Here is a 144,179-nt window from a genome sequence, read left to right as displayed (position 1 = left end):
ACCGACACCTGAGGCCCCACACTAGCCTCTGAGGGGGCCCAAAACTGGCCTATGAGGTCTCTACACCGGCCACTGATGGCCCTATTATGTTCTCTGGGGGCTCAAGCCTTACATTTGGACGTCACGCACTTGCCTCTGAAGGCCCACATCAGCCTCTAGGCGATAGGTATCGCTGAAGCGCTATGGACGGGCCGATAAGTGTAGGAACCATGGGTGCAGCGGGCGCAGTTGCACCAACAATAATTCTGCATAGGGTGCAGACAATGTATTCTGCATCCACAATAATCTGGAACAAACCCCCTTTTCTCAGCAACACTACTTTCCATGCAGCACGACAAATTTAGGATATTTTGCCCACTATCCATCTTTCGAAGCATTTGCTACTGTAATGGTCTTCAAAACTTACATTTGTGCTTAAGTACCTAAAAAACAAAAATGAAACGGAACACGTGTGATTGAATAGTGAACAGATACCGATGACCCACTGTCAAAAGTTTTAGCACGATGATCTCAGAAAATGGCAAAGTTAGCCGTCTTTACTTTTGCGGTAGTCCATTCACATTTGCGTGAGATATTGGCATTATCAATGCTTTAAAATGCACTTATCGGTACATTTTCGACATGGAACATCCTCAAAGCTCGCAATGAGCCTCCGCTCGGGTGCCGCTCCCTACCCCCCCCCCCCCGCTTCACCGGCCATGGCCTGGATTTCTGCACCCATGCACTACGCCCGTGGGCCCCTTTAAGCTAGCACCGGCCCCCCCCCCCGGGTCAGCGCAGGGGCCCCTTTGCCAAGTTGGCCCCCCGCCCCTGAGTTTAATCAATTTGCTCATATTACCATGTAGTTAAATATCAACATTAAAACGTGCAATCAATGTGATAGTTGTCTTGCAAACGCCTCATTAAGCCTCACTTAAGTAAAGCTTACGTTTAGCACGTATTCAGTCGCAGGCAAGCGAGCTTGACATTTGTTTAAGATGAACAAATCTTTACATTTAAAATATTTCATCACTTATTTGTTTTAGCATGTTTGACTGTTCTCGTACCGGGTTTGCAAATTGTTGACGCACCGTCTATAAACAAATCTTGTATTTTAAACTTTACATTAGACACCAAGTTCGTAATATTTGTTTGTCGTTTGTGTGTGGTCAAACATGTTAAGCGTTCTACGGCTACGAGAAAAAGTAACCTTTCTGTTTCAAGCTGCGATGAATTTTCTGAGGTCAACAAACTCTCGTGCCGTTAAATAACAACTCGCTAGTCGATACTGTACCCGCGATAAAGAAAATCGCGACACCGACACTGGCCTATTTTACCAGCGATAGCCGATATCTCATTTGTGTATATGGGTATTTACTGCGCTTATGCTCGTATTGGCTGTAATCATATTTGCGCGTTATGTTCTGGGTGTAATGCACGCACGTCCTGGGTCTTCGCCTTTGCCGCGCGAATTCGCCGGCGCTTCTTCGTGCGCATACACGTGTTTTATACCTCCCGCTCCCTCGGTGTTCGGTGTGGGGGGGATGGGCGGGTCACCTCACAAAGGCTGGCTTTGTGACTGACCATTGTGTTGCCTGACGAATACAATCCCTGTACACGCGCCAGCCTTTTCCTCGGGAGCGAGACGGCGGATAAATGCTAGTTTTTGGGGACGGGCAGGCACCGTACCCGAACACTAATTTATCGGACGCTCTAGCTCCGAGGATTGACCTCGTGACGTCAGGCGCGCGACCGCGGCGGCCGGGGCGAGGCCGGAGGCTCTTTCGCTCACTGGACCGCGCCGAGCGGTCGCGACCAGCATCCCACCCCCACCCCGACTGCCACCTGTGTATAATGTATATAATGTATAGCGCGATGCTGTAAATGTACGTTATGCCATGTTTTATGAAGACTGTATCTGTATATGATATGAAGTCCCATGCGGGTACGTTCTTCTGTATACGTTTCAGCGATTTCAGCGTTATCTGTCATTTGCTGAAAATGGATCCCTGTTTGGTCCGTCATTTTCGGAAGGTATTCGCCAAGGAAGAGTGTTGTATCTTCTGGGCGGGTCACCTCACAAAGACTGGCTTTGTGACTGACCATTGTGTTGCCTGACGAATACAATCCCTGTACACGCGCCAGCCTTTTCCTCGGGAGCGAGACGGCGGATAAATGAAGTTAAGGGAGACGGGGGCGTCACATAAAAAGCACAGCTAAGCTAAAAAGACGAAAAAGCACAGCGAAAATATGCCTAGTCATAGACGACAGGTTAGTTATATTGCCATCAGTTTTTCTTTTTTTGGAGTATCTTTGTACCATATATGTTGTTTTCGGTGTCAGGAAGAAAAGTTGATTTATCTACCTTGAGCAGAGCCAATTATTGGGGGGGGGGGGGCGAAAGATAGTATGTCCCCCAACATTTTGATTGGGGGATGCAAGATTCCTTTACTACTCAGGTTGGTTCACTAGGGAAATAAAGGCGCCGTAGCTACGTCACGGATTTGGTAGCAATCTGGTAGCAATTTTTGCAGACATCAATGGCGCACGTGTTGTTTGATCGTCGCCAATACTATTTTACTGCACTATTTTGTTATTTCACTGCAATGTATACTACACTACATTTGAAAATTAAAATAAAGAAATATTCGTAACCCAGCAAGTCAGTTATTCTTTGAGGCAGCACTCTGTCAGCATTGAGCCTTCAGAATGTGTTATTTGATAGACTTTCCCACATTTTCTACTCTTGTGGAAAACTTTCTTAGTCATGAAAAATGTATGCACATATGAATAATTAGAACTTCATTTTCAAAGTTTTATAGAAATAAGATTTCACATTACATTATCATAAGGCTACCTGTCCATTTCGTCCAACCAATTAAATATTCATCCAGCAGAAGGCAGGTACCTCTGAGAAGGTACTGATATCTCTTATCTACACCAATATTTCAGGAAAACGACAGAGACTGAGAAGCTATTAAAACTTCAGAGTATGAAAGGGATGTTATGGCTTATGCACATTGAAAAACATCAGATAATGCTTTTGAACCATCTCATTCACCAGCACACATCAATCCGGCTCCTGGCTTCTGTCAAGGAAACATTCCAAAATACCGTAAAACGGGGTGTTAAGGGACAGTTTTGAGGTGTTTTGTTATATAACTCAAGAAGGGTTGGAGATAGAAGCATCAAATTGTCAGCATTTTATGTGGAATTTGGTGCTTTACATGCCTGCCACATTAAAGTTTTTAAGATTTATACCTGCATATTACTTTTTATTATTTTTCATCACTGTCCCTTAGCACCTCAATGTGGGGTGTTAAGGGACACCTATATTATTCCAAGAAATGGTCATCAAATGCCCACAATTGGGGTGTGGAAGGGCACACAATTTATTTATTGAAATGTTTTGCATATTCTGTCACAAAACAAGTCAGGTTCATTCACCACTAATGACCTTTTTAGCCAAACGTGTAATGCAGTTTACGCTTGTGGAAAATGTGCTAATTATAAGGTAAACAGAACCAAAAAGTAATCTTCTGTCATCAATAAAAACCCATGTTGAAGCTAGTCACTTGTCATTACGTTGCCCTCTTTGTTTTAGTCTTTTTATGATGACATCACATTTACCTACATCAGTCTCCATTGACCCATCAATCATCATTGTAAAAAGTGTTGAGATGTTTTGTTACATAACTTAAGATGTGTTAAAGATAAAAGCATGAACTTGCCAGCATTTTATGTGGAATTTGGCGTTTTCCATGCCTACTGAAAGAAAACTTAATGAAATTATATTTAGATATTATTTTTTATTTTTTCTTCCCTGTCCCTTAGCACCCCACATCCACCTCAAAATATGCATGTATCCGGAAAAGAGGAAGAGGATGATGAATGAATGCAGGCACGTAGCTAGGATTTGGCCAAGGGAGGGGCGGAGGAATCCCGGGGGCCTCCTTTCTACAGAGGGCCTCCTCCCTAAAGGGGCCTCCTTTCTACAGAGGGTCTCATGCCTACATAATTACATATACAATATAATGCAGACTTTTGTTCAGCTTTCATATGGCCAGCGCACTGTATGTTTCTTTATTCTTACCGCTGCAGCGGTAAGAAACATACGCATATCACAAGTCTCCGAGTGGCATGGTAGCTAGCAAAAAAAAAAAAAAAAACTCTGGGGCCGGCGGCGGCGGCGGCGGCGGCCGCACCGCAGCAGGAGGGGAGGATCTGCGAGGAATGGGTGGATACTGGATGACGGTCAGAGTAACACTTGGTGTATTATCATATATCGTTCAAACGCTTAAAGGGACCCTCCCACCTTCAAAAAAGTTAATGAATTTGCATGAAAGTGATGTCCCTTGGTTCAGAAAGAGCGAAAACGAATATCTACCAAATTTCACCGAAAAATATTCACTGGTTTTCAAGATATTAGGCTTTTACTTTTGTTTACTTTTTGGGATCTCCCCTGTTACTAGCGACTTTATTTGGAAGCAATAATTTGGCAGCCTTAAAGTGCGGCAGACGTTGCGCGCAAAGCAGCGTATACCACCACGCGTTAACGATGGTTTTAGTCTAAGATTTAAAATTCGTTAGTAGATCTCCGCTGACGTCACAAATTCTAAGGGGGCATTCCAATGCATTAGCCCCTTAGAATCCGAAAACTGCAAGTTTGAAATTCCATATCTTCGAATTAAAGCATTTTTCGATGTTGTGAGTGCCCAAACCGGTATTTGCAGGCCATGGCCACCAATTTGGCTATCTCAACTCAAAACTAATGTTAAGGTGGGAGTGTCCCTTTAACCGTATTCCGGGCGGGCTCTGAAAGACTCTGAATCGGGCGGGGGCCTTTTTGGCCCCCGTCAGAACTCGAAAAGCACGAATCGTAGCGACAAACGGCAACGGCGTTTGATAGTTCGTTGAACGACTTACAACTTTTGTAAGCAACTTTTTTGGGTCAGGTCAATATTGAGGTCGCCAGAGGTCATAACAAATAACATGGTTCATAACGACCTACATAGATAACTAGGTCAACTTCAAAATCTGACCTAGGAAGGTCACGCTGGGTACCAATCGGCGCGTGATGACCAGGCGAACGGTTTGGTACACTAACAACTATTTAGCCCCGTCATGTCGTGATTTATTGGCTAAAAACTGTTGATGACCTCACCTCACCTCAGATGATCCTTCCCGGTGCCCCTGTCAGTAAATGCCACCTGGGTGCTTACAGATCCGATAATCTGACGTAATTCAGAAAGAATTGGGTGGTTTTGACTCGTTTTCTCGAAGCAGGACACAGTTAATTATATTTTCCAATAGGCTTGTCACGATTCTGACCTGACTGACGTCTGCAAAATTGAAACTATACGGTTATCAATTTTTTTCTGTGTGAATGATGCCACGTTTACTTGCTGTAAGTAAAACATGGTTTCGTTAGTAAATTTTCCTAGGTCCAGGTGGTTTGCTTCATTTACGCCGTAGATGAAACAATCGATGGATAGGTATATATTAATTTCCCGGTCAAATAAATTATTATGAGTTGTGCGAAGCATGGCTATGGGAATATCACCACGGTCTGATAAATGGTTTGGGTAATTGCATCCATCGTAAAAATACCAACACAGCCACAGGTACCTATATATTACAGAAATGGGCTGCTGTATTCATGCATTAACCCGCGCCCTGCCAGGGGGAGGGGTGTGTTAAACACCCCCTGCAGTTTACCGTGAATATCTCAAAAACGGCGGCGCGGCACACTTTATCCTACATCATTTCTACATATGTTGTGAAAATTTCAGACCCTGGTCACTTAAAGTCAGGTCACCAGGCCAGGTCAAATGACCTCACTACATAAAAAGTTTCAATGTCTGCCAAAGCTACACGGAGTGACCAAACGCTTTGAAATTTTCAGAGATGCAAATGCACAATTGAGCGACAAAATGCAAAAAATGTATGTCTTGGAATTTTGATATCGATGACATAAGGTCAGGTCAATTTTGCGACCTTAAATTCAAAGTCGCCTTTTTAGACGGAAGTCATTATAAACACTCTAAAACACTGAATTACTAGTATCTTTGACACACTGAACATGAAAATGGCACCCGTGACTTCTTTTCATAACCCTGAGGTCATCTCAGGTCACCAATGGTATCTGACTTTTTCGCGAATAACTTTTGATAGAGGCATGCTAGAGCGATGAATACACCTTAGTTGTGTTTGGCTCGACGATACGGATGGACTGATATGGAACTTAGCCCTTATCGGTCAGGTCATGACCTTGACCTAAGGCCAAATTTTCAAGTTGACCTTTCAAGGTCAATTGATAGTTCATCCCACACGTCTTGACGAGAGGAACACGATGCTGGTAAAGGGAAGTTCGTGCAAATTTTGAGACGAAAGTTATTGCCGAAAACTGGTTTCCGAAAATATCGGCTATTTTGGCAGTTTTTGCGGCCACTGCAGGTAAAACCGTTGACGGCAAAACCGTTGACGGCACCCGGCATGATTTCTCTGAGCGCATTTATACAAATAATTTGTCTGCATAGGATAGAGCCTTCTGTTTACAGAGGACCTCCTCCCCTGTCCCTTCCTACAGTGGGCGGCGACGCGGTTGGGAGTCTATTCTGTACAGTTTCCTGAGCTCTCAGTTCTCACTATAGTGAGAACTGAGAACTCTCTATAGAGAGTAGCAGGGAACAAATTTGCTTACAGTGGGCCTCCACTCTATGTACTTAATATACGACGCTGTCTTTGACTACCGGGGCCTCCTGCCCACAGAGGGCCTCTTATCTACAGAGGGCTTCCTCTCTACAGATTGCCTCTTATCTACAGAGGGCCTCCTTTCTGCTGAGGGTGTCTTTCACTCCAGAGGGCCTCCTTTACAGAGGGCATCCTCTCTACAGAGGGCCTCCTCTCTTCAGAGTCTCGTCTCTACACAGGACCTCCTCTATACAGAGGACCTCATCTCTGCAAAGGGCCTCCTCTCTTCAGAGGGCCTTCACTCTACAGAGGGCCTCCTACCTACAGAGGACCTCCTTTCTACTGAGGGAGTCCTCCTCTACAGAGGGCCTCCTCTCTTCAGACGATCTCCTCTCTACAGAGGGCCTCCTCTCTTCAAAGGGCCTTCTGATTTCAGACGGTTTCCTCTTCACAGAGGGCCTGCTCTCTACAGAGGGCCTCCTTTTTACTGAGGGCCTCTTTTTTACAGAGGGCCTCCTTTTTGCAGAGGGCCTCCTCTCTACAGGGGTTCTCCTGTCTAAGGGGGCCTCCTCTCTACACAGGGCCTCCTACCCACAGAGGGCCTCCTCTCTACTGAGGAGTCAGAGGGGCCCTAGCGGGCAGACACAGACACTAGTGGTTATTCACAGGAGATGAGAAAGGCCCTAGCTGTCACTTTTCAGGCTGGTCAGAGGGCCCTGATTGTTCTGACGTCATTTTTTAGATTCCCGCGTGAATTTCGTTCGCCTCCGACGTGATTTTGGCCAACGTGGGCCGAAGGCCCACGTTGAATTCAGGCCGAAAGGATTCAGGCCAACGTGGGCCGAAGGCCCACGTTGGCCTGAACGTGGGCCGAAGGCCCACGTTGGCCTGAATCCTTTCGGGGGGGGGGAGGGGGCCTCCTGAAAACCCCAAGGGAGGGGCGGGCGCCCCCTCCGCCCCCCCCTTGGCTACGTCCCTGAATGAATGGGTGGATTTGCACAAGTTTTTCAGGAAACATGTGCAATGCATGTGACAATACAGCTATGCATTCATTTTCCCTGTACACCCACTAGTTTATGTGGTACACACAGAGTTTTGGAGATGTTTCAATTTTGTGAAAATGTAGCATGATTTTCAAATCCATTTTTGAACCAAATCACTTTCACGAAAAACCATACCATTTTGTCCTATGGTCAAGAGCAAAACAGTGTCAACTACCACACTGAAGTTTTTATTGAACCTTCTCAAATTAGGAAGTTAATATGACTCAAAGTTTTTCCCATGCAACTGTCCCTTAACACCCCACTGTCCCTTAACTCCCCATTTTACGGTAATGCATTATTTTATTTCATTGACCACCTTGCAAAAGATAAACAGCAAACACATCACCACCAAAAACAAAAAATAGTCAACAGGTAGGTACCAGCTGATCTAGGCCGTGCTGTGTCATGTGCCTTTGAAAAACTTGAGCAGTCAGGGTTGAATAAACACCCCAAACTTAGCCATTCATGCATGAACAAGTGCAAATTCTGGTCGAGCATTTTAATAAAAATGAAACTAACAGCATTGTAGGTTACAATTATAAAAAAGACAATTACAAAAAAGAAACAGCAGAGCTTACTCTACAAGGCATAACCATTAATTTTATAACTGACATCCAAATTCGCATCTCCGAAGTTTAACCCACCTACCAGCCACCTGCACATTTCTGCGCACATGTGCTGCGCAGTGTGCACAGTCACTACACATTACACAATTATGAGAATTAAAATAGTTTTAAACAATCAAGCAAGTCAGGACTGGTATGCAGATTCACAAGTTCTCTCAACATCTTCAATTACCAACAATCAAGAGCACCTTGTGATCTCAGTAACTCCGCAGATCCATCTTCTGTTTTCCATTTTCAGTTTTCAATTGAAATATAAGTTCCAGCTGGGAGACACATGTTGCATCATTATGTTTAAACAATTATTATGCTTGAACTTTTGATTTTTCATGTGAACTTCACTTCAAAAGTTGATTCAATTTTTAAAGTTGATATAATTTTATAATGCTACGATCACGGCGCACCAAATCACAGATAACTTGAAAATAACCAAGCAAAAGCCACATTCTTCAGCAAACTATGAGAGCTATCTGATCCATGCTGCGTTGAAATAATTGAAAATCGCAAAAATCAATCAAAATATGACAATTAAATTAATATAAACTTCACAAAACTGATTTGTGAGGCAATGCGCAACAGAAATGCGAAGGAATATGGATCTGGTAGCAATTATGAAGGATTTCCCCTGTCGCTGATGAAAAAACACTTGAAACAAATTTTTCAACGCAGAGGAAATCCTTCATTATGGGTTGCAGGGACCATTTGATTGGCCCATTTTAGATAAATATAGACCGAATGTTTCGATTTCAACCCCATTTATCGTAATGAGACGAATCCATTGGCTTAGTGGTACGTCTTTTGAACACATGTAGGCCTTAGATTTCTCCTTAGCCCGCCTGAAACACACCATGCTTTGCATGCATTTCTATGGGTGAAGGAAAATTCATGCGCCGTGATGACGTCACGGTAAAGGAATTCTGAAGCTCGTGAACGGGGGCTGGGGGGATGTGTCCCTCCCCGCCCCCCGTGGCAGAGCCCTTGTTCCTGGAGAAATACAATGTCTGAGTCATCACATAACCGGTTAAACCTCGCCCTGGCAGGGGGGTTGATGCCCCCCCCTAAGGGGTTTCAAAGATAGCGTAAAAACGGCGGTGCGCAGCGCCGCCAAATTTGGCACAGCCTATGGGGCAACCTTTTTACATATGACCTGAAAACTTCAGGTCTGGATGACCTTGGGCCTGGTCACCAGATCAGAAACCGGTACAAGGTCATGGTCAAATTTCAATTTTCTTTATGAAACTGTCCAACTCCCAGTTTTGGACTGACTTCCTTCAAACTTGCAGGATGTGCTAAGCTCACCGAGTTGTATAACATAAAGTTCGTTTTTTTATGTCACTAATCTGAGGTCAGTTAGAGGTCATTACGTCGTAATGTTGAGACTATGGGAAAATATTCAATTAGGAAAATACTGGAGATATCCGCTTAGTTTTATCACTTTTGTGCTTTGAAACCACAGTAGGTACTTAACAGTATGTCACTTGATGCTTCTTTGTTTGGTGTACTTATCCATGGGTCAGGTCAAATGAGGTCAACTATTTATGCTTGTAAACGCGAGTAAAACTAAGATTCTTTTATGCGGGGATAGGCGCCAGCTCAGAGCAATTAGCGTGATTCCCACAATTCGTTTCATGAACCAGGAGCTTCAATGTTCATCCAGCGTTAAGAACCTCGGCGTAATCATGGATCAGACTCTGTCCTGGGAGCTGCATGTGACTCGTGTTACCAGCCGATGCATAGGTATACTCATTGCTCTTTCACATGTTAAACATATCTTACCGCCTGATGTCCTACCTCGCCTGATCGACGCGCTCGTGTTTTCACATATCCGCTATTGTGTACAAGTTTATGGCAGTGCTAACCTGACTGTGATTGCGAAAGTACAAAAAGTGTTTAATCTCGCCGCTAGAGTGCTGTCAGGCCGCCGCAAATACGATCACATATCTGATGTACTTCGCGATTTGGAATGGCTAGATGCTCAACAGTTTGTGAAATTCTCTGACATACCGTAAAGTGGGGCTATTTGAAACGGATTTTACAGTTTTTGGCCTCTCCCTTTAAAGCGGTTCATATTTCTTATAGCATGTAAATTGCAAAAATGTAGTTCCCTGTGAGCTCTTTCAGGTGCATTTTGCTTCAGCTAGTGATAATAATTAAGGATATTTGGTTAGTTAAAGCCTGTCTCAAATAGCCCCATAGGGTGGGGCTATTTGAGACAGTTTTAGTTACGAAGAACTTGAAGAAAATTGGTCACGCTAGAGATAATTTTTTAAACGTCATGCGATTGGAAATTAAATTTTTATCATTCTGGCAAAAAATTATTTTTGCAAAGACAGTTATATTTCCTTTTTATTCGATCTTTTCCTTTTTCGTAGGATGCTTCATTTCGGTAGGTTATAAAATTGCATCACTATATGCTAAGGCTATCATAATATGATGTGACCCTGAACTTTCAAAATGACAGGATGATCATTAAGGACCATTTCAAAGTCAACGACAGTAAAATTGTGAAAGAAAGTTTTCGTATATAACCCTGGTGGCGTGAAAACAGGTATACTGAAAGTCGGTGGGGCTATTTGAGACAGGCTCGCTACCTTATGAAGCATACTGTAATGAATCAAACGAGCTAAAAGCTTTCCCAAAACATTTAAGTGAATGGTCTGCATGATTCCTTGTTCAATTGCACATCTTCGTGCGAAGAAATAACAGAAAAATGTTAAGCGGTTTTGATTTTATGCCGATTTTCCTCGATCGCTGCATGCTGTATCAATTGGCCGGTTACCCTACCACATCAAGTACTTGCATAGGCTCACCTAACAGGACGTTCTTGTGTTAAGTAATCTTCAATGGTGTTTTTGGTCAACCAAGGCAGACATGTGTTGATTATCACTAAGTCAGTGACTGATGAAGCACATTTTAAGCACATATTCATCAGAATAACTAGTTTGGTCACCAGCTAAAGGGTCATTATGTTATACTACGAACATGTAAATATTGCTTGCTGCTAAAAGTACCCAACAGGAACCCACTGCACGTTTATGACCACGACCGATTCAGCGGTGTTGCTCATGTCTAACGTTCGATGCACTTCAAGTAAATCGTGATAAGTCTTCTCGGGTGCAATGGCATCACCATTATCAGTAGTTATTAGGCATATCGGTTGAGGTTTGACCAGGTGGGCATCATCGGGATTCTGAGACAACGGGTTACACAATCGGCAGTAACGTTAACAATGTATAATATTTTCATGAAAAATGTGCTTAGCCTATAAGTAAAACGCTAGTAACGATAGATCCAGTAGCGAAGCTGTCAAAACTTCAACCATGTTAAGCTGCAGGTAGGGGTCCTTTTCGAGCAACTTAAATTGTGCGTTTTTCTGTATTTCGTATTCTACGCCAAATTTCTTTCAAAACTTTCCGAAATTTTCAAAAAAATGCTATTCAGGTCATTCACTGTTCAATTCCACATCAGCCTAAGCAAAAATGACGAAAAAATATCAAACGGTTTTCATTTTACAGCGGTTTTACTAAACCACTACCTTACTGTCTCAAATAGCCCCACTGTCTCAAATAGCCCCACTTTACGGTATGTTTGCTTCATAAGATTTTTACGAGCGGTGAACCATATGCAATTCGATCTATTCTTTCATACAATCATGAAACCATCCATCGTACAACTCGACAGTCAGATCACTTGAACCCAGGACGTGCTCATAACAACCATGGAAAGAGACTTTTTACATATCGTGCCGCTAGCCTTTACAACCAATTCGTTATCAGTGAAAACATCGATGTCACTTCAATACGCATGCTTAAAGCATGCCGAGATATCCCTTTAACATTAGCACGTGCATTTGGGAAATGGCTTCGGCCCGCCTCGGCTAATGTTGAAGGTATTTGGGAAACGATTCGGCCCTAGGGCTTTTTGATTTTCCCAGACAAAATTTTACTGAATATTCTGAGCGGAAGAACCAATTTCAAAGAAGATATTTACGGATTGTGTGTTCACTAACAGCAACAGCAAAAGTAAGTGACTGCGTGTTTACTTACTTTTGCTGTCAACGTAATTCAACTAAACAAGGTTATCGTTCCAATGCCAATGTATTTATTGCTGCAGAACATGGTCGGAAATCGGAATAATAATTATCTCTACATAATGCACGCAAAAAAACGATCAATTTAAATGCGTGAAGCATCTTAACGTGCCACAATGAAACATTTGATATTGTTCCAGCTGGGATCCAAGACGCGTTTGATTCAGCGTTTCACCCAATTTTCAGTTTTCCTCACGGTTTCCTCACTCCTACTGGACTCCATATCTTTATTCTAACTTCTGGTTCTGGCGCTCCACCATCTTCATCCTCAGCGTTTTCAAACCCTAAATAAGGGGGAAGTAGGAATTTCATCTTTCATACTCAACGCAGCCCAATAATGAAAAACACAAAAAATAATCACAGTGACTATAAATATGAACATAGTACTAATATAATATTAACACAATATTAAGATTAAAGTGTAAAATATCAAATGAATATGATATTAAGTGTTGCGCCGGTACGGCATGTGGTAAATCTCTTCCCAACCTTGGGCTGTGAAAATGTAGTTTTATTCACCTCGGTTTTTTGCTACGGACCTCGTGCCTACCGGCACTCGGTCCTCCGCACAAAAACCTCGGTGAATAAAACGCATTTTCCCAGCCCCGGTCGGGAATATATAGTCCCACCCAAGGCTATAGAACTCCAGGTAAGGACACCAGCCGTTTGACCTTGAACGCCGCCGGCCGGCCGATGACGTCATTGGAGGCAAGCCGGCTCGGCGGACACACAAGGCGAATGCATAACGGAGGGGCGTTGGAACGTTGCGGGAGCCGGGGAGATATTTTAATGTGGTTGTATACCACCATTGTTATGTTTATTGATCTACAGACTGCATTCTTTTAAACCTCGATGCACTCTAGGCCTGGATGGTTCGTACTAGTGGTGTCAATCGGAACTTGAATCTTCGGAATTCCGATTTTGTCCAATGTCCAATTCGGAATTCGGTTGGACAATGACAGCAGGCTTTGGACAACTTTGGACAATCGGGCCTTGCTACACCTCAACATTTTTATAAAGTAATCGTGTTGAACATTGATTGGCTATATGAATGCTCAGCTTTCGATATGATTACCACTTTTCAGCTGGTAACGATATTAAAAGCAAATTAAATAACGGTGTTGAGTGTAAACTATTGCGTAGATGTCGGACATCTTTGGACAAATGGCTGGCTTGGACATTTTTGGACGGACAGTCGACGTAAGTATTGGACATTGGACGTACATTGGACATATGTTTTCTGAAATTGACATCACTGGTTCGTACATTCGTGGAACGATCACCCCGTCCGAAGTCCGTGGTCGAAGCTGTCATAGTATTAAAGACACTAAGACGGGTGCAATAACGGCGATCCGATCCCGTCTCTGGCGAATCTAGAGGGGTCGTAAGGACCCAGGCCGAATCTGACCGTCTATTTTTAGGGAAACGGGGTGGGTGAATTGACAACCGATGGCTTAAGAGATAATGAGAAGAGATCCCGTCGTCGATTGTTGTTTGACAGACAACACATGTTGTACTGGACGTATGACCATCAGAGGTAATGCCTGAACGTAGGCAAGCATAATTGTTCTGTCATACTGTTTAGGAATATAAAATGGTAATGGAGATTGTTGAGGATATGATCTCTACATTACAGGAATTCGCTAATTACTACGGCCCATAGGGGCACCGCCGGAGCTGTTGTTTTGCCATCGGTCCCAGGCAACTCCAGGGAGCTGCAGTACCCGGCGGCCAAAGCGGCCCACCTCGTCGACTCGCAGGTCCTGTGGGATTCCGTGATGCTTTAGTGCTTCACCCACAGAAGCACGGGCATAGCAGTAGGATGTGGGGCTAGGTGTCTGTCCACCTCTTCATTGAAAGAACAACGTATACAGCGCCTGGTCCCGCCGAAGCTCGGTATCGACCGTGACTTATTCACAACTGGCGGATCCAGGAAGCGGTCTTGGACACTGCGGGGGCTTACCCCAAAAAGGTTTCTCGGAATTAATTAAAAAAAAAACTCTGATTTCGATTCCTTGCGCACTGCTGTGCAGCGTGATTAACCAACATTTCCTCAGAAAAGTTGTGAAGTTTTCTTTGATTCTCGAAAAGCGATTTCGGGCGCTGCCAATGTGGGGGAAGACATTTGCCCCAAATGCCTTCCCCTGGATCCGCCAGTGGGTTGTCCCACTCCGAGCTTGACTAAAACCATTTTCAAACCCCACCAGAAACCGATGGTAAGGTGAATTTAAATCCAATAACTCATCTCTGTCTGCCCGCCTAAATATGTATACAACACATGGTACGGCACCCGGCCCTGTCTGAGCTATGAGCCGATCGCGATATTTTCGGCTTTCCCCAACCCAAGCTCGATTAGGAACGTTCTCCTTCCCCACCCAATTGCTGATGTCAATTCAAATTCAATACCTCATCTCTGTCGGCCCGACCATAACCCATTCATTGCACACCGTTCAGCGCCCCGCCCCGCCAGAAGTATCCTAGCGCGCTGAGCAGTTGCCTCCAGCCGCGTCATCGCGAGGCCCCGCGCGGCCCATAAATTAATACATTGCGCGAATAGCCGTGTCGCCCCCCTGTCCCACCTTTGCATTAGTTCTGAGTTGAGATAGCCAAGTTGGCGGCCAGGTTTAGAAACCACTATATATCCTGGTCGCAACAGGGCTGCGGAGTCGATGGATTTTCGGCGACTCCGACTCCGACTCCGACTCTGGCTTTCAAAAACCAGCTCCGACTCCGACTCCGACTCCGGGCAGAATTGTCGACTCCGACCGACTCCAACTCCCGACTCCGACTCCGCAGACCTAGCAGGGCTGCGGAGTCGACAGATTTTCGGTGACTCCGACTCCGACTCCGGCTCGGGTTTCTAAAATCGACTCCGACTCCGACTCCGACTCCGGTCACAACTGTCGACTCCGACCGACTCCGACTCCGACTCCGACTCCGACTCCGCAGCCCTGGGTCGCAATATCCTCAGTTTCGTGGTGTTGAAGAAATTCGTTCCCTTCATTTGAAAAGTGGGCCTTAGCTAAGGCCCTATCTCGTTCTATTAACGGCCATTTGATGACGTCATTACTCATTTGCCTTTTGAACGCATGTCACACATTCAAGTGAAGTATCACTTGATTTACGAATAAGCCAATCAGAGACACTCTGGTTATTGTATGAGCCGCGTCATATTTGAGAGCAAATATATTTGCTGCCAAATTTCCCCTCACATTGACATGAAGTAAATCCTTCATTACGTCACAGATTCGATATAAATGACGTCACAATGAAATATGAAAGTCGCAATATCTCAAAAAGTATACGATGAAAACGCGTAAAAACTTGCAGAATTCGTCAAAATATCATGAGTAACATTTCCGAATCCTGAACGGTACTTTTTTGAAGGTGGGATAGTCCCTTTAAACGCCAGGTTCGTGCCGCGATTTACCGTGTGTAATTATTAGGGGAGAGTGGGGAAAGATGCCCAGGGTTTTACTATGTCATAGGGGAGAGTGGGGCACATTCGTGCAAAAAATGGATAAACCCATATATCTGTTCTTTGGTTAGTGCAATGGCAAAATTGTTGATTGTAGTATGGAAAGGAACTATTGCAGATAGTTTTCCTCTTTAACCCGCGCCCTGCTGGGGGGGGGTGTTTGAACACCCCCCTTGTGGTTTTTCGCGAATATCTCAAAAACGGCGGCGCGGAGCGCCGCCGTTTTTGGTACACCTTATCATACATCAATTCTACACATGTTGTGAAAATTTCAGACCAAGGTCATTCAAGGTCAGGTCACCAGGTCACTTGAAGTGACCTCACCTCATAAAAACTTTCAATGTCTGTCATAGCTACACCGAGTGACCGATCGCTTTGAAACTTTCAGCGATTGCTGAGAGCAATAGCATGTACAAAATGTATATCTCAGAATTTTGATATCGATGACCTAAGGTCAGGTCGATTTTGCGACCTCCCCATTATAAGTCAATGGGAGAAAATTGAAATGCGCCTCTTTTGGATGAAAGACATTATAAACACTCCCAAACACCGAATTACAAGTGGTTTAGACACACTGAACTTGAAAATGGTGTCCGTGACCCTTGTTTATGCCCTGAGGTCATCTTAGGTCACGAATGGTATCTAACAGTTTTTCGCTAATAACTTTTGATAGAGGCATGCTAGAGCGATGAAAACGCCTTAGATGTGTTCAGCTCGACGATACGGATCGACTGATATGCAACATGACCCTTTCCGGTCAGGTCATGACCTTGACCTGAGGTCAAATTTTCAAGTTGACCTTTCAAGGTCAAGTCATAGTTCATTCGATGCGTCTTGACGAGAGGAACACGATGCCGGTAAAAGTAAGCTCGTACAAGGCTTGGGTCATAAGTTATTGCAGAAAAACTGTTTTCGAAAAAATCGGCTATTTTTGCAGTTTTTGCCCCCTGCAGGCAAAACCGTTGACGTTAGGTCAAATCTGAGAGAATTACTCAGAAAGGGCGTTAATAGGGCTATCGAATGCGCTTTTCCGCGGCGCTGTAGCTCTATTGGTTCCCGAGTTATGCGTTGGCTTCTTGGAAATTTTCGACATTCGACCTGGAAATCGGCGAAATTTTGCCTTCAATGACCTCTGGTGACCTGACCTTTGACCTGACCAAAAAATTGACCGAAGTGATTTCGTCATTATTTTTGACGCTCTTTCGAACGCCGCCTTCTGCGTATCGCTACGTGGCCCAGGAGCCGAGTAACAAGGGGGGGGTGTTCAAACACCCCCCCCCCCCCAGCAGGGCGTGGAAATCCAGGACCCCCAGCAGGGCGCGGGTTAAAAGTTATCCTATAAAATTATTGCTTCCATTAGAAAAAAATGACTTTTATTAACTCTGAACATTTGCACGAAACTGCCCCACCTATGGGGCACATTCGTTCAAGAGATGGGGCACTTCCGTTCACCCGGCAAAATTCGAGAAATTACCGGGCATTACCAGAAATTTACCAAAGGAAATTGGCAGGGGGTCATTTCACTTAATTCCTTTCGACAAGAATGCATTGCACAACAAATGTAGAAAGAATGGGCTGGCCAACAAGAATGTGCCAACTGCCGGCCTCCGTGACCTCGCCAAGTTCGCGTGAATTGCTCGTCACGACGTCGCAAGCAGTCGAGACTGAGTCAGGCGAGTGTCATTAGAGAAACCTACTACAGATAAAGTCATAAATCGCAAAAACTAAAAAAAAATATGCACGAATGTGCCCCCAGGCAGTGCGTACACGAACCTGCCCCACAACGTTATTAGTAATATATTTCAAAATTTCTTTTTGAAAAAAATGACACTTTTTCAACAAACAAGTTTGCAGCAGTTCCGTGAATAGAGTGGGCTTCTTCACCCCCAATTTTGAAAAGCTGAACCACATTTCCGAGTCAGGATCACGAAAATGGATGATATGAGAAAAGTTTGGAAAGCTCACGAATATTACAAATTTGCGTTTTTATCAAGCATGACAGCAGGTACAGTGTTGTCTTCTTCGGTGAACGAAGGGCGGCAATGATAGACATATTTCCATAATTTACCTTGAGCTCGTGCAGTCACTCGTGTTCCCATAAACTGCTGAAAACGAATGTGCCCCATGCACGAATGTGCCCCACTCTCCCCCTATATTGTTCGAAAATGACGATCGGAAATCAAAAACTTGGAGTTTCAACTAGAGGTGTCAATTTCAGAAATTTCTTGTCCGATGTCCGTCCAATGTCCAAAATCCTAGCTAACTTTTGTCCGAAAAATGTCCAAGGCATGGATTTGTCCGAAAACTGTCCGAAAGCTGGATATGGAAAGAGAGGATGGGGAATTGATCTATATTAGGTATATGTTATTATGTACCACATGATAACTAAATAACGGATATCCGCCCTCTGGTTTTGAGTGCAAAATATTGGCAACTAAAAATGTTGAAGCAATATCATATGCAGTAGGGAATGGGCATTTGGGCAAAAGGCCTAATCTGATATACAACACAAATACAGCATATTGAGACAAGCCTATTCTTCTTTAAAATGTGCTACAGCCTACAACTGAAGCTGAGTAGGCAGGAATAATACAAAACATTGCCTTATCCCTCAAACTTGTGTTCTCAAATATTGACTTCTTGCCGCATCCCCTTTTTCACACTAAGCCACTTGATGATGAAATAATACAGCAATAATGCAAGAAGCTAGTCACTTACAATAATGCATATCTTCATCTTACATCACACTGGCTGACATGTAAAGAAGAACACTTTTTGCAAAAGCAAAATAGTTCAAGTTCATGTAAGAAGAAACATGTGAGATAGGTAGGCACCATCTGGAAGAAACGTGCTCTTCAGTGAGCCACACATCTCTGAATATCGAAACAAAATAAGCGATCTCAAAAACGAAAATACTTGCTATGATTTAACACAAATTCACTGAAATTCACAAGCAAAAATTTGTAATCCTCGGTAGAAAGGAAAACACATTTCATGCTACCATTCTCGGTAGAATGGAACATGGTATCCGGCTTTGAGTCGATGATGTGAAAGTAAATCAATAATATGACGTCATTATCAAATAATTTGTCCTATTGAAGTGCATTTACCATTAGTTGTTTAATATAAATTCAATATGCATTGAAAAATATCATAATTTTTCGAAAATTATTCAATTGTTAAGCAAACTGACTGTATTTATTATTTTAGACGTCATTTTGTGTCTCCTCTGATTCTCATCCGGGGGCCATCTTTCCTTAGGTGACATTTATGACGCTTTCGCCGCATTTCATCATCTTTTGGTAATCAGTTTATTTGGATAGGCTATCGGCATTATGTAGCATTTATTGTATTCGATATTTCGGCACGGATATTTTTTGGGGGGAAGGGGTGGAAGGGGATGATTTTATGATAAGAGGTTCTAGGTAAGACTCTTGTGCTACTTGGCACACCTTAATATTTGCAATTTTTTCAGCCTCTTCTGTTAAAGGGACAGTATCACCATTTTGATGAAATTTGACATTGCATAGGCCCCACCTTTCTGGTCCGGGAACTGAAGACCGATCCTCGAAGCTCCACACCGTTTTCACACACACACACACACACACACAATGTTTATTAAGGAACCAAACATACATAAGAAATAAAGCATAATCAATGAAACATACAGTACAATAATTAACAACATAAGCGTGATAGCAGAGTGGTGCAAAAGCGCAATCGCTTGACTCGAGGCACCACTCTGAAACATAAGATAAAACATGTGAAACAACCGCCGCCGCCGCTGGCCAGTCGCTCATGAGCGGTAAATTTTGATGGTTCCAACAGCCGCCTAGCTCACGGGATCGCATGATGAAATTTTGAATAAATCAATTGATTACTTCGAAAATCTGCTTGTTTTAGTTAAAAAGGTTTGGAAGATGTGTGCCATATCACGACTGCCCTCGCCACTCAAGCGATCTCCGTGAATTAGCATGTTGAATTTCCGGTCAGGTGAATAGTTTGCAAAATTCTCTCCGAGAATACGAGAAGCGTTATCGATTAGTTCTTTTCTTTGGGCATCATAATTTTGGCAGAATAGTACGTAGTGACGTACATCTTCTTTGAAATGACCACAAGAACATTCAGGCGTATCTGTTTTGTTTATTTGAAATAGATGTGAGTTTAAGCAAGACATATCAGTTCTTAATCGGGTATGTAAAATATTTCCGGTCTTAGAGCCAATTTTGTAGTAGTCTGGGGGTTTGGGCACCCCTAGTCGCTGAAGGATTTCTTTTTTGAAGGATGTTTGAGACAAGGATCTTAATGATTCTGGGAGGTGGTTCCATGTTTTAGCTGTTGATAGAAAGAACGAGGATTGGTAGGATGCGGTGCGGTGTGGTTGGATTGTGTGGTTGCTGTGATTTCGCAAGTCTCTTCCTGTCCTTTGTGAGCGGGTGTCCGGTATGATTGATCGGATATAGCTGGGTGTGTTTTGCATGCGGTTGTTGAGTGTGTGGTATAATGTTATTTTGTGTATCTTTCTTCTTGTTTTTAACTTGTCCCAGCCTAAATCTCTCAACAACTTGTCGGTCGGTGTTCTAAATAAGGTGCCAGTCACAAGACGAGCAGCTCTGTTTTGTAAAACTTCAAGTCTCTGTGCGTCCTGGAGCGTAATGTGTCCGTCATAAACAGTGTCGTAAAAGTCAAAATGTGGTCTCGTGTATGTTTTGTAAATTTGATCTAAAATTTCCCTGGGGATGTACGGAGCAATGGAATACAATGGGTTCAGGGTTCTGTTTACCTTTTTGCAAATTTCATTGATATGCTGATGAAATCGTAAGTCTTTTGAAAAGGTCATTCCAAGATGAGCGTGATTTTCGTGGATAGGTATTATATCGTCCCCAAATGTAAGAGCAGGTGGTGTGTTTTGCTGACTGCGTGAAAATGTCTGTTGTATTGTTTTGCTAATGTTGAAAGTTATCGCCCATTCTTCTCCGTATTTTTGTATTTCGTTAAGATCGTTTTGTAATGATGTTTGCGCTACATTCAAATTATGCTTTGTATGGGATGCATAAAGCGATACGTCGTCTGCGAAAAATAAAATATCGTTTTGTGTCTTAGTAGAGAGGTTATTAAGGTAAATAAGTGCCAAGAGAGGACCCAACACCGAACCCTGTGGGCATCCAGCATTAATAATTTCCGTTTTTGAATAAGTGTCGCCGATCTGGACTCGTTGTCGTCTGTCGGATAGGTATGATTTTAGCCAGTCATAAAGTGAGTCAATGATGCCAAATTCATGTCTACATTTGTACAAAAGTCCCTCGTGCCAAATTTTGTCGAAGTATTTTGAAATATCTAGGTAAATGGCAGTAAAATCGCTTCCTGAGTCCATTGCTTTGTATAAACTATGTGTCAAGTATAATAATTGCTGTTCTGCACTGTGGCCTCGCCGGTACCCACTCTGTTTATCTGTCAAGAGATTATGATGAGAAAGATGTGCATAAATATGTTTGTGAACTACTTTTTCAAAGACCTTGGACAAGGAAGATAGGAGACTTATAGGGCGGTAGTTTGTTGGTTCGGATGGGGAACCTTTGTTTTTAAATATTGGTTTGATATTAGCCTCTTTGAATTTGGAAGGATAAACGCCTAACGCTAGTGATTTGTTATATAGCTTCGACAAAGGAGACGCAATTAAGATAGCGGTTAATTTTAAAAGCTTCACAGGGATGTTGTCTGGGCCAGTGGATTTGTTAGCATCTAGGGAATTTAGAATTTGGAGAACTTCTCTTTCAGATGTTGTAATTTTGCTTAGAGTGGGCACCGGCGTAGTAGCTCTTCTCCGGAGTGCTGTCTGCGAGAGCGTCCCATTGCTGTCAGTTTTAGTTTGTTTGGCGAAGAATTCGTTTAAAAGAGTAGCCTTTGTGTAGTTGTCAGTTAGTATTTCTCCGTCTTTTCCTTCAAATGGTGGGATGGTATCAATCTTTTTGCGTCCTGTTATTTCACGTAACGTCTGGTGATATTTGTAAGGGTCTCGTCTATGAGTTAAAAGCTTACGAACCTGTTTCTCTATATGCTGTCTCTTCATTTCCCTGTTTAATGATGTCACTACGTTCCTTTGATATTTCCAGCGATTCCAGTCGTAATTAGTGTTAGATCGTTTTGCTTGTTTAAAAAGTCTGTCGCGTTTCCTTATAATTTTGCTATTATATTTTTGCTATAATTTTCCTTATATTTTCACCTACCTAAAAGTCACCATATAAAGTCACCTATAAAGTCACCGTTATCCCGCTATCGCCGCTCAAAGTACGAAAGGTGTACTACACTTTGAATCGTGCTTCACTATCTTCACTGTTTAAATGTTTGCGCCGTTTTGAATTGACCGCCAGTAATAAAACTTTTACCCTGGTCATTTCATCAAATTTTATAAAGCCAAAACGTTTTTCGCACTTATTCATCACCGTTAAATTCATTAAATAGTCGTAGGCAATTTCCGCTGTTTCCTTCGGATTCTAGCGGCTCAACAAAGGAATTCCTCCAGCCTGAATCACAATCTCCCTCCAATGTATGACGTATATGTATGACGTCATCTGATCTGCTAAAGTACTTCACATTTGCTTCAAGTACGAGAATATTGTCACGTGATATCTTCTGGGCAATACCTAATGCTGCCTTTCCCTAACGACAACTCAATCAGAAGAGCGGCCGCGTAAGCGTAGCGTCAATAATGTATTATCTGCGCCAGTTCTGTAGTAATTTCGCAGGCTTCCAAAGTGGCGGCCATGCTTGTAGTGGTGGTTCGCTCATGAAAATGACTCGCTCATGAAAAAAAATATTTTTCACCGAGTTCGGTCCTCAAACTATGTTTTTCTGATTCAGAAAAATAAGAAATGCTAGTAAGAAAAAAAAATCAGCTCCATACATTGATTTTTTTCGATGATACTGTCCCTTTAACTTTCAAGTGAGGCAAATCTATTTTTGGATTTCCTTCTTTACTGCTTTGGTGTCTAGTGCTTCCCATCGGTCAATGATTGTACATCATATTCATAACTGTGTTATCTTATGATGGGCTTACTGACAACAATGTCACCTATTGGCTATTGCCATTCGTAAACACATTTTCAAATTTAGAGTTAAAAGTTGGCAAAGTATAGGTAGGTATATATTTGACTCAGAACTACCTGCTACATGCAATTATGTTTATGTTCATCTTGCACTATAATTATTATTGTATTGTATTGTATTGTATTGACAATTAAAACACTCTCCATATTAAAATGGCTATTCTGAGTGTCGCGTCTGAGTTAAAAGGGGAAAACGAGTTAAAATGCACCCAAATCACAGCACTCAGCAAACATATCGAACCATTCACTCATCCCTAAATACGTAAAAACAACTCGGAAACAGAGCGTTTAAAACTTCCCATAGAGAGGCTCCTAAAATCATGGGGCAGGCGATTGTATAACTGGGCGATGCTGTAGAGCAGACGGCGCCTCCCTGCTTCGGTCCTCACGGCTCACGCGTGGGAGAGCCAGATCAGTGTCCCGCCTTGTCGAGCGTGAGCGCAGGGAAGAGTTGGTCAGGATTTCAGAGGTTATAGTCTCCGGCTCCCCAGTGCAGCGTATTTTGTGAAGGAAATTGAGTGAGTGGATTTCGAACAGCTGACGGGCGGTGGGCCAACCCAGTTCCTCTCGCACGTCCGATATGTGGTCAAATTTTCTTCGGCCAGACACAACGCGCAGCGCAAAATTGATGACTTTTTGGAGACGTTGTATGTTTTTGTCCGAGCCGTTTCCGTAGACCGAGAGACAATAACGGACGTGCGAGAGGACCAAGGCGCTGACCACAGTAGGCAGGAGTTCACTAGGGATGTGGTGACGCACGTGGGACAGCCCGATGAGAATACCGTTGCATTTTTGGACGAGGGCCGATACGTGAGAGTCCCAGGTGAGGTGCTTGTCAAAAATCACGCCAAGGTTCCTCACCGTAGGGCCCTCACGGATCGTGTCCTCACGGAACCGAATCGAGATGGGATCCAAGCCACGGCAATTTTGACGAGAGCCAAACATGATTAGTTCAGTTTTGTTAGTGTTAACTTTCAAACCGTTGGTGTGAAACCAGGCGTCAAATGAGTCCAAAATTTGATCCAAAGTTGCAATGAGATGAGGGAGGGAGTCTTTTTTGCCAGATAGTAAGATTTGAGTATCGTCAGCGTACTGCACCACGTGCGCCCCAGGGGCGTAGAGGGGGAGGTCATTGGCAAATATTTGGAACAGGAGCGGACCGAGCGAGGATCCTTGGAACACGCCGATAGGATTGGGTAGAGGATCGGAGAGGACTCGATTTCCTCGCCCGTCAGCTGTGCAAACAGATTGGGTATGGCCACGGAGGTAAGAAGAAAACCAGGTCGGATCGATAGAATAGGTTTGAAGTTTGGACAGAAGCTTTGCGTGGTCGATCACGTCAAAGCATTTGGAGAGATCGAGGAGACAGAGGAGAGTGAGTTCCTGTCGGTCGGTGGCAGAGAGGATGTGATCGGATACGGTGGCGAGCGCGGTTTCTGTGGAGAGACTGTGGAGAGACAAGAGCGGAAACCGTGCTGGGATGAGGAAAACAGATGGTTGCCAGACATGTAGGTGTACAGCTGCTGCTGAGCAACTTTTTCTACAAGTTTGGCAAAGGCAGGAACAATGGAGATAGGTCGATAGTTGGATGGATCAGTAGGATTACCGGCTTTGTGGATGGGGTAGACGATGGAGTGCTTCCAGGATGCGGGAAATTCACAAGTTGTGAGACAGGTGTTGACGAAGTAAAGGAGGATGTGACTGATGGAATCGAAACAGAGGCGAAGGATCCGGATGCTGACACCGTCGGAGCCAGAGGAGGAGGAGTTTTTCATGGAAAAAAGGATGTATCGGAGGGACTGAAGGGAAATAGGTTTTAAGGAAAAGGCACAGGCACCTACCCTAGGTAGCCTGCAGGGAAGGGGGATAGGCTCCCCCCTGTCCCGGACCTCAGCCGCGACGCGAGGGCCGACCCCCACAAAAAAAGCTGTTAAGTTCGTTGGGGGTGGCCTCAGGCACGATACGCTGAGTGGACCTCTTGCCCTCGATCACCTGCCGAAGGTTACGGAAAGTGGAGGCCGGACCCTGCCTCCTCACCCGGCTGGCAATGTCGTTTTTAACGTCACGACGTATAGCAGATTTTACTTGTTTGTCCAGGGTGAGGAAGGCAGGAGTCCGGCCCTCTCGGGCAAGAAGTCCACGGCGCCGTGCCATGAGTCGCAGGGTGGTGTCCGAGACAGGGGGTGCAGAGGGGTTGCGGATTTTGAGACATCGTAAAGGAGCATGAAAGTCAAGGATAGGTAGGAGTAGCTCAGTAAAGGCGGCCCACTGATCCGTCAAACCCACACGAGAGAAAACCGGGCTCCAGTCGGTGTGACAAAGCGAACGGTGAATCCCACATACATATTAATGATGTATGAACCACATATCCCCTGCCAATTTCGAAGACATGTTTTGCAATTTGCATTTTGATAATGGAAATAAGTTTGAACTTTAACTTATTTAAGAAATTTGTTATTTTCAACTAGTTTTCCGAATATGTCTGAAGTGTTTGTCACTTGTCCGTCCGATTTCCGAATCGAAATTCGGAAATTTTCGGAATTCCAAAATTTTCGGTTCCGATTGACACCTCTAGTTTCAACGGAAGCCGACATCATTTTTCTCCAAAAAATATCACACTTTCGTGCCTGAAATATGATGACTTTTTTTGCTATTAAGCATTTTCCTGAAGAAGTGAAAGGGGGCATCTTACCCCACAGGGTGGGAAAGACGCCCCCTGGCGTTGGGGAAGATGCCCCCTGCACTATAAGTGACATAAATGGGCACGTGAATCGCCTGAACGAATCAGTAGTCCCTTCGAGCCTGCAGTAGACACCGAACGTCATCGTAAGGGCCCTCAAAAGTATTAATATGTGTGTGTTAATATGTGGGAGCCCTCAAATGATGTCGTGAGGGGCCCTGGAGCCAATAATGGGGCCCACAGAGGCCGTCGTGAGGGCTCTCAGAGTCAGATGCCGCCCAAAAAGTCGCTGTGTGGGCGGAGAGACCGGCATGGGAAGCACCCGACCGTACTGGACTCTCAATAGTCCCAGATTTGCTTTTGTCTCTCATCACAAGTATGTAATAAATGATTTGACGGGCTGCTTGAAGGACAGCCTACGGATTTAGGGGGGGGGGGCGTCTTTCCCCATCAGCACAGGGGGCATCTTACCCCAAGGTACCGAAGTATCATTAAATCAGTACAATTTGTTAGCCATAAAACTACACCCTGAAACAAACTGTTTGGGACGCAGTACACGCATGTTAATGTATCACGACTATAGCAAGGGACGCAAAAATTATCTACCTTCTTTGATATTTACAATGTTTTGACACCAAAATATTTTTTGAAAGCAGCAACTAAAAAACATGCAATCACCAGCCAGCCGTTGCCCAACTGAGCTTCGCAAATTTATGTGCAGTTAACAAGGCAGGCTTCCGCTTTACGCTAAGAACATTAATTTCCAGGTTCTATTCTTTGTTTCGCCGCTAGAGGGGGTGGGGCGTCTTTCCCACCCTGGGCATATTACCCCACTCTCCCCTATGTATGACGACGGTCTATGAATAGCCCTGTACTGCGGAATGACCGGATTATGTGAAATAAATAAATAAATAAATGACGTTTGTGCCAATAACTTGTCACATAATAAAGATAGAGAGCTTCCAAAATGGTACCATTATGTTCCTCTTGAGCAGCAGAGTCGAATGATATGCAATATTAAGCATTTCGCCCATTCTTAAGACTTAAGTTATAGGTACGGCCCTCCAGTAAAAGAGTGGTTGGTTAGCCTATGTGCTTTTGGTGTAATAACTTTAAATGACAGAGACACTCCTGTAAAATGGCTCAATATAAATGAGAAGAGGGCTCGTGCACACACTTCGGCAATGGTTTTCAAAAGCCATCAGACGTATTCATCAATGCAGATCGCTGATTGTGATGTTGGCAACCAACCACTAAATACCTGGAGGGCCGTACTTAATATGTGCTGAACTTTTTAAGTACACTTAAGCAAGCAAAAAAGTATATCATTCGACACGCCTTGACGTGCTGAGTTCACTGGTGCTTTTGTTTTTGCTCTATCGAACTTAGATTAAAAGTCATAAGCGAAAAACTTTTGGCCTGTTTTTACAGTATGTCCAAAATTGTAATGTTGCGGGGAAATCCACCCATAATCAAAAGTAAAATGACATCCTAAAATATAAATAATAACATCCTTACGACTTAAAACAACAATGCTCTGAGCCAAAATCCTCAAATATATGACCAGACTTTAACAGTTCGTCTTTATCATCCCAATTCCCAAACATCAGAAAGATTTTAAAGTTTTATCGGTGTTTAATATTTCTACATCTTTTTCTAGTTATAACTGTAAAAACAGCACCTAAAATGCCACGATAGTCAAGTTTTGTGAAAATAATGACATCATCTACTGGCTCTTTTCTACATCCTCCCCCTAACGCAAAATGAATTTAGCCACACTGTGTTTTTAGCGAAATTTTTGCATTTTTACCACCCAAACCCCCCCCTAAATATTGACCTAGAGCAACCAAATTGCAAATGCAAAGGGGCGAGAATTTTAGGGGGCCCACCTACCGATCAAATTTGGTGTTTCTAGGCGCCATAGGAGCCAATCGCGAGGGGGGTCGCATCAACCCCCCCCCCTGCCAGGGGGGTTGTGTTATGAAAAACGCCGTGCCAGGGCGAGGGTTAATGCTACTAACATTACGCTTAGCAGATTTACAACTATAAGAGCTAACACGAAGCATGGATAAAAGCAGTATAGATGATCCTACATGCGTCAGACATAGCTGCTTATTTGGCATTATGTCTCTCAGCTTATGCCACAACTCGAAAGTAGTTGCCGCACCGCTGCGCACGGCGTGTAGTGCATACCATGTGCGGCGAGTCTGGCGCCGATCTGCTCCAGCTCATCCCGAGCACTGCCATCTACTAAGAGCCCAGTCGGCGCGCTAAACCAATTACATCTCCATCAGTCTTTTTAAGTGATCCCGCGGGGGAGCCGGCGGGAGCGCGCGTGCAGCAGCCGGACCCCGCGCCGGCGCCGCGCACCGAACCGGGACACCGTCACGCGCTGGTGGCGAGGGAGAGTCGGCGAGGGGAGGACCGTGTAGGGCGCCGGAGCGGAGGCGGGCACGGCCACCAGCGGGGGCAGGAGGGGAGCTCCAGTGAAAGGCTTCCAGCGGGCAGCAGAGGCGACCCCAGTGAGCTGCTGCTACCAGACAGCGCGCCAATGCGCTCGCAGCCACAACGCCACTCTACAATAAAATACCAAAATAAAGGATGAATGAAATAACTAACAGGGGAAAGGCGGGAGAATTGGGACTAACAGGGTGGGGCAGAAAGATTTACCTGTTTGTTTTCAGCCCATAACTTAAAAAGGTTTGGACGAATTTTAGTGAAATTTTGCATGCGGCTTCCAACAGACTCGTGTATAACTGTTATGACCGTTTTTAATTTCGTTATGGTTGTTGATGAGCTATGGCGGAGATTACAAAAGAGCCCAAATTGCGGCGCCGATGTAGGCTGGCCACAGCGTCCGAAGCGTTCCCAAACAGCTTGATGTTGCCATAAAAGCTGCTAACAATATAATGAAATGCCTTATATAATGAAAAAGAGACTACAGTGTCAATGAAGTCCATCCCAGGCAGAACAAGGCATGTCCGCACCAAAAAGCTGGTTGATATCGTGCACAAGATGGTGTCTCAAAATCCTAGGCGAAGCAAGCGCCAACTGGCAAGGGACCTCGATTTTTCGCCCAAAATGATCAGGAGAATCATAAAGGACGATTTGGACATTAAGTCATGCAAGATGCAAAGACGACACCTGGGCCTCGTTTCATAAAGCGAGTCCGTAACTTACGGCGGTTTTTGGTCTTGTACTATTGCAAGTGCGTGTGAAGCGATGACGTTAGTTTGAATCGTTTAATTTATTTATCTTGCAAGCAAGAACAGCAGGGAGAAGGGGAAATAAATTCATCGCTTCACGTGCACTTGCAACACAAGACCAAAAACCGGCGTAAGTAACGGACTCGCTTTATGAAAAGAGGCCCTGATTTCGGCGGCATCCAAGGAAAAGCGGCTACACAGGGCCCAAAAGATATTGGAGGAAATCAGAAGCGCCGGTAACAAGGTCTTCCTCTGATCCGATGAAAAGATTCCCACGATTGAGCCCCAAATGAACTCCCAAAACGACATAATCTTGGTAGATGGTACCATAGAGATCTTATAATATAGAGATGCCCAGGTACTAAAAAACCTAACGTTTCTTGGGCGTTTTCTAAGCAAGAAATTACGCTCTTTGAATATCGTGATTTGTGTGTACCCTCTTCTAAAAAGAAAATGAATGATTATTATACGTATTTCTTCATTATATGAAGTGTAGAAATAAAAGATCACATTAGTCCACTTTAAACGTTTTTTTTTTGTTGCAATAATTTCTTATGTTCTCGGACACGTTGGAAACATCCCATGGGATATATATTGGAATGGAAGTTGACGTTGGGATAGCATTGAAGTATCGCTGTATTTTCCAAAGTTAGTTATTTGATTTATAAATTCGGCTCCCGGTACTGGGGTGTATTAAGAGATATCATTGGTTGTGCGGTGAGGTCATCATGAATATTTTAATGTCGATTTTTTGTCAACTTTTTTACACCGTATTATTAGTTCTTCAGAGATGGGTTAATAAGTGTTGTGTTGAAGGATGCGTTGAACAGTCGCCGAACAGCTTCCACAAATTTCTAAGTCTTGAGCAGGCAATGGACGGAAGTGCTCGGAAAACCTGCAGTGGCTTCCAACGGATTGTGACAGGGTATGCTCCTCTCATTTCGACCCTGCCGTGATAAGAACGTATGGTCCCAGCGTTCGATTATTGAAATGTGCAGTGCCAAGAAAAACGGCGTACTTCATTGACCATGCAAGGATGCAAGATGACCAAACATTCTTGGAAGATGACCACACTTATGCCCTACCAGACTATACAGTACTGAAAAGAAGAAATGACGTTTTAGTCGATGCAATTTTTTTAGTCGATTTTTAGTCGATTTTTTTAGTCGATGCGTTTTAGTCGACAATACAGAGCCAAATTTACAGAGATGTTTGCCATTGTCGCTCTGTAGCTGAATGCATTGATTGTATCGAGACAAACATATGTTTTTTTTTCTTCAAAACTCCGTCACAAAGCTTGCTAATATTTTTACTTTATTGAAGCTGCTTTCAAGACGGGAATCTGGCACATATTTGGTGTAGATTTGGCAAATTAGGTTCATTGTAGCCGTTTTCACGACGGAATAGCGGGTACCTAATATACACCTGTTTGGTCCTTTGATACCTCAGGAACAGGAATTTTAGTAGTTCTTTATAGTAGGTTTTCCACCTTTCGAATGAGTGGCCCGATACTTTGCTGTTTTTCTACTAAATATTACAATAATTAATTTTATTTAAGGACTTACCACTCACGTACACCTATGAAGCGTAAGCGCGTTCATGAAATTCTCAAATCTATATAGTGCTAGTACAATGATTACCTACAGTGAGTCGCAGTGGTCGGCAGGTCCTCCGGGGTCGTGCCCCCTTTTCGGGCGCCAGGCAGGGCCATTACCCCCACCTACCAGACCGCATTGCATACACAACCAAGTTTACTGAAATGTCATACCTTTCCGTGACACTAGTGGCAGCGGAACACCTTTAATGAAGGGAGGGTGCACTGCCGACTTTTGGTCGCATCTTTCCATGCAGCGCCAATAGGGAATTGCAAGTTGCAACGCCAATGTCAAATACCAAAATCAAAGGGGGCACGGTGCCCCGGTGCCCCCCCCCCCGTTCCGCCACCTATGCGTGACACTGGGTATTTAGGGTATTATTATGTAAAAAGCGTCGGACCACGACAAAATTGTACCCTCGTGCCGATCATGTTTTTATCTGCCATAACACCTTTCATATATTGCACACAAATAACCGTTGGCTTGTTAGTTGTTTCTTGAGATCATGGTAGGTCATACAATCTCAATTCTAGAAACTACAGCGGGTCCCTATCTTCTCCACAACTGTCATTGACCTATTGAAAGTCTTAACACGCGCACCGACGGGGGGCGGATATCCACCCCCCCCTGAGGTTTTTCGCGGATAGCGGGAAAACCGCGGCGCTACGCGCCGCGAAATTTGGTACGACTATTCTCTCATCAATTTTACACATGGTGTGCAAGTTTGAACCTCCTAACTTTAAGGTCAGGTCACCAGGTCACTTTGAATGACCCAACATCAAGCCACTTTTTTGCAACTTTGTCACCGTGCCAGAGCTACAGTAGATGTCGGAGGCCTTTGAAAATCGCAAGATGTTATTAGGTCATTAGTAGCTACAATTTGTTTATCTCGGAATTTGGATATCGATGACCTAAGGTCAGGTCAATTTCTCGACCTCCCCATTATAAGTCAATGGGGGAAAAATCAACTCCCTGTTTTTACCACTAAAACGGGTCGGAATGGCCCCATATACCATACATGACTTCATATACGATCAACCTTCACTACCTTGAGGTCAGTTTTGCTGTTGGGCAGCTGTAAGGTCATGTGACGTCATCAAAGTTCACCAAAGTTTTTTTTGCCAATAACTCCGTACAGGAACAAGATACAGCCGCGCGGATGGTCTCATTGTGTTCAGCTCGTCAAGACGCATCGAATGATATACATGATGACCTCGAGGTCACGTGACCTGAGGTCAACCTTTGACCTCGACCTTTCGAGGTCAAGGTCAAGGTCTGTGTGTAGGTCAAGGTCTGTGCAAGGTTTCGAGGTCAAGGTCTGTGTGTAGGTATACTGATGTGTGCACCGAGTGTTTATGTGTCCAAATTACATGAAATCATGATTTGAGAAGCTGTTACCAAAAATGCAGTCAAAAAACTTCACGAAAAGTAAATTTAGCTTGCCTAAAACGCAATTATTTTAGATGACCTAGGTTGACCTTGACCCTGACCTTGACATCTGTACATCGTCGAACAACATGAGCATGATAGATTGGAGGTAAGAATGGCAAAAAAGGCCGAAATCAAGGTGTGAAAAGCTCACAAGGCCCATAGCCAACGCAAGATGCTGAGAATTGGCCATTTGGGCCATGACATGACCTGAAAAACAAGGTCATATCTCCGAAACCAAAAACCACAGAAACTTGAAATTTTCAGTTGACATCAAGAAAGGATGGAGGAGCAGCTATACGAAAAATCAGCCTTCAAGCTCTAAAAATGTTGAGTGCAGAGCAGAAAAACTACTTGGGGGGGGGGTGGCAACCACCCCCCCCCCATGTCCGGGCGAGGGTTAACCCTCGCCCGTATTGGTGTTTTTCCAGCCGCGAACGTATAAGGGGGGTCCGTTGGACCCCCCTTGCCGTTTCGCCCCTGATCGAGCTAGAGCTTCGCGGAAAAAACGAGCGTGTTGCCCGTGACGAGAGGAAGCCGATGATACCTAATTTTAAGGTCCTAGGTCATTGGTTGGCCTTGCAGGTCAGGTCAATCACGAAAACGGCTATTTACACCATATTACTTTTGAAAACATTTTCTTGCGACACTTCGGTCATCTATGCCCAGTGCCTTAATAACCAAGATGTCATCCGTAAGAGAGCAAATAGTAAATGAATATATTAAAAAAGACAATTATATAACAGCTGTCCGTTATTGTCTATAACGACTTCTTCAGCGGTTAAAAAACGCTGTAGAAGTTTTTTAGACGAAACCGGTCCGGTTTTATATATAATTGTCTCTTTTAATATATTCATTTACATACTATACTTGCTCTCTACTATAGGCAGTACAGGTACACTCGTCCAATATATCTGCATGATGTCATCAATCTATGTTTTTACTTTCTTCCCGAAGCAGTCTGTGTTTAAGAGCCTCACGAGCTACCTGCGCTCAAAAAAGTTACTCAAAAAACGCCCAAGAAACTACACGAAATTGAGTGTTTTAACATTGTATGGGCATCTCTATATTATAAGATCTCTATGGATGGTACGGCTCTTGCGAGATTAAGCGGTAAGTTTTGCACTTTTACATTTCCGGTTATATCTCAGAAACTAATCGATCTACGATGAAGCCATTTTACACGATCATGGCCGGCTTGTTACCCAACAAGTCGATCGCATCTTCAACACTTAAAAGCGTAAGACTACGAAGATATAGCCTGAAGTACCTACACAAAATTTAAAGTGCAAAACCTACCGCTAAAACCCGCGAGACCTGAACATCCAGTATTGATCCTGCTATCCGGACCAGTTTTGGTCGCCACAAACCCTGCTGGTGTCATGGTTTGAGCTGCCGTCGCATCTGACGGCTCAAAAGGACCCTTGATCTCCATCGAGGCGGGTGTGAAAGTCAACTCACACGTTTATGTCCATCTGCTGGAGGACCATGCTCTGCCTTGGATCACTCAGTCGTACCGAGACGGATACGTCGTCGTCCAGGACGTTGCGTCGTCTCACACGGCCAACTTCACTGTGGTGCAAGACCCACATGTCTGGGTTCTGCCAGCCAAAATGTTAAACAATGATAATTGAAATCCAGGACGAATTCATAGCATGCAACTCATAGGCGGCGGAACGGGGAGGGGGCACGGCCCCTTTGATTTTGGCATTTTAACATTAGCCCTATGGGCGTTGCATGGAAAGAATGGGACCAAAAGTGGGCAGTGCCCCCCCCCCCCTAATTGAAGGTGTTCCGCCGCTACTGATGCAACTATTCAGTCGATAGTTGCATGATGTCTTAGCCTTTTCTAAACTGTTATTTGAGTTGGATATTGTTTTTTTCATTTGGCATGTTCAGTTTTGGTGGGTTTTGTCTGGTCGAAAAGAATCTGAAAAGAAAAAGGGTTGAAATGGTTACAGAAAATTGACCGAAAAATATTTTCATTAAAAATGAAACTTAGCTAAACATTATAAGCGACAAATTTGACTTTGTTGAGAGGATATTGGGGAAATATATTGGGGAAAGATGTCATCGTGCTTGTCAGTGTTGCAGTAGAAGGGAAGGTTTTGGTTCGTGTCTAGATAAAACCAGAGCCGGGAGTGAGGCTCGAACTCACGGCATCGCATTCAGCTCACAGGTTACCCAACCTCAACGCTACGAGTACCAATCGCCCTGCGCAGCTTGCTCAGTGTTTCGGCTAAAGTTCGGCCAAAGTGCCTGACGTCTGTCAATGTCACGAGGCGAAACCCGAAAGTAAATATACGTCTCGGTAGCTCAGTCGGTAGAGCATTGGACTCCATGAGGTCAGAGCGAACGTCCCGGTTGCAAAAGTCCGGGTTCGAAACGCGACGTGTGCTTAACGTTTTTGAGCCTCCTGACGGGTATGGCTGTGGTTGGTGGCAGGCCGCTGCCAGGCGAAGTCAGTAAGGGGACCGGCCGGGCCGTGCGCGGCTATGTGCGCACGTTTAAATTTGGACTCTAAATTCTGCCATTGACCAGGAATTGCGTGATCGGAGGGTAGAGGGCAGGGTCAATGCAACAAGCTCAGCTTAAAGTGACCATCCCACCTTAACCCTCGCCGGCACAGGGGGGGTTGATGCAACCCCCCTAAGGTTTTTCGCGAATAACTCGCGTAAAAAGCGGCCGATCGCGACGAAACTTTCAGTACCCTCGCATTGATCAATTTTACACCTACCCTGAAAATTTCATGACCCTGACCCCAATGACCTTTGACCTGTGACCTCTTTTCTGTGACCATGTTTGGCCGAAATCGCGGTTCGGTGCATGTCGGCTCGCATTAGCCGCGCGTTTGCAAGCTTTTCGTGGTTTCAAACGTTCAAACATGTGATTTGATGTTGCTCCCATGCATTAGGGTGGGTGTCAAGGTCACCTGAAGGTTAGGTCAGGTCATTGACCTTTGGTGACCTCGGGTGACCTCGGTTCACTTTTTCGAGTTTTACATGTTTCTAGGCTAGTTTTTGGAGCTGAATTCGAATTTAGCAACCATTTGAACATTTACAAAGTAGTTTTGGTGCCTTCGTAACATGTTACGAAGCTGTCCGAGGGGGTTGACACGCATTACGAATACCCGTCACAACCCCTACCGGTTGACCTGACCTGACCTGACTCGACCTGGTCTAAATGCTTAAAGACATCATCTCTGATCAAAACTAACACGATATTCGTGATCAGCACCCCGGAAAACCACATAGCAGCCACACTTTACGACTTTCTAACAGGTCCCGATTTTCCCGGTTTTCGGGTCATTGACCTGACCTGGAAGGTCACCCGATGACCTAGGACCTTAAAATTCAAAAGCCGACCAAAAAGCCGATTGGGTATCATCGGCTTCCTCTCGTGACGGGCAACACGCTCGTTTTTTTCCGCGAAGCTCTAGTTCGATCAGGGGCCAAACGCGAGGGGGGGGGGGTCGTACCAACACCCCCTTGTGCCGTCGAAGGGCTCAAAATGGCCTGTGCCGGCGAGGGTTAACCCGCGCGGGGCTGGGGTCTCCACTCAAGCCGAACGCGCGGGGCTGGGGGGGGGGGGGGTGTAAATTTTACCCCCCTGTTATCTCCCGAACTAATGGTCCGATTTGGAAAATTCAAACGCCAATCGAAAGATCTCATCACGAACGACTAAAACATGTATTTTATTTAAAGTTTGGGGTCAAGGGCAAGGTCAGGTCAAGGGTACAAATTGCAAGTTCCTACAGTATCGGCCTTGCACCGTAGTTGCCGAAGAATGGAGTCATGGACTGAGACTGATTGCCCAAAACGTGTTCTTAGGCTACCAAGACAATATTCGTTGCATACAATATCATTCAGAGGTCAAGGTCAAGGTCAAGGTCAGGTCAGGTCAGGTCAGGTCAGGTCAGGTCACCAAAAACAAAATATAGAAAAAGGCATGTGCGACACATGTTTTATGGGTCATTTTACTCATAGAATTCAATAGGCACACTCAATAAGTGATATGGACCACCTCTGGATGAATTTCAGGTCGAGGTCAAGTCAAGGTCAGGTCAAGTGAGGTCAAATTTTGAAGTTGGCTGTTAAGGCCTAAAAAGGTGTCTATCTGATGCAGTTTTTCACGGCGAATCGAATGGTGCTATTTTTGTTTCCGTACGAGTTCTAGAACTTCCAAAAAATCATTTTTTTTAATTTTCTGTGTGTCGTGACGTCATAAAATTTTGAATAACTCCCACATTTTTGAACCGATTTTTCTAAAAATTAGTATGTAGGTGCACATAGACCACTTCTCTGACATATATTCAGGTTTTTTCGATACACTCAAAATCTGGATTTTGTAATTATTTTCCCAAAAAAGTCAGTTTTTTTGGAAAAAAAATTGGGTTAAAATCCAAAATTTTCAAAACACCGAGATAGCCATTTGATAGACAAAGTAGAATTACGTATAACCTTTTTTTGTTACGTCTTGATTCCTTTAAAAATGAAGATGTTAGCGGCGTTTGAAATTTTGCCGTTTTTGAGGCGAAAATGGCGAACATGACGTCACTAAAACGTCAATTTCTCAAAAATTTACCGACGGATTTCGCTCAAATTTTAAGGGAACGTGTCAAATTGATGTAAGAAAGGGTACTGAAAGTTTGGCGGCGCTGCGCGCCGCCGTTTTTGAGATATTGCAAAAATTCGCGAGGGGGGGGGGGGTAAAATTTACCCCCAGCCCTGCGCGGGATAACATTAGTTTTGAGTTGAGATAGTCAAATTGGTGGCCATGGCCTGCAAATACCGGTTTGGGCACTCACAACATCGAAAAATGCTTTAATTCGGAGATATGGAATTTCAAACTTGCAGTTTTCGGATTCTAAGGGGCTAATAGAGCACTTCACGGATAGGCTTTTCAGGATCCGGCCCGGCCCATATCCGGCGAGTCATATCCAGATCCGCCCATTATCCGTGTTTCTTTGAATTTCAAAATCCGGCCCGCCCATGGCCCGTATCTCAGCCATACATCCAAAAAATATCCATAATAATCCGTTTCATTACAAACCGGTTGTGAGACTATCAGCATATCGCCATAAGATCCAAACGTTGGACACTAGGAAGCTATCAAATTGTAATAACAGCAATCTTAGCCACTGCAAAATACATTTTGTGGTAAAAGCTGCATTGCTAAGGATAGGGGTAACACATTGACATGGACCTCAGCATTTCACAAGGTTGGCTATCATTAGAATTGTTAAGAATCTACTGTGGTCTATAAAAGGAAGAGTACTTATTCATATAGCAAAACCACAATCAATTAGTAAGTCAAATGGTAGGTAATAATAAGTATAATACAATGAATAAATAAAGTTAATGACATTGGCAACATTCTACATGGGAAAAGGCAGAATCAAAACACCTCAAAACACATTGTTTGGAAACTAGCCTTGGAATGTGGTCTGACACACTCTACAAAGAATTACAAAGACACTGAAAACCCAGCTGAAAAGGTAGGTATTAAATAGCCTTGAGCCTGACTTTGGTCCTAAAATGAAAGGAAGATAAGTTAAACCGGCATTTTGTCGTATCAACAAGACGACACAACACAATACACAGACAAAATTGACGATAGTGGCGCAAAAAAGCAAGCAAGGATTGATTTTTTTAAGATCCGCTCTCTCTTTATGAAATAGGCGAGCTGATGATGTAATATTGATTCGTTTACCCTTTAAGTTGAATTTCTGATCAGAAAATATTTTTTGGCGTCATTTACACTGAAAATGTTGATAACATCAGAATTTAATATCGTCTTGGATCGTTTTTATTTCTAAAAAAAAATCATCCACGAGGCATTGCGCCAAGTTTAAAACTTTTTTTGCAGCGTTTTATTCAGCTGGTTAAAAGCATCTGTTATTGCGCATGTGTTTCTAACCTTGCGCAGTGTTTGTCGCTGTCTGGAAGATTGAAAAATTCGAGAACGCATTATCGTTTTTATACATATTATATGGGGACTGTTCTCAGGACAAGTGAGTTATTAACACATTTTTTTACATGATTCGTATCTTATTCAGGAACCAGCGAGCCATGGTGGATATGATGCCATGGCGGTTGTTCTCGCTTCCTCGGTTAGGAACATGGCTGAGTCTGCAGATTTTATGTTGTGATCATCTATATTTAAGAATTTAGTTGGTGCTGCCATATACCTTACAGACTATCATGGCTCACAAAGGTATGCTTATAAATCTCATGTAAATCAATTAATACTTCTGCTGCAGTGCCTAACAAGTTAAGTTACCTAATTCTTAACATGAATATTGAATGCTACAATTTTATCCGTTCTGATCCGTGTTCAACATTCAATTCCCAAATCCGGCCCGCCCAGATCCGTTCTATTTTTCCAAATTTGGGATCCAATCCTATCCGGTCCACGGATTTATCCGTGGATAACGGATTTATCCGGCCCATGAAGTGCTCTAGGGGCTAATGCATTGGGATGCCCCCTGAGAATTTGTGACGCCAACGGTGATCTAACGATTTTAAAACCGTGTGCTATCGTCTTTGTGAAGCAGTCGTGAATATATGCTATTTGCGCGCAACATCTGCCGCAAACGCCGCACTTCCAAAATGAAGTCGCTAGGAACAGCGAAGATCCCAAAAAATTAAAACAAAAGCAAAAGTCTAATATCTTGAAAACCGGTGAGTCCGGTGAGAGTTGAAACCGGTGAGTTTTTCGGTGAAATTTGGTAGATATTCGTTTTTGCTCTTTCTGGACCGAGCGACATCACTTTCATGCCAATTCATTAACTTTTTTGAAGGTGGGAGGGTCCCTTTAAAGGGGACTATGTCCTTGTGATTCCTTCCGTTCAAAAGGTTCGGGACAAATTTATATCTAAAAAGGGGGAGCCGAACCAGGTTGGGCCGGGTTGAACCAGGTTGGACCCAACACACAATCATGGTCAGACAAAACAGAAACTAATTTCGGGTCAAATATTTTTATTAACTGATCTTATTGTTTTTTAGCTTACACGTATACCTAATAACTTTAAGCCTTTTTTAACTCGAGGCTTCATGCACAAAAATGCGGCATTCGTCCACTTTTCCTGATCTCCTCTTAGCGACTTGATTTGACCTTAAAAGCCAGAAAAAAATCACCTGCGTGATAATTATTTGCCCAAGGGGCAAATAATTATCACGCAGGTCCTAAAATATAAGGTCCTAAAATATAATCATTTTAGGACCAAAGTCGCTCTACGCAAGAAACGCCAGCTGGTCAAAAACTGGCGAACGATGCGATCTTTCTAGTGCTTGAATTATATTCAGGAGATATGAATAACCTCAGTCCTAAAACCTACCGGGCGCTCGGAGCATTCGCTAGCATTCAATTGCCAGCTGCATTACCTACTAACATCACATTTGCATTACTTTGGATGCATCATAGTTGACAGTAGATGAGCGGGCCACAGCAAACCTATGCCTCATTATCCTTTCCTTCCAAGCAGCCAAGCTAACCGGCCGCCTGGCCCACCACCGCGATATGGAACAACGCTGGAGGCCGGAGGGTGCCATTTGCCTGAGGCAGTGCCCCACCGCGCCGAGCTGTCTGACAGGTCACCCGCACCGTCCCTCCCGCCGACAATGAGCTTGCATCATAGAAACGTGCATCCTGTTTACCCGTTCTGTTATTAGCTTTTTGTGCTGTTTAATGTTTTCTTTAATTTAAAGTTGGCTTTCTCATTGCCGCCAATGCGTGGCACCATCTGGACCCATGCAGGAGACGAGTGGCGCCACCTGCCGCCACTCCACTGCTCATCAATTGTAGCGATGCCTGACTGGTGCTGTGTGTCGTTTGTTTCTTTCCTAGTGTGTCATTTATTTGTGTTTGAATCATAAAGATGTGAAATAAAAAAAGATGTGAAAAAAAAAAACAAAAGACATGGAGCTGTCTGATGACTGCATTTTCCTTTGCTCCGTACCAGCGGTGCACTTTGACGTCTTCAAGTCGCTGCAGGTCGGCCAGCCATGCCGTCCACTTCCTGAGACTGTCTTCAGGAATTTCAGCGTCCCAGTCTTGGTGGTGCGTCCACAGTTCTTATAGTAGCAGTTTGGCGATAAGAGTGAACGGCGACACCAGTCCAAGTGGGTCGAAAATCGATGCGACGACACGAAGCACTTCGCGCTTGGTCGGCTTCTTTGAAATAATAACCGGGGTGCTGATGAACAGTTCGTCTCGCTGTGCGTCCCACGCTACTCCAAGGACCTTCTCCACCGGCAGAGCTGAATTAAGGTCAATTGCACCTGACGTCCGTTCTTCGGCTGGGAAAGCCTGCAGCACCTGCGCACTGTTGCTGAGAAACTTTTTGAAGCGAAATCCTCCCCTGGCGACGAGTGCTTGAACTTCCTTGGTGGTATCCAGTGCCGTTGTGACACTCGTTTCAGACATTGCCAGGTCATCCATGTGGAAGTTCTCTTTGACGGTTTGGGCTGCGACCATTCCGACTGGGGTGTTGGAGACTTTATCTTCGGCCGTGCGATTCAATACATAGCTAGCCATAGCTGGCGATGATCGTGCGCCGAAGACGACTCGGTCCATCTGATAAACATCAGGCGGCCGACTGGAGTCTAGATCCCTCCACAGGAATCTCAGCACTGACTGATCTCGCTCTATGACGCCGATCTGGAGGAACATCTTCTCTATGTCCGCGGTTACGGCGACAGCCTGCTGACGGAAGCGCATCAGCACACCAGGCACGGTTCTGAGCAGGTCGGGGCCTGCTTTGATAGCTATTGTCAAAAGTTGAATGGCCTGCCTGCCGAAGCCATCGATCGGATTTTGTCGAAAAATACCCGTAACGTTAACCAGTAAAACGCCTTTTGGGCGAAGAACGAGCGAGCGAGATAGTGAGCCCTGCACGTGCGGAAGGGCGAGAGGGTACTTCCAACGGGTTTGTGCAAAGCACCCTTCTAACCGGTCGCTAGCGGTGTGCCAAATTTGAACGCAATCGGCCCAGCCGTTCCTGAGATCTGGAAGCGGCATTCTGCACGTGCGCACGTGCAAGCGGGGTCCAAACTGACTTTTGCACGGCACCCTACTAACTGGTCCCCAGCCGTGTATTAAATTTGAGCGCAATCGGCCCAGCTGTTCTCGAGATCTGGGAGCGCCCCCTGCACGTGCGCACGTGCTGTAGCACCCCAACCTTAACACATGCAGATGAATTATCTGATGGAGACCTAACTGTGTACCGAGTTTCAATTCAATCGGCCCAACCGTTTTGCCGTTATTGAGGTAGCAATTTTGGGGGTTCTTAAAAAATGTCCAACTTTACCACGCGCCACGTGCGGTGGTTGGCAAGAACGCATGGTGGCCATCACACCACAGAACTTTTACGTCCAAGTGACATTCAGTAAAGAAGACCGCTTGTCAATCGGATGTCCCGTTCCTAAGATATTAGCTTTTGAAGAGCGTCCCCACGGCCGCTCATACTCAGGATTTTCCCTTAACCCGCGCCCTGCTGGGGGGTGTTTGAACACCCCCTTGTGGTATTTCGCGAATATCTCAAAAACGGCGGCGCGGAGCGCCGCCGTTTTTGGTACACCTTATCATACATCAATTCTACACATGTTGTGAAAATTTCAGACCAAGGTCATTCAAGGTCAGGTCACCAGGTCACTTGAAGTGACCTCACCTCATAAAAAGTTTCAATGTCTGTCATAGCTACACCGAGTGACCGATCGCTTTGAAACTTTCAGCGATTGCTAAGAGCAATAGCATGTACAAAATGTATATCTCAGAATTTTCATATCGAAGACCTAAGGTCAGGTCAATTTTGCGACCTCCCCATTCCCAGCCAGCAATTTTGCTCCGGGCCCAAGCAGGCTCAAGTGCGGATTGCCCGAGATTTTTAGTCGGGCTAAAGTCGGCTAGGGCTTGGGCTAAAGTCGGCGTATGACACAAATACGCCGACTAAAGCCCATGCTCTGCCGGAGGTATGCCCGCTCTGCGAGCTCCGGACAGCCGTAGTTTAGCCCTAGTTGAGCGACGATTGGCGTTAGCCCGATTTAAGCCCGAGCAGTGAATCCATTTATATAATGGAGATTACTCTGGGCCCGAGCGGGCTGAACTCCGGCAAGCCCACTCTGTGTGCCCTGTCTATCCCGACTTAAGCCATAGAAGTGAATGGGGTTTATACATTGCAAACTGCTGTGGCTTTGCTCGAGTTCGGTTCGAGTGATGGCTCCTGTTTTCTCTAGTCTCGACTTGACTTCATCTTGCTTTGCTTCACACTGGATCAAGTAGCAAGGAGCAACCAATGCACTTTCAGCAGGTTGTGCGGTTTCAATGCATATTTAAAATTGTTACGGTCACTCATATGCTCTGTTAACCGGTCATCGAGGCTCGAGCATTGCAAAAGGAAAGTAGTGGTTGACTTTGATTGAATGTATATTTCAAACGACTACAGGCACGTCAAATGAAACACAAATACATGAAACAGTGGACTGCAAACTGCAGCAGTAATATGGCATGAGTCATGAAAAAACGCCATCAACACTATAAAACAATCACAAGGCCCGCTAGCCTCCCTCCCCGTTCATAATACTTGGTTAAAGGGACCCTCCCACCTTCAAAAAAGTTTATGAATTGACATGAAAGTGATGTCGCTCGGTTCAGAAAGAGCGAAAACGAATATCTACCAAATTTCACCGAAAAATATTCACTGGTTTTCAAGATATTAGACTTTTACTTTTGTTTACTTTTTTGGGATCTCCGCTGTTTCTAGCGACTTTATTTTAGAAGTGCGGCGTTTGCGGCAGATGTTGCGCGCAAATAGCATATACCACCGCGTGCTACAAAACGTTTTAGTCAAACATTTAAAAATCGTTAGATATTTGCGCTGACGTCACACATTCAGAGGGGTATTCCTAAGCATTAGCCCCTCTGAATCAAAATGCTGCAATTTTGAAATTCAATATTTCCGATTTAAGGCATTTCTCGATGTTGTGAGTGCCGAAACCGGTAATTGTGAGCCAGGGACCCCATTTTGGCTATCTCAACTCAAATCTAATGTTAAGGTGGGAGGGTCCCTTTAAACACTCAACTGAAAGCATAAAGTAAGGACAGCAAGTAATCGCTCATAAGACATAAAGCAATAAGCAAACAATCGTTTATAAGGAACTTCACTCTGGTGAATGGGAGCTTTGGAGGCGTCTGGCTCCTCCACACACACACACATCTGCAGTAGGTGGTCGGCCAGCTTTCGACGCAGTTTCCGTATATGTAGGTATACCTACTTAATTATAAGCAGTCAGTTTCCGCTAAACCACTTGGCGAGGGCGACTGCGGCGTCCACCCGGTCCTGGTTTGTATAACTATTCCATTTTTTTGAACCATTTGCTCTAATGGTACGTACCTGAAAAAGAAATTAATTAGTTTAATTTACTTGCATGTTTGCTTGAAAAATAACTTATTGATGCATTAATACTGTAAAAACATTTCTCATTGATCCGTATAAAATGTTCATTTTATTTTAAATGCGGACAGAGAATGAGCGTGCTCGGTGATAAGTAGATAAATACTTGTGTTTTGTATTTCATTTTCCTGGGTCAGAAGTACTGGTATTTCATAAAGATATAAAGGCACGGAATGCAGCTTTTCTGAGCGAGGGTATAAGTCGCCAGGCTGAACAGATATTCAGCCTCATGTTTGATGGCGTCAAACTCAGTCAAAATCATGACGTTTACATACGATCAAGCGCACCATTCAATACACTTACCTACCGTAAAACTCCATGCCAGTCCACTTGATAAGAGCAGTGAGCACTATCCCTTCTTCGCGCTGTCACACGCGCCCAAACATCAACCACCAAATGCCCCAACCGGTGTGTCGTTTCGTCGCACAGCGCACAGACTGTCACAAACGCTGCACATGATTGGCGCAGAACTGCGCATGCGCGAACAGCCGAACAAGTATGGCTAAGCTCCGGCTTTACTCCAGTTAGCCGAAGGACACAGCCAGCTTGATCAACCCGCGCTCCGCCCAAGTTAAGCCTGTTTTGGATGCGCGGGCAGATGTCGGGCTGAGCTACTGCTATCCGCACGTGGGCATAGCTGAGGCATGCCCCAGCTCAGCCCTAGTAAAAAATGCATTGGTTTTGATCAAAGTGGGCAAACCCAAGCTAAGCCCAAGCTGCCCAACGCTTGCCACAGGTCAGCCCAAGCGAATTGCTGGCTGGGTTATAAGTCAATGGGAGAAAATTGAAATGCGCCTCTTTTGGACGAAAGACATTATAAACACTCCCAAACACCGAATTACAAGTGTTTTAGACACATAGAACATGAAAATGGTGTCCGTGACCCTTGTGTATGCCCTGAGATCATCTTAGGTCACGAATGGTATCTAACAGTTTTTCGCAAATAAACTTTGATAGGGGCATGCTAGAGCGATGAAATCGCCTTAGATGTGTTCAGCTCGACGATACGGATCGACTGATATGCAACATGACCCTTTCCGGTCAGGTCATGACCTTGACCTGAGGTCAAATTTTCAAGTTAACCTTTCAAGGTCAAGTTATAGTTCATTCGATGCGTCTTGACGAGAGGAACACGATGCCGGTAAAAGTAAGCTCGTACAAGGCTTGGGTCAAAAGTTATTGCAGAAAAACTGTTTCCAAAAAAATTGGCTATTTTTGCAGTTTTTGCCCCCTGCAGGCAAAACCGTTGAAGTTAGGACAAATCTGAGTGAATTATTCAGAAAGGGCGTTAATAGGGCTATCGAATGCGCTTTTCCGCGGCACTGTAGCTCTATTGGTTCCCGAGTTATGCGTAGGCTTCTTGGAAATTTTCGACATTCGACCTGGAAATCGGCGAAATTTTGCCTTCAATGACCTCTGGTGACCTGACCTTTGACCTGACCAAAAAATTGACCGAAGTGATTTCGTCATTATTTTTGATGCTCTTTCGAACGCCGCCTTCTGCGTATCGCTACAAGGCCCAGGAGCCGAGTTACAAGGGGGTGTGTTCAAACACCCCCCAGCAGGGCGTGGAAATCCAGGACCCCCAGCCGGGCGCGGGTTAATTCAGTATGAACTCGCTCACTCGCTGCGCTCGCTCGCTCGTAACAAAACACGGTCGTATGTTTGAGTCATTTTCGCAAAAGTTTACTGACTTTTCGATAATATTTTGGGTGGATATTGGTCAGAAAAGAATGCTCATTCCGAACATGTAGGTTTCATAGCGATTGATCTGCGTTTTCAATACGTTTTGATGATGTAAAGGACATCGCACTCCGCACAAATCAAATTTTCAAATTATTTTTTCATTATTAACCCGCGCCCGGCTGAGGGTCCTGGATTTCCACGCCCTGCTGGGGGGGGTGTTTGAACACCCCCCTTCTAACTCGGCTCCTGGGCCACGTAGCGACACGCGGAAGGCGGCGTTCGAAAGAGCGTCAAAAATAATGAGGAAATCACTTCGGTTAATTTTTTGGTCAGGTCAAAGGTCAGGTCACCAGAGGTCATTGAAGGCAAAATTTCGCCGATTTCAAGGTCGAATGTCGACAATTTCCAAGAAGTCAAGGCATAACTCGGGAACCAATAGAGCTACAGCGCCGCGGAAAAGCGCATTCGATAGCCCTATTAACGCCATTTCTGAATAATTTTCTCAGATTTGACCTAACGTCAACGGTTTTGCCTGCAGGGGGCAAAAACTGCAAAAATAGACGATTTTATTCGGAAACAGTTTTTCTGCAATAACTTTTGACTCAAGCCTTGTACGAGCTTACTTTTACCGGCATCGTGTTCCTCTCGTCAAGACGCATCGAATGAACTATAACTTGACCTTGAAAGGTCAACTTGAAAATTTGACCTCAGGTCAAGGTCATGACCTGACCGGAAAGGGTCATGTTGCATATCAGTCGATCGGTATCGTCAAGCTGAACACATCTAAGGCGTTTTCATCGCTCTAGCATGCCTCTATCAAAAGTTATTTGCGAAAAACTGTTAGATACTATTCGTGACCTAAGATGACCTCAGGGCATAATCAGGGGTCACAGACACCATTTTCATGTTCAGTGTGTCTAAACCACTTGTAATTCAGTGTTTGGGAGTGTTTATAATGTCTTTCGTCCAAAAGAGGCGCATTTCAATTTTCTCCCATTGACTTATAATGGGGATTGGGGAGGTCGCAAAATTGACCTGACCTTAGGTCATTGATATCAAAATTCTGAGATATACATTTTGTACATGCTATTGCTCTTAGCAATCGCTGAAAGTTTCAAAGCGATCGGTCACTCGGTGTAGCTATGACAGACATTGAAACTTTTTATGAGGTGAGGTCACTTCAAGTGACCTGGTGACCTGATCTTGAATGACCTTGGTCTGAAATTTTCACAACATGTGTAGAATTGATGTATGATAAGATGTACCAAAAACGGCGGCGCTTCGCGCCGCCGTTTTTGAGATATTCGCGAAAAACCACAAGGGGGGAGGGGGTGTTCAAACACCCCCCCCCCCAGCAGGGCGCAAGTTAAAGAAATGGTACGGATCATCATTTTTTAATTCCTTTCCTCTGATTACACGTACGTTTGGCTGCAAAATGGCACCACACCGATTTCATTCCGTCAAGCCGTTTTCCAGCGGCATCGATTTTCCCGTCACATTGCACGAAATCGGTCATTTTTTCACACCCGGGGGTGCTGTCTTGCACGTGAAGCGTGCTATACTATGAAACCATATCAACACGCTAGGCCCATCTCTCCTCTATCCAGTGGTGGTAGCCGCTTCTCGCTACGACCACCCGTTGCCGACTTATACAGCCGGGAAGCAGGCGCCGCAGGCCGGTTTTCGCCCGATCGTCGATTTAACCGTTTCCTGTAATTGTCGATTTAACCATGTAATTTATTTTACGGGTTATGTAGTGTGTACCAAATTTGAGAGAAATCGGCCCAGCCGTTCTTGAGATAGGAAACTGCTCCTTTCCAGGTGTGCACGTGCATTAGCATTTAGCACCCTGCATATGGTAATGTGTCGTCGATATGTGCCCGTTGACAGTCCCAAAATTCATCACAATCGGCCCAGTAGCGGCTGAATTATTGCAAGAATAAATTTACTTTATTTACTGGCGAATTCCCTGGCGAGAGGTGCCTTCCGCTACCGTTTGTTGTCAAAGGTTCAATGGCCTGCCTGCCGAAGCCACCGATCCGATTTTGTCGAAAAATACCTGTAACGTTAACAAAACACGATCGTATGTTTGAGTCATTTTCACAAAAGTTTATTGACTTTTCGATAATATTTTGGGTGAATTTTGGTCAGAAAAGAATGCTCTGTCCGAATATGTTGGTTTCATAGCCATTGATCAGCGTTTTCAATACGTTTTGATGTTGTAAAGGACATCGCGCTCCGCGCGAATCAAATTTTCAAATAAAAGTTTCATTATTAAGGAAATGCTACGGAGCATCACTTTTTATTTGCTTACCTCTGATTACACGTACATTTGCCTGTAAAATGGTACCATACCGATTTTAATACGTCAAACCGTTTTCCAGCGGCATCGATTTTTCCTTCGCAATGCACGAAATCGGTCATTTTTACACAACCGGGGGTGCTGTCTTGCACGTGGCGCGTGCTATACTGTAAAACCATATCAATACGCTAGTTCCATCTCTCCTCTATCCAGTGGTGGCAACCCCACCTCGCTACGGCAATCTGTCGCCGAGTTTTGGGCCTAGGAAGCAGGCGCCGCAGGCCGGTTTTCGCCCGATCGTCGATTTGACCGTTTCCTGTGTTAACCCTATGGCGCACGCGAGCGCGTGCTGACGGCGCACCCCTGGACCAATCCGTCCCAAATTTTAATACAGGGGTCACATCAACCCACAGATTGTGCCCACAAAATTGCACGTCGATACGCAGCATAAGGCATGACACACGCACGGACAACTTATAAATCATAATATAGACTACCCTACCCTACCTTACTCATAATCTACAAATTGTTACCCTTCTCATACTCGATCAAAGTAATGTACCAAATTTGAGCGCAATCGGCCCAGCCGTTCTTGAGATATAAAACTGGCCCACTGCACGTGCGCACGCGCTAACTGAGACTCTAGATGACTTGTGCCAGCCACCCTTCTAAATTGTTCCTAACGGTGTACAAAATTTGAGCGAAATCGGCCCAGCCGTTCTTGAGATGTATAAGTGGACCCCTCACGTGCGCACGTGCAATCGATCCACCCTACCTGTCACACATGGCCATGCATCGCCAGATGAGTGCCCCCTCCACCCACAGTCCAAGTTTCAGCGCAATCGGCCCAGTAGCAGCTGAGTTATTCCTAGTACAAAAATGTGCTGTTTACTGGTAGGCGCTTATTTTCAGTGTTATATAATACTGAACGAGGCCGGTGTAAATAAATTTTCAAGACCGAGGTCCTTACTGGATTTTTGAACGAGGCCGAAGGCCGAGTTCAAAAATCAGTAAGGACTGAGGTCTTGAAAATTTATCACCGGCCGAGTTTGGTATGTATTTTACTGTATGCCAACGATAAATTTATTTTCTGGACCGAAGCTCTTAGCCGACTTAGGAACGAGACCATCCCAAAATGTTGGCTTAAGTGCATTCTGGTAATGCATTTTTGACCGTGGTCAATTTGCTTACACCAGTTATTACCACACCCCTCTGGCTAATGTATTTGAATAGGCCAGGCATACAGTAATTGGAATTCCCCTTGGCGGGCGGTGTATTGCAGCCCATGCTTTGATAGCTATTGTCAAAAGTTTTCAGGTATTTGAACGTTGAGCTGAGCATTGTTAATAAGATTATTAGAAGGATGAATAACCTGTTGCTCATTTCTATCAGAAATAGAAAAAATAAACCAATATATATTCGGGCGTGGCCCTTCTTCAGTGGTACAAGATCACAATAAAACAAGAGAGACGTATGTGACACACATGAGGCAAAATACAATATTTTGAATCAAATCACTCACAGATATTTTGCATGCGCTTCCAAGATAGGCGTCGATCTAGATTTTTATAGTAATAAATAGCTAATAAATGGTGGCACAGTACATACATATGGCACATACATACATATATATAGGTACAGTTCAATACGATACAGGTAAGCTCGGTTTGCATAACAACATTTATATGCCTAGATATGTCATTTTAACGAATCATCGTCCTGTACATCGGGGCATGATATTCGCCATAGCCTATACTGTCACCATAGCCTATACCAAGAATAGCACTTTGTATAACATTGCTAACTATTCGACATCAGCCTCATCAGACATCAGACAGTATGGTCACTGTTATGTGTTTGTGAGTTCGAGTGCAAGAGCGTAAGTGTAGGTGTGTGTGTGTGGGGGGGGGGGGCTATGTTTGTGTATGTGTTAATCGTGGATATGTAAGTGAATATGTAAGTGAAGATTGGGGGATGAATGGGTAAAAGCAAGAAAGAGTAAGGGAATTAGTCCCGACGATGTGTGAGTGAAGGCGTCAAATAATGTGATCTAATCAAAATCTAAGTATGTTCTATCTGGCGTGATCACAAGACCGTCTATAGCTCTGAGTATGGTACTGGCTTGATGAGCGTCCAAGATGATGTCATTGTGTTGAGTGTGGGGCGATGATTGCGAATTTCGATGGACTCGGCGATCTTCAGCTTAGCTACGTCTTTGCAGATTTGAAGAATTGTAATGGAGAGGGCATCGTGGCTCGGCTCTACGTTACAATGGCAGGTCATGAAGTGTTCTCCGAAAGGGGTGTTTCTTGTGTGGTTTTTGGCGTCACGTAGATGCTCGTTAAAGCGGAGCCTAACGCTTCTTTTACTTTCACCTATGTAGGTGACTTTTTGGGTGCAGAGGTTGCAAATGATCTGATAGACTACGTTTTTTACGTGGCATCTACCCTTGAGTCCAGCTAGACAGCAGTGACATTTTTTGTTCCCTGCTGGACACGGTGGCTTGCAAACAAACAAACCCATGGGATTGCCATGGGCAGCCGCGTGGCTCCCCCTTTGGCCATTATATTCATGGACGCGATTGAAAGTATGATCCTCGCTTCAGCAAATCTACAACCAGCCCTATATGTAAGATATATTGATGACATTTTCGGAGTCTGGACTCACGGACCTGATACTCTAGACGCCTTCCTCGATTACCTCAACAACTTCCATCCCTCGCTTAAATTTTCTATCGAACGCAGCGACCGATCTGACAAAAAACAAATCCCCTTCCTCGACACCTTGGTAACGCTGGAAAAAAATAACTCATTAGCCACTGAACTCTACATAAAACCCACGGCCGCTCCCATCATCCTTCCATTCACATCAGCCCATCCCTTCCAGACCAAAAGATCGGTGCTCTACTCTCAACTTCTAAGAGCTCAGCGTCTCGGAAGTTCAACATCAGCCCAGGAACGCGGCATGAACAGAATTGAATCGCTGTTCATCGCCAACGGCTACCCCACTAAGCTCATCAGAAAAACTAAATTCTCAGTAAAAACGAACAGCAAAGTCAAAACGAGTGATAAAGAAAAGATGAGTCCGGCACAAAAACTATCTAAAAGCCCTAGTGACATCACGTACGTCACCCTTCCCTTCATAGATGATAACCTCTCTAGGAAAATCGAATCCATCGTGAAAAAGTCCAACCTGTCGATGCGAATAGCATGGCAAAGTGGCCCCACCCTCTCACAGAAACTCACCAGCTCAGCTCTAGAAAAGCCACCGTGTCCAGCAGGGAACAAAAAATGTCACTGCTGTCTAGCTGGACTCAAGGGTAGATGCCACGTAAAAAACGTAGTCTATCAGATCATTTGCAACCTCTGCACCCAAAAAGTCACCTACATAGGTGAAAGTAAAAGAAGCGTTAGGCTCCGCTTTAACGAGCATCTACGTGACGCCAAAAACCACACAAGAAACACCCCTTTCGGAGAACACTTCATGACCTGCCATTGTAACGTAGAGCCGAGCCACGATGCCCTCTCCATTACAATTCTTCAAATCTGCAAAGACGTAGCTGAGCTGAAGATCGCCGAGTCCATCGAAATTCGCAATCATCGCCCCACACTCAACACAATGACATCATCTTGGACGCTCATCAAGCCAGTACCATACTCAGAGCTATAGACGGTCTTGTGATCACGCCAGATAGAACATACTTAGATTTTGATTAGATCACATTATTTGACGCCTTCACTCACACATCGTCGGGACTAATTCCCTTACTCTTTCTTGCTTTTACCCATTCATCCCCCAATCTTCACTTACATATTCACTTACATATCCACGATTAACACATACACAAACATAGCCCCCCCCCCCCCACACACACACACCTACACTTACGCTCTTGCACTCGAACTCACAAACACATAACAGTGACCATACTGTCTGATGTCTGATGAGGCTGATGTCGAATAGTTAGCAATGTTATACAAAGTGCTATTCTTGGTATAGGCTATGGTGACAGTATAGGCTATGGCGAATATCATGCCCCGATGTACAGGACGATGATTCGTTAAAATGACATATCTAGGCATATAAATGTTGTTATGCAAACCGAGCTTACCTGTATCGTATTGAACTGTACCTATATATATGTATGTATGTGCCATATGTATGTACTGTGCCACCATTTATTAGCTATTTATTACTATATAAATCTAGATCGACGCCTATCTTGGAAGCGCATGCAAAATATCTGTGAGTGATTTGATTCAAAATATTGTATTTTGCCTCATGTGTGTCACATACGTCTCTCTTGTTTTATTGTGATCTTGTACCACTGAAGAAGGGCCACGCCCGAATATATATTGGTTTATTTTTTCTATTTCTGATAGAAATGAGCAACAGGTTATTCATCCTTCTAATAATCTTGTCAAAAGTTGAATGACTTGCCGGCCATAAGCCATCGATCGGATTTTGTCGAAAAATACCGGTAACGTTAACAAAACACGGTCACATGCTTGAGTCATTTTCACAAAAGTTTATTGACTTTTCGATAATATTTTGGGTGGATATTGGTCAGAAAAGAATGCTCTTTCCGAATATGTAGGTTTCATAGCGATTGATCAGCGTTTTCAATACGTTTTGATGTTGTAAAGGACATCGCGCTCCGCGCGAATCAAATTTTCAAATTAATTTTTCATTTTTAAGGAAATGGTACGGATCATCAGTTTTTGTTTGCTATTCTCTGATTACACATACATTTGTCTGCAAAATGGTACCACACCGATTTCATTCCGTCAAACCGTTTTCCAGCGGCATCGATTTTCCCGTCACAATGCACGAAATCGGTCATTTTTTCGCAACCGGGGGTGCTGTATTGCACGTGGCGCGTGCTATGCTATGAAACCATATCGATACGCTAGTTCCATCTCTCCTCTATCCAGTGGTGGCAATCCCACCTCGCTGTGGTCACCCATCGCCGAGTTATAAGCCCGGGAGAGGAGCGCTGCAGGCCCGATTTTCGCCCGTTGGCGGTTTTCGCCGTCCCCGTGTTAAGCCTATGGGAGCACCCTTTTGCACGTGCCGACGGCGCACCCCTGGCCCGATCACCCCCAAATTTTAATACAGAGGTCACATCAACCCACAGATTGTGCCCACAAAATTTCACGTCGATATGCGGCGCCTTTCAGGCGCATTAAGACACATAAGTCATGACACACGGATGCACGTCGTACAGACAACTTATAAATCATAATATAGATAAATCATAATATAGACTAGAGGGACAGCATTACGCGCAGCGTATTGAATCAAGTTTCAATAAAATCGGCCAAGTAGCGGCCGAGTTATTGTAAGAATAAATTTGGCGTCTCCTCCTGGCCGGCGGTGCTCTGTTCCGGTATTCATTGCCAAAGGTCAGTGACATGCCGACTCTGATTTCGCTCATTTTGGCAAGCGAAGAAACTGAGGCTAATGCGCGTGCTCTCTGATCGGCGCCGGCCGCGGCCAAAATTCCGCAAAGATACGCCCGCCACGTGCAAACCGGCGAGCGCACCCCCACCAGAATTTAATACGACAAACAGATGCACGCGTCCGACTTGTGTCGAAAATTTCACCCCCGTAGCCCGCACCGTTCCGGAGCAATAGCCCGCCAAGCGTGACTGACGCGTTTCATACAGACATTTTGATTTTTATATAAGTAACTAGAGGGACAGCATTACGCGCAGCGTAAAGAGGGACAGCATTACGTGCAGCGTAATAAATCAAGTTTCAATCAAATCGGCCAAGTAGCGGCCGAGTTATGGCCAGAATAAATTTGGCGTCTCCCCCTGGCCGGCGGTGCCCTGTTCCGGTATTCATTGCCAAAGGTCAGTGACCTTCCGGCTCTGATTTCACCCAGTTTTGCAAGCGAAGAAACTGAGCCTAAGGCGCGTGCCGTCTGCTCGGCGCCGGCCGCGGCCCAAAATGCTGCAAAGATGCGCCCGCCACGTGCACACCGCTGCACGCACCTCTTCCAAAATTTAATACAACAAACAGATGCACGCGTCCGACATACGTTCAAAATTTCACCCCCGTAGCTCGCACCGTTCCAGAGCAATAGCCCGCCAAGCGTGACTGACGCGTCACATACATACATACATACATACATACATACATACAAACATACGGACGTTTTGATTTTTATATATGTAACTAGGTGCCGAGCATTACGCGCAGCGTAATTCAATTTTAATTAAAATTGGCCCAGTAGCGGCCGAGTTATGGCCAGAATAAATTTGGCGTCTCCTCCTGGCCGGCGGTGCTCTGTTCCGGTATTAATTGCCAAAGGTCAGTGACCTTCCGGCTCTGATTTCGCTCAGTTTTGCAAGCGAAGAAACTGAGGCTAATGCGCGTGCTATCTGATCGGCGACGGCCGCGGCCCAAAATCCCGCAAAGATGCGCCCGCCACGTGCACACCACTGCACGCACCCTCTCGAAAAGTTGATACGACAAACAGATGCACGCGTCCGACTTGTGTCGAAAATTTCACCCCCGTAGCCCGCACAGTTCCACAGCAATAGCCCGCCAAGCGTGACTGACGCGTCACATACATACATACATACATACATACGGACGTTTTGATTTTTATATATGTAACTAGAGGGACAGCATTACGCGCAGCGTAAAGAGGGACAGCATTACGTGCAGCGTAATAAATCAAGTTTCAATAAAATCGGCCCAGTAGCGGCCGAGTTATGGCCAGAATAAATTGGGCGTCTCCTCCTGGCCGGCGGTGCCCTGTTCCGGTATTCATTGCCAAAGGTCAACGACCTCCGACTCAGTTTCCCTCAGTTTTGCAAGCGAAGAAACTGAGTCTAAGGCGCGTGCCGTCTGCTCGGCGCCGGCCGCGGCCCAAAATGCTGCAAAGATGCGCCCGCCACGTGCAAACCGGCGAGCGCACCCCCACCAAAATTTAATACGACAAACAGATGCACGCGTCCGACTTGCGCCGAAAATTTCACCCCCGTAGCCCGCACCGTTCCAGAGCAATAGCCCGCCAAGCGTGACTGACGCGTTACATACATACATACGGACGTTTTGATTTTTATATATGTAAACTAGAGGGACAGCATTACGCGCAGCGTAAAGAGGGACAGCATTACGTGCAGCGTAATAAATCAATTGTCATTACATCAATTGTAAAATCGGCCCAGTAGTGGCCGAGTTATGGCCAGAATAAATTTGGTGACTCCTCCTGGCCGGCGGTGCTCTGTTCCGGTATTCATTGCCAAAGGTCAGTGACCTTCCGGCTCTGATTTCGCTCAGTTTTGCAAGCGAAGAAACTGAGCCTAAGCGCGTGCCGTCTGCTCGAAGCCGGCCGCGGCCCAAAATGCGGCAAAGATGCGCCCGTCACGTGCACACCGCTGCACGCACCCCCACGAAAAGTTGATACGACAAACAGATGCACGCGTCTGACTTGCGCCCAAAATTCCACCCCCGTAGCCCGCACCGTTCCGGAGCAATAGCCCGCCAAGCGTGACTGACGCGTTACATACATACATACGTACAGACATTTTGATTTTTATTTACATATATAAAAATCAAAACGTCTGTACGTATGTATGTATGTATGTATGTATGTATGTATGTAACGCGTCAGTCACGCTTGGCGGGCTATTGCTCCGGAACGGTGCGGGCTACGGGGGTGAAATTTTGGGTGCAAGTCGGACGCGTGCATCTGTTTGTCGTATTAAATTTTGGTGGGGGTGGGTTCGGTGGTTTGCACGTGGCGGGCGCATCTTTGCAGCATTTTGGGCCGCGGCCGTCGCCGATCAGAGAGCACGCGCCTTAGGCTCAGTTTCTTCGCTTTAAAAACTGAGGGAAATCAGAGCCGGAAGGTCACTGACCTTTGGCAATGAATACCGGAACAGGGCACCGCCGGCTAGGAGGAGACGCCAAATTTATTCTGGCCATAACTCGGCCGCTACTGGGCCGATATTATTGAAACTTGATTTATTACGCTGTACGTAATGCTGTCCCTCTTTACGCTGCGCGTAATGCTGTCCCTCTAGTATAAGTGAATTATAATTAATAAAATAGATATCTTCATTTTATGAACTTATTTCAGTGTTTTAATCAATGATGCTCTATGATAATATGACAAAGCAGGCATATAAGCAAACAACCCTAGCTGATAGCTGCTAAGAGACACACTGAACCTGATTTGACCAGATCTGCACCTAATCTGTACCAGATGTGCACCAAATGTGTACCAGATGGCCGTCGTGAAAATGGCCAATATGTATAACATGTTTATCTCAGACTTATTATGTCTGTGACCTAAGGTCAGGTCAATTTTGCGACCTCTCCATTACAAGTCAATGGGAGAAACTATGAAATGCGCCTCTTTTGGACGAATGTTGTTCAATGCCCTCTCAAACATCGGTTCATAGGTAAACAAAACACACTGAATAGAAAAAATGCACCTGTGAGTTGTGACTCTTCTGTATGCTCCTGAGGTCATCTCAGGCCATGAACGGTCACCAGCAGTTTTTTGGCTATAACTTTTGATAAAAATATGCTAGAGCGGTGAAACTATGTCAGATGTGTTCAGCTCGACGATACGGATTGACTGATATGCAGCATGACCCTTTCCGGTCAGGTCATGACCTTGACCTGAGGTCAAATTTTTAAAATGACATTTCAATGTCAACGTATAGTTCTTTCGACGCGTCTCGACGGGAGGAACACGATGCTGGCAAAATAAATCTCGTCATTGTCTCGAGGCAAAAGGTATTGCCGAAAACGTTTTTCTTAAAAACAGATATTTTTGGAGTTTTGCCATCTGGAGGCTAAACCGTGGACCCGCGGTCAATTCTGAAGGCAATAATCAGAAAGGTCTGTAAAATGGCTATCGAATAAGCTTTTCCGCGGCGCTGTAGCTCTATTGGTTCCCAATTTATCCGTTGGCAGTTCCCAAAATTGTTTAAATGGACTAAATTTGACCTTTGATGACCTCTGGCGACCTGACATTTGACCTGACCTGAAAACTTAACAAAGTGTTTCCGTCATAATTTTGACGCTCTTTCGATTGCCGCTTACCGCGTGTCGCTACGTGGCCCAGGAGCCAAGCTAGAGTGGGTCGCGTGAAAACGCCCCCCCCCCGCATGACACGGAAAACACAGGCCACCAGCACTGCGCGGTTTAACTAATAGGTAATGGAGAGGTCGCAAAATTGACCTGTCCCTCAACGTAGATATTTTGACCGGGGATTGCGCAAGGCGAATGTTCAGTGAGATCAGCAGGTATCTATGGCGCTTATTCAAAGTCGATCATGCACACTCACATCATCAAAGGTCGTCTTCTATACTACGTCGGCCGAGGACATCCTTTACCTTAGTGCCACTATATGGGACAGTCTCACGCCTCATCTATCTGGCACTCATGCAGTCACCCATGTCCACAAGTAGGGGCTGCGCGCACTATAGACATCGAATTTAAGGTGATTTGTGGAGAAAAAAATCCAGAACGTATGTAAGCGTTCGGTCGCCTCTGACTGCAGTCGCTGCTAGTATGACAATCAGTTGGGATCTCATGTTGGATCTTATGGTCTGAAATGTTCAAGTCTTTCCTGGATTCCAATTTCGGCAATAAGTCGCAGCGTGAATCCTTCATACTACGTGCGGTCTTAGATTCTAAGCACGGCCACTCCGGTCGACCACAGGCTGCAGCCCACAGGTCACTTTGGATCAGTGGGTGAACCTGTATATTTTTTTTTTTGCAAAGAATAAAAATGTGCTCATCGATCAATGAATGTTTTACCGTTTCGAATTTGCATGGATGCGTTTTTTGATAATAAAATGTCTGTAGCCTGAGCTCGTTTCCTATATCGTGCTTAATATTGTGTACCTATTGTGTATTGTGTATTCAAAGGCCGTTCCACAAAGTGGCTCTTAGGGCCCAGTCAATACAAACTCAATGAAACAAAGCACATTAAAAAGGGTAAAAACTTGAGACGTGCATCTGTCATAAATATCAAATCAGGCTTAAAAATGACCACACAAGGAGCGCCTGGTCGGACATGAGGTCACATCTCGTGGAAGCTCATTCCACGATACCGCGGCCCTGTATGGGAAGAGCCGCCTCGCCATGGTGAGCCGGTAGCGGGGCAGCTCCAGCACCGACACCCCCGCGGCAGCGCTGCGCGTCTCGCGCTCCGATACGGCGGCACGAGGGCGAAACATCGCACGCAGGGGGCCGGGCGCGGAAACAACGTGGAGAGCGCGATATACGTTCAGCGCGTCACGACGCGCGATCATCTCCCGAATGTCCGGCCAGCCGAGCGCGGCGAGAGCGGGGCCGACATGGTCGTATCGGCGGAGACCGGTGACCAGCCGAGCTGCGAAATGGAGGACTTTTTGCAGCCGGTCAAGACGGCAGTTAGGAGCACCACCCCACACTGACAAGCAGTAATGGAGGTGGGGGAAAACGTGGGCAAGGACAAGGATTTTGAGGATGTTGGGGGAGAGGAAATGACGGATTTTGTATAGCGATATGAGTATTGTGTTCAGGCGTCGGACCAAGGATGAGATGTGCGCTTCCCAGCTCAGTGTTTGGTCGAAGAGAACACCTAGGATTTTGATGTGCTTTTGAGGCCGAATGTCCACTCCATCCACATGTAAGATGAAGTCTGATGATTTGGAGACGGAGTTAGGCGAACCAAAAATAGTGAAACATGTTTTTTCGGTGTTCATTTTTAGACCGTCAGAACTGAACCAAACCTGCAAAATCCTGATGTTTTCCTCGACCCGGGACTTCATGGATTGGAGTTCTTCACATCAAGATCAAGGTTGTTTGATAAAACAACACCGGGCTGCAAATTGCATTAATTGGATTTTATGACAAATCAGCGAAACCTAGTTTTTATACTCGTATTTTGCAGCGCCTATTAACCCGCGCACCGACGGGGGTCTGCGCCAACTTCCCGCCCCCCCCCCCCCTCCTGAGATCTCGAGAACGAAGGATGATAGCGACAAGCGGTAAACGGCATCGGATACGCACGGACAAGGTCTACAATTTTTACTAAGGTCATTTTCAGGTCAGGTCAAAGATGACGTCACAGGGGTCGAAAAAGTCAAAATGGCGGCGCTAGATATGGAGAGTTTTTCTCGAATAACTTTCGAATTAGTCAAGCTAGGAACAAACTAAGGGCATCATCGTGATCCTCTCGTCAATCCGCATCCAATGATATATATGTTGACCTCGAAAAGTCAAGGTCAAAGGTTGACCTCAGGTCACGTGACCTTGAGGTCATCATGTATATCATTCGATGCGTCTTGACGAGCTGAACACAATGAGACCATCCGCGCGGCTGTATCTTGTTCCTGTACGGAGTTATTGGCAAAAAAACCTTTGGTGACCTTTGATGACGTCACATGACCTTACAGCTGCCCAACAGCAAAACAGACCTCCAGGTAGTGAAGGTTGATCGTATATTAAGTCATGTATGGTATATGGGGCCATTCCGACGCGTTTTAGTGGTAAAAACAGGGAGTTGATTTTTCCCCCCCATTGACTTATAATGGGGAGGTCGAGAAATTGACCTGACCTTAGGTCACCGACAACAAAATTCCGAGATAAACAAGTTGTAGCTACTAATGACCTAATAACATCCTGCGACTTTCAAAGGCCTCCGACATCTACTGTAGCTCTGCCACGGTGACAAAGTTGCAAAAAATTGACTTGAGGTTGGGTCATTCAAAGTGACCTGGTGACCTGACCTTAAAAGTTAGGAGGTTCAAACTTGCACACCATGTGTAAAATTGATGAGGGAATAGTCGTAACAAATTTCGCGGCGCTACGCGCCGCGGTTTTCCCGCTATCCGCGAAAAACCTCAGGGGGGGCGGATATCCGCCCCCCCGTCGGTGCGCGGGTTAAATCATGCATGAACATGACGTTACATTTTAGCCTGACGCCCCTGTCGCGAGCTGACAATGGCGCCCCTCCCAAGGGAAAAAGTCGCCCCTCGAGCATCATGGCCCCCCTTTCGCTGATTTCTGGATACGCCACTGGACCAAGGTGACCATATTGAGCCACAATGCCGTCGCTGAGATGTGTACACGTCACTGCTTATATGTGCCAGAAATCAATTCGATGTCTTTGTTCGGGGCCGAAATATTTAATAAAATCAAGAGGTAAATCTTTCTGCCCCAACCTGTACATAACGATTTGAAACATTTCTGAATATGCTTGTCTGTAACTAAGAGCCTTAAGCTAAGAACTAAGAGTGTGACTAGAACCTCATTGACCTCATAAGCTGGTGACTTAGTGCTATTTTGAGTGCGGCTAAAGCACTTGAGCTGTTTGGCCCGGCTGGCCTGGACTCCGTCAGCTTTCGACTCGATATGGCGATTGCCCACCCAGCTACAGGAGCCCAGGGCACCTCCCACGGGACGCGGCCGTCCTTTGTTGGCTTGTTGTAGATGCCCCGCCTCCGGTGATCGGCTACACCAATAGCTGGTCGGTCTGCTCAGTAGCCCCGCCCCAGTGAGCGGCCGACGGGCGCCGGCCACCGGCACCGCTCGCCGCAGTACCGGCGGCGGCGGCGGCTCTTCCTGACGCGGAGGCTCGACCGAGCCAAGATGCCGACTGACGGGCTGGCCCACCTCTCGTCCGAGGTGCTTTCCTCCCAGTCGTCGGCAATGTATCAGTTCAACAAGTACTACTCTGAGTGCGTGCAGGCTCGCAAGGCGGCCGTAGCCAAGACGGTGCGCGAGGTGTGCAAGGTGGTGCAGGACATTCTGAAGGAGGTGGAGGTGCAGGAGCCGCGCGTCATCTCCTCGCTCACCGAGTGCAATGGACGGTTCGAGGGTCTCGAGGTGCTCTCCCCGACAGAGTTCGAGGTCGTTCTCTACCTGAACCAGATGGGCGAGTTCAACTTTGTCGACGACGGCACCATCCCGGGCTGCTCGGTGCTCAAACTCAGCGACGGCCGCAAGCGCAGCATGTCGCTGTGGATCGAGTTCATCACCGCCTCCGGCTACCTGTCGGCCCGGAAGATGCGCGCCAAGCTGCAGACCCTGTGTGCGCAGGCGTGCGACAAATCACACTACCGCGACTGCGTCAAGATGATCGGCGACACGACCGAGGTGCGGATGCGGATCCGTGACCGGTACGTGGTGCAGGTGACGCCGTCGTTCCGCTGCGCCGGCGTTTGGCCGCGCTCGGCAGCTCACTGGCCGGTGCCAGGTCTCGGCTGGCCCAACCCCAGTCTGGTGGCAGAGGTGAAGGCAGAGGGCTTCGACCTGCTCAGCAAGGAGAGCCAGGCGATTCAGAGCAAACAGAACTCGATGGAGGGCGACGCCTGGGTGCTGACGTTCAGCGAGGCGGAGAGCCGGCTGCTGTACGGCGGCTGTCGGCGCCGCGTGCTCTCTATACTGAAGACGCTACGAGACCGGCACCTGGAGCTGCCCGGCAGCCCGGTCACCTCCTACCACATGAAGGTGAGACAGCTGATCATAGGCCGATTGTAGCCGACCTGCCCGGCAGCCCGGTCACCTCCTACCACATGAAGGTCAGACAGCTGATCATAGGCCGATTGTAGCCGCATGTTTGACATACTTATACTTATTTATTTTTGTCCCAAAAATAAAGTTATTATTTAAATTTGAAATATCTCGAGATGTAAGAATCCGAATAAATTCAAATTTAAGCACGTGTACGGTACATTTAAGAATTATTGTCTGGCATACTTAAATCATTTCTGATTACGAGCGAGCGAGCGCAGCGAGCGAAACGAAGTCTTTTCAATATAACGGAAAAATCTCAGTATGAGCGGCCCGGCCCGGCCCGGCCTGTAACGCTTTTGAGAGGCTTATATCTCAGCAACCGCAGGACCGATTGGCCTGCGGTCTTTTTTGCTGGATAGCCCCATTCCTTCTACCCCGTAATTGACTACTTTTGATACATCTCAGTGACCGTCGTGGCACGTGCCACGTGAAAAGTCAAGGGTGTTCAAGCTGTTTTGCAAAAGTAGCGATTTTGAGAGGCTCATATCTCAGCAGCCGCTTGGGCGATTGTCTTGCGGTAATTTCTGTAGGGTAGCTGCATCCCTTCTACCAAAGGTCGGATACCCTTGATCTATGTGAGTGACCCCACTGCACGTGCAAAAGGCAAAAAGAAGAGGTGCCAAATTTGTTCCCATTTCAGTAACTCGGTAATTACTGGGGCGATTTCGCTGAAACTTGGCATACAGGTAGGCACCCACCAGGCAATGCATGCCCATGTGTTGCGGTTAGGGTGCTAGGTACTGCACGTGCGCACGTGCAGGGGGTGTTTCCAGATCTCGAGAACGGCTGGGCCGATTGCGCTCAAATTTGGTACACGGTTGGGGACCGGTTAGTAGGGTGCCGTGCAAAAGTCATTTTGGACCCCGTTTGCACGTGCGCACGTGCAGAATGTCGCTTCCAGATCTCAGGAACGGCTGGGCCGATTGCGTTCAAATTTGGCACACCGCTAGCGACCGGTTAGAAGCGTGCTTTGCACAAGCCAGTTGGAAGTACCCTCTGGCCCTTCCGCACGTGCAGGGCTCACTATCTCGCTCGCTCGTTCTTCGCCCAAAAGGCGTTTTACTGGTGATAACTACACTGAGCAGTAAGCAGAAAACTAAAGTGATCGAATTTCAACTCCAAGAGAGGGTCTGTCATTGGAACAAAGCGTAAATACGGCTCAGTTTTCGGCCCTATGAAGACCTTATCAGCTCGCCCTAGATCTGAAGTCATTCGTAGTTTCGTCGCAACCGGTAAAACACCAGAAAAAGTAATATATGCGCACAGGCCATGGATACTTGGCCCCTTGTTCTTCGAGGTCCTAAAGACGACAGCTCGAGAATCCGGTGACGATAAACCATGAGAGGCGGCTGAGGGTCCTCCAGTGGTTCTATCGCTCGCCGCAGCCCGCAGCTGTGCCGACACCATCAACCGGCAGTGGTTTCAGAATTCAGCAGGAGGGAGACCATGCTTGCACCGTCCTTGAAGACTATGCATTCTGTCCGAGAGTGGATGTGAAATCGGGTACCGTAAAGTGGGGCTATTTGAGACAGTGCACAGTGGGGATTTTTCCAATCAAGCGCGTCTTAACCCGCGAGTTGCTGGGGGGGGGGCGTTAAACGCCCCCACTTTTTTCGCCGGGTCATAGCATAAAAACGGCGCGCCGCAGGCGCGCCAAATTTTGGTCACCTGTAGGGAATTGGTTGAAGTTTATTGTGACAAAGTTTCAAAAAAATCGGTCGGAAAATTTTTGAGATATCGAGATTTTAGTGACGTCATGATTTCTGAGTTTTCGACCAAAAACGGCATATGTTCAAAAAATCATATAAAATCACAAAATACACATACAGACATGCCGTAAACGCCATTAGACTGCCAATACCATGATCAATCAAATGGCTATCTTCGATTATTGATTATCGTTCTGCATTTTCCATAATCTTGAACTGAATCTTGGCAATTTTTTGTGACTCCTTCACGACCATGATACATGAATTTATTAAATTGAACTTTTTGAGCCAAACACGTACACATATGATAAAATGAATGTCACCATCGTGTTCTACGCCCCAAATTACCTATAAAACATGTGTCACAGGCTGCAAATATCAGTTTTGATTTTCGGGGATATGTGCCTACCCGGTTGACCTGACCTTGACCCTGACCTATGCTTGACTGACCCCTACATGGAGCTGACACTCTTGTAGGCCTTATAAGATGGATTGTGCACCGTTTTGACAGAGTTCATTGCGAAAGGCGCCCATTGCGAAGTCCTGAAGTCCATGCTACTGAAAGCCCGATTTCAGGTGTTTGACCTGACCTTGACCCGACCTGTGACCTCAAAATTCAACTTTAAAGTACTCATCTGAAGCGTCTCGTCGCATTTTTTCGTTTGCCGCCTCGTGCGTTTCGCTGCGCCTATTGGTTCTCGAGTTATCGGCTGGGGGCGTTTAACGCCCCCCCCCCCCCCCCAGCAAACGGTGGGTGGCGAAATACTCCAGCAACCTGCCGGGTTAATTCCAAAAATCTTTTTTTGGATTTTGTTTATTTTTTTGGTGTCAGTGGGGCTAAGAAATGTCTGAATTTTTCATATATGGCATTGTTTTATCTGTATGTCTACAGCAAGACTAGGAAAAATGCGCCCAAAGTTCACACTTATGCATGATTACTCAATGGGCTCAGTAAGGCCCGAAAGTATAGCTCAATTTCATTGTCCTGTCCTGTTGGGTTTATTCTTGCGAGGTCTTAAAGTTGCATATCTTCTGAAAGGCACCTTTATTAGGAGTGGAATGGCAAACAGAAAGTATGCCACAACCTTACGAAGGTCACAAAAATGCCATTTACAATAAAAAACCTTACAGACACCATATTTAAGGAAAGGTATTCTAAATAAATGTAGGAAATCAACAATGTTTTCCACACTTTTCCACTCCGAAACATATCCTATCGAATTCGCCGCTTTCTCCTACACAAGACATAGACAACGCCTAGTTTGGCTGCCGGAACTTGCCTGAACATGGAATATTCACGTTAGAGTATCTTAATACCCCACTCTAGGAGCGCTGGGGCAAACAGCACGATATAGGTATGTTCCGAACATAGGCGAATAATTTTGCTTCGTGATTTATATTATGCATATTTTCTGAGACACATTCATTAGGAATAGGATGACAAGCGTAAATTATATATGTTACAGACCGTATGAAAACCCAGTCCGTTTGCAAACGGCCTGACCCAGTCAGGCCGTTTGAAAACGGCCTGAAAAAGCCGGCCGTTTGCAAACCGCCTGAAATATCAGGCCGTATGAAAACGGCCTAGGCAGTTTGAAACGGCCTAGACAGTTTGAAAACGGCCTAGTCAGTTTTCAAACGGTCTAGCGAAGTACAACAGCCTCTGAAGATTGAACTTAATGGATCCAGGTTGGTCGATGATCAGGTTGCATCCATGTGAATGCTTGCGCATTCCATGCCGAATGACTCGTCTACATACGTCGAACATTTTTTTTACTGTGCTAATGCTCGGCCCGGCCGTTTTTCGACAATATTACTAATTATACAAGTTCACGGTCCGCCTGTGTACGGCCATCCAGTTGATGGAGCCTGGTGAAGCCACTACTGGTGAGATCTGGTGAAACGTATCACTACCTACAAGACTCACCGATTATTTTGCGGCATAAAACGCCGGAGCGCGCAATGGACATCAGAGTTCACAATGTGAACTCAGTGGCGCGGGAACCGGGGAGGGGGGGGGGGCTAGCGGGGGCTGAGCCCCTCCAGCTTTTCGGCTGGGGGAGGGAGCGCTTGTAATGTATTTGAGCCCCCCCCCCCCAGCTAGAGGAATCGAAATCGGAAATCTACCAACATAATTTCATAGATTCATACATAGGCGGGGGAACCGGGGGAGGGGGCAGTGGGGGAAGCTTGCTCCCACAGCTCTGAGGCCGTGGGGGCGGTGCCCCACAACTTTTCATGAGGTCAGGAACCGTTGGGGCAGCTTGTACTCTCCTCCCCAAATTAGGGGTTGTGGGTCACAGGAAGAAAGCATGTAAGTGAAAAATCCACCTCTTTCACTGGCTCGGCAACTCATTTGGCAGATTAAAACCTTTATTCCAGGTTGCCAAAACGGTAGTTTCTTCACTCAGTTGAGACGGGATACCTGACTTTTTTGCAAATATTTTCGTTTTTTTTTTGTTGAAAAGGCCGAGGTCTGAAAAATAAGTGGCCTAAAACCGGTGAGAAAACTAGATTTGGGGGTACCCTAGGTTGATCTCTATTATGGTTCAGCCCCCCCCCCCCCAGTCTGGATCGAAGAAGTTCCCACACCACTGGTTCACATTAGAGTCCTCACCGCGCCCGGTCGACCGCCGGCGGCTGGCCGGTGGCGTACGCCGGCAATACTTGACCATTGCGGTGGAAGGCGAAACTTTGAAGTCCGGGGGAAGCCCGGGTCGACCGGGCGCTGTACGGGTTGGGTCTCAGTTCTGCTAATCTCTTCCTAACCAGGCCTGCATTCGTCATCGGGAAGATCAGGGAGAATTTTCCGGAACTATCGAAAATCATCGGGGATCACGAACGGTATCGCGATAACGAGACATGCTGAAGATAGGCGCTCAACAATAATTTTCCAACGGAGAATATCCGAGTGACGATCTTTTTCCGGATGCCGAATGCACCTCAGGATTTCATGGTGCCATGTATGATGTAATGTCATGAAACGATCGTGCTTCAACAAACTCGCTGTAACTTTATGCAGACCAGATTGTTTTCAAAATGCCTAGACCGTTTGCAAACGGCCTGGTGTCTGGAAAGTTGTCATACGGCCTAGACGGTTTGCAAACGGCCTGAAATTTCAGGCGGTTTGCATACAGCCTGGAATTTCAGCCCGTATTCAAACGGCCTGACTTTTCAGTCCGTTTGCATACTGACTGGGCTGTCCAGGCCGTTTGCAAACGGCCTGAATCGGGCCAGGCCGTTTGCAAACGGACTGAGTTTTCATACGGCCTGTAACATATATGTTAGGCCGTTTGCAAACGGCCTGAATCGGGCCAGGCCGTTTGCAAACGGACTGAGTTTTCATACGAAACGGCCTGGTCCGATTCAGGCCGTTTGCAAACGGCCTGGACAGCCCAGTCAGTATGTATGCAAACGGGCTGAAAAGTCAGGCCGTTTGAATACGGGCTGAAATTCCAGGCTGTATGCAAACCGCCTGAAATTTCAGGCTGTTTGGAAACCGTCTAGGTCGTATGACAACTTTCGAGACACCAGACCGTTTGCAAACGGTCTAGGCACTTTGAAAACAATCTGGTCTGCATGAAGTTATAGCTGGACAATGTTGAGTTTGTTGAAGCACGACCATTGCATGACATTACATGGCACCATGAAATCCTGGTCAGGAAGAGATTAGCAGAACGGAGGCCCGGCCCGTATAGCGCCCGGTCGACCCGGGCTTCCCCCCGGACTTCAAAGTTTCGCCTTCCACCGCATTGGTCAAGTATTGCCGGCGTACGCCACCGGCCAGCCGCCGGCGGTCAACCGTGCGCGGTGAGGACCGGGATACGATGAAGTTTTCATACAACACTACCATAACCCCTACTTTAACCCGCGCCGGGCCGGTGCGCCGAGATTCCGCGCCGTGCCGGGGGAAGGTGTCTGAACCCCCCCTTCTAACTCGGCTCCTGGGGCCACGTAGCTACACGCAGTAAGCGACAATCGAAAGAACGTCCAAAATAAGGACAAAAACACAATGCAATGCATTAAAAAAGGGAATACAGTTTTCAAAATGGTTCAATGAACGACATTCATGATCGATTGTTCCCTTGCACATCAACCTGTGAAGAAATAACAGAGAAGTGTTAAACGGTTTGGATTTTATACCGATTTTCCTAGAACACTGCATGCTGTATCGAATGGCCGGTTACCGCACTGCATCAAGTACGGATACTGAAGGCTCGCCTAACAGTTCGTATGTATGATAAACAACCTTTAATGGTGCCTTCTGGTCAACCAGAGTAGACATGGGCCGATTACCGACCACGTCAGTGACTGATCAAACACATTTTATGCACATATTCATAAAGGTAACTAATATCGTCACAAACTGGATGGTCATATTAAGTTACAATGTGTCAATATTGCTTGCTGCTAAAAGCACCATGAACCCAGGGCCGATTCACCGGTGTTTCTTAGGTCGAACGTTTGATACACCTCAGGCATATGGCGGTAAGTCTTTTCGGATGCATCATATCACCTGTTTTTAGAGCCTTGGCATCACAATCATCAGCTGTATTTGGTAAACGTTGAGGTTTGACGAAGTGGGTATGTGCTGTTTTAGAGTCATATTTTTCCCAGGTTTATGTTTGTAGATATAAAACTTTATCGGAATTCACTGGGATTGTATTGCGTATGCAAGTCCAAATATTTCGGCCAATATTGTTTGACCTTGGTCACTGGACAACTACAATAACCCTATAAGTATAGCCAGGGGCGCCGCCACGGATTTTTGACTGGGGGGGACGGACTGGCCGGCTGAAAACCCAAAAGTAGACATTCTTACCGTGGCTTTTTCGGTCGGATGCATTCAACGTTTAAAGCAAATATGCCACTTTTAGCATAGGGTTTTGAACTGAAGTAACAATTTTGTAGCTTGAGCTGAGACGAGAACAAATCAGGAGCTTTTATGGCCCAACGATCACCCTAGCGAAATACATCGGTATCGATTTTAGGTTTGAAGACTGAAGTCATTCCCATAGATTAGGGTGAAGTCGTATAAGAGTACGCACTTAGTGGATTTCTTGCTCTCATTTGTTTAATATTTGAAAGAAAGAAATCGCAAATAGGGAATATTAAAGTTCATTGAATTAACCATCAACCCATGGGGCAACGATCCTTCAGCGTAAATGGAAGTGGTCAAAAACTGACATTTTCTGAACCGCTGCAGTTGCGTACTCTTACCATATGGGGTGTGTAAGAGTACGCACGCCAGGCGGGTGGAGTACGCAAGCATATGAACACACACCTATGCAGCTTGTACTGTCCAAATGCTTAACTTCAAACTCAGAAGGCATTTAAGTTAATTCTAGTATCCAAAAAAAAACATAAAATAGATCTTTCAAGTCTATAAATCAGGAAATAATCATGTCGTGTGTTTCTTAAAAAAAATGCACAATCAAAAGAGAGAATAACTCGTATTTGGAAGAATTTCGGGTACGCATCTGCATCACAGTGCTCCATTGATGATATACCTACAAAACAAACTTCATTGAGCGATAGATTAATAATTTCATATTTCTGCATATTCGATTTAATGTATAATTCTGCGTACTCTTACCCTCCTGAACAGTGCGTCCTCTTACCGTACATGCAATTCGCGCACAAAACAACCCCGAAACGTTGTGCAAAACTTCGCAAACAGAATATTGCACTGCACAGTATTTCCCTAGATAACCTCACAAGTTTCCCACAACAATCACGGAAATGTACCTTATCTCAACTGCCAAGTATCAAAATTATTGTACCTTACCATAATGATATCATAACGCTCGAAAATAATATTCATCGCCTTAAACTCAACAGCGTCGCCGCTCAACGCCCACGTTCCGTTGGTGACAAGCACGCACTGGCGGCTTCATGTCACTTCATGAACTCGACAAACCCGCGTTGCTAAGCAACCGAAACAGCTGATGCGTACTCTTATCGCCCGCGTACTCTTACCCGCCCTTACCCTATACTTTGTCATTCTCTTACCGAGGAATCCATTCCCTTACGGAAAAATGCTAGCCAATCAGCATTCAGCTGGTTTAACTTTGAACTACGTACTATGCTTGGTCAACGCGTAATCAGCTTCCGCTGCAATATAGGTAAGTACTAAGTAACCTGTACGAAAGATGGAAAATAGTGGTGTAAAAATAAATATAAAATCCTTTTGCAAATATTCATTATTTCCTGACCATTTTAAGTTTAAAAACTCATAAAACTGTGGCAAAACCACTGGTTTGAGGAAAGTAGTTTAGGTTAGGTGTTTCCTTAAAGTAATGGCTATAGACCGCATTCCCACCGAGTACCTACCTATATACACATCTGATGTCCGATTCAGTTTGACACGGCAAAGCCTCGTGTTCTATCACGGTATTATTGCTGATGTATGCCACTAATATGATCGATAATGCATATTGCATATGCATAGGTAATGCATATTGCATACCCGCGTGGGGGAGGGGGCGTTGTATAGTCACAAATCTCTCTTTTTAGTTGGTGCACGAATCGGCGCGAAGCGCCGCGAAAATTGGCAAAAAAACATTAGGCAAAACTGCTCCAAAATACGAATTTTGCAGCCCGTGTAACAAGCTTGATACCAGAAAACCTTAGGTCAGGAAAACCAAGTCAAGTAGTCAAGTCGCCTCAAAGTTTTGTGGTCCTGTCAACCGTATAGCTTATTTCTTAGAAGCTGGAAATTTAGTGTAGCGTGACTGCAGAAGTGTGGGGTCGGAGCCGGAATCAGTCGGAGTTGACTGTTTTGGCCAGTTTTGGCCAGAGTCGGAGTTGAAGTCTTCGAAAATGTTCGGATTTTGACTTCGAGGTCGGATTGGTGTAAAGTCATGCTCTTGGCTGGTTAGACGAAATATATTAGGCCAGTGTTCGGCCAGTCGTGTTATACGACACACGTCGATCACGATATCAAAAATCGGCAGTTCCGCGATGACAGGTCGGATAAGAGCTGGAGATTTTGTTGGCCGAGGTGGCAGGGGTCAGACCAATGCATGTAGGCCCACGCCCCATATACTGAGTATCTAAACCTCCTGGACCCACCTCCGTTCCATCGCTTCCATCCTAAGGATACATAAATCCTCCTTCTCCACGCCGCAACCCCCACTCCGGGCTGGACAGGCACCTTTATCTCATGCGGGCTGCTCCCTTGGAGCGGCACCGCTGCTCCCGAGGGAGCGCACCCCGTAGCCGGGTGCAGAGAGTGCTTGGGGGGCTGGTCGGCCTGTCCTTTCGGACGGGCTCAGCCCCGGCGACTTTCTAGGGCGTCTACCCAGACCAATGTCTCCCCCTAATTCCTATCATCCTTCCGGCCCTGAAATGGTCTCGTCAGACCGAAAGGGCCTAACCCAACAAAACAAACAATCCGAGACCCTCTCAGATTCGGCACCGGCCGTTCCATCTCTTCCATCCTCAGGACAGTCAAATCCTTCTCCTCCACGCCGCAACCCCCTGCTCCGGGCTGGACGGGCAACTCTATCCCATGCGGGAATGGCTCCACGTGGAGCTATAGTTGTATGGAGCTATAGAGCTATAGCTCCAGTGCACTGGAGCTATAGTCCTTTGCCGGGTGCAGTGAGTGCCAGTGGGCTGGGCTACCTGTTCAATTGATCGGGTTCATCCCAAGTGGCTCACTGGGGTGGCTGCCCCGACCAATGTCTTCCACTAATTCTTTCATACTTGCGGCTCTGAAATGGTCTCATTGGACCGAAGGGCCTAATCAAATTTCGAGTAGAATAACAACCAGTAAAACGCCTTTTGGGGCGACCAACGGAGCGAGCGAGAGGGTGGGGTGGGCCTTGCACGTGCGAAATTGCGAGGGGATACCTCCAACTACCTTGTGCACTGCACACTTCTAACCGGTCCCTAACGATGTGCCAAATTTGAGCGCAATCGGCCTAGCCGTTCTCGAGATCTGGAAGCGGTACCCTGCAAGTGCGCACGTGCAAAATGGGTCCCAACTGACTTTTACACGGCACCCTACCAACCGCTCCCTAACCATGTATCAGATTTCAGCACAATCGGTTCAGCCGTTCTCGAGATCTGGAATCGACCCCTGCATGTGCGCACGTGCAGCAGCACCCCAACTGTGGCACATGGATATGCATTGCCTAGTGGGTATACCTCCTACCTACATGCCAACTTTCAGCGCAATCGGCCCAGTAGTTGCCGAGATATTGAAATTGTTACAAAACTGACACCTCTTCGTTTTTCACGTGGCACGTGCATATGGGGTCACTCAAATGCATCGGGAATAGTCCGATGCTCGTTAGAAGGAATGAATCTAGTGCTACCCTATACAAAAATTACCGCATGTTAATCGGTCAAGTGGTTGCTGAGATATAAGCCTACCAAAGCGTGACCACGGCATACTCAGAAATTTCCGTTAACCTACGAAAGACTACGCTCGCTTCGCTCGCTCCGTGATGAGTTTGGGGGGACGTCCCCCTTCCATTCTGAGAGTGGGGGGGACGCGTCCCCCCCGTCCCCCCCGGTGGCGGCGCCCATGAGTATAGCTCACATTGCAGCGATACCCAAAATTCTAAATTAAATTCACAGACAAAAAAATTCAAATCCCCGCGCGCTATCAACCATGTAGGAGATTCCAAGTTAAGAATATCTAGATACACTCACTATTTCCTATCAAAGTATGCTGTAAATTTAACTCTAAAATACATACAAACACACAGACAAGAAGTTATACACAGAACACATTCGGCGTCATTAGTTTTTAATTCAGTCCACTCATACTACAGTGATGAGAGGAACGAATATCATCTTGCGTTTTTTAGAGGCAAATCCCAAATTGGGCTTAGTGCGAATTTTCCAACACCTCTGTTCATATCTGGATCCTTCTCTTTTATTTCGATGGCCTCGCGCACTGTCCTCTTCCTCCAATCACTGACATAGGCTACTGTTCTTGCCTCCAAAGGGCGCATCTGACCAGGTTATTATTGGTCCCGGTACTCCGGTAATAAGCATTTACCTAGGACTATCCCACCTTCAAAAAAGTACCATTTAGGATTCGGAAATGTTACTCATGATACTGTGACGAATTCTGCAAGTTTTTACGCGTTTTCATTGTATACTTTTTGAGATAATGCGACTTTTATATTTCATCGTGACGTCATTTAGATCGGATCTGTGACATAATGAAGGATTTACTTCATGTCAATGTGGAGGAAATTTGGCAGCAAATATAGGTACTTGCTCTCAAATATGACGCGGCTCATAAATAACAAGTAACAAGATTTCCCCGGCGCCGATTTCAACTTATTCGTAAAACAGTTCGAACGTGTGAAACGGCTGATGACGTCATCAAATGGCCGTTAATAGTTAAGAGATAGGGCCTTAGCTAAGGCCCACTTTTCAAATGAAGGGAACGAATTTCTTTAACACCACGAAACTGAGGATATTGCGACCAGGATATATAGTGGTTTCTGAACCTGGCCGCCAACTTGGCTATCTCAACTCAGATCTAATGCAAAGGTGGGACAGCCCCTTTAAGCTGAATTCGATTTTAGCAACCATTTGAACATTTAAGAAGTAGTTTTGGTGCCTTTGTAACATGTTACGAAGCTGTCAGAGGCGGTTGACACGTAGGTACTACGAATACCCGTGTGGTGTGGTGCCCTCGGAGCCGGTGAAGTCCTGAGATGTCGTAGTCGGAGAGGGAGAGGCTTTGGAGAGTCAAACGGGATTCGCCACTGACATCCCTCGTACTGGGTAGTTGTCCCAGCCGGCTGGGCCGTGTCCCCCGTGCACTCTCCTCCACCCCTATGATCGTTACCCTCCTCAAGGTGGACGCTGGTCCGTCCCAGTGGTGCCCGTAGGGCTAAACCATGCCGTAGGAGGTATAGGCGTGTATTTAAACGAGTGAGGCTCGTGTCGATCAAAGAGACCAGTTAAGCAGCGGAACTTGTTTGTTTGTTTCGTTTTGTTGGGTTAGGCCCTTTCGGTCCAATGAGACCATTTCAGAGCCGGGAGGATGATAGGATATAGGGGGAGACATTGGTCTGGGCAGGCACCCTAGTGAGTCGCCGGGGCTGAGCCCGTCCAGAGGACAGGCCACCCAGCCCCAAGGCACTCACTGCACCCGGCTACGGGGTGCGCTCCCTCGGGAGCAGCGGTGCCGCTCCAAGGTGCCCGCATGAGATAAAGTTGCCTGTCCAGCCCGGAGGGGGGTGCGGCGTGGAGGAGAAGGATTTCAGTATCCTGAGGATAGAAGCACGGAACGGTGAAAGCAGCGGAACTGAACAGTTTGGCTTTACATTGTTGAGCCACGGAAAACATTGGTAGCAACGGCGTGTCAGGCAGAGAGTTACACATAATGCAGGACGCAAACAACGATAGAGTCGGTACTGCGAGGTGGTGCAAGTTAATGTCTAGCTAGAGAGGGTGAAGCTAATTACATCATGCTAATAACAGAGAACAGCAACAGAAGTTAAGCACTGGTGAAACGGTGAAAGTAAAAGTGACATCTGTGTGTAGCGGCGCAAGTAGAGCTTCGCGGTCTGCCGCCAGGGGCAGACTGAGCAAGCGAGGTGGCGCAGCTGTCGCTACACCACCCTCCCCCCAGACACGTCGCTGTGGAACGCGACGTGGAGAAAACGCGCCGGTGGGCGCACAACACGGCCGGATCGTGTCGTGCGGAGACACGGTCGTAGCGGTGGCGGCGGGGGCGGCGGCGGTGGCGGCTCAGGGCGAGGTGACGGCAGGAGGAGCCGCGGCCCAGCGGCCGGCACCGCCGAGTTCGAAGGTCGGTTGACGGGGCCGCAGTCGGCCGCCGCGGCCGGGGCGTCAAGCGGCTCTACGAAGGCCGGCTTGACGCGGTCGATGGACACTGTTTCCTCGCGGCCGTTTCGCAAGATGCGCACAGTTTTGTCACCGCACTGCTGCACTCGGTACGGCCCGTCGTACGGGCACGCCAGCGAGGGTCGCGCCTCTCGTCGAACGAACACATGAGACGCGTCCCGGAGTGTCTGCGGCACGAAGCTCGGCCGGTGAGTGGCCGAGGCGCGCGGCACCACTGGCGTCAGGTCTCGCATGTAGCGGCGGAGCTCAGCGGCGTACGAGGCTGGGTCCGTGACGGCGGCGGTCGGCGCGTCGCCGAGGAACTCGGCCGGCAGGCGGAGTGGCTGGCCGTACACCAGTTCCGCGGCTGTGCAGTCCAGGTCCGTCTTGACGGCTGAACGGACGCCGAGCAACACCAGCGGGAGCGAGCGGGTCCAGTGTTCGTTCCCGTGGGCCCGGAGGGCTGCCTTCAGCTGGCGATGCACCCGCTCGACGAGTCCGTTTGCTTGCGGGTGGTAGCTGGTGGTCCGGTGGCGGGTGCAGCCGAGGATGGCAGACAGTTCTGGCCAGAGGTGCGACTCGAACTGCGGACCTCTGTCGGTGGTGACACGTGTCGGCACGCCGAAGCGTGCGATCCAGCCGGACACGAATGCATTGGTGACGGTGGGCGTCTTGATGTCAGGTAGAGGGATAGCCTCCACCCAGCGGGTGAAACGGTCCACGCAGGTGAGGAGGAATGTCTGACCTTCGCTGGGCGGTAGCGGGTCTACCAGGTCGATGTGAATTTCCTCGAAGCGACCGGAGGGAGGCGTCCATGTTGCTACCGGAGCGCGGGTGTGCCGGTGGACCTTGGAGCGCTGACAGGCGACATAGCTGCGGGTCCAGTCGCGCACGTCCTTGCTCAGTCCCGGCCAGACGAAACGGCTGGAGATGAGCTGCTGTGTCGCGCGGGCGCCGGGGTGCGACAGACCGTGCAGCAGCTGGAAGTAGTGCCGTCGGAGGGCGGTTGGGATGAGCGGTCGCGGTGAGCCGGTCGACTCGTCGCAGAGGAGCGAGCTCCCTCCAGCGAGCGGTACGGCGCGCACCTGCAGGCTGTGGGGCGTGTCGAGGCACGCCTTCAGCTCGCCGTCCTCCTGCTGTGCTGCCGCGAGTGCCTCGAAGTCCTGGAGCGGTGGCGTCGGCGACTTCAGCATGTTGACGGTCCGTGACAGTGCGTCGGCCACCACGTTCTCGCTGCCCGGGACGTGACGGACGTCTGTTGAGAACTGGCAGATGAAGTCGAGATGCCTGATCTCCCTGGGCGAGTAGCTGACAGAGCCGGAGCCGATGGCCGACACAAGTGCCTTGTGGTCGGTGAAGATGGTGAAGGGGCGGCCTTCAAGAGAGTGCCGGAAGTGCTTCACCGCCAGGTACACGGCCAGCAGCTCACGGCCGAACGCACTGTAGCGGGTCTCCGGCGGTTTCAGCGTCCTGGAGAAGAATGCCAGCGGGCTCCAGGCTCCGTCGATGTGCTGCTGTAGCACGGCGCCGACCCCGGTGTCCGAGGCGTCAACCTGCAGACTCAGCGCGGCCCCGGGCGTGGGGTGCGCGAGCTGGGTGGCCTGGAACAGGGCGATTTTGACGCGCTGGAAGGCGTCCTCTGCGTCTGGTGTCCACTCCAGCGGTGCAGCGCGTTTGCGCTTGTGGTCCAGGAGACGGTGCAGCGGACAGAGAAGGCTGGCAGCACCCGGCAGGAACCGATGGTAGTGGGTTACCATGCTGATGAAGCGGCGTAGCTGGCGCTGCGTGGCGGGCTGCGGAAAGTCCTTCACCGCAGAGACCTTCTCCGGCAGAGGGGCGATGCCGTCCGGTGATACGTCGTGGCCCAGGAACTTGATTCGGCTGACGCCGAACACGCACTTCTCCGGGTTGACGGTGATGCCGAACCTGTCCAGGCGCTCCAGGACTTGACGCACGTGGCGGCGGTGTTCCTCGTGGGACGTGCTGGCGACCAGGATGTCGTCGAGGTACACGTAGCAGCACGTCAGGCCGTGCATCACCTCGTCCATGAAGCGCTGGAATGTCTGGCCGGCGTTGCGGAGCCCGAAGCTCATGCGGCACATCTCGAAGAGGCCGAAGGGCGTCACGATCGCCGTCTTCGGATTGTCGGCAGGTTCAACCGGAATCTGATGGTAAGCGCGCACGAGGTCTATCTTCGTAAAGACCGTGCAGCCATGCAGATTCGCGGCGAAATCCTGCAGGAACGGTATCGGGTACCGGTCGGGCACAGTCACTTTGTTGAGTGCGCGGTAGTCGCCGCACGGTCGCCACTGTCCGGGTGTTGGTTTCGGCTCCAGGTGCAGCGGCGAGGCCCAGCTGCTCTTGGATGGGCGAGCGACGCCGATCTCCACCATCTTCTCGAACTCGTGTCGAGCGAAACGGAGTCGGTCCGGCGGCAGGCGGCGGGGGCGCCCGACGCGAGGGGGGCCCTGCGTGACGATATGGTGCGTCACGCCGTGCCGCACGGGTAGGAGCCGGGTGGAGGTTGACGTCACGCGCGGAAATTCGCGCAGCAGGCCGCTATAATCACTCACCGCGCACATCCGGACGCCGAGGGAGCTGACGCTAGCTGGAGAGCCGACGACGCACGTTGCGCCTTGTTCGGAGCGTAGCATCTGGCGGCGCATGTCTACGGTGAGTCGGTGGAAGGCCAAGAAGTCGGCGCCGAGGATCGGTGTGGAGACATCTGCCACCAGGAATTTCCACTGGAGAGACCGTGCGCCGAGCCGTACGGTGGCGTCGACGGCACCGTGGAGCTGGATGGCGGAGCCGTTAGCGGCTTCCAGTCGTGGTGCGTTGCGTTGGGCGGTCACTTGGTCGTCCGGCGTCAAGAACACCCGGTGGCAGGACGCTAACCTGGGCGCCGGTGTCGACCAGAAACCTCCAGTTCTTTACCGCGTCGGTAACGTAGAACAGAGGCGCCAGTGGTGGGCCGCCCGTCTTTGCTGGCGCGAGGGCAGACAGGCGAGCTAGTTTCCCTGCCACGAGCAGGGCTGGCGGCACTGGTGGGCGTCAGCGCCGAACCGCTCGTGATACCAGCACAGCCCGTCCGTCGCCGGCGGCTGCCGAGTGTCGGCGCGGGCCGTGCCCGTGCCGGGCGTCGCTGGCCGGCGTGCCGGGCGGGACCTGCTGCGTCGCCGCGCGTCTGCGCGGAGGCTCTTGTACGATGCCTCCATCCGCGCGACGGTCGCGGTGAGAGCGGCCACAGCAGCTGTGAGATCCGTCCCTGCCGACTGCTGGCAGTTACAGGAGTGGCTGGCCGGCGGGGCGACAGCGGCGGCCACCACGGCACCTTGCGACGCCTCCTGGAATCGGTCTGCGGCGCTGGCGAGGTCGTCGATTCCGGTCGATTCTGGCAGGAGGGCCAGGGCAGCGCGCGTGGTCTGCGGCAGGCGCTGGAGGAAGAGCGTCCGCAGGAGGCCGGTGTCATCTCTTGAATTACCCAGCATGTGCTGCATGTTACGCAGCAGCTGGGTGGGCTTCTGGTCGCCTAGCTGCTGGTCCCGGAGCAGGGTCTCTAGGCGAGACGCGCGAGACTGCGCCAGCCGAGACCGCAGCGCCGTCACCAGGTCCGTGAAGGACGGCGGCGTGGCCGTCACTACGTCACGTACAGTCACCAGCACTTGCTACTAATCACCTCGTTTTTGTTCAGTAGTTTGAAGACCGATCAATTCTCAGTTGCGCAAGATACGTCGAACGATCCGTTTGGTCCTCCGATTTTCGAATACATAACTTGTTTTTGTATATTCGAAGCATTTTGGGATGGGGAGCCAAAAAACCTCTTTTCTGCCCTAAAGTGTGCCCCAAGAAGTCGTAGAACCTAGCCCCGCCTCTGATCCACAGACCACTAGTGCCATCTCTTGTCAGCCGAACAAGTCGCAGAAGTAAATAATGTCACGTGACCTTTGCACACGCTACAATTACTACGCAGCTGTAGTGGGGGAAGCGGGGCGGAGGCGTGGAGAGGGACGCGATCGGTTGGCTGGGGTCAGGTCGCCGAGGTCAGAGGTCATCCGCCGGAGGCTGTTTGCGCGGTAGGGCCGTGTGGGCTGGGGCCTGCGGATTGGGGAGAGCCTGGACCTGTCTGGAAACAAGTCCTACAACGCTGTGGCAGTCGAGAATATTGTGAGGAAGGAAAGAAAGAGAGAGAGAGAGAGAGAGAGAGAGAGAGAGAGAGAGAGAGAGAGAGGGAGAGAGGAGAGAGAGAAAGAGGGAGAGAGAGATAGAGCGAGAGAGAGATAGAGCGAGAGAGAGAGCGCGCGAGAGAGAGAGCGCGCGAGAGAGAGAAGAGAGAGAAAGAGGGAGAGAGAGAAGAGAGAGAAAGGGGGAGAGAGAGAAGAGAGAGAAAGGGGGAGAGAGAGAGAAGAGAGAGAAAGGGGGAGAGAGAGAGAAGAGAGAGAAAGGGGGAGAGAGAGAAGAGAGAGAAAGGGGAGAGAGAGAGAAGAGAGAGAAAGGGGAGAGAGGGAGAGGGAGAGGGAGAGGGAGAGAGAGAGAGGGAGAGAGAGCTAAGAAAGACTGGAGGGAAGGGATAAGGACGGGAGGAGAAAAAAGAGGGACAGAAAAGGAAAACCAGAGAGGGTAAAATGAGAAAGAGGACAATGGGTAAATCAGTGAGAGGGAGCGAGAGAGGAAATATTTAGTTGTGTCAGCTTGTTTCACATGTAAAATGTAAATTTGCTTTCCATCATTACAGCCTCGGATTAGAAATTAAATCTTAGCATCCTTATGATAAACCCACGTTGACGGGATGCAGTAGCGGCGGAACACCTTCAATTAAGGGGGGAGGGGGCACAGCCGACTTTTGGTCCTATTATTTTCATGCAACGCTCATAGGGCTAATATTGAAATGCCAAAATCAAAGGGGGGCACGGTGCCCCGGTGCCCTCCCCATTCCGCCGCCTATGACGGGAAGGGGACGCTTTTATGGTCGTCGTTGGGAGCTCGGCACTAATGGGGTCTGGGGATGATGTTCAAGGTTTCGCAAATGTTTCCTAAAAGAGATGCTATTTTTTGCACAACCTATTAAACATTTTTACGTTTGCTATGAAAATGTTAGGCCCAGTTCCTTCAAGATCAGGTCCACCGTCCAGGACTCCACAGCTTACAACAGGAGCTAGCTAACATAACAATTAACCCGCGCTGTGTTAGTGGCATGAACTTTCCGTCGAGTGATGGGGGGAAGTAATCTTGGGGGGTCGTTTCACGCCCCTCCGTCAACTCGGCTCCTGGGCCACGTAGCGACACGCGGTAAGCGGCAATCGAAAGAGCGTCAAAATTAAGGAGAAAAACACTCGGTCATTTTAAGGTCAAGGCAAAGGTTAGGTCACCAGGATTCATCAAAGGTCAAATTTTGTTGATTTCAACGATTTTGAACACCCGACGGCTAACTCGGGAACCAACAGAGCTACAGCGCCGCGGAAAAGCGCATTCGATAGCTCTTTTAACGCTCTTTTGCCGATATGTCCTCAAATTTGACCTCAAATCAACGGTTTAGCCCCCAGAGGACACCGCTCTGATTGACCTCAAGGTTGACCTCAGATCAACGGTGTTTTCACCGCTCTAGCACGTCTCTGTCAAAAGTAAAAAACTGCTGAAGACCTTTTATGTCCTAAAATGACCTCAGGGGCACACACAGGGGTCACAGGTGCAATTTTCCGATTCAGTGTGTCATGTTTACCCATGGACCGACGATGTTTGAGAGGGTGTAGAACAAAATTCGTCCAAAAGAGGCGCATTTCAATTTTCTTCCATTGACTTATACCTAATGGAGCAGTCGCCTCAGAATTGACCTGACCTTAGGTCACAGACATAAAAATCCGAGGTATCCATTTTATACATACTGTTACCCTAAGCAATTACTGAAAGTTTTAAAGTGATCGCTCAGTCGGTGTAGCTACAGCGAGTTTTCGAATTCTTTTCTGAGGTAAGGTCACTTGACGTTACCTGGTGACCTGACCTTGAATAACGCTACGCGTCTCGTCGCCGTTTTTGAGATATTCGCGAAAACCTGAGGGGGGAAGGGCGTAAAAACGCCCCCCCCCCAGCACGGGGCGGGTGGTCGACATAGCGACTCGGACTGAACAAATGCCTTTAACGTTTCAACGGTTGAATAGGGTGAGAGGATTGAGGTAGGCTTGTATCGGATTTTCTTCTGCTTGTCGGTAGTTTAGGTTGAATTTAATTTCGCCAGCTGTTCATAATCATTCAAGAGGGAAAATTCAGCTGCACATCGTTCGGGTCAAAGTAATACCAAACATTCTCAAATTTTGTAGTAAAGAGCCAGTAGTTTACGAATATAGGTATTCAAAAAACAATTAGAAAAAGAATAAGCGGACCGGTTTCGTCCATCAAAGACTTCTTCAGCGCTTTTTCAAAAACGTATGAGAAGAAAACTAGCACAGTGACAATCGTTTGAAATAAAATTGGATTCAGTAAGAACTAAGAACTTCATTGTCCGAAATCGCTGACAGTTGATAGATCAATGACACTTAGAGCCGTGCATAAGGAGGCGTGAAAACACTCTCCTCATCTCGTTCTATTACGAGAGGACCATGTCATGGCGTAAGAAAGGTGTATGCTGCATAAAGAGGTCATTGATGCCAGGTCAGTTCACAGAGGTCAGGTCACTAAGGGTAACAATATGAACCCAACTATGCTAGGATTGTGTGATTCATGTTTTATGGCCAATTTTGCATTTAAAATTCAATGGTGTGGGCTAGACGGCCATTGGGGTCAGTTTAGATTACATTCTGGTGGAGGTCAGGTCAAGGTCAGGTCAAAGAAGGTGAAATTTCAAAGTTGATATTTTGCGTAAAAGGGGTATCTATTCGATGCAGCTCATCACATGAAATCCAATGGTGGTCTTTGGCTTGCTCTGTGTGTTCTGTGACGGCTAAAAATAGAATTAGAAAATTTTGCGTAATAAATTTTGAGTAGTTTTTTTTTGCTATAACTTTGCTAAAAATGGAGCTATCGAGTTTAAAGTTTGACATATCTAGAGCAGATAGTTCTATAACATATATTTCAGTTTTAATTTTGAAAGTTGTTGGTATTTTCGGGGTGTTATACTTCTATAGTTTTGATGGTCAAAATCAATTTTGGTTTGGAAATAAGTGTTAGCAGTTTGGTAGCGCTGTTTAGTTTACATCTTTTTGATCTTGAATATTTTTCGTTATCTTCAAAACTGTAAGCGTGACAGCTCTTCCCGCTATACCTTTTATTGGGTCGAAAATGACAGAACATGACATCCTTCTGACGTCATTTGTGACTAACCTTTCATAAGAGCTCTGGAAAAATTTGGTCACAAGGTGTAAAAATGCATGCCCGGAGGGTCTTGAAAGTTTGGTGGCGACATTTGCTATACTTTAGGAGATATCGACTGAAAAGGAGAGAGGGGGCCGTTTCGCGCCCCCCCCCCCTCAACGGGGCTTTCAGTTGCTGCTCTCACAGAACTCTTGGTTATATTACAACGTAGTGGAATTGCAAGTGGCAATATAAGCTTCCTGCCAGCGCCGGGCCAGAGTTTAAATTAACATGCAGGCTGAATTTTAACATTTAACTTTTGAATTTTTAAACCATTGAGCTTTTTAGAAGTTGCATGAACTGTTCGGCTCCTTTTTTTGGTCCATCACAGCGGGCTTGTATGTCATTTGTCAACCAAAATCGAATTAAAAAGCTTTTTAATTGGTCTGGCTACCTTGCCAACTTCTTATAACTGGATCGTGTAGTAGCTTTTGATTGGGCACTGCCCACGTTGTCTGTCTAGCTTTTCGTGTCACAGACACTGTCTATGACACGAGAAGAGGCTGCTGACATCGTTTGTCGCGGTTGGATAATACCAATCCACGTCCCAGTGTGGCTGCTCGATCGCACTTTCCCTGGGCGGTGTTTCACGGGATGCTGCTACCACGCTGCTATCAAATTGCGCGAGCTGACGTCACACTTGTGGTAGTGTTGGAGCAATGGGCCTGTTGATGTTTCCATGGAAACCCAATTTGACACGTGTAAAAGCAGCGTGCTGCTATCACCGGTGAAACAGGGCCCTGGCCCACCTCTCCCACCAGGCTAGACTTTGCCCGGCACAGCCGTCGCCTGCCTCAGTGCCTCGGGCGGTGACCCGTTCAAAGGGGCTCACAATACGTATGGTGCCGTGGCTCTCAAACCAATACAGAACAGTGAAACGCAAAGGCTCACTTTCCATATAAGGCGAACGGCTGATTCTAGCGCCGGGGCTTCATTCATGCTAAGGCGCCCAATCACAGCGCCGCATTTCAGTTAGTGTCGGGCGCAAAAGCTACTATGCTCCTCCCCTCCATCACGTGACCCTGCCCTCACGTGGCCTCAGTCACGTGGTGTTTCCACTTCTTGGCGCATGGCGGCGCTAGTCTCGCAGGGGCGGTGGTAGCTTGCTCCCCCGCCGTCCGGGGGTGATGGGTAGCAACTGCCGGTGACTGTACTTGGGAGGCTACGTGCACCGGTAGGTTCGCTACCAGCAGCTTGAACTTGGTCGCATTGTCAGTGATGTTTGCGACGTCGAATGCTCAGTCTATCTGCACCAGCCAGAGTTCCGCTTCCTCCGGCGAGAAGGCGGGCAGGCGAAACGTTGCGGACGGACGCGAGTCTGCAGTGTCGGGCATGGTGGCGGAGGTGAACGCTCGTCGCGCACTCGCTGTGCAGCCACTGAGGCGCTCGCTGCGCAATCACAGAGCGCTCGCTGCGCTGTCACTGGAGCGCACTCGCTGTGCAGCCACTGAGGCGCCCGCTGCGCAATCACAGAGCGCTCGCTGCGCTGTCACTGGAGCGCACTCGCTGTGCAGCCACTGAGGCGCCCGCTGCGCAATCACAGAGCGCTCGCTGCGCTGTCACTGGAGCGCACTCGCTGTGGGGTCACTGGTGCGCTCGCGGCGCAATCACTGGCGGGTCTCGCGGGCCCGAGTGCCACACACACACACAGTCAGTCCGCCGGGCAATTACGAGCCCATTCTTGCCGAGGCGATGAGGAGGCCAGGTTCGGGGAGAACCTATTCTTGCCGGGGCGGAGCTGTCAGAATCTCGTAGAATCACGTCGGGGTCACCATTTGTGGTGTGGTGCCCTCGGAGCCGGTGAAGTCCTGAGATGTCGTAGTCGGAGAGTGAGACGCTTTGGAGAGTCAAGCGGGATTCGCCACTGACATCCCTCGTACTGGGTAGTTGTCCCCAGGGCATATTGAGTGAAGGGTAGGACGAACTTTGGTAGGAATTTCTAGTATAACTACTAGAAAACCTACTATATGTGGTCGGGACTAGCAAAAAGTTAGTTCAAACTAGTATATGGTAGCGCTTATGGTTGGCAGTCGTGACGCGCACGTGACATTCATTTCTTAAATTTCTTAAATAACAGGTTTTAGGGGCCGATTAGTGGGCAGATACATTCAATTAGCTATTAATATTGATTATGCAAACATTCAAGAATCTACATCATTCAATTCTAGCCAAAATCACGGGGCGCTCCCAGGATTCGAACTCACGACCCTCGGATGCGTAGTTACTGACTGCGCTACCGAGGACCGCGCGCCGACGATCGGAGAGGCGGATCGCGGGTGCTGGCGTGCAGAGAAATCTTTATCCTGTACGCCGTAGAAGATCGGCTGGGTTTCGTGAAAAATGGTAGCGGAATTTTCGAAAGAAAATTCATCGATCTATCATTTGAGACTAAGAACCATTGATTCCTTCAAAGGTTGACCGAGATATCGCTCGCCGAAAACAGGCCATTTAACATGTAAACCCTATGGGCTGGTAGGAAATGTACGCCGTGGAGCAGCAGTGCTACCAACTAACTTCGGCGGGGCCGGTTGTCCCAGCCGGCTGGGCCGTGTCCCCCGTGCACTCCCCTCCACCCCTATGATCGTTACCCTCCTCAAGGTGGACGCTGGTCCGTCCCAGTGGTGCCCGTAGGGCTAAACCATGCCGTAGGAGGTATAGGCGTGTATTTAAACGAGTGAGGCTCGTGTCGATCAAATAGACCAGTTAAGCAGCGGAACTTGTTTGTTTGTTTTGTTTTGTTGGGTTAGGCCCTTTCGGTCCAATGAGACCATTTCAGAGCCGGGAGGATGATAGGATATAGGGGGAGACATTGGTCTGGGCAGGCACCCTAGTGAGTCGCCGGGGCTGAGCCCGTCCAGAGGACAGGCCACCCAGCCCCAAGGCACTCACTGCACCCGGCTACGGGGTGCGCTCCCTCGGGAGCAGCGGTGCCGCTCCAAGGGAGCAGCCCGCATGAGATAAAGTTGCCTGTCCAGCCCGGAGGGGGGTGCGGCGTGGAGGAGAAGGATTTCAGTATCCTGAGATAGAAGCACGGAACGGTGAAAGCAGCGGAACTTTTTTTTGGGTTAGGCCCTTTCGGTCCAAATAGACCATTTCAGAGCCGGAAGGATGATAGGAATTAAGGGGAGACATTGGTCTGGGCAGGCACCCTAGTGAGTCACCGGAACTGAGCTCATCCCGAAAGACAGGCCGGCCAGCCCCAAGGTACTCACTGCACCCAGCTACGGGGTGCGCTCCCTCGGGAGTAGCGGTGCCGATCCAAAGGAGCAGCCCGCATGAGATAAAGTTGCCTTCCAGCCCGGAGGGGGGTTACGGCGTGGAGGAGAAAGATTTCCGCAAGGCCCTATATACCAGGTAGGGTCGTCCGGCGATTCTACCTTTCCGTGACGTCAGCTCGTGACGTCATTTGGAGTCAAGTCTCGAAGCCCCGTTCAATCCCCATGTAAATGAGCGATTTTCGAAGCACTGTAGAATGAAGTCTGCACAAGATATATCAAACTTAAGTATCTTACCTAAAAGAGCAGACAATTTTCTGCAAGTTATCTATTACGTGTTTTTCGCTAAATCTTTTGCTTTTTTTCACAAAAGCGTAAAATGTCCCCCCATGTCTCCGCAGCCTCCCTGCCGCCGGCCGCCGCGCGGTCGCGGTAGTGTAGTGGTTAGCGTGCCCGCGCAGTATTCCAAAGGTCCCGAGTTCGAATCTATGCGGTGCGGAACTTTAATTGCAATTCCAAGCTGAATATACGCACATCCATAATAAATTATTATTCGTATAGCTAAACTGTCACCAAGCTATCCATATAAATTGACTTCACCCAAAATATCGGCAAGATTCTATTAAAATAAAAATTCAAATATGGCGGCTTGGACTGCCGCGTGCGTTAGGCTCCGCCCATAGCTCCGCCCACATGCGTGACGTCATTCGTGTTAGTGGACACGCAGAGAGATAGGGGACGACATGGGCCTGCCAATTTCCGTATCCTAAGGATAGAAGCATGGAACGGTAATGCAGCGGAACTGAACAGTTTGGCTTTACATTGTTGAGCCACGGAAAACATTGGTAGTAACGGCGTGTCAGGCAGAGAGTTACATATAATGCAGGACGCAAACAACGATAGAGTCGGTACCGCGAGGTGGTGCAAGTTTATGTCTAGCTAGAGAGGGTGAAGTTAATTACATCATGATAATAACAGAGAACAGCAACAGAAGTTAAGCACTGGTGAAACGGTGAAAGTAAAAGTGACATCTGTGTGTAGCGGCGCAAGTAGAGCTTCGCGGTCTGCCGCCATGGGCAGACTGAGCAAGCGAGGTGGCGCAGCTGTCGCTACACCCGGCAGGACCCCTACTGGTTGACATGACCTGACCTGACCCGACCTGGCCTAAATGCATGAAGACATCATCTGTGATCAAAACTAGCATAATATTCGTGATCAGCACCCCGACAAAAACCCTATAGCAGCCACATTTTACGACGCTCTAACAGGTCCCGATTTTCCCGACATTCGGGTCATTGACCAGACCTGGAAGGTCAACCAATGACCTAGGACCTTGGAATTGGGTATTATCGGCTTCCTCTCGTCACGGGCAACACGCTCGTTTTTTTTTCTGCGAAGCTCTAGCTCGATCATGGGCCAAACGCGAGGAAGGGGTCGTACCTTCCCTCCCTTGTGCCGTCGAAGGACGCAAAATGGCCTGAGCCGGCGAGGGTTAACGCGCTCACATGGGTCATGTATTGCCTTGGGCCAGGTTTGTTGTGGTGTGGTGATGTGGTGACGTAGATTCTGTCTGTTACCGTGGTCCCGGCATGGTGTTACTTATCCCGGGGTAGGTACAGGCCAGACCGTTGCACCTACATAGTGCGCTGAACTTTGCGCAACTTATAGAACAAGGATGGGGAACGTGCCTGTGAGGGGTCTCAGCTCGATCGGGCCGGTGGTGAGCACATGGCGCGTGCTCAAAAAGTGCAAGTTCGCGTCATAGACTTTACACGTATAAATCGGCTTGCAAAATTGGGCGAAAATGGCTAAATTTGCCCGATACGGGTCCGGTCCCCGTGCAGTATCTCGGTAACCGTGGGTCCGATCGGCATGGGGAACACAGTATCGTATATGAGGATCGAACGGGCTATCGAATGGTGAGCGGTGCAGGGATGGCACGCGCCACGTGCACCCGTGAGGGCACTTATGCTTGAAAAATTGACGTTTCGGACGGATTTTGGACTTAATGCTATTTTCGGGTGACTGTCAGACGGAGCGGGTTCAAACAACGCCTGTTGGCAAGAGAAATGTACCGCCTCTCAAGGAAAATTTGTGAAAAGATAATTGATCAAAAACAATGTGGAACAAATCGCTGGAGAAAATGGTATTTGTTCATGACTTACTTAAATACACGGGTTTTGCTGCATAACCTGATACGTTTGACAATTAAAAATGGCATTGTTGGAAAGAGCATTCAATTTTGTCCAAGATCCAATCATCACTTCTGCAAGAAGAGCAACAGTATTCTTAAAAATATAAATTTTTCAAACCTCTACATGGCAATTCATCTATGGCTCTCATTTTTTAATGACCTACGTCAGCCTATGCTATAAAATACACTTGGCAAGTTCTATAGTAGACGCCTGGTTATCAGACACGAGCACCTCGTTGCGATGGATGTTTTTCCCAAACCAAAATGCTTAGCCGTCAAAAGACAACCGACCGAAATGTATATGTTGCAGGCACTTTAGAAAATCAGTCATTTTGTAAAATGCCTAGGCATTTTGCAAAATGCCTGATTTTCCAGGCTTTTTGCAAAAAGCCTAGGCATTTTACAAAATGACTGACTCTCCAGTCATTTTGCAAAATGCCTAGGCATTTTACAAAATACCTATCCATTTTACAAAATGACTGAGCAGCGTGTTGTAGATACGAGTACCTAATTATATACGTTTTGGTAGCGTGTAGGTGGGCCGAGGAGTCCAGCATTATGACCAGAGGAGTCCAGCAGTGGGAAGTCCATACCTACCTCTCTCTATTTTGAGAAGTGCAGGCCCGCGACATTTCCAACCCCCACGTCAGCGACGCTGCTGGATTTAAAATGATCGATCTGGAGCGTCAACAAACGACTGGCCCTATGCCGGCCTGTATCTGAGTGTAAAACCATTAGAGGTCGCGAGGATTGGATCCCACACACTTACATAGGCGTTAGTGTCTTCTGAAACCAACGCTCTCGTCCTACGCCAAGCGACCTGATGATTCTCCCGATGTGGAGCTTGATATTTTTAACTGGGACCATGCAAGTAGGTAGGTACAGGTCTCGCGGGTTTTAGCGGTAGGTTTTGCACCTAAAAAATTTAGTGTACTTCAGGCTATATCTTCGTCGTCTTAAGCTTTTAAATGTTGAATATGCGATCGACTGGTTGGGTAACAAACCGGCCATGATCGTGTAAAATGGCTTCATCGTAGATCGATTAGTTTCTGAGATATAACCGGAAATGTAAAAGTGCAAAACCTACCGCTTAATCTCGCGAGACCCTCAAAGCTGTCAAACAAAGACACAATCAAACAAAGACTACACTCATTCGTTTACATGTAATTGCACATCAACCGGGTCTGCCTATTAACTGGGGCCGGTCTCCGGCTGGTTTTGTTAGGTCTAGTTTCAGGCAGAACATGAACGGCGTTGATGTACTTGGGAATTTTTACAGCGTTAACTAAACAATGCTTTATGCTACAGCCGAGTCTGCAACTCAACCTGGTCGCTACTCAGCATTGTCGTCATCACAGAGCTTCAAATCGATCAGCTACAGGCTGAACACGTACCTATAGGGTATATGTAGGAAAACGTCCAAAAACTGTTGGCCATACCTAGTATCTGTAGTGGGATCTACGTTCCATGCTGGTCAGACATTTTGCAAAATGCCTAGTCATTTTGCAAAATGCCTAGTCATTTTGCAAAATGCCTAGTCATTTTGTAAAATGGCTAGCCATTTTGAAAAAAGCCTGGTTGCGTTCAGTCATTTTTCAAACAGCCGTCTTTTTGTAAAGGGGCATTCCATGTCAACCGGGACAGCCAAAATCGGCCACCTCTGCGATTTTGTTCAAACTTGGTATACTTATTGGCTATTGGGTGAAACCTCTGAGGGTGAAAGGATTTTGTCATATGCCCTCGGGCTACAGAGATACAAGTCGCTAAACTTCTGCTTTTTGAGCAGAATTGGACGTGTATTGCAATCTTCAAAGATCTATAGCTTCAACATTTTTGAAGCTATCCATGTCAAACAAACTGAAACGTGTACATAAGGAGTTATGCTAGTAAAATTTGACAATTTTTACATTTTTTGGTGATTTTGAATTTATTTTATATTGAATTAATTTCTTAAAATGTAATTTGTGAAAAATGGGTACCCTTCGATTTTGCTCAAATTTAGATATTGTCTTCCAATACACGTAAGGCACACGTGCTGAGAAAATTAGAGTGGGCCAACGATAACTTTGGATGATATAGCAACAAGTAGTGCAACGTAGCACGGGCGGTGGAAGGGGCCGATTTCGCTAACTCCACCTGTTTATCGCCAATAACTCACGCCATAATTATTATATTAACGTCAAACTTTCAGTATCTGTCCAGAATTGAATTGCAAATCCTCACGTGCAAGAAATAGGTAAATCGGTCCACAACTTTTCTAGTAATAGCGGTGTAAAGTCAAACATTCCTGCCGGAGCGGCTCGGCGGCCGGCGCCGGCCGTTGCCGCCTGAATGGTAGACTGAGCCGGCGCGGGACGGTTCCATCTTTGCACCGCGTTTCTTACCGCTGATTATGATCGATTCGTGTCAAATTTTGTGTGAAGGCTTAAAAATGTACAGGCAATCTAATGTTCAAATAAACACGAAAATCAACTAGTAAAATTAAATTATTAGGGTGCAAACACAATATGTGACTATGACGTTTCCCGCGTCGGCCGATCCCCGCCTCTGCCGGCGACATCTTACTCTTAGCAAGCCACCAACTGCCAAATTTATGTATAATTTATGTAATTTATGTAAGATTAACTGGAGATTCTCATAACACTACAAATGTCGTATAAAGGAAGAAATAGGAAAATCGGCCAGTATATCTTAGAGCTATGGGCGTATAAACGCAAAATAGTCACTATATAGCAAATTTGATCACGTTTAACCTCATTTGACCTTGAATAGGTATATTGATCTAGGGCCATGAAATTGGCACACGATTAAGTTCCCCACCGCCCCACATACAATTCAAATTCCGTTTTTTTTTTTAATTCCCTTTTTTGGCTAAACCGGGCTTTTCTCCCCTAGCGCTGGGAGAGTCAGGCGTATTTTCTTTTTGCAACCAAAGAGAGGCGCTGCCCGGAGAATGGCCAATTTCATCATTAAAAAACTGGCTTACGATGACCAGCTATCTTCGTGGATTATTAGTAAGTGTGCCGAGTGTACCCACCTCGAAATCAAAAGGTCGCTGGCTCGCAGCGGGTCAGCCTGAAGTGTTAAACACGCATTTGTTTTTTAAGTATACAGGGTGATTCATAGCCATGTGACCTATTTGGTTGATCTCTCTTGAGAAGAAGATTGCATATTTCCGCGTGAAATTTCACGTGCTAGTAGAAAATTTTATGAAGTTTTGTTCTATCTTAGTCTGGTCTGTGTGTATCGCTCAAGATGTACACAGCGCAGCAAAAAGTAAAAATGTGTAATTTGTAGGTAGGTTAACGCAGTCCGTCAAGCAAACACAAAGATGTTTCTGCACGTCTAAGGGCTTGCACCCAAGGGAAACTCTAAAGAAGATAACAATTCATAGAATCGTTAATCAATTCAAAGTAGAGAGCACGGTTCAGTGATAAACACGGCACAAAAAAATTGGTAAGCGAACAACCCCGGAAAGTTGATTTCAAAGGGCGCTGAGGTCAGGTGGGCGCCACACTCGCCGGAGCTCAACGTCGTGGAATTCTTCCTCTGGGGCTATACAAAGTCCGAGGTCTATGATGAGAGTCCCCAGGATATTCTGGGGCTGAAGGATGCCATTGGAAGCTGCTTTGGTTCTGTTTCCTTAGAAATGTTGTGCGTCCGCGCCATCGCCAACTTTAGGCTCTGGCGCTGGAGTGCATCCGTCGCCGAGGTGGCCATTTTGAATATCTTGTCTAAAAGAAGTGTGAGAGTCGAAGGAAAAGTATTTGTGACTGATGCTATACATGGATCAAAACTTCAGATTTGGCTGTTTAATATGGTACTTGGCAATGGCATGTAACACGAATGGATTTCCTGTAGTTTTCATTTATTTTCGGTCACATGGCTATGAATCACCCTGTAGGTAGCATCTGGCCAGCCGGCAACTATCAGGAGGGCTAATGTTCGTATCTAGGTAGCATTTGGCCAGTCGGCAACTGCCGTGAGGGCTGTACATATTTACGCGTGTTAGATTAGGTCAGGTCACGTCAGGTCAAGTTAGGTTTGCTTTGGTTTGGGGTAGAAAGAAGCATCTCCGGGTAGCGCCTCTCCTTGGTTGCTAAAACGAAACACGCGAGTGCCAGACATTACGAAGTCCAAAACACAGTTACGTAGACGTCGGCCCATTCTGGATTTTTTATATGATGTAGCTTATGTATAGGAGAATAAAATATGTAAAAATCAGCAAAATCGAAGGGTACCCATTTTTCAGAAAATCAAAATTTATTTTTTGAATTTTAATTAAGTTCACTAATTAGTTAATTACGTCAGTATTGTTATCCTCAAATTAAAGCCTGACCTATTCCCCCCATTTCACACTTTGTCTCGTGGTGATATGTCTAAAACTTCAATGGTTATGACGCTTTAAAGATGATAATGTGCCTTGCCTAAGTCAATGTTTGATGACGTGAATCTCGGAAACGTGACGTCATATCTTGACAAAAATATGTCTCCCTTCTTTTCACATATAGATGAGTAGTTTCACAAAGTTTCGCAAAAATCGGAGGAGGTGAGGTTCAAAATGATCATTTTTTGTCCCACTTGACGTGGAATGCCCCTAAAATGCCTAGGCATTTTACAAAATGACTGATTTTCTAAAGTGCCTGCAACATATACATGACCCACGGACACAAGACCAACCAAACGCCCACCGATCGAAAATATCCCTTATTCGCGTTGCGGAGCAAGCGGGTCACCCTAGCGGGCCCCATCCACCCGGGGGGCCCGGGCCCATCCACAGGGGGTTGGTCCCCGTCCACACGAGGGCCCGGGCTCCGTCCACCCGGGGCTCCGGGCCCCGTCCACCCGGGGCTCCGGGCCCCGTCCACCCGAGGGCCCGGGCCCCGTCCATCCGAGGACCCGGGCTCCGTCCACCCGGGGCTCCGTGGCCCGTCCACCAGGGGCCCGGGTCCCGTTCTCCCAGGGCCCCGGGCCCCGTGCTCTCGGGGGCCCGGGTCCAATCCACCCGGGGGTCCGGGCCCCGTCCACCCGGGCCCCGACCCCATCCACCCGGGGCCCTGGCCCCGTCCACCCGAGGGTCCGGGTCCCGTTCTCCCAGGGCCCCGGGCCCCGTGCTCTCGGGGGCCCGGGTCCAATCCACCCGGGGGTCCGGGCTCCGTCCACCAGGGGCCCGGACCCCGTCCACCCGGGGCCGGACCCCATCCACCCGGGGCCCGGGCCCCGTTCTCCCGGGGACCCGGCCCCATCCACCCGGGGGCCCGGGCCCCATTCACCCGAGGGCCCGGGCCCTATCCCCACGGGGCCCGGGCCACGTCCACCTGGGCTCCGAGTCCGAGCCCCGTTCTCCCGGGGGCCCGGGCCCCATCCACCCGGGGATCCGGGCCCCGTCCACTCGGGGCCCGGGTTCCGTACTCCCGGGGGCTCGGGGCCGGACCCATCCACCGGGGGCCCGGGCCCCGTCCACCCGGGGCCCGACCCCATCCACCCGGGGCCCGGGCCCCGTTCTCCCGGGGACCCGGCCCCATCCACCCGGGGCCCGGGCCCTATTCACCCGAGGGCCCGGGCCCTATCCCCACGGGGGCCCGGGCCACGTCCACCTGGGCTCCGAGTCCGGGCCCCGTTCTCCCGGGGGACCGGGCCCTATCCACCCGGGGGTCCGGGCCGACCCCTCACCCGTGGTGTCCCAGTATAGGCATTTCTCGGAGCGGGCTCGTCCGATTAGATTAGGACTTCTCTCCTCTCTCTCTCTCTCTCTCTCTCTCTCTCTCTCTCTCTCTCTCTCTCTCTCTCCTCTCTCTCTCTCTCTCTCCTCTCCTCTCCTCTCCTCTCTCTCTCTCTCTCTCTCTCCTCTCTCTCCTCTCTCTCTCTCTCTCTCTCTCTCTCTCTCTCTCTCGAGCGGGCCCCTGACAGAAATTTCGGGGGGGGGTCAGCTGACCCTCTGACTCCCCCTGGCTGCGCCACTGGGCTCGATGACCTTCCAGAGCATGTTTTTTTTTGGCAACGTAAGATGGCGCCTTGTTGGCTTCATCTGAATGGAAGTGGTTGCCGGTCCAGTTTATTTATACGTCCGTGGCCGGCTACCACAATATCGGAGCAAACTCTCCCCTTTATCCCCTCCCCTCAGTCTCGGCGCAGTGGTGGCCGGCCCAGTGCACTCCCGACACTACGCGAGATCCTTAGTATAACGACTGCACATATAGCAAATGCTGAGTATCCATGACAGATTGGATTGGATGATGATGTAAATAATAAGCAAATTGTTACAAATGCATTCAAATATATTCATATCCTTCCTTATTGAAAATATTTGGATGCATTTGTAACAATTTGCTTATTGTTTACATCATCATCCAACATACATATAGCAAAAAGAATGCGCATAGCATTGGCTGAGTTCAGGTCAAGGTCAGGTCAAGGGTACAAAATGCAAGTTTCTACAGTATCGGCCTTGCACCGTAGTTGCCGAAGAATGGACTGAGACTGATTGCCCAAAACGTATTCTTAGGTTACCAAGACAATATTCGTTGCATACAATATCATGCAAAGGTCAAGGTCAAGGTCAGGTCAGGTCACCAAAAACGAAATATAGAAAGGGCATGTGCGACACATGTTTTATGGGTCATTTTATTCATATAACTCAATAGGCACACTCAATAAGTGATATGGACCACATCTGGATGAATTTCAGGTCGAGGTCAGGTCAAGGTCATGTCAATTGTCAAGTGAGGTCAAATTTTGAAGTTGGTTGTTAAGGCCTAAGAGGTGTCTATCTGGTGCAGTTTTTTCACGGGGAATCGAATGGTGCTATTTTTGTTTCCGTACGCGGTCTAGAACTTCAAAAAAAAAAACATTTTTCAAAGATTTTGTGTGTCGTGACGTCATAAATTTTTTAATAACTCCTACATTTTTGAACCGATTCTTCTAAAAATTGGTATGTAGGTGCACACACGGTGACTATAAATACGGTGATCTCATCTGGATTTGGTCACGTGATCATTTTCGAGCGCAGCGCACGTGCAGTTGTGGCGAGGGCACTTCCAGAAATTCTGGATCCATGCGATTTTGGAGCCAATGTAAAGTCTATGGGAGAATGGTTCATTTTTATTTGTTTTTTCTTATCACACCTAAACTTTCAAGTTTTTCTCAAAGATTCACCCTGATTCATGTGTAGAATTGATTGGTCTTTAATATGGTATAAATTTTAGATTTTTATCGGATAATTTCAAAAATTACTTACCATTTAAACTACCAAAAGAGGTGATTGCGGCTAAGCATTGTGACAGCCATATCATGTCATTGGGAAATTACGCTTTCTTGTGCATCTTCATTTTAACTGTTCTCGAAGTTAGTACCTACTGGATGATTCATGCGTAGAATTGGTTGAACTTTTGTCTTGTGTCACTGTTAATGCCTTTATGAAATAATTATTCAAGTAATTTCGCCCCGGCCGACATGGACGCCGTTGTGAGCCGGTTTTGTCGTCGGGGGAGAGAGAGAGAGAGAGAGAGAGAGAGAGAGAGAGAGAGAGAGAGAGAGAGAGAGAGAGAGAGAGAGAGAGAGAGAGAGAGAGAGAGAGAGACGGAGACGGAGACGGAGACGGAGACGGAGACGGAGACGGAGACGGAGACGGAGACGGAGACGGAGACGGAGACGGAGACGGAGACGGAGACGGAGACGGAGACGGAGACGGAGACGGAGACGGAGACGGAGACGGAGACGGAGACGGAGACGGAGACGGAGACGGAGACGGAGACGGAGACGGAGAGAGAGAGAGAGAGAGAGAGAGAGAGAGAGAGAGAGAGAGAGAGAGAGAGAGAGAGAGAGAGAGAGAGAGAGACCAGGGGCCATCGGTGAGGTGGGAGCTCCACGACAGGTACTGGGAGCGGGCTCGCCTTTTCCTCGTAGTGACCCATCAAGGCTGGGCGGCGGCGGTACTAGTTTCGCAAGAGACAGAGACATGGAGCGACTCGGGACTCGTCTCAGTCCGGCCGCCACCCAGCCGCCCGCCGCGCCTGGCCGGGCTGCTGCTTCGCCGGCCGGATGGCGCGGGCGGCCCTCCCGGCCCCTGCCCGTCTGGGATGCGCTCCCCATCCGCAGGGCGTCGGCGGCGCCCAAGAGGCACAAGAATAACGGCGGTGCTGCGGGCGGCTTGTGGGGTGACGGTGCCGCGCTCCTTCCCCGGCTCCTCGCCGTCCGTCCCCCCTCCCCGGTGCCGTTTTCTTCCAGGGGAGGTGCCCCGGCCGCCGTGCCGGGGCGTAGCGCAGTCCGTGCTTTCAGCACAGCAAAATATCCACCCAGGCTAGATTAAGGTAATGACAAACTAGGATTAAGAGTGGCTACAGACTTCAGACTTTATGCAGACTTAACATTACGATATTATATATGCAACTAAATGACACACATGGTGTTTGTTCTAACCTTCTCAACAGAAAGTGAACATGTCAGGACAGCACCCCTTGGTGACCATTATACTCAAGGGGTGTAGGCACTGATCCCCCAGGGGTGAAGTGATAGGAGCACAAACATGAGTCACTAGTTAGCTCTGTGTCTTTCCTCCTGCAGGAAAAATATGTGTGATGCCCAATGTGACTGGTAACTGCATATTATAAAGCTGGAAATATTGTACAAAGTTATGACAAAACAAGCAAACAATGCATGTTACTGCTCTTGTTATTCCTATATGAGACCTCACAAGACACAAAAATATGCATGGTAAAAAAGGGAGCAACAATACATTTCAAATTTAGCTTGTCATTAAAATGATCATGGATTTCACTACATCAAAAGTGAATGAAATTAAGTGATAATCAAAGACTCTGGAAAAGAAGATCAGCATAACCATAGATGACTACATATGTCTTGTTTCCAAAGCTAAAGTATGATCCTCAATGTTGTAAAAGTTGATTGGCTTTTACAATAACTTTGAATAAAAAACAACATATGGTAAACACAAATAAAGGCAATGCCAAGATCCATCCAACCTTTGACATGCCCTGTTTGGAATGCTGTTAAAAATGCTATGATCTTCTCAGAATAGGAAAAATCAACTCAAAATATTACCTTCTTTTATTACAAATAAAATCCCCATGAATTTCAGTATTGTGACTGCAGAGCTCAATATCAGAGACTGTGCAGAGACTTCATCATTCAAACAATCAGAGAATCAATGTGCAGAGACTAACACTTTAAAATCTACTGACTTTTCACAAACATCTTTCATGCTAGAAGCTTATGCCTACTCAACACTTTTTTCATGACTCAAATATGGTGGTGTTCATTTTAAGTGAAAACATTCATCCAGCACTAAGCAGATTATTTCTAAGCTCCACTAAGTCCCAATTTCTGCTATATTTCACTTGGGTCACTTCATAGTTTGAATTCAAGGTGCCTTGAAGATTTACCTCAGTTATGTAGGTAAATACACATGGATTTATGGGCTTTACCTCAGTTATGTAGCTGCTCCCTCAATTTAAGTTTCTCGTTAAATTTCATTGAGGCGTTGCAAGATGGGCTGTAGCCGAATTCTCTTTCCTGTTTAGCTGATGCTCATAATAGGTACCTCAACATTTTTCATTCCAATTTTTGTAGCTGTTAACAATTGATAAAGACCCATCTACCTAGACAACAATGACATTACAGAGGAAACCCCTGGCTGTGTTTCACGGGCACGCTGCCAGCTGCTGCCAGCGCATTCCGTGAGCTAGCGTCAACCTCCGGTAGTGTTGGAGGTATAGGCTTGTTGATGTCTCTATGTAAGCCAAAAATGGCTGACAGAGTGCCGCAAAACACCACCCTTATTTTTGCACAATAATGGTGTGATAATTGTTCCTGCAAGAAAATATAAGGTGAAATGAAGTAAAATCAGGTCAAACATTAATATATACCCAAAAGAAGCAGTGTATGGAGTACCTATGTTCACATTACCAATAATATGATGGACAACAGGCCATAGAAAAACCTTGACCTGTGAATGTTGAATTGTAACCCAATTTCAATATCAATATGGCACTTGGCATTAGCAGTAAAACATACCGTTTTTGATGTTAAATCAACAGAAAAAAACTCCTGAACATAAACAAAATGATCAGAATACATAATAAGGATAATAGTATAAATAAAAATCGACGAATCGGCCTATCATCGCCCATAACATTCACCACTCCCCAATCCCCATTCCACGCACAGATTGTTTACCCCTCGGTTTACCCCGTGTTCGCAGTCTCCCGGACGACGAAGATCCTATACGTCGTCCGACCAATCACGTTCAAGATCAGCAGGGCTTGGCCGCGGTTCTCGAACGCCATTGGCCAGATTACGCAGAATCTTCGTCGTCAGGAAAACTGTGAACACGGGGTTACATTTTTCGCTATGGTAACAAAAGCGCCAGAATTGACTACCAGAATTGGATCCGAAGGTCAAATGGGTCACGTGACTGTCAAGTTCAGATGGACTTTAACCCGGTTTACATAGCATATTTGACGAGGCTCTAGCTCGTTAATTTGGCGATAATTTCGATGTAGTGGTCTTCAGATATTTAAAGGGGATCATTTTGTAAATTGTTAAGCACCATTGGCATCTTTTGCAACATCACGGACGGAGATATAAGCTTGCAACAAACCCTATGTAAACGCGTCTAACACCTGGGTGCACATAGACCACTTCTCTGACAAATATTCTGGTTTTTTCGATACACTCAAAATTTTGGATTTTTTAACAATATTCCCAAAAAAGCCGGTTCTAAAAAGAAATTGTCCTAAATCCAATTTTTTTCAAAAAACCCAAGATAGCCATTTGACAGACAAAGTAGAATAACGTATAGCCTTTTTTGTTACGTCTTGGTTCTTTTAAAAATGAAGATGATAGCGGCGTTTGAAATTTTGCCGTTTTTGAGGCGAAAATGGCGGACATAACGTCACTAAAACGTCATTTTCTCAAAAAAAAAACTGACGGATTTCGCTCAAATTTTCAGGAAACGTCTTAAATTGATGTATGACAAGGTACTGGAAGTTTGACGTCGCGGCCGTAACGCGTTTAGAAGTTATTGGCCAAAAACGGGAGGGGGCAGATTCTGCCTCCCCCCCCCCCAGCGGGACGCGGGTTAACATGTAGTTCATGTCATTTATATATACTTGACCTTGCATCATGTGTACTATGTCTACTATGTAATGTAATGTCATTGAGAATGTGTTACGTAACACGAAACGTCTGACGCACAAGTTTTATTTGTTTTTCTCTCATGAGTTTCGGAGCGATTCTCTTTCAGAATAAAGAAGATGAAAAGAGACTGATTCGCTACATCGTCTCTATCAAAAGTTATAGCCAAAAAAAAACTTCTGGTGACCGTTTATGACCTGAGATGACCTCAGGGGCACACAGAGGGGTCACAGGTGCATTTTTCCGATTCATTGTGTTTTGTTTACCATGAACCGATGATTGGGAGGGTTTTGAACGACATTCGTCCAAAAGAGGCGAATCTCAATTTTCTCCTATTGACTTGCAATGGAGAGTTCCCCAAATTGACCTGATCTTAGGTCACAGATATCAAAAGTCCTAGATAAATTTATACATTTTGTTAGTCTTACCAATCTTTGAAAGTTTCAAAAGTGCTCGTTCAGTCGGTGTAGCTAACCTTTGTAGCAAAAGCGAGCCTTTTAACTTTTTCTGAGGTAAGGTCACTTGACGTGACCTGGTGACCTGGCCTTGAACGACCCTGGTCTGAAATTTTCACAAGACTTATGCAGAGCCGCCGTTTTTTGAGATATTTGCGAAAAACCTAAGGGGGGGGGCGTAAAAACGCCCCCCTCCCCAGCACGGCGCGGGAAAGAATTGAAATGATCTTCTTCAGAACGGAAACACGCTCATGCATCGGGATACAGGTAAACATGACACATTTAATCGGAAAATTTCACTTGTGATGTGACCACTTTTATGTTACTGAGGTCATCTCAGGTCATGAAAGGTCCCCAGTAGGTTTTGGACAATAACTTTTGAGAGAGATATGGTAGAGCAATGAAACACCTTATATGATTATTTTTCTTCTCGACAATACGGATCGACTAATGTGCAATATGACCTTTCCCTGTTAGGTGATGTCCTTCACCTTAGGTAAAATTCTCAAAATGCTCTTTTTACTGTCAAATTCTAGTTCATTTGACTCGTCTCGAAAAATGAAACACGATGCCGGTTAAATTAATCTCGTGCAGGTCTGAGCCAAAAGTATTACAGATAAACGTCCTCCGCTAAAACGTTTACCTTAGGTCAAATCAGATATAATGCCTACATTCCTGCCCGGGGCTGGGAAAATTTAATTGTGTCACCGAGATTTTTAATTGAAAGTACCGAGGGCCGGTAGGCCCGAGGTCGCATCGAACCCCCCCCCCCCCTGCCAGGCCGTGTTATGAAAAATGCCCTGCCAGGGCGAGGGTTGAATCAAAACATACAGTTATCGCGTAAACGTGTACCTCTAGTGGATCGAAAATCTAGATATACTTTTGGATCAAATATCTAGATCCAAAACGCAATTATGGAAATTATATCGGGAATAAATTACATGTTAAAATTAGTCGACGTTCGATTTTCTAAGGCTCAGCTTTTGCCCGTTTCGCTTGCTATAATAAGTGCTTATTCGGAAAACATACTTGGAGCCATTCATTTGGAAAAAATGGCTGCACTACTGCAATACATTATGATATTCTGCAGGCGTTCCAACTTCCCAACTCCCCCTCCGGGTGCTCGCCATTTATGTACCGATTCTGAGCGCAACCTCTCTGTTCCGCAGATCCTGCTGCTGTACGAGTGCGAGAAGCACCCTCGCGAACTGGAGTGGGACGAGTCGGCCATCTACGACCGGGTACTGGGCCTACTGGTGCAGCTCATCTCGTGTCTGCAGAACCGGCGCTGCCCGCATTACTTCCTGCCGGCGCTGAACCTCTACAAGGGCATATCGCCGGCCGCCATGGACGCGGGCGCCAAACAAGTGTGGCGCCTGCTCAGAGACATCATGTTCAACCCCAAGGCGCTCGAGAAGTTGTGAGAGATGTCGGGAGCGCGGAGAGGACGCGGCATAAAAGCTGCAGCTAATGCTATGCGCATTCTTTTTACTATATGTTGGATGATGATGTAAATAATAAGCAAATTGTTACAAATGCATTCAAATATTTTCAAAAAGAGAGGATATGAATATATTTGAATGCATTTGTAACAATTTGCTTATTATTTACATCATCATCCAATCCAACTTGTCATGGATACTCAACATTTGCTATATGTGCAGTCGTTATACTAAGGATCTCGCGTAGTGTCGGGAGTGCACTGGGCCGGCCACCACTGCGCCGAGACAGAGGGGAGGGGATAAAGGGGAGAGTTTGCTCCGATATTGTGGTAGCCGGCCACGGACGTATAAATAAACTGGACCCGCAACCACTTCCATTCAGGTGAAGCCAACAAGGCGCCATCTTACGCTGCAAAAAAAACATGCTCTGGAAGGTCATCGAGCCAATACAATTAGAATTGCGTCTAAACGGGTGGTCGGATCGAGATGCTGGTGGTACCGTTCGACGGGTAATGCCTTGAGGCAGGTGATGATGCATGTCACAGGTCACCCGGTGTCACATGGCGCGTGCCACGTGCCGACAAACTTACAAAGGGCAAAAACCTTTAAGCGACGCTCCAAATCAAACGAAGGGCGGCACAGGTGCCAAACCCACAGGCAGGGGCGGTCGCAGACTTGGCGTTTGGGGGGGGGGCAACTTGGCTATAAGGGGCCCCTGCACTGACCCGGGGGGCCCGGTGCTAGCTTAAAGGGGCCCACGGGCGTAGTGCATGGGTGCAGAAATCCAGCCATGGCCGGTGAAGCGGGGAGGGGGGGGGGGGGGGGGGGGGGGGGGTAGGGAGCGGCACCCGAGCGGAGGCTCATTGCCAGCTTTGAGGGTGTACCATGTCGAAAAGGTAAGTTCATTTTGAAGCATTGGTAATGTCAATAATTCACGCAAATGTGAATTGACTACCGCAAAAAGTAAAACCGGCTAACTTAGCCATTTTCGAAGATACCGTGCGAAAACTTTTGACAGTGGGTCATCGGTATGTGTTCAATCACATGTGTTTCGTTTCTTATTTTTACTTGAGCACAAATGTAAGTTTTGAAGACCACCATAGTAGCAAATGCATCGAAAGATGGATAGTAGTGGGCAAAATATCCTGAATTTGTCGTGCTGCATCGAAAGTAGTGTTGATGAGAAAAGGGGTTTTTATTCCAGATTATTGTGGGTGCACAATACATTGTCTGCACCCACTGGATAATTATTGTTGGTGCAACTGCACCCACTGCACCCATGGTTCCTACACTTATAGGTCCATGGATAACGCTTCGGCGATACCTATCGCATAGAGGCTGCAATGTGGCCCTTAGAGTATAGTGTCAGGCCCCCCAGATGCCGGCGTTGGACCCAAGGGTCAGCGAAGGGCCTCAAAGGCACCAGATGGGGCCCCAGAGGCTGATGTGGGCCCTCAGAGGCAAGTGCGTGACGCCCAAAGGTAAGTCTTGGGCCCCATAGAACATAATAGGGCCATCAGTGGCCGGTATAGAGACCTCATAGGCCTGTTGGGGGCATATAGAGGCCAGTTTGGGGCACCTCAGATGTCGGTGTGAGGCCCTTAAAGACCGGTATGGGTCCTCAGAAGCCGGCATCGATCCTTCAGAAGCCAGTACGGGGCCCTCAGAGGCACATAAGGGTCAGTTTGGGTCCCAGAGACAGAAATGGGACCATCAGAGGCCGGTGTGGAACCTTTAGAGGCCGGTTTGGGCCATTAGAGGCCAGTTTAGGGCCCTCAGAGACCAGTACAGGGCCTGCAAAGGGCAGTTTGAGACCATCAGAGACCGACTTGGGCACTCAGATGCTAATGTGGGTCCTTACAGGCCAGCATGGGCCCTCAGAGGTTAGCGTGGGGTCGTAAAAGACCGACATGGGTCGGCGTTGGACCCCAGAGGCCAGCCTCAAAGGCCAAAGATGGGCCCTCAAAGGTGATGCGGGCCCTAAGAGGCCAGCATCGGGTGTTCCGAATCCAGTGCGGGGCCCTCAGAGGCTAATGTGCGCCCTTACAGCCCAGCATGGGGCCCTCAGAGGTCAGAATGAGGCCCTGAAAGACTGGCATGGGCTGGCGTTGAACCCCAGAGGCCAGCAGGGGGCCCTCAAAGGCCAAGATGGGCCCTCAGAGGCCGATGCAGGCCCTTAGAGGCCGGCATCGGGTCTTCAAAATCCAGTGCGGGGCCCATAGATGCTAATATGTGTCCTTACAAGCCAGCATAGGGCCCTCAGAGGTCAGTGTGGGGCCCTAAAAGACCGGCATGGGCTGGCGTTGGACCCCAGAGGCCAGCGGAGGGCCCTTAAAGGGCAAGATGGGCCCTCAGAGGCCGATGCGGGCGCTTAGAGGCCGGCATCGGGTCTTCAAAATCCAGTGCGGGGCCCATAGAGGCTAATATGTGTCCTTACAAGCCAGCATAGGGCCCTCAGAGGTCAGTGTGGGGCCCTGAAAGACCGGCATGGGCTGGCGTTGGACCCCAGAGGCCAGCGGAGGGCCCTTAAAGGCCAAGATGGGCCCTCAGAGGCCGATGCGGGCCCTTGGAGGCTGGCATTGGGTCTTCAGAATCCAGTGCGGGGGGCCTCAGAGGCTAATGTGGGTCCTTACAGGCTAGCATGGGGCCCTTAGAGGTCAGTGTGGGGCCCTAAAAGACCGGCATAGGCCGGCGTTGGACCCCAGAGACCAGCGGAGGGCCCTCAAAGACCAAGAGGGGCCCTCAGAGGTCGATCCGGGCTCTAAGAGGCCGACATCGGGTCTTCAGAATCCGGTGCGGGCCCTCAGAGGCAATTAAAGGCTAGTCTTGAGACAGAAATGAGGCCACCAGAGCCTGTGTGAGGCCCTCAGCCACCGGTTGGGCCCCTGAGACCGGTTTAGGGGCCCTCAAAGGCCAGTGGAGGGCCCTCAGAGGTCAACGTGGGTCCTCAGCAGTCAATGTGGGCGCTTGACCGCCACTGAAGGGCCCTCAGAGGTCAGTGTAGGACCCTCAAAGACCGGTATGGGAGCTGTTAAAAGCTGGCGTGGGTTTCTCGAGCCTCGTGGCAATCGAATACGGCCAGGGCCCCATACGCCCAGGGGGGCCCATCGGTTGTTTGGGGGGGGGAAATGATATGATGGCCCCCCTGATTTGCCTTTGGGGGGGAGCCATGGCCCTTATGGCCCCCCCCCTGCGACCGCCAATGCCCACAGGTCACATGTCCCAGTGTTCAACCAATAACATATGGTATGCTCAGCTCGGCATCAGGGGGTACGGAATGCACGCGCTAGTGGCGAAAAGCATGTTTTGAGGAGGCATCCTCTGATTCCGGAAAACCTTGACCTAGGCACACCAAATTTGGCAGACTGACACTATGTACTGGACACGCGCTTTAAGGTGCTGTACAAGTAGGCGTGCTGGGGTACACAGTGCACGGCACGAGTTCTGCACGGCTGCAATTTTCCACAGCCTAGCCGCCCCACAGCCGTGGCTCCACAGTCACAGCCGCCCACAACCATGGCAAACTGTGGGCAGCCAGCCGTCAGCCGGCCGTGGATACTTTTAATGATTGAAATGCAACCAAATAGTATATGACTAGGGTGACCCGCGTGTTCCCCAACGCGAAGAAGGGTTATTTTTGACCCGTGGGTAATGGGGTTGGTCTGTGTCGATTTGGTTGGTATCCATTTCATTCGATTGCTTTTTGACGGCCAAGCATCTATCTATATTATGATTTATAAGTTGTCCGTGCGTGCGTGCGTGCGTCCGTCATGCCTTATGTGTCTTATTGCGCCGGAACGGCGCCGCGTAGCGACGTGAAATTTGGCATGCCAAATCTGTGGGCGTGGGCGGCCTTTGTATTAAAATTTGGGGGTGATCGGACCAGGGGTGCGCCTTCGGCACGTGCAAAAGGGTGCTCCCATAGGCTTAACACGTGGCCGGCGAAAACCGCCAACGGGCGAAAATCGGGCCTGCAGCGCTCCTTTCCCGAGCTTATATCTCGGTAGCTGTAAGTCGCAGCGACATGCGGTTTTCACTGATGGATACAGAAGAGATGGGCCTATCGTATGCAATAAGTTATTTTCTTAGGTATATACCACGTGCAAAGAAATAGCCTCTAATCTCGAGAAAACGGGTATTTTTTACACACTTCAGGAAAAACGTTGGCATTTGAAAACGATGCATTGGAATGACACGGGATGCATTTCATGGACTACAAGAGGATCTGAACTGTTCAGAAAACATATATTTTGGCTCATTCACTCGCACATTTTTATAATTAAACGCTTACAAATTGCGAGTTTTACGTGAAACAGGCACGCTCACCTTTACAACATCATAATATATTGATAACGTAGACTTATGGCTATAAGTCCTTAATGTATTGAAAGAGCACTCTTTTCTGATCAATATCCACCCAAAATATTTTCAAAAAGTCGTCAAGGGCTCTAAGAAACAGAGCAATGATTATACCGTTTTCGACGCATTTTTTACCGGTTGACCAGGGGCGGATCCAAGGGGGGGGGTCACATGGGTCATGGCCCCCCCCTTGAGGCCCGGGGGCCCAAAGACCTGCCAGGGGCACCACCGGCCTATCAGGGGTATCACAGTCCTGACAGGGGCACCACAGGACCGCCAGGGGCACCACAGGCCTAGCAGGGACACCACGGGCCTGGTGCCCCTGGGCCCTGACAGGACTGTAACGCCCCTGACAAGCCTGAAGTGTCCCCGGCAGGCACGTGGTGCCCCTGACAGGCCTGAGGCGCCCCTGCAAGGCCAGTGGTGCCCCTGGCAGGCCTGTGGTGTCCATGGCAGGCCTGTGGTGCCCTTGCTAGGCCTCTGGTGCCCCTGACAGGCTTGTAATGCCCCTGGAAGGACTGTGGTGCCCCTGGGCCCTGACAAGCCTGAGGTGCCCCTGACAGGCCAGTGGTGCCCTTGCTAGACCTGTGGTGCCCCTGGCAGGCCTCTGGTGCCCCTGACAGGCTTGCGGTGCCCTTGGAAGGACTGTGGTGTCCCTGGGCCCTGACAAGCCTGAGGTGCCCCTGACAGGCCCGTCGTGCCCTTGTTAGGCCTGTGGTGCCCCTGGCAGGCCTCTGGTGCCCTTGCTAGGCCGCTGGTGCCCCTGGCAGGCCTCTGGTGCCCCTGCGCCCGGAGAGGACTGGTGCCCCTGAAAAGTCTGAAGTGCCCCTCGGCAGGCCAGTGGTGCCCCTGACAGGCCCAAGGTGCCCCTGCAAGGCCGGTGGTGCCCCTGGCAGCCCTCTGGTGCCCCTGGCAGGTCTGTGGTGCCCCTGGCAGGTCTGTGGCGCCCCTGGCAGACCTGTGTTGACTGGTGCCCCTGCTAGGTCGCTGGTGCCCCTCACAGACCTGTGGTGCCCCTGGGCCTTGACAAGCCTGAGATACCTGGCTATGACAGGCTCGTGGTGCCCCTGATAGACCAGTGGTGCCCCTGCTAGGCCGCTGGTGCCCCTCACAGGCCTGCGGTGCCCCTGGAAGGACTGTGGTGCCCCTGCCCCTAGGGGTGCTCATGGGCCCAACAGGCCCGTTGTGCCCCTGACAGGCCTGTAGTGTCCTTGCTAGGCCTGTGGTGCCCCTGCTTCCTGGCGGGCCTGTGGCGCCCCTACAAGGCCATAGGTGCCCCTGACAGGTTTGTGGTGTCCCTGGAAGGACTTTGGTGCCCCTGACAAGCCTGAAGTGTCAAGGACAGACCCTTTAGACGCCAGTGTCAAGTTCGTCGGACTGACAACGATTTGCTTACCTGATAACGTTCCTGGTAAGTACTCACTACTCAGCGTCCACAACATATACATATATACATAGCACATTCATATATACTTGCTTACAATTGGTAAATGTGGTTGTGGCTAAGAGTTAAGATACTGACTAAAAATAAAAAATAAAAATAAAAAAACTGAAAATGGGGGCACCACCAAAATGAAGTGGACGAAATCCGTTGAGTTTTTAATTTTGGGTATAGGTAGGGGCACCACTTCGATTCATGACCCTCCCCTTGGAGTTTTCCTGGATCCGCCCCTGCCGGTTGAGCGGCAGCGGCCGGCCTTGAACGCGGCACCGGCGCAGTAATATTACCGTGTGATTTATATTTGTCTAATACTCGCTTGTCATCCGCTGAAGGCGCGGCCGAGTGGATAAGATGTCAGTCTCCTAATCCGAAGTCGGATGGTTCGCGGCCGGTCAGCGACAAAGTTTTTCGCCCGAATTCGTCCCTAGGTAGCATTCGGCCAGCCGGCAACCGCCGAGAGGGCTGCAATGTTACATTTTAACGAGCTGGCGTACCGTTAGGCATCGACTCAGCAACAAAGCATTCTTACTCTCAGATCAATATACCGAAAGCTGGCCATCTAGGGTATGAGCACTAAGTAGTGTATGGGCAGAGTAGGTATGGGCAGGGTAGGGTATGGTTAGGTGACTGGTAGGATAGGGTAGAAGTTGGTATGGGCCGGGTAGGGTATGGGCAGGGTAGGGTAATGGCAGTGTTAGAGTATGGGCAGGGCAGTGTATGGGCAGGGCAGAGTATGGTTAGGTGATGGGTAGGATAGGATAGAAGTTGGGTATGGGCAGGTAGGGTATGGGTAAGGACCCAAATAATACCAATAAAACGATTTTTAACCCAGCATAATGCATCCGTAAAACCAATTTAATCAAAACATAAAGTTATAGCGCAAAATATGCCATCTAGTCTATATTATGAATTATAACATGTCCGTCCATCCGTGCCCGCGTCCGTCATGACTTATGTGTCTTATTGCGCCTGAAAGGCGCCGCGTATCGACGTGAAATTTGGCATGCCCAATCTGTGGGCGTGGGCGGCCTTTGTATTAAAATTTGGGCGTGATCGTGCCAGGGGTGCGCCGTAGGCACGTGCAAAAGGGTGCTCTCATAGGGATAGCATGGTGTCGGCGAGAGCGGCGATCGGCCGAAAATCGGGCCGACACGGCTCGCTTTCCGGCTTGATATCTCTGCAACGGGTGATTGCAGCGAGAAGCGGTTGCCACCAATGGATAGAGGAGAGATGGAACTAGCGTATTGATATGGTTTCATAGTATAGCACGCGCCACGTGCAAGACAGCACCCCCGGTTGTGAAAAAATGACCGATTTCGTGCATTGTGACGGCAAAATCGATGCCGCTGGAAAACGGCTTGACGGAATGAAATCGGTGTTTTATCATTTTGCAGGCAAACGTACGTGTAATGATAGGAAAGCAAATAAAAACTGATGATCCGTACCATTTCTTTAATAATGAAAAATTAATTTGAAAATTTGATTCGCGCGGAGCGCGATGTCCTTTACAACATCAAAACGTATTGAAAACGCTGATAAATCGCTATGAAACCTACATATTTGGAAAGAGCATTCTTTTCTGACCAATATCCACCCTAAATATTATCGAAAAGTCAATAAACTTTTGTGAAAATGATTCAAGCATACGACCGTGTTTTGTTAACGTTACCGATATTTTTCGACAAAATCCGATCGATGGCTTATGGCCGGCAGGCCATTCAACTTTTGACAATAGCTATCAAAGCATGGGCTGCAATGCACCACCCGTAAAGGGGAATTCCAAACACTGAAAATAAGCGCCTACCAATAAACAGCACATTATTGTACTACGAATAACTCAGCTACAACTGGGCCGATTGCGCTGAAACTTGGACTGTGGGTGGAGGGGGCATTAACCTTGCGATGTATGGTCATTTGTGACAGGTAGGGTGGTTCGATTGCACGTGCGCACGTGAGGGGTCCACTTCTACATCTCAAGAACGGCTGGGCCGATTTCGCTCAAATTTTGGTCACTGTTGGGGACAATTTAGAAAGGTGGCTGGCACAAGTCATCTGGAGTCTCAGCGCGTGCGCACGTGCAGTGGGCCAGTTTGATATATCAAGAACGGCTGGGTCGATCGCGCTCAAATTTGGTACGTTACTTTAATCGAGTATGAGAAGGGTAACTATGTGTAAGTTATTAGTAAGGTAGGGTATGGGTAGGTTAGGGTAGGGTAGCTTTGAGTTCGATAAAGGCAAACCACGAGACAGGCTCTAACAACCCGCAACCAGCACCAGCATACCATGCCGTTCAAACAAACATCCAACTCCGACAAAATAAGACAAATAAAAATCACAAGCTCCCACACCCAAACTAATGCCCCTTCAAACGCTTCTATCAAAACGCACAGTTATAGCGCAAAACATGCCATCTAGTCTATATTATGATTTATAAGTTGTCCGTCCAATCTCCATCCGTGTGTCATGACTTATGTGTCTTATTGCGCCGGAACGGCGCCGCGTATCGGCGTGAAATTTGGCATGCCAAATCTGTGGGCGTGGGCGGCCTTTGTATTAAAATTTGGGCGTGATCGGACCAGGGGTGCGCCGTCGGCACGTGCAAAAGGGCGCTCTCATAGGGATAGCATGGTGTCGGCGAGAGCGGCGGTCGGCCGAAAATCGGGCCGACACGGCTCGCTTTCCGGCTTGATATCTCGGCAATGGGTGGACGCAGCGAAAAGCGGTTGCCACCAATGGATAGAGGAGAGATGGGCCTAGCGTATTGATATGGTTTCATAGTGTAGCACGCGCCACGTGCAAGACAGCATCCCCGGTTGTGAAAACATGACCGATTTCGTGCATTGTGACGGGAAAATCGATGCCGCTGGAAAACGGCTTGACGGAATGAAATCGGTGTGGTGCCATTTTGCAGGCAAATGTACGTGTAATCAGAGGATAGCAGATAAAAAGCGATGATCCGTACCATTTCCTTAATAACGAAACATTAATTGGAAAATTTATTTCGCGCGGAGCGCGATGTCCTTTACAACATCGAAACGTATTGAAAACGTTGATCAATCGCTATGAAACCTACATATTCGGAAAGAGCATTCTTTTCTGACCAATATCCACCCAAAATAGTATCGAAAAGTCAATAAACTTGGGTGAAAATGACTCAAACATACGACCGTGTTTCGTTAACGTTACAGGTATTTTTCGACAAAATCCGATCGATGGCTTATGACCGGCAGGCCATTCAAATTTTGTTAATAGCTTTCAAAGCATGGGCTGCAATGCACCGCCCATGCGGTGCATTGCAGCCCATGCTTTGGTAGCTAGCGTTTTACTAGCAGTAAAACGCCTTTTGGGCGACCAACGGAGCGAGCGAGAGGATGGGCCTTGCACGTGCGAAATTGCGAGGGGATACCTCCAACTAACTTGTGCACTGCACCCTACTAACCGGTCTTTAGCGATGTGCCAAATTTCAGCGCAATCGGCCTAGCCGTTCTCGAGATCTGGAAGCGGCACACTGCACGTGCGCACGTGCAAGCGGGGTCCAAACTGACTTTTGCACGGCACCCTACTAATTGGTCCCCAACCGTGTACCAAATTTGAGCGCAATCGGCCCAGCCGTTCTCGAGATCTGGGAGCGCCCCCTGCACGTGCGCACGTGCTGTAGCACCCCAACCTTAACACATGCAGATGAATTATCTGATGGAGACCTAACTGTGTACCGAGTTTCAATTCAATCGGCCCAACCGTTGTGCCGTTATTGAGGTTGCAATTTTGGGGGTTCTTAAAAAATGTCCAACTTTACCACGCGCCACGTGCGGTGGTTGGCAAGAACGCATGGTGGCCATCACACCACATAACTTTTACGTCCAAGTGACATTCAGTAAAGAAGACCGCTTGTCAATCAGATGTCCCGTTCCTAAGATATTAGCTTTTGAAAAGCGTCCCCACGGCCGGCCGGCCGGCCGGCCGCTCATACTCAGGATTTTCCCTTAATTCAGTATGAGACTCCGCTCGCTTCGCTCGCTCCGTAATCAAAGCATGGGCTGCAATGCACCGCCCGCCCAGCGGAATCCCAAATACTTGAAATAAGTGCTAACCAGTATAACGCCTTTTGGGGCGACTAACGGAGCGAGCGAGAGGGTGGGCCTTGCACGTGCAAAATTGCGAGGGGGTACCTCCAACTGACTTGTGCACGGCACCCTACTAACTGGTCTCTAGCGATGTGCCAAATTTGGGCACAATCGGCCCAGCCGTTCTCGAGATCTGGAAGCGGCACCCTGCACGTGCGCACGTGCAAACTGGGTCCCAACTGACTTGTGCACGGCACCCTACTAACCGGTCCCTAACCGTGTACCAAATTTGAGCGCAATTGATCCAGCCGTTCCCGAGATCTGGAAACGACCCCTGCACGTGCGCACGTGCAGCAGCACCCCAACTCTGGCACATGTATATGCAGTGCCTAGTGGGTGCCTACCTACATGCCAACTTTCAGCGCAATCGGCCAAGTAGTTACCGAGATATTGCAACAATTACAAAACTGACACCTCTTCGCTTTGCACGTGGCACGTGCATAAGGGGTCACCCACATGCATCGGGAATAGTCCAATACTTGGTAGAAGGAATGAAGCTACCCTACAAAAATTACCGCGTGTAAATCGGTCAAGTGGTTGCTGAGATATAAGCCTCGCAAAAGCGTGACCACGGCCGGCCGGCCGCTCATACTCAGAAATTTCCGTTAATCTAAGGAAAGACTACGCTCGCTTCGCTCGCTCCGTAACCAGTAAACAGTACATTTGTGTACTAGGAATAACTCAGCAGCTACTGGGCCGATTGGACTGAAACTTGGACTGTGGGTGGAGGGGGCTATAACCTGGCGATGCATGGTCATTTGTGACAGGTAGGGTGGATCGATTGCACGTGCGCACGTGAGGGGTCCATTTATACATCTCAAGAACGGCTGGGCCGATTTCGCTCAAATTTTGTACACTGATAGCGACAATTTAGAAAGGTGGCTGGCACAAGTCATCTGGAGTCTCAGTTTGCGCGTGCGCACGTGCGGTGGGCCAGTTTTATATCTCAAGAACTGCTGGGCCGATTGCGCTCAAATTTGGTACGTTACTTTAATCGAGGATGAGAAGGGTAACTATATGTGTTATCAGTAAGGTAGGGTATGGGTAGGTTAGGGTAGGGTAGGGTGGGTTTGAGTTCAATAAAGGCAAACCATGAGAAAGGCTCTAACAACCCGCAACCAGCACCAGCATAACATGCCGTTCAAACAAATATCCAACTCCGACAAAATAAGACAAAAAAATATCATAAGTTCCCACACCCAAACTCAAAACGCACAGTTATAGCGCAAAACATGCCATCTAGTCTATATTATGATTTATAAGTCGTCCGGGTGCGTTCTCCATCCATCCGTGTGTCATGCCTTATGTGTCTTACTGCGCCTGAAAGGCGCCGCGTATCGACGTGAAATTTGGCATGCCGAATCTGTGGGCGTGGGCGGCCTGTATATTAAAATTTGGACGCGATTGGGCCAGGGGTGCGCCGTCAGCACGTGCAAAAGGGCCCTCTCATAGGGATAGCATGGTGTCGGCGAGAGCGGCGGTCGGCCGAAAATCGGGCCGACACGGCTCGCTTTCCGGCTTGATATCTCGGCAACGGGTGATTGCAGCGAGAAGCGGTTGCCACCAATGGATAGAGGAGAGATGGGCCTAGCGTATTGATATGGTTTCATAGTATAGCACGTGCCACGTGCAAGACAGCACCCCCGGTTGTGAAAAAATGACCGATTTCGTGCATTGTGGGAAGAAAAGCGATGCCGCTGGAAAACGGCTTGACGGAATGAAATCGATGTGGTACCATTTTGCAGACAAATGTACGTGTAATGATAGGAAAGCAAATAAAAAGTGATGATCCGTACCATTTCTTTAATAATGAAAAATTAATTTGGAAATTTGATTCGCGCGGAGCGCGATGTCCTTTACAACATCAAAACGTATTGAAAACGCTGATCAATCGCTATGAAACCTACATATTCGGAAAGAGCATTCTTTTCTGACCAATATCCACCCAAAATATTATCGAAAAGTCAATAAACTCTTGTGAAAATGACTCAAATATACGACCGTGTTTTGTTAGCGTTACCGGTATTTTTCGACAAAATCCGATCGATGGCTTATGGCCGGCAAGTCATTCAACTTTTGACAACAGCTATCAAAGCATGGGCTGCAATGCACCGCCCGCAAAGGGGAATTCCAAACACTGAAAATAAGCGCTTGCCACTGTAAACAGCATATTATTGTACTAGGAATAACTCGGCTGCTACTGGGCCGATTGAGCTAAAACTTGGACTGTGGGTGGAGGGGGCACTCACCTGGCGATGCATGGTCATGTGTGACAGGTAGGGTTGATCGATTGCACGTGCGCACGTGAGGGGTCCACTTATACATCTCAAGAACGGCTGGGCCGATTTCGCTCAAATTCTGTACACTGTTGGGGACAATTTAGAAAGGTGGCTGGCACAAGTCATCTGGAGTCTCAGTTAGCGCGTGCGCACGTGCAGTGGGCCAGTTTTATATCTCAAGAACGGCTGAGCCGATTGCGCTCAAATTTGGTGCGTTACTTTAATCGAGTATGAGAAGGGTAACTATGTGTAGGTTATGAGTAAGGTAGGGTATGGGTAGGTTAGGGTAGGATAGGGTGGGTTTGAGTTCGATAAAGGCAAACCATGAGAAAGGCTCTAACAACCCGCAACCAGCACCAGCATACCATGCCGTTCAAACAAATATCCTACTCCGACAAAATAAGACAAATAAAAATCAAAGTTCCCACACCCAAACAAATACCCCCTCAAACGCATCTATCAAAACGCACAGTTATAGCGCAAAACATGCCATCTAGTAGTAAATAATTTTCATTTTGAAGAAATTTGTCTTTTTAACCTTGCAAAAGGTTGCACGTTCGTCAATCTAGCAGCAGATTGATATTCGCGAATCTGCTGCTGGTAGAGAGGCATTCGCGGCTTCCGAATTTGCTGCTTTTGGCATGAAACAAAAGTTGGATTCTAAGCCCAGACTAACTTTAGCCCCTTTCGCATCAAATTCAATCCAAATCTCGACATAATATGCCAGATACGCTTCATTGTACCTCTCATCCCAAGTGGGGACAAGCGACAAGAACACGACTCAAGTTCTTATTTTGCCTTTTTAGCAATGTCGGCTGCAGAGGGCTTACTTTTAAATCGTACCAGGCCCAGAAGCAGCATATTCGAGCCTCGAGGAACGGAGAATGCCTGTCTACCAGCAGCAGATTCGCGAATATCAGTTACCTTGCTGCTAGATTAACCCAGTGCAACTGCTGTGACTGGTTGCGGCTGCGATAGCACCGCTCCATGTTAGATAGAACATATTACATAAAACGTTTTATCAACGTCAATGATAGCTCATATTGATGCTTCTTTGTTTTATTTTGCAAGGTTAGGCTCTTTCGATCTTGCGAGACCTTTGCAGACTGCAGAGTCGGGAGCATGATAATATAGGGAGAGACAGGCCTGGGGACACCGGGCACTGGGCAGTGGGCGGCCAGCCTGCATGCAGGGCCCTGCATGGGGCTGAATGGGACTGCTGGACGGCTGAGCCCGCCATGATAAACAGCTCACCCAGAACCACTGATGCTTTCTCACCGCACCTGAGCATGCTTCTGGGGGAGCTACCTACACGCTTCGGATAGAGGTGACCGTCAAGGGTCTAGCCCGGACCAGGTTTTTAGAGTCCTTGAAGAATGAGGTGAAGGATTTGCCTACACTGGGGATGAAAAAGAGAGCATGTAATATTTATTTTCGACGCTCATTGGCTCATTGGTCAGTGACTTTTTTTTGGGGGGAAGGGGCAAGTGGCCTAGCCAAGGGTGGCACAGGGAGCACCTGTCCCCTACCATCCTCATTGGGCTTAGGGGCCCCTGACGCCCGGCCCTTTGGTCCGTCGAAGTTTTAAGTGCCGAGTCTTCTCCCGGGGCCGGGGTCTCCAATTACCCACTCCGGCTCCTGAGAGATCCGTCAGGTTCTTGAAGCCGCACACAGGCACCCAACTCCTGAGGACACCGGATGCGCCCCAAGGGCCCCGCACAGGCTTTTTTTGAAGCTCAAAAGCAGTCCCCGAGAGCCCTAGCTGATGTCTGAGAAATAGCTCCCTGATAACATTCAGAACCATTCAGAAGAACCCAAGTCAATCACCAGACGCATGTATCTAAAGACCCACATATCTTTAAGGGTCTCTTCAGCCGTCTTTGAGGGCCACACCCATGTCAAGGGGCCCTACGTCAGGCTCTAGGGGCCCCAGGTGAACCTTTGAGGGCAAATATTGCGCAGGTCTCCGAAGGTCCGCACTCCGCGCAGATCTTTTAGGGCCCGCGCAAATCTCTGAGCGGTTTTGCTGGCCTCTGACAGAAAAGACGAGTTTCTGAGGCCCTAAACGATCTCCTGCGGAGTGTCGGCAGTCGGCACCGTGTGGTCACGTGCACCTCTGTGGGTCACCCCTTAACCTGACTTCCAATGGCCCCACATAGGGCCCAGAGAGGCTTAGGGCCCAGAGAGGCTTCAGGTGCCGAAAGAAAAAGCCCCTGTCAGGTGGCCTACAACTTCTTTTTTAAAAAGTTCAAAAAAAGTTAAAAAAAAAACTTTTTTTAAGTTTAAAAGTATAAAAAACATCGTGCCAGGGCTGTTACGAAAAATAAGTGGCCTAAATCCAATGAGAAAACAGGATTTGGGGGTACCTTAGGTTTGGCCCCCTCCCTGGTGTGCCCCCCGCCCGCGCTCAAGCTCTGGATCCGCCAGTGAAAGCACCCCCTGGCATTTTGACAATTCTCCACATATGTGGACAATGACTAACTATTCTACTGTACATTTTACGGATGTCACATTTCATGGTGCTTCAGGATAGATATCACAAGCGTCGTACTTCTTTGTTACGTTGATGACGCAACTGTAACCGCAGGCAATAACAGCCGGACACAGGCTGACACGCGCTATTCACCGATGGGCATATGAACAGATGGGTGTCGTGATCGTGGGCATGGTACTGCCTAGACTCGGCAATAATTAGGGCCTTTTTAATTCTCGCCGAACCTATCGGTTTTCTTCATCAGATGCCGTTTAGTGGGAGGGTAGATGGACTCTGCCCTCCCCGCCCCTCGCCATTTCGGACTAAATTGCGACATTTTAGGACCGTGCAGAGGTTCACTTACGACGTCCCAAGTCAGTAACCTGCCCTGACCTAATAATGTGGTCGGTGTGAAGATCCGTCTTTAATGTTCAAGTGCGCCAGCTTTCATCTCTATACCAGCGCCTTCCGAGCAATTACCTTAAAAAAAAAACGTCGAAGGCGACACCCGAACCCCCTCATCTCGGTGGCGAGGGCTAGGGGGTAGTGCTTATTAAGGGAGAATGGCTGTGCTATTTGACTGTGCCATTCGAGCCCTATCAACACCTGTGATGAACCGACGCCCGGTGCGAAAGGAACATCGGCGTTCTCGGCCAGTAGCGGCGGAACACCTTCAATTAAGGGGGGGGGGGGGCACTGCCGACTTTTTGCCCCATTCTAAATTCTATCCATGCAACGCCCATAGGGCTAATGTAAAAATTTCAAGATCAAAGGGGGCACGGTGCCCCGGTGCCCTCCTCGTAATGTTAAATTTTACGGAACGAATCTGCTGTTTGGGTAGAGGCTACGCGCTCATGGGGTGGAGCAACGTAATGACGTCAGCGCTAAGCTCCGCCCTACCCCTCCGGCGCTCCTTGCCCGGCGACCGGTCACTCGCGACTCTCGCTCCGTTCAGGCTTGATGGTGGGCGGTAGCTGGTAGCGGTAGCGGGCGCTGGTAGATGACATTAAGAGCAGATGGCGCTGGTGGCGGGGCTCGAGTGCGGCCGAGCGCAAGCCTCTGCCCGGGCCTGAATTGACCTTAGCATTACGAGTGAATGAGAAGTACCTTTCATAATCGTTTGGCGTCAAAATACCTTAGTAATAAAAGTTTCGGCAGATTCTGAAACACACATTGCCAGAATATTGTCAACGAGAGTTGACGCATTTGAAAATTATCGCAAAAAAGTGGGGTCTCAAGGGGTTTGACGTCCAAAGTAGTCGGCTATATTATAAAAGAGAAGTTGTCTGTGTGTCACAAACGAAAAGCGTCATCCACATCTGGGTGTCTTGCGCCGGAACGGCGCCATGTAGGGGCGTGAAATTTGGCAGGCACCAAGCGCGGTCAAATCGAACGATCGTATCAAAATCTGGGTACGATCCGACCGGGGGTGCGTCTCTGGCGGGGTCGCGAGCACGAGGCACGCTCGCCATTGGTTTAACACGGGGCGCGAAAAATGGCGATATTGGCCGAAATCGGTCCGACGCGTGCTCCTTTCCGGGCTTATATCTTGACGACCGGTGGTCACAGCGACACGCGGTTGCCACCGATCGATAGAGGAGAGCTAAAGCTAGCGTATTGTTATGATTTTATAACGTTGGGCGCAGCACGTGCACATCAGGACCAATTGTTGTGAAAAAATGACCGATTTCGTGCCTCGTGGAGGAAAAATCGGTGCCGTTTGAAAACGGTTTGACCGAATGAAATCGGTGTGGTACCATTTTTTAGGTAATTGCACGTGTGATACAATGAATGAAAAGAAAAAGTGATTGTTGCTACCACTTCCTTAATAATGAGAAATTTATTTGAAAATTTGATGCGCGCCGAGTGCGCTGTCCTTTACAACATCATAACGTATCGAAAACGTTGAAAATTGACCATAAAACACACATATTCGGATAGCGCATTCTTTTGTGACCAATATCCACCCAAAATTTTATCAAAAAGTCAATAAACTTCTGTGAAAATGACTCAGGCATGCCACCGTGTTTTGTTAACGTTAGACATGTTTTCCGATGAAATCCGATCGATGGCTTATAGCCTTTTGGCTATAGTCTTTAAACATTTGACCATCAGTCAGCACGGCATAGGCTAGAAGGCACCGCCCGCTTAGGGATATTGCAAACCCTTGAAAATTGTGCTTGCATATAACTCAGCCGTTTCTGGGCCGATTGCGCTGAAACTTGGACTGTCGGCAGGCAGGGCACTCATCAAGCGATGTAGGGTTATGTGTCACAGGTGGGGTGGACCCATGCACGTGCGCACGTGAGGGGGTCCCTTTCTACATCTCAACGGCTGGGTCGATTTCCATCAAATTGTGTACACTGTTAGGGACAATTAAGACAGGTGGGCATGCGATGCGGGCGGTTTTTTGCGACGGTGTTTGCGTTTTGCGGTGTTTGCGTTTGTCGGCACGCGGCCGTTTTTTGCGGCGTTTTGCGGTTGGCAGCGGGCAGGCGTGCGATGCGGGCGGGTTTTTTTGCGGCGTTTTGCGGTTGGCAGCGGGCAGGCGTGCGATGCGGGCGGTTTTTTTGCGGCAGTGTTTGCGTTTTTGCGGTTGTGTTTGGCGGCGGGCGGGCGGGCGATGCGGGCGGTTTTGATTTTTTGCGACGTTTTTGCGTTTTTGCGGTTTGCGGCGGGCGGGTGACTTTTTATTTGTTTTAATTTATTGCGACGTTTGTGTTGGCGTATCGGGTGTGCGTTTTGCGTGTTTTGCGTTTGGGGGTGGGCGGGCGCTTTTTTGTTTCCTTTTTGCGGTGTTTGCGTTTGGGGCGAGCGGGCGTTTTTTTGCGGTGTTTGCGTTTAGTGGCGGGCGGGCGATTTTTTAGGCGTTTTCGGTTGACGGTTAGCGTGCGTGCGATGCGGACGGTTTATTTTTTTCGGCGTTTTTGCGTTTTTTTTTTGCGTTGGGCGGGCGATTGTTTATTTTTTGCGACGCTTGCGTCGGCATTTCGGGCGTGTTTTTGGCGCATTTTGCGGTTTTAGCGTTTGGCGGCGGGCGGCTGTTTTTCTAGGCGTTTGCGGTTGGCGGCGGGCGTGCGTGCGATGCGGGCGGTTTTCATTTTTTTGCGGCGTTTGCGGTTGGCGGCGGGCGGGCGCGCGATGCGGGCGGTTTTTATTCTTTGCGGCGTTTGCGGTGTTGTTTGCGGTTGGAGGCGATCGTTTTTTATTTTTGCGGCATTTGCGGTTGGCGGCGGGCGGGCGTGTTTTTTTTTTAATATTTCAAAGTCCAATTTTTTGGGTCCGTAGTGCTCCTCGAAAAGCGATGCCTACTTACTATACAATTAAGTAAAGTAACTATCAAACTCAACCCTACTTATATATAAATAAAAGTTTTGACAACCAAACTAATGGCCCCATCAACAATATCTATCCAAACGTACAGTTATCGCGTAAACCTGTATTCTAGTCGGATATATTATAAAAGAGAAGTTGTCGGTCTGTCTGTCTGTAACAATTGCAAAGTGTCATCGACATCTGGGTGTCTTGCGCCGGAACGGCGCCATGTAGGAGCGTGAAATTTGGCAGTCGACAAGCGTGGTCAAATCGAACGATCGTATCAAAATTTGGGCGCGATCCGACCAGGGGTGCGTCTCTGGCGGCGTCGCGAGCACGAGGCACGCTCGCCATTGGTTTAACACGGGGCGCGAAAAACGGCGCCGTCGGCCGAAATCGCTCCGACGCGTGCTCCTTTCCGGGCTTATATCTTGACGACCGGTGGTCACAGCGACACGCAGTTGCCACCGATCGATAGAGGAGAGATAAAGCGAGCGTATTGATATGGTTTTATAACGTTGGGCGCGTCACGTGCACATCAGGACCCATTGTTGTGAAAAAATGACCGATTTCGTGCCCCGTGGAGGAAAAATCGGTGCCGTTTGAAAACGGTTTGGCCGAATGAAATCGGTGTGGTACCATTTTTTAGGTAATTGCACGTGTGATGCAATGAATAAAAAGAAAAAGTGATTGCTACTACCACTTCACTAATAACAAAAGATTTATTTGAAAGTTTGATGCGCGCCGAGTGCGCTGTCCTTTACAACATCATAACGTATCGAAAACGTTGAAAATTGACCATGAAACACACATATTCGGATAGCGCATTCTTTTCTGATCAATATCCACCCAAAACATTATCAAAAAGTCAATAAACTTCCGTGAAAATGACTCAGGCATACCACCGTGTTTCGTTAACGTTAGACATATTTTCCGATGAAATCCGATCGATGGCTTATAGCCGGCACGGAATATATAGTCTACGACATGGAATGGACAGGAGCTTCGATTAGCATTGCCACGTGTGTAACCAAAAATCAAGGATTTTGCCGGATGAATATCCGGAGATCCGGAGGATGCGGATGAATTTCTTTCCACGTGGGTCTACATTTTCATATATTTTAACATTTCACACATTTTTTCGTAACAATCGTCGAATGATTCGCGTTCAAGGGCCAAGTTGTGACTGTGACTTTGAAATGGTAACCGTATATTTTATTGGAAACTTTTAGCACACATTGTTACGGGAGCATTTATACATATTCATTGCATTACAGTTTTAACATTGGTCTAAAAATAAATGTAATTCGATGAAATTCGTCTAAAATTTGATGAAGATGAGGAAGTGCGAGCACTCGCGCTCTACTTTCAGGGTCTGGACTATATATGGCCCTGGTCCCAGGGCGTATCGGTTCCTACAAAAACGGTACGTCCTTCCCCATCCTCGAACTCTGCGGAGGAAGATGGAAAAAATACAGATGAGACCTGGCTTTCATGACGCTATCTTGGCTCTCATAAAAGAGAAGTTCGCCGGGACAAGTGCCAAGGACAAGCTGTGCATCATTTCGTTCGACGAAATGCAGCTGAAACCAAAGTTGGCCTACCAGCGGGGTGATGACGTCATCGAGGGCTTCACTGATCATGGCTCTCTCTGCCGCGCCAATGCCTGCGCCGACCACGCCTTGGTCATGATGGTGCGGGGCGTCAGTGTCACCAAACGCTGGAAACAGCCCATCGGTTTCTTTCTGAGTTCCGGAACGACCAAGGCCGTTGTGCAGCAGCAGCTGTTAACACAGTGTGTCCAACGTGTAACAACAGCGGGATTCACTGTGCTAGCTACAACTTGTGACATGTCAAAGAACAACCAGGCGATCTACAGACTGCTCGGAGCTGCGGAAACCGGCTCGTTCACCGTGGACGGGCACGAGGTTGCTGCTCTGTATGACGTGCCTCACATCTTCAAATGCATACGAAATGCATTAATGAAATACGATATTGAAGTAGACGGTGAAGTAGCCTCTTGGAGTCATTTAGAAACACTACGCACTGGAATGCGCTTCTTCCCCACGGGCTGCTCCAAAACTAAGCCAGAAACACATCAGGCCAAACAGCTTTGAAAAAATGAAAGTCAGCTATGCCCTACAATGTCAGCTATGCCCAGCAACGGCGGGAGAACACATGCAGTTTCTTCAGGAGAGCGACGCCTGGCTGCAGCGGTGGACGGTCGGTGGCGGCGCCAGCATCGACTCCGTTCGAGGACTGCGACAAACTATACAAAAGGCGTGGTGAAAATCTGGGACTTGTGTCAGGCTGCTGAGTACACGTTTCTGTGCACTCGCCGCTTAAACCAAGATCCAAGCTACTGAAAATGAAAGAGTTTATCTCGGCAAAAATATATATTAGGCACATACACGGTGCCTGTGTACCTACTTATAATGAAGAAACATTATGAAAACGGTTTGAAACGTTTAACACAACCCCTCCTCTAAATGCATTTATGAAACGTGAGTGGGCCAATAAAGGCAACTAGTTTTAACTGTAACAAAAAAAGCACTTCTGGGCACGTAAATGGGGTAAATGTGGTAAAATTCACCACCCCATATCGCCTCTACCGGAAACCCGTTTTAATGGTTTTAACCCCCGAAGGACATTGGCAATAGAGCAGGATCGTTCATGTTTATCAAAACAGCCGACAACTTTCTATCGCAGCGAAAGGTTGGCTAGGACGAGAGTCATTGCTTTCACTGACTATGACAAACCTACTCGAACGGATTTTCACCTAGGAAGTTACCAAACGAATGTTGAAAAATACATCAGCACCATGAAAAAAACCTTACCCACCATCCTCAGCAACGCCGCCTCCCGCCGGCGTCCACCGGAAAAGGGCGACAAACGAGCAAGTTTTAATTGTCAGAAGTGATTCCAGACAGCAACACCTGATTAGAATAAAATGCACCTTCTCATATTGCCCCGGTACCCCATTATGCCCCACCTTCCCCTTTTAGTTATAGGTCTGGCAACTATACTTTCATCCTCGTAAAGGAGGTAACCACAGCGAATCCGCACGACTAAATCATCAGGTCGCCAAAAACTTGGCAGTTACAGGAAATCTCGATCTTGTCCATTCCATGTCGTAGACTATATATTCCGTGTAGCCGGCATGTCATTAAACTTTTGCCAATCAGTCAGCACGGCATAGGCTACAAGGCACCGCCCGCTTAGGGATATTGCAAACCCTTGAAAATTGTACTTACATATAACTCAGTCGTTTCTGGGCCGATTGCGCTGAAACTTGGACTTTCGGCAGGCAGGGCACTCACCAAGCGATGTAGGGTCATGTGTCACAGGTGGGGTGGACTCATGCACGTGCGCACGTGAGGGGGTCTGCTTCTACATCTGATGAATCCCTGGGTCGATTTCAATCAAATTTTGTACACTGTTAGGGACAATTTAGACAGGTGGCTTACATAAGTCATCTGGAGTCTCAGTAAGCGCGTGCGCACGTGCAGGGGCCCATTTATATATCTCAAGAACCGGTAGGACGACAGCACTCAAATGTTGTGAAACTCTTTGGTCAAGTATGAGTAGGGCATGAGTATGCCGGGTATAGGTAGGGTACGGTATGGGAAGGGTAGGGTATGGGTAGGGTAGGGTAGGGTAGGGTAGGGTAGGGTATTGTATGGGTAGGGTATTGTATAGGATAGAGGTAGTTTTGGGTATGGGTAGGATAGGGTAGAGGTAGGTTTGCCGTTTGGGTAGGGTAGGGTAAAGTTGGGTATGATAGGGTAAAGTTCGGTATGGTAGGGTATAAGGTAATCGTAGGGTAGGGTATGGGTAGGGTATGGGTAGGACTAGGGTATGGGTAGGGTATGTATATTGGTAGGGTAGGGTAGGGCCTTTTGCGGCTTTTCCTATTGGCGGCGGTTAGGCGTACGATGTGGGCGGTTTCCTTTGTTGCGGCGTTTGCGGCGTTTTGCGGTTGGCGGCGGGGAGGCGTGCGATTCGGGCGGGCGTTTTTTTGCGGCGGCGTTTGCGCTTTTGCGGTGTTTGCGTTTATCGGCACGCGGTCGTTTTTTGCGGCGTTTTGCGGTTGGCGGCGGGCAGGCGTGCGATGCGGGCGGTTTTTTGCGGCGGTGTTTGTTTGGTGGCGGTCGGGCGGGCGATGCGGGCGGTTTTGATTTGTTTTCGGCGTTTTTGCGTTTTTTTTTTGCGGTTGACGGCGGGCGGGGCGATTTTTTATTTGTTTTTATTTATTGCGACGTTTGCGTTGGCGCTTCGGGCGTGCGTTTTGCGTTTGGGGCGGGCGGGCGCTTTTTTGGTTCCTTTTTTCGGTGTTTGCGTTTGAAGCGAGCGGGCGCTTTTTTGCGGTGTTTGCGTTTGGTGGCGGGCGGGCGATTTTTAGGCGTTTTCGGTTGGCGGTTAGCGTGCGTTCGATGCGAACGGTTTTATTTTTGCGGCGTTTTTGCGTTTTTTTTTTGCGTCGGGCGGGCGATTCTTTATTTTTTGCGACGTTTGCGTCGGCATTTCGGGCGTGCCTTTGGCGCATTTTGCGGTGTTTGCGTTTTGCGGCGGACGGGCGGCGTTTCACAATTCAAAGTCCCAACATTAGGATCTCCATTGCTCCTCGAAAAGCCATACACACCTACTATACAGTTTAATGAAGAAACTACCAAACTCTACTTATTAAACCTAGAAGTTTTGACAACCAAACTGATAATCCCCTTAATATATCTCGAACCTATACAGTTATCGCGTAAACCTGTATTCTAGTCCCCCTATCCCCCTATATTATAAAAGAGAAGTTGTCGGTCACAGCCGAAACCTGTCATCGCTGTTTGCGTGTCTAGCGCCGGAACGGTGCAGCGCAGCGGCATGAAATTTTGAGGGCGTATTTTGTAGGTGAATCGAACCATCGTATCAAAATTTGGTTGCCATCCACCGACGGGGACGTCGTCGGCAGCGTCTTAAAAAAGAGGTACGATCGCCATTGGTTTAACATTACTCGCGGAAAACGGCGACCGTCCGAAAAAAACGGTTCGACTCTTATGCGTATATCTCGGCAACGGAGGGTCACAGCGACACGGCGTTACCACCGATCGACAGAGCGGAAACAGACCTAGCGTATGCAACACATAGTTTTGTAAAACACTCACCACACGCAAAGAAATGGCCTATAAACTTGAAAAATGGGCCGTTTAATATGAGAAAGCGCTTGTTTGAGGCTCATGATGATAAGTATAATGATGAAAGAAAACCGAAGCCTCATAATAATGAATGTATTCTAAATTATGACCGAGAAGAAAGAGATAACAGTTTCAGGCATAGCCCATCATCAGATCTCCTAAAAGATACATTTTGAAAATTGTGATCTCGCCTTTTAACACATCCTGACACATTTAGCGACCATCCTCTTCTTTGAGAGTGTGATACAAAGTTAGATGACTGCGAATGTATGCAAGTAGCTTGTACCAATATTAACGATGCAAAAGAATAGAAATTATTAATAAGCATATTTGTGAGAGGAGTATGTGTGTGAGCTTGTAAAGAACGTTCTTAATGTTGTGTGTGTGTGTGTGTGGGGGTGTGTGTGTGTGGGGGGGTTGTGTTTGTGTGACTGACTATCGTGTGTATGATTGAGAAGTCGTGTGATTGTAAGTGGAATTGAGTTATTCAATTTGAAGCATGAGCAATAGCATATATATTACACATGGTACCTATTGCTTTGGACATGAGTAGTAAGTAACTTAATGAATGAATGAATGAATGAATGAATGAATGAATGAATGTACAGCTAAAGGAATGAGACAATGAATGTCATTGTCTTCATTGTCTCATTCCTTTAGCTGTACATTCATTCATTCATTCATTCATTCATTCATTCATTCATTAAGTTACTTACTACTCATGTCCAAAGCAATAGGTACCATGTGTAATATATATGCTATTGCTCATGCTTCAAATTGAATAACTCAATTCCACTTACAATCACACGACTTCTCAATCATACACACGATAGTCAGTCACACAAACACAACCCCCCCACACACACACACCCCCCACACACACACACACAACATTAAGAACGTTCTTTACAAGCTCACACACATACTCCTCTCACAAATATGCTTATTAATAATTTCTATTCTTTTGCATCGTTAATATTGGTACAAGCTACTTGCATACATTCGCAGTCATCTAACTTTGTATCACACTCTCAAAGAAGAGGATGGTCGCTAAATGTGTCAGGATGTGTTAAAAGGCGAGATCACAATTTTCAAAATGTATCTTTTAGGAGATCTGATAATGGGCCGTTTTTTATACTTTTCAGGAAATGCATTGGCATTTGAAAACGGTGCCTTTGATCGACACGGGATGCAGTTCACGGACTACAATGGGATCGGGCCTTTTCAGAAAACATAGATTTTCGGCCATTCACTCGCACATCTTTATAATTAAGCGCTTACAAATTGCAAGTTTTACGTTTAAGCGGTATCATCATCTTTACACCGTCATAATGTACTGATAACATAGACCTATGGCTATAAATCTACCATTGCTTTAAAGAGCATTCTTTTCTTATCACTACACACCCAAAATATTTTCAAAAAGTCAACAAGGGCTCTAAGAAACAGCGCAATGATTGTACCGTTTTTGACGTACGTTTTCCGTCGTAGCGGCGGCGGGCATTGAACGCGGCGGCCGGATGACGGAAATACCACCGTGTGCTTTCAATACGCGTAATACTCGCCGCTCGTCCACTGGCCGCGTGGCTGAGTGGATTGGGTGTCCGGCTGGAAATCCGGAGGCGACGAGTTCGCGGCCGGTCAGTGTCGATATTTTTCGCTCGCCTTTGTCCGAAGGTAGCATCCGGCCGGCCGGCAATTGCTAAGAGGGCCCGGTGTGCTATACATAGATTCACGAGGTGGCGGAATGTGACGTTATACTAACTATTTAACGTTAGACGTATTTTCCGACAAATTCCGATCGATGGCTTATTGCCGACATGCCTTTGAACTTTTGACAATGGTCAGCACAGCAAGGCTGCAATCCACCTCTCGCCTAGGGGAATTCGAAAACAGTTAACATAAACGCTCGACAGCAAATAACATAACATTGAAACAGCAATAACTTAGATGTCATTAGGCCGAATCCTCTGAAACTTGGATTGTCGGTGGGCAGGGCACTGACCACTCACCAGGCGATGCATGGTCATTACGAGCGAGCAAGCGCAGCGAGCGAGCGAGTTTATACTGAATTAAGGGAAAATCCTGAGTATGAGCGGCCGGCCGGCCGGCCGGCCGTCCGGCCGTGGGGACGCTCTTCAAAAGCTAATATCTTAGGAACGGGACATCCGATTGACAAGTGGTCTTCTTTACTGAATGTCACTTGGACGTAAAAGTTTTGTGGTGTGATGGCCACCATGCGTTCTTGCGAACCACCGCACGTGGCGCGTGGTAAAGTTGGACATTTTTTAAGAACCCCAAAATTGCAACCTCAATAACGGCACAACGGTTGGGCCGATTGATTTGAAACTCGGTACACAGTTAGGTCTCCATCAGATGTTTCATCTGCATGTGTTAAAGTTGGGGTGCTACAGCACGTGCGCACGTGCAGGGGGCGCTCCCAGATCTCGAGAACGGCTGGGCCGATTGCGCTCAAATTTGGTACACGGTTGGGTACCAGTTAGTAGGGTGCCGTGCAAAAGTCAGTTTGGACTTTGGACCCTTGCACGTGCACAGGTGCAGAATGCCGCTTCCAGATCTCAGGAACGGCTGGGCCGATTGCGTTCAAATTTGACACACCGCTAGCGACCGGTTAGAAGGGTGCTTTGCACCAGCCCGTTGGAAGTACCCTCTCGCCCTTGCGCACGTGCAGGGCTCACTATCTCGCTCGCTCGTTCTTCGCCCAAAAGGCGTTTTACTGGTGTGTTACAGATGTGGTTGACCGACTGCACGTTTACACGTGAGGTGACAGGGTCCGCTTCTCCATCTAAGAAACGGCTGGGTCGATGTCGCTCAAATTTTGCACACTCTTTTTAGACAGGTGGCTGGCGCAAGTCATCTGGAGTTTCAACTTGCGTGTACGCACGTGTAGGGACCGCTTTTATATCTCAAGAACTAATAAGCCGATTGCATTCAAATTTGGAACACCGCTTCGGTCGAGTATGAAAAAGAGTATGGGTAGGGTATGGGATAGTATATGTAGGGTATGATAGAGTAGGGTAGGGTAAGGTGGGGGGGGGGGGTAGGGTAGGGGTAGGGTATAGTAGGGTAGGGTAGAGTTGGGTAGGATAGGGCAGGGTAGGGTAGGGTAGGGGTTGATGTTACGTGGTGGCAGGGCTTGGGACAGGGGTAAAGTAGGGGCAGTGTATGCGGAAGTGTAGAAGAAGGGTTGTGTAGGGTTAGTGTAGGGGTAGAGCTGGGTGAGTAGGAGTACGATATGGGCTGAGTAGGGTTAGGCAGGGGTTGGAGTAGGGGTATTGTTGGAGTAGGTGTAGTGCAGGAGTAAAGTGGCTTAGGGTTAAGTTAGTGTAGGAGTAGGATAGTGTAGGAGGTAGTGCAGGGATAAGTTAGCACTATTAGCATTTGCGTATGTATGCGTATGCAAACTTCTACTTTAAAACATATGCGTAAGTCACACACCTAAACTCTAAAAAGTATGCGTAAGTCGCAACAGTGGCGGATCAAGGGGGGGGGGCAAAATGGGCATTTACCCCCCCCCCCACGGCATAATTTTAACAGTACGCCTATGGACGATGCATGGAAAGAATCGATAAATTGTTATGGTTTGCCCCCAAAAAACTCTGAGCTGGATCCGCCTCTGGGCTCTGAGTCGCAAACCTGTATTCTAGTCTATATTATGAATTATAAGATGTCTGTACGATCTCCATGCCTGCGACTGTCATGCCTTATGTGTCTTATTGCGCCTGAAAGGCGCCGCGTGTCGGCGTGAAATTTTGTGGGCACAATCTGTGGTTTGATGTGACCGCTGTATTAAAATTTGGGGGTGATCGGGCCAGGGGTGCGCCGTCAGCACGCGCTCGCGTGCGCCATAGGGTTAACACAGAAAACGGTCAAAACGAACATCGGACGAAAACCGGCCTGCGGCGCCTGCTTCCCGGCTGTATAAGTCGGCAACGGGTGGGCGCCGCGACAAGCGGTTTTCACCACTGGATAGCGGAGAGATGGAACTAGCGTATTGATATGGTTTCATTGTATAGCACGCGCCACATGCAAGACAGCACCCCCGGATGTGAAAAAATGACCGAATTCGTGCATTGTGACGGGAAAATCGATGCCGCTGGAAAACGGCTTGACGGAATGAAATCGGTGTTGTATCATTTTGCAGACAAATGTATGTGTAATCAGATAATAGCAAACAAAAACTGATGATCCGTACCATTTCCTTAATAATGAAAATTAATCTGAAAATTTATTTCGCGCGGGGCGCAATGTCCTTTACAACATCAAAACGTATTGAAAAACAGCTGCCGGACATTGGTCACGTGACCACATTTTCCGTGTGACCTTGAGTTGGCACCAGATTTTGTCGACAGACGTGGCGCAGCTTATTTTACTGCATTACTTTAGATACTAGATATTTAGCCGTGTGGTGGTAAATGATACCGTGCAAATAATATTGAATCATCGGTGACATAGTTACCATTGATACTTGAATAGCATCAATAAAATGCAATTAATCTATTATTACTCTTCCATTGATTTTATTGTGTTTGCAGGCATAGGTAGAAACTGAAAAGCTGAGCCTGCAGCTTACAGTTGTTCTATACAGTATAGCGGCGGAACACCTTCAATTAAGGGGGTGAACGGCAGTGAACACCTTCACTGCCGACTTTCGGTCCGATTCTTTCCATGCAACGCCCATAGGGCTAATGTTAAAATGCCAAAATTATAGGGGGTACGGTGCCCCGGTGCCCTCCCTGTTCCGCCGCCTATGGTTCTATAACTCTTAATGCATAAATCAATGCTACTGAGGGCTGCAAATTTGTTTTTTACCTATCTTTAATAACTGATGCCCTACCTTCATCTACCATTTTCTGTAAGAATCTTGCATCAATCATCACCAGACTTCTTAGTTTTTTTTACATACCTACGCCCCAGCCGCGAGAGTGGGCGGGTACGACTCCCTCGCCTTAAAGGGACTATCCCACCTTTAACATGGGGTTTGAGTTGAGATAGCCAAGTTTGCGGCGAGGTTCAGAAACCACTATCTATCTAGGTTGCAACCCCCGCGGCCTCTTGGTGTTGAAGAAATTCGTTCCCTTCATTTGAAAATGGGCCTTGTACAAGGCCCTATCTTCAACATGGAGCGACCGTTAGTGTGACGTCACCTCGTTTAGTCATTCTGATTTAAATGGGTTTGTTCGTTGAAAAATCGCTTAAAACTTGGTCTGAACTTTGTTGTGGTGCCTACAGAGTAAAAAGAATCAGCTTTATGACAGTAATGTGGCCTGGGGAAGGAGGTAATTTTGGGCTGTGACGTCACATATTTGAAAGTTTGTGATTGGAATATGGGAAGCCTAAGATGTTTAATGAAAAATAAATGCCAGAACCGTGTTCCTGGTCATCCAATCTATAAAGTCGGGCACAATTTAACTGGTTTTAACAACATTTTAGAAGGTGGGATAGTCCCTTTAATTGAGCTAGCCTCAATTAAGGCGAGCCTCATGTGTGCCGTTACGGGACCGGGGACGCAGCGATTGATGCACGGTTTAAAAGTCTCAGGTCAACTGATGCCCTCTGAGGGTCAGGTCAAGTGCCCCGAGGGCCAAAATACGATTTCGGGTTTTGAAAAATAACTTTGTCAAAAAAACGGCGCAGAGTCGCTCTTTTAGTACCATAATGTTTGTCATGCTCCGGTGCGTCAAAATGGTACACTTTTGTTTGGGTGGGGTCAACATAAGGTGTTCACATCGGATCAAAGCCAGGTCAGAGGCACTCAGGTCACGAACTTGGTCGGAGGAGGTTATATCGCATATCATTCGATTCGATAGGTCTTCCCGAGTCTATTGGCGACTTTTCCGACTTGCCAGCTCAATTTTATCAGGAGTTTTTGACGAAAAAACTTGTGACATTTGTGACGTCATGAATGACGTCACGCGAGGTTAAAGATGCAAAAGAAATCTGAGATATACAAGTTTTGAGACTCCTAGAGGATACTATTTCCTGTAAGTATCATCTCGCTGTGACAGCTCCTCTGGCACCGAGGGCATTGCGAAGTTTCGGTATTTTGGGACTATTGCAGAGGTTCACGTGTGACGTCATAAGTCAGTGACCTGACCTGAGACGGAAATGCAATTGGTTTCCAAAGATGCGTATGGAAGCAAAGATAAGGTGTGCCAAATAGCAGCCCTCTAGCTGTAAGGTGTTTTGAGCTATCGCCAAAAGTCGTGAGTGGAGCGCTACTGACTCCTCCGGTCGGCCGCCGGGGGTAAGGAGGCGTGCAGGGTATCGGAAAACCACCTGGTACTTTGCGAATTTTGCCGATAAAAATACGTTTCTTATGCCAACTTGTAGCCAAAAGACTACTGAATCTCAAACCAGTCGTATCCTTGCACTAAACGGCTTGGTTTAGACACGATAGGTTATTTATTGGTCTTTTATTATATGTATACCTACCCGAGTGTGTCGTTTTTGTACCTATGCATGTAACTTATTCGTTTTAAAAGTGCGACTTCGTCTTTTAATGGGTCCTCCCGTCGGCGATATGAATAAATAAATAAATAAATAAATAAATAAATAAAAGAAAAGGTCCCATGTATTCTCTATGGGCGCCGCGAGGCCGTTGGCACCAGAGTTTCGGGAAGTGCCCTCGCCACAACCGCACGTGCAGATTTGGTCACGTGACCAAGCGCATTTGCCGCCACTGTATTTATATACACTGTGTTGAAAACGATGATCAATCGCTATGAAACCAAGGCTATAGAACTCCAGGTAAGGACACCAGCCGTTTGACCTTGAACGCCGCCGGCCGGCCGATGACGTCATTGGAGGCAAGCCGGCTCGGCGGACACACAGGGCGAATGCATAACGGAGGGGCGTTGGAACGTTGCGGGAGCCAGGGAGATATTTTAAAGTGGTTGCATACCACCATTGTTTGTTGATTGATCTACAGACTGCATCCTTTTAAACCTCGATGCATCCTAGGCCTGGATGGTGCGTACATTCGTGGAACGATCACCCCGTCCGACGTCCGTGGTCGAAGGCGATCCGATCCCGTCTCTGGCGAATTTAGAGGGGTCGTAAGGACCCAGGCCGAATCTGACCGTCTATTTTTAGGGAAACGGGGTGGGTGAATTGACAACCGATGGCTTAAGAGATGATGAGAAGGGATCCCGTCGTCGATTGTTGTTTGACAGACAACACATGTTGTGCTGGGCGTATGACCATCAGAGGTAATGCCTGAACGTAGGCAAGCAAAATTGGTCTGTCATATTGTTTAGGAATATAAAATGGTAATGGAGATCATTGAGGATATGATCTCTACATAATTACGGGAATTCACTAATTACTACGGCCCATAGGGGCACCGCCGGAGCTGTTGTTTTGCCATCGGTGCCAGGCAACTCCAGGGAGCTGCAGTACCCGGCGGCCAAAGCGGCCACCTCGTCGACTCGCAGGTCCTCTGGGATTCCGTGATGCTTTAGTGCTTCACCCACAGAAGCACGGGCATAGCAGTAGGATGTGGGGCTAGGTGTCTGTCCACCTCTTCATTCAAAGAACAACGTGTACAGCGCCTGGTCCCGCCGAAGCTCGGTATCGACCGTGACTTATTCACAACTGGCGGATCCAGGAAGCGGTATTGGACACTGCGGGGGCTTACCCCAAAAAGGTTTCTCGGAATTAATTTAAAAAACTCGGATTCCGATTCCTTGCGCACTGCTGTGCGGTGTGATTAACCAACATTTCCTCAGAAAAGTTGTGAAGTTTTCATTTATTCTCGAAAATCGATTTCGGGCGCTGCCCTGGTTGTTGGGGAAGACATTTGCCCCAAATGCCTTCCCCTGGATCCGCCAGTGGCCATTGCCCCACTCCGAGCTTGACTAAAGACGTCTTCAAACCTCACCAGAAACCGATGGTAAGGTGAATTTAAATCCAATAACTCATGTCTGTCTGCCCGCCTAAATATATTACACATGGTACAGCACCCGGCCCTGTCGGAGCTATGAGCCGATCGTGATATTTTCGGCTTTCTCCATCCCAAGCTCGATTAGAAACGTTCTCCTTCCCCACCCGATTGCTGATGTGAATTCAAATTCAATGCCTCATCTCTGTCTGCCCGACAATAACCCATTCATTGCACACCGTTCAGCGCCCGGCCCCGCCAGAAGTATCCTAGCACGCTGAGCAGTTGCCTCCAGCCGCGTCATCGCGAGGCCCCGCGCGGCCCATAAATGAATACATTGCGCGAATAGCCGTGTCGCCCCCCTGTATGAAACCATCATATTCGGAAAGAGCATTCTTTTCTGACCAATATCCACCCAAAATATTATCGAAAAGTCAATAAACTTTTATGAAAATGACTCAAGCATACGACCGTGTTTTGTTAACGTTACCGATATTTTTCGACAAAATCCCATCGATGGCTTCGGCAGGCAGGCCATTCAACTTTTGACAATAGCTATCAAAGCATGGGCTGCAATGCACCGCCCGCTAAGGGGAATTCCACACACTAAAAATAAGCGTTTACCAGTAAACAGCACATTATTGTACTTGGAATAACTCAGCTGCTACTGGGCCGATTGAGCTGAAACTTGGACTGTGGGTGGAGGGGGCAATAACCTGGCGATGCATGGTCATGTGTGACAGGTAGGGTGGATCGATTGCATTTGCGCACGTGAGGGGTCCGTTTCTACATCTCAAGAACGGCTGTGCCGATTTCGCTCAAATTTTGTACACTGTTGGGGACAATTTAGAAAGGTGGCTGGCACAAGTCTCAGCTAGCGCGTGCGCACGTGCAGCGGACGGCTTTTATATCTCAAGAACGGCTGGGCCGATTGCGCTCAAATTTGGTACGTTACTTTAATCGAGTATGAGAAGGGTAACTATGTGTAGGTTATGAGTAAGGTAGGGTATGGGTAGGTTAGGGTAGGGTAGGGTGGGTTTGAGTTCGATAAAGGCGAACCATGAGAAAGGCTCTAACAACCCGCAACCAGCACCAGCATACCATGCCGTTCAAACAAATATCCAACTCCGACAAAATAAGACAAATAAAAATAATAAGTTCCCAAACCCAAACTAATGCCCCCTCAAACGCATCTATCAAAACGCACAGTTATCGCGTAAACCTGTACCTCTAGTCTATCTATGTTACTCTAGTCTATCTATATTATGAATTATAACATGTCCGTGCGTGCGTGCGTGCGTGCGTAATCCGTCATGTCTTATGTGTCTTATTGCGCCTGAAAGGCGCCGCGTATCGACGTGAAATTTGGCATGCCGAATCGATGGGTTGATGTGACCTCTGTATTAAAATTTGGGACGGATCGGTCCAGGGGTGCGCCGTCAGCACGCGCTCGCGTGCGCCATAGGGTTAACACGGGAAACGGTCAAATCGAAGATCGGGCGAAAACCGGCCTGCGGCGCCCACTTCCCGGGCCCAAAACTCGGCGACAGATTGCCGTAGCGAGGTGGGGTTGCCACCACTGGATAGAGGAGAGATGGGACTAGCGTATTGATATGGTTTCATAGTATAGCACGCGCCACGTGCAAGGCAGCACCCCGGGTTGTGAAAAAATGACCGATTTCATGCATTGTGGGAAGAAAACCGATGCCGCTGGAAAACGGCTTGACGGAATGAAATCGGTGTTGTATCATTTTGCAGACAAATGTATGTGTAATCAGATAATAGCAAACAAAAACTGATGTTCCGTACCATTTCCTTAATAATGAAAAATTAATTTGAAAATTTGATTCGCGCGGAGCGCGACGTCCTTTCGGGCTTTACAACATCTAAACGTATTGAAAACGCTGATCAATCGCTATGAAACCTACATATTCGGAAAGAGCATTCTTTTCTGACTAATATCCACCCAAAAGATTACCGAAAAGTCAATAAACTTTTGTGAAAATGACTCAAACATACGACCGTGTTTTGTTAACGTTAGAGGTATTTTTTGATAAAATCCGATCGATGGCTTATGGCCGGCAGGTCATACAACTTTTGGCAATAGCTATCAAAGCATGGGCTGCAATGCACCGCCCGCAAAGGGGAATTCCAAACACTGAAAATAAGCGCCTACCAGTAAACAGCACATTTTTGTACTAGGAATAACTCAGCTACTACTGGGCCGATTGCGCTGAAATTTGGACTGTGGGTGGAGGGGGCATTAACCTGGCGATGTATGGTCATTTGTGACAGGTAGGGTGGATCGACTGCACGTGCGCACGTGAGGGGTCCACTTATACATCTCAAGAACGGCTGGGCCGATTTCGCTCAAATTTTGTTCACTGTTGGGGACAATTTAGAAAGGTGGCTGGCACAAGTCATATGGAGTCTCAGTTAGCGCGTGCGCACGTGCAGTGGGCCAGTTTTATATCTCAAGAACGGCTGAGCCGATTGCGCTCAAATTTCGTACATTACTTTAATCGGGTATGAGAAGGGTATCTATTTGTAGGTTATGAGTAAGGTAGGATATGGGTAGGTTAGGGTAGGGTAGGGTGGGTTTGAGTTCATAAAGGAAAACCATCAGAAAGGCTCTAACAGCCCGCAACCAGCATTAGCATACCATGCCGCTCAAACAAATATCCAACTCCGACAAAATAAGACAAATAAAAATCACACGTTCCCAAACCCAAACTAATGCCCCCTCAAACGCATCATCACAATGCACAGTTATAGCGCGAAACATGCCATCTAGTCTATATTATTTACATATATAAAAATCAAAATGTCCGTATGTATGTATGTATGTATGTAACGCGTCAGTCACGCTTGGCGGGCTATTGCTCCGGAACGGTGCGGGCTACGGGGGTGAAATTTTGGACTTAAGTCGGACGCGTGCATCTGTTTGTCGTATTAAATTTTGGTGGGGGTGGGTTCGGTGGTTTGCACGTGGCGGGCGCATCTTTGTAGCATTTTGGGCCGCGGCCGGCGCCGAGCAGACGGCACGCGCCCTAGGCTCAGATTGTTCGCTGAGAAAATGAGGGAAAACAGAGTCGGAGGTCGTTGACCTTTGGCAATGAATACCGGAACAGAGCACCGCCGGCCAGGAGGAGACGCCAAATTTATTCTGGCCATAACTCGGCCGCTACTGGGCCGATTTTGATGAAACTTGGTTTATTACGCTGCGCGTAATGCTGTCCCTCTAGTTACATATATAAAAATCAAAATGTCTGTATGTATGAAACGCGTCAGTCACGCTTGGCGGGCTATTGCTCCGGAACGGTGCGGGCTACGGGGGTGAAATTTTCAACACAAGTCGGACGCGTGCATCTGTTTGTCGTATCAACTTTTCGAGGGGGTGCGTGCAGCGGTGTGTACGTGGCGGGCGCATCTTTGCCGCGTTTTGGGCCGCGGCCGGCGCCGAGCAGACGGCACGCGCCTTAGGCTCAGTTTCTTCGCTTGCAAAACTGATCGAAGGCAGAGCCGGGAGGCCACTGACCTTTGGCAATGAATACCGGAACAGGGCACCGCCGGCCAGGAGGAGTCACCAAATTTATTCTGGCAATAGCTCGGCCGCTACTGGACCGATTTTATTGAAACTTGATTTATTACGGTGCACGTAATGCTGTCCCTCTTTACGCTGCGCGTAATGCTGTCCCTCTAGTTTACATATATAAAAATCAAAATGTCTGTATGAAACGCGTCAGTCACGCTATAAGGGCTATTGCTCCGGAACGGTGCGGGCTACGGGGGTGGAATTTTGGACTAAAGTCGGACGCGTGCATCTGTTTGTCGTATTAAATTTTAGTGGGGGTGCGCTTGCCGGTTTGCACGTGGCGGGCGCATCTTTGCGGAATTTTGGGCCGCGGCCGGCGCCGAGCAGACGGCACGCGCCCTAGGCTCAGATTGTTCGCTGCGAAAATGAGGGAAAACAGAGTCGGAGTTCGTTGACCTTTGGCAATGAATACCGGACCAGGGCACCGCCGGCCAAGAGGAGACGCCAAATTTATTCTGGCCATAACTCGGCCGCTCCTGGGCCGATTTTAATGAAAATTGATTTATTACGCTGCGCGTAATGCTGTCCCTCTAGTGAATTATAACATGTCCGTGCGTGCGTGCGTGCGTGCCTGCGACTGTCATGCTTTATGTGTTTTATTGCGCCTGAAAGGCGCCGCGTATCGACGTGAAATTTGGCATGCCGAATTGGTGGGTTGATGTTACCTCTGTATTAAAATTTGGGACGGATTGGCCCAGGGGTGCGCCGTCAGCGCGCGCTCGCGTGCGCTATAGGGTTAACACGGGAAACGGTCAAAACGAACATCGGGCGAAAACCGGCCTGCGGCGCCCGCTTCCCGGCTGTATAAATCGGCAACGGAGAGTCGCAGCGACACGGGGTTGTCACCACTGGATAGAGGAGAGATGGAACTAGCGTATCGATATGGTTTCATAGCATAGCACGCGCCACGTGCAAGACAGCACCGCCGGTTTTGAAAAATGACTGATTTCGTGCATTGTGACGGGAAAATCGATGCCGCTGGAAAACGGCTTGACGGAATGAAATCGGTGTTGTATCATTTTGCAGACAAATGTACGTGTACTCAGAGAATAGCAAACAAAAACTGATGATCCGTACCATTTCCTTAATAATGAAAAATTAATTTGAAAATTTGATTCGCGCGGAGCGCGATGTTCTTTACAACATCAAAACGTATTGAAAACGATGATCAATCGCTATGAAACCTACATATTCGGAAAGAGCATTCTTTTCTGACCAATATCCACCCAAAAGATTATCGAAAAGTCAATAAACTTTTGTGAAAATGGCTCAAACATACGACCGTGTTTTGTTAACGTTACCGGTATTTTTCGACAAAATCCGATCGATGGCTTATGGCCGGCAAGTCATTCAACTTTTCACAATAGCTATCAAAGCATGGGCTGCAATGCACCACCCGCAAAGGGGAATTCCAAACACTAAAAATAAGTTTTTATGTGGGCGAGGATGGATGACATGATTATTATTAATATAACGAGGCTTGAAATGATCTCACGCATGTCAAAGTGTTTTTATTTTAGGCAAAATAAATATCTAAAACAGTAAAACAAGCTTTCGGCATTACGCCATCATCAAGTTTGAATAAATTAACATGTTTTTGATTTTCAAAAGCTAGAGCACAATCATATTGTTCCAGACATCCTCATAGCAGCTCACTTTTTTTTAACGTATTGCAATACCTTGCAAATAGTGTGGTACATTGCACATGGCAAGTAAATAATGTACAACAATGTATCATTACGTACGCTACAACATGACATGCACACAATATATCATAGGTACAACAAGGTCAATAAATCTCATCTCAACATCAGCCGCATACATCATCAACACCCGGTTGCAGTAAACATTGACATTATAATCATATTGAAAAACATTGCCGCTGTTCTTAGTTCGATTCCAGTCAACCAGTCGTGAGTCGGGCAAGTCAGTTCGTGTGCGTGTGCGTGGTAGAGTAAACATGTGAAACAAAGGGTAGAGATAAGTGAGTGAGTGTATAAGTTTGTGAGAGAGTGAGTGAGTGAGAGAGTGAGTGTGTGAGTGAGTGAGGGGTGAGTGAATGAGAGAGAAGTGTGTGTGTGTGTGTGTGTGTGTGTGTGTGTGTGTGTGTGTGTGTGTGTGTGTGTGTGTGTGTGTGTGTGTGTGTGTGTGTGTGTGTGTGTGTGTGTGTGTGTGTGTGTGTGTGTGTGTGTGTGTGTGTGTGTGTGTGTGTGTGTGTGTGTGTGTGTGTGTGTGTGTGTGTGTGTGTGTGTGTGTGTGTGTGTGTGTGTGTGTGTGTGTGTGTGTGTGTGTGACCTGGGTTCATTTTTTCGAGTTTTACATGTTTCTAGGCTAGTTTTCGGAACTGATTTGGAATTTAGCAACCATTTAAGCATTTACGAAGTAGTTTTGGTTCCTTCGTATCATGTTACGGGGTTGTGAGTAGCGGTTGACACCTACTATGAATACCCGGCAAACCCCTTACTGGTTGACCTGACCTGACCCGACCTGGCCTAGATGCATGAGGACATCATCTGTAATCAAAACGAGCATGATATTCGTGATCAGCACCCCGAAAAGCCCCTAAGCAACCTCACTTTACGATGCTTTAACAGGTTCCGATTTTCCCGACTTTTGGGCAATTGACCTGACCTGGAAGGTCAACCAATGACCTAGGACCTTAAAATTGGGTATCAACGGCTTCCTCTTATCACGGGCAGCACGCTCGTTTTTTTCCGCGAAGCTCTAGCTTGATCAGGGGCCAAACGGCAAGGGGGAATGGAAGTGCTCCGTTTTGCCACGTTTATGCAACATTTCATGTAGTTCCTGCACATTGCGAAAGCTTATAACATGGGAAACGTCATGCATTCACGTTTTTTAACCCTCGCCCGCACATGCCATTTTCCCATCCTAGAACGCACATGGGGGGGGGGGGTGGTTGCCACCCCCCGCGCCATTTCGTTCCTGTTGGAGATAGAGCTTAGCGGTAGAGACCAAAAAGATTCTTTGGGAAGAGACGAATCCAATGATACCCAGTTTTACCTTCTCAGGTCAGTCATTGACCTTCCAGGTCAGGTCAAACTAAAAAATGTTGCTGTTTTGGGTCACTGTCGGATATCAAGTGCGCTGCTTAGCAAATACCGATGACGATGCTGTTTTCTGGTGCCAAGCCAGCTAGAACCTCTTTGTCACACTACCCGACCAGAATTTTGCTGCTGAGGTCATTTCAGGTCAAGTTAGGTCAAGGTCAATTATATGCGTTTGTATGTCTGTGTGTGTCTGTATGTATACTGATGTGTGCACCGATTGTTTTTGGGTCCATATTACATGAAATCATGATCTGAGAAGCTTTTACCAAAAATGCAGTCAAAAAACTTCACAAAAAGTAAATTCAGCTTGCCTAAAACGCAATTATCTTAGATGACCTAGGTTGACCTTGACCCTGACCTTGACCCCTGTACATCGTCGAACAGCATGTTCCATGATAGGTGGGAGGTAAGACTGGCAAAAAAGGCCGAAATCAGGGTGTCGAAAGCTCACAAGACCCATGGCAAACGCAAGATGTTGAGAATTGGCCATTTAGGTCATGACATGACCTGAAAAACAAGGTCATATCTCCGAAACCAAAAATCACAGAAACTTGAAATTTTCAGTGGACATCAAGAAAGGATAGAGGAGCAGCTATACGAAAAATCAGCCTTCTAGCTCTAAAAATGTTGAGTGCAGAGCAGAAAGACTACCTGGGGGGGGGGGTGGCAACCACCCCCCCCCCCATGTGCGGGCGAGGGTTAATGAAGTTGCTACATTATGATGTTAGAAAATGACCTTATGCTCATGATACAATGAAATGCTAGTAAAATAAGTCCAAAAAGTATTATGATAAATTTCGACTTGCGTCGTCTTCAGTATGTACATTTTCGGAATCCAGTGATACTGGAGCATTGTATTGTACGCTGTTAAAATTTATTATAGGCATGACCTGACCGTAATTTGTTAGCCAGAGATCTCACAAAAATGTTGCACGCTATTTTGAAAGGATTTGAATTCCCTCGTCGACAATTCCGAAAATGTACATTCTGAAGACGACGCAAGTCGAAATATATCATAATACTTTTTGGACTTATTTTACTATCATTTCATGGAATCATGAGCATAAGGCCATTTTCTAACATCATAATATTCATAATCATGCTCAAACTAGCCATAGCTCACCTCCAACGAATTTGCTACAGTTTGGTGTGTAATTCGTAGGCGTAGGTCTCCTAGATCCAAGGCTATAAGGGTTGAAAGGCTGTGAGAGGCTAGAACCCCTGAAACGCCCACTGTGCGCTGGGCCCCGTCATAACGGTTGCGGCCCCGCGTGACACCTCCCTTGTCCCGGCCGGCGGCGCGCGCCTGAGTCAGCCGCGCGGCACGCGCCGCCACCGGCAGCGCGGCACAGTGGCCGACGGAGCGCGAAATGGCGTCGGCGGCCGATCTGATTAGTGTGCCGTTAGCGCACCGGTCCGGAAGGAAAGCCAATCTCGCCACACGGCCGGAACATTTCAAGAATGAATACAAATGGAATAGTCGGCTAGTGCGCAGATTGATGAGCGCGGTCTGTGACGCCGCCACGCATCCTCCCAACAGACTTCTACAAAAAAGTCCGTCTAGGTGCTTTAACGGAAATTTTGAGTATGAGCGGCCGGCCGACCGTCCGTGCGGACGCTTTTGCGAGGGTTATATCTCAGCAACCACTTGACCGATTTACAAGCGGTAATTTTTGTAGGGTAGCTACATTCCCTCTACCAAGTATTGGACTATTTTCGATGCATGTAGGACGTAGGTGAACCCTTATGCACGTGCCACGTGCAAACCGAAGAGGTGACAGTTTTGTAACAATTGCAATATATCGGTAACTAATAGGCTGGGCGGATTGCGCTGAAAGTTGGCATGTACACTAAAAACAAATCGACACAAAAAAACGACTAAAAACGCACAAGCAGAGTGTGTTAGCTAGGCTTTCTTGTGTACCCTGCATCATGCATTTTTTACCCGTCGCAGACGTGTCAATTTACAAATGTGTTAACCCAATCGTGTTGTGTCCTAAAACACAATATCATTGTGTCTTCAACACATAAGGCTTGTGTGAATACATTTGCAGAATACAAGGTAAATGTGTTACTCAATGTTTAATACACTGTGAATGTGTTACTAAATGTAACACGAATCGCAAGTGAGAGAAGGAAACACGTGGTGACTATGTAGTTTGTTGCCGGGGCGCAGTTGAAGAGGCTTTGGCTTTGGCTGGGCAGGCTGACTGCCAAAGCCGGGCCCGAGTGGAATCGGGCGCTCGGGCGCGGTACCGGGCTGAGCACGCGGCCGGCCGACCCATACATGACCTGACGTTGCGCCCGGTCGGCCGCTGGACCGGAGCGGTTCCGCTTCAGGGCCGAAAGGTGAACAGGTCACGCAGACAGCTCATTCAGAGCACCAACTGACGATTCCCCCCCATTGGCGGACCACTACGTAATGCAGTTGTCCAGTCATTTCAAACAGCCAGAATAAATTTTCACTTTCTTTCTTTCTTTCTTTCTTTCTTTCTTTCTTTCTTTCTTTCTTTCTTTCTTTCTTTCTTTTGTAAGAAGTGCTTCGGACCTTGCGGACCATTGCGCACCGTTTGTGTTGACCAACGATATACTTATATACGTACTCGTAGAATTGTTAACCCGCGACCTGGTGGGGGGGGGGCTATTTTTTGCCCCCCTCCAGACTTTTCGATATATCTCCAGAACCGCTGCGCCGATCGTCACCAAACTTTCAGTACCCTCCCGGACATCAATTTTACACATTGTGACCAAATTTTTTTTTCCAAAGGCTATGATAGGTTGGCCGGAAATGACGTCAGAGTGACGTTATGTTCTGCCGTTTTCGACCCAAAAAAAGGGTTTCGCGGGAAGAGCTGTCAGGCCTATAGCTTTGCAAATACAGAAAAATGATAAAGACATAAAAGCTGTAGAATGAACAGGGCTACAAAACTGCTATCTCGGATTTTTGAAATTTTTGGATTTTGACCCCCAAAAATCAAAAAATAATGTTTTTAGATAAAATAATCGAATAATCCAAAAAGTTTTTTGAATTTCGCAAAAACCGGAATATATGTGATAGTCCTTACCGCCTTCCATCCACATACCAAATTTGAGATTGATACCCCTTTTTTTGGCGAAGTTATAGCGAAAAAAAATTGATGACGTCAAATTTTCAAACTCAATTTTTAGCAATTCTAGACCCCGTAGCGCAAAACAAAGACCACCATTAGACTCCCCGTGACGAGCTGCATCGAATCAATACCCATTTTATGCAAAACTATCAACTTTAAAATTTGACCTTTTTTGGCCTGACCTTGACCTGACCTTGACCTGCACTTCACCAGAAAGTGACCTAAGCCGTACCTGATAGTCTTATAACCAGCACCATTGAGTTGGAAATAAAAAATTGGCCATAAAACATGCATCACACAACCTTAGTAAAGTTGGGCTCATGTGACCTGACCCGTGACCCTTGGTGACCTGACCTGTGACCTGACCTGGTATTGTCAGTGACCTCTAATAGGAACATATCTACTAGGCAACTGACGCCCTATCGCTGATTCTCGACAAAATGCGTTTTCCTCGGTGTTATAGCGCATTCCCTAGAAGACCCGTGAACGGTGAATCATTTCATCTTTGACCTGACCTGTGACGTCATCGGTGACCCCGAGGTCAATGAAATTTGGTTTCCTTCAACAAATTTGACAGGCCTTTCGAACGCCGTTTAAATTTTGCGGATCCGTCCAGTAGTTTCGGAGATACGAGGGGGGGGGCAAAAAAATAGCCCCCCCCCCACCAGGTCGCGTTATAAACAGACCCCATCAGGGCGCGGGTTAATATATTGTGAAGTCTAGTGTGTTGTGTTTCAATATCTGAATGTTACAAACGATTTATGAGATTCGTTGCGGTAAGATATGAAAATAAGAGATGTAAGAGGTCTTCATAATCATTTCCTAATAATAACAGTACCGTAAGTTGCAGTGCATTCTGCCTAAAATATTGATGTTTCTTTCATTGTCATATTTGTGGCAGTGCAAGAGGATATGTTCATACGTTCATACTAAGTGGTATTTTGCATCGAGGCCAGGTGGGCCGTGGCCGACGATCAAAGATGAATGAGTGAGTATGGTAAGTATTGCCGACGCGAAGTCTAGCTAGCGCCTTTTCTTCTTTTCTGGAATGTCTAGTAGAAGATGACCAGCATCCGATCTTTGGTTTGATTCGATAAAGATGTGAGCCTGGTCCATTGGTATTCCAATTGACCCGCGCCCCACTGGGGTTTGCGCGCCCTACTGGGGGGGGGGGGGGGGGGCTCTCCATAGCCCCCTCCTAACTCCGAAACTATTGAGCCGATCGGCAAAATTCAAACGGCGTCTGATAGCCACGGAAAAACTGTCGAGCGAAACCTAGATTCATTGACCTCGTGGTCACCGATGACGTCACAGGTCAGGTCAAAGTAAAAATTATTAGCATTTTGGCTTGTTCACATTTTGGGCTCTGGCCGCCCGTCTTAGAAGTCAGATCAGGATCATTTTTGGTTTACACACTCGTGAACAGATGTTTTAGATACACTGAGGGTACCAAACTTGTACTTTGATTTTCAGGTCAGGGTCAGGTCAGGTCATCACAGGTCACGGAAATATATACTATGCGTCGGTCACGTGACACATGTTTTATGGTCCATTTAGGCCATAGATTTCGAATTTGATGTCGTTTGTGTCATTCGAGGTCATTTTGAGGTGAATTTAGCTTAGGTCAGGTCACTTTCAAGTTTCAGGTCAAAAAAGGTCAAATTTTGAAGTTAAAATTTTTCAACAAAAAAGGTGTCGATTTGATGCAGTTTGAGCTCAGAAACACGATGGTGCTATTTATATTGGTGTAGGATGTCAAAAACGTACTAAAAAAAATGATTTGAAAAATTTATAATTGTGAATTTTTTGCAATAATGCGTATAACTTGGCCATCTTTAAAGATATTTAGCTAAAACTTGCTACACTACGTCATAAGCATGTGCTCTATCACATATCTTCCTTTTTTCGAAAAGTCAAAAATTGTATGAAAAATATAAAAATATATATTTTGAATTTTATTATAAATAATTTTCAAAATTTTCAAAATTTTGAAAATCCGAGATAGCAGTTTGATAGCGTAGTCTATTTTGAGTCCTCTCATGCAAAGAAATTGGATCTAGCTTAAAAACTGAGCTCTTAGGAACGATTGCCGTGGTTCAATGTTTTCCGTCGAAATCGGCCGAACATGACGTCACTCTGACGTCATTTCCGGCCGACCTATGGTAGCTACGAAGATTATATTTTGACAAAAGGTGTCAAATTGATGCAGCCGAAGGTACTAAAAGTTTGGCGTCCATACGTCAAGCGGTTTGGAAGTTATTGCAGAAAAACGGGAGGGGGCTATGAATAGCCCCCCCCCCAGTGGGGCGCGGGTTAAGTTGCCAAAGATGATTGCAGCGAGCTCTGATGGAAGTGCGAATAGAATCAATATCGAAGTGTGCTTGAGAAACGTGTGGAAGTTCCAAGGCTTGCTTGGCATAATGATCAGCCATGGTGTTTCCCAGTATGCCAGCATGACCAGGCATCCATAAAACTGTACTTTGGTACCTGTCTCCGAAAGGTGCTGATGAATTAGGGCTATACTTGTGTGTGTATGTTGTGACGTGTTCAAATTCTGAAGACTTTGAATAGCGGACTTCGAGTCGGAACAAATACAAGCTCTCTGGATACGATACTGTTTGATCTGAGGCCTGTTTCACTAACAAATAAAACTTGTAATTACAAAGAAAAAGCTTGAGTTTAAAAGAAATAATTACCAACATTTGAGATTTGGATTTCACGAAACCTTTGATCATGAATTTTTGGTTTAAAATTTGTTAACTTTTTTACAAGAAAAAGTTTGCTAGAAAACATGGGAATCGCAAACTTTCTGTTTCACGAAGACCAGAAACTTGAAAGAAAACATCGTAATTACAAACCTGAAATTCCAGTGGTCCTGACGTTCGAAATTTTGATACTTCTTGGGCAATAATGCAAAACAGTCATATATTTAGAACAACTATGCTTTGTTGAGTCGTTTCATGCTCTTTTTATCTAGCACACACCCTAAGAAGCAAAATAAACGGTATTAAAATATCGTCATGTTTTGTCATTCGCGCGCCATAATTGCATTCAACAGTCTTCTGCTGTCAAATGTTTTGCATGTTATTTTCTTTCAATAATGGTATAATTTGAACTATCATTTATATCTTTTTTCAACAGCATCATTATTTATAATTCAATTTGGCAGCTTTTGACATGAATACTACACAAAATTTGATAAAAAGAAGCAATATCTTTAACATGCTATAGTTCTTGATTAAAAATAATTTTACTGTTTACAAGTTTATTTGCAAACATTTTCTTATCGGAGGTGCCACTGGCGATGAAGCTTAGTGAAATCGGTTTTTACGTAGTTGGTAAAAATACTTATGAATTGTAAACTACAAACACTTGTAATTGCAAGTTTTTAGTGAAACAGGCCCACGGACGTATAAATAAACTGGACCCGCAACCACCTCCATTCAGGTGAAGCCGACAAGGCGCCATTTTACGTTGCCAAAAAACCGTGCTCTGGAAGGTCATCGAGCCAATACAATTAGAATTGCGTCCAAACGGATGATCGGATCGAGATGCTGGTGGTACCGTTCGACGGGCAATTCCTTGAGGCAGGTGATGATGGATGTCACATGTCACCCGGTGTCACATGGCGCGTGCCACGCCGTGGCACGCGCCGACAAGCTTACAAAGGGCAAAAACCTTCAAGCGACGCCTCAAATCAAACGAAGGGCGGCACAGGTGCTAAACTCACAGGTCACATGTCCCAGTGTTCGACCACTAACATATGGTATGTTCGGCATCAGGGGGTGCGGAATGCACGCGCTAGTGGCGAAAAACATGTTTTGAGGAGGCATCCTCCGATTCCGGAAAACCTTGACCTAGGCACACCAAATTTGGCACACTGACACTACTGGACACGCGCTTTAAGGTGCTGTACAAATAAGCGTGCTGGGGTACACGGTGCACGTGCTGTACACTTGCAAACCTTTTGATGTTGCACTCCAGGTGTCACATATGCGGGCGGGTAGCGCTGGCAAGCTCAAAGCCCCAATTTTACACAGACCACCCAGAATGCATTCCAGCATAGTTATTGAGCATATCCATCTCCTGGTGGCC

At 47.4% G+C, this 144,179-nt stretch overlaps 1 protein-coding gene across 1 annotated transcript; it reads left to right on the top strand.

Moving 5' to 3' along the window:
• Positions 1 to 59,931: 59,931 nt before the first annotated feature.
• On the top strand, positions 59,932 to 99,366 carry LOC122369511 (protein mab-21-like 2). Its single transcript, XM_043344305.1, has 2 exons — positions 59,932 to 60,834; positions 98,962 to 99,366. The coding sequence occupies exons 1-2, from the start codon at positions 59,974 to 59,976 to the stop codon at positions 99,214 to 99,216; spliced, it is 1,116 nt and encodes a 371-aa protein (XP_043200240.1). The 5' UTR covers positions 59,932 to 59,973; the 3' UTR covers positions 99,217 to 99,366.
• The last annotated feature ends 44,813 nt before the right edge of the window (positions 99,367 to 144,179 follow it).

Source organism: Amphibalanus amphitrite, unplaced genomic scaffold, assembly GCF_019059575.1.
Source record: "Amphibalanus amphitrite isolate SeventyFive unplaced genomic scaffold, NRLGWU_Aamphi_draft 001043F_arrow, whole genome shotgun sequence".
In the NCBI taxonomy this organism is placed as follows: domain Eukaryota; kingdom Metazoa; phylum Arthropoda; class Thecostraca; order Balanomorpha; family Balanidae; genus Amphibalanus; species Amphibalanus amphitrite.
Note: the sequence above shows the minus strand (reverse complement) of the source record. Positions and strands in the feature narration are given on the sequence as shown.

Coding starts and splice junctions, on each gene's coding strand:
- LOC122369511 (XM_043344305.1), top strand. CDS start 59,974: ATGCCGACTGACGGGCTGGCCCACCTCTCGTCCGAGGTGCTTTCCTCC. Junction 60,835..98,961: donor TCACCTCCTACCACATGAAG/GTGAGACAGCTG, acceptor TCTGTTCCGCAG/ATCCTGCTGCTGTACGAGTG.